At 32.6% G+C, this 144,179-nt stretch overlaps 10 protein-coding genes and 1 long non-coding RNA gene across 18 annotated transcripts in view; 5 read left to right on the top strand and 6 right to left on the bottom strand.

Annotated features, from left to right (window-relative positions):
* Positions 1-2,433, bottom strand: part of LOC132722612 (macrophage migration inhibitory factor-like) — a 3,063-nt gene extending 630 nt beyond the window's left edge. The window contains exons 1-2 of the mRNA XM_060707140.1: positions 2,085-2,433; positions 960-1,132 (exon numbers count right to left, since the gene is read on the bottom strand). Of these exons, the coding sequence (XP_060563123.1) occupies positions 960-1,132; positions 2,085-2,192 (281 nt within the window). The 5' untranslated portion in view covers positions 2,193-2,433. The remainder of the gene's footprint in view (positions 1-959; positions 1,133-2,084) is intronic.
* A 577-nt stretch (positions 2,434-3,010) lies between these two features.
* On the top strand, positions 3,011-7,163 carry LOC132722496 (perlucin-like). The gene is made up of 5 exons (XM_060707008.1): positions 3,011-3,120; positions 4,230-4,324; positions 4,692-4,782; positions 6,336-6,552; positions 7,069-7,163. The coding sequence occupies exons 1-5, from the start codon at positions 3,051-3,053 to the stop codon at positions 7,097-7,099; spliced, it is 504 nt and encodes a 167-aa protein (XP_060562991.1). The 5' UTR covers positions 3,011-3,050; the 3' UTR covers positions 7,100-7,163.
* Positions 7,164-9,345: 2,182 nt separating this feature from the next.
* On the top strand, positions 9,346-14,890 carry LOC132722487 (perlucin-like). The gene is made up of 5 exons (XM_060706999.1): positions 9,346-9,505; positions 10,513-10,607; positions 10,795-10,885; positions 14,150-14,366; positions 14,768-14,890. Exons 1-5 carry the CDS (start codon positions 9,463-9,465, stop codon positions 14,793-14,795), a joined length of 474 nt encoding a protein of 157 aa, XP_060562982.1. The 5' UTR covers positions 9,346-9,462; the 3' UTR covers positions 14,796-14,890.
* A 2,027-nt stretch (positions 14,891-16,917) lies between these two features.
* On the top strand, positions 16,918-30,500 carry LOC132722589 (synaptic vesicle 2-related protein-like). 3 transcript variants are annotated; one of them, XM_060707121.1, is made up of 6 exons: positions 16,918-17,149; positions 18,779-18,818; positions 22,341-22,534; positions 23,415-23,513; positions 28,290-28,361; positions 29,227-29,391. In XM_060707121.1, exons 2-6 carry the CDS (start codon positions 18,779-18,781, stop codon positions 29,353-29,355), a joined length of 534 nt encoding a protein of 177 aa, XP_060563104.1. In that variant the 5' UTR covers positions 16,918-17,149; the 3' UTR covers positions 29,356-29,391. The 3 variants fall into 3 exon arrangements, with proteins under 3 accessions (XP_060563104.1, XP_060563097.1, XP_060563112.1); XM_060707114.1 differs by lacking the exon at positions 29,227-29,391 and adding an exon at positions 29,402-30,500 and having other exon boundaries at positions 16,928-17,149; XM_060707129.1 differs by lacking the exons at positions 16,918-17,149; positions 18,779-18,818; positions 29,227-29,391 and adding exons at positions 21,699-21,960; positions 29,402-30,500.
* Positions 30,501-38,997: 8,497 nt separating this feature from the next.
* LOC132722585 (uncharacterized) lies at positions 38,998-41,099 on the top strand. Its single transcript, XR_009624628.1, has 3 exons — positions 38,998-39,133; positions 39,682-39,795; positions 40,787-41,099. It is a non-coding gene; the product is annotated as an uncharacterized LOC132722585 (long non-coding RNA).
* Positions 41,100-41,770: 671 nt separating this feature from the next.
* On the bottom strand, positions 41,771-66,882 carry LOC132722575 (uncharacterized). Its single transcript, XM_060707099.1, has 18 exons — positions 66,575-66,882; positions 65,548-65,572; positions 53,061-53,162; positions 52,339-52,388; positions 51,053-51,146; positions 50,252-50,369; positions 49,277-49,452; positions 48,711-48,926; positions 47,892-48,446; positions 47,258-47,353; positions 45,881-46,078; positions 45,449-45,622; positions 44,816-45,009; positions 44,303-44,471; positions 43,752-43,949; positions 43,026-43,157; positions 42,484-42,767; positions 41,771-42,231 (listed from the first exon to the last, which is right to left on the bottom strand). The coding sequence occupies exons 1-18, from the start codon at positions 66,614-66,616 to the stop codon at positions 42,139-42,141; spliced, it is 2,916 nt and encodes a 971-aa protein (XP_060563082.1). The 5' UTR covers positions 66,617-66,882; the 3' UTR covers positions 41,771-42,138.
* Positions 66,883-70,189: 3,307 nt separating this feature from the next.
* LOC132722478 (uncharacterized) lies at positions 70,190-73,928 on the bottom strand. The gene is made up of 2 exons (XM_060706987.1): positions 73,542-73,928; positions 70,190-72,782 (listed from the first exon to the last, which is right to left on the bottom strand). The coding sequence occupies exon 2, from the start codon at positions 72,731-72,733 to the stop codon at positions 71,777-71,779; it is 957 nt and encodes a 318-aa protein (XP_060562970.1). The 5' UTR covers positions 72,734-72,782; positions 73,542-73,928; the 3' UTR covers positions 70,190-71,776.
* Positions 73,929-74,143: 215 nt separating this feature from the next.
* Positions 74,144-80,506, bottom strand: LOC132722561 (cytospin-A-like). 2 transcript variants are annotated; one of them, XM_060707088.1, is made up of 8 exons: positions 79,915-80,506; positions 79,184-79,708; positions 78,897-78,967; positions 76,888-77,036; positions 76,499-76,733; positions 75,993-76,191; positions 75,542-75,676; positions 74,144-75,112 (listed from the first exon to the last, which is right to left on the bottom strand). In XM_060707088.1, exons 2-8 carry the CDS (start codon positions 79,698-79,700, stop codon positions 74,829-74,831), a joined length of 1,590 nt encoding a protein of 529 aa, XP_060563071.1. In that variant the 5' UTR covers positions 79,701-79,708; positions 79,915-80,506; the 3' UTR covers positions 74,144-74,828. The 2 variants fall into 2 exon arrangements, with proteins under 2 accessions (XP_060563071.1, XP_060563064.1); XM_060707081.1 differs by having other exon boundaries at positions 79,184-80,504.
* Positions 80,507-80,752: 246 nt separating this feature from the next.
* On the top strand, positions 80,753-85,501 carry LOC132722552 (zinc finger matrin-type protein 5-like). Its single transcript, XM_060707068.1, has 4 exons — positions 80,753-80,947; positions 81,795-81,854; positions 82,278-82,352; positions 84,638-85,501. The coding sequence occupies exons 1-4, from the start codon at positions 80,821-80,823 to the stop codon at positions 84,874-84,876; spliced, it is 501 nt and encodes a 166-aa protein (XP_060563051.1). The 5' UTR covers positions 80,753-80,820; the 3' UTR covers positions 84,877-85,501.
* Positions 85,502-89,312: 3,811 nt separating this feature from the next.
* LOC132722517 (retinal-binding protein-like) lies at positions 89,313-117,855 on the bottom strand. Of its 5 annotated transcripts, XM_060707048.1 has the most exons (17): positions 117,444-117,855; positions 110,250-110,309; positions 106,070-106,237; positions 102,657-102,726; positions 102,301-102,344; positions 101,756-101,818; positions 101,440-101,451; positions 99,083-99,176; positions 97,959-98,053; positions 97,524-97,599; positions 96,660-96,740; positions 95,530-95,613; positions 95,154-95,260; positions 94,616-94,755; positions 93,212-93,360; positions 92,360-92,456; positions 90,979-91,138 (listed from the first exon to the last, which is right to left on the bottom strand). In XM_060707048.1, exons 3-17 carry the CDS (start codon positions 106,121-106,123, stop codon positions 91,123-91,125), a joined length of 1,182 nt encoding a protein of 393 aa, XP_060563031.1. In that variant the 5' UTR covers positions 106,124-106,237; positions 110,250-110,309; positions 117,444-117,855; the 3' UTR covers positions 90,979-91,122. The 5 variants fall into 5 exon arrangements, with proteins under 5 accessions (XP_060563012.1, XP_060563018.1, XP_060563024.1 ...); XM_060707029.1 differs by lacking the exon at positions 92,360-92,456 and having other exon boundaries at positions 89,313-91,138; positions 117,444-117,849; XM_060707035.1 differs by lacking the exons at positions 92,360-92,456; positions 117,444-117,855 and adding an exon at positions 112,621-112,830 and having other exon boundaries at positions 89,313-91,138.
* A 13,956-nt stretch (positions 117,856-131,811) lies between these two features.
* Positions 131,812-139,883, bottom strand: LOC132722507 (SEC14-like protein 2). The gene is made up of 6 exons (XM_060707019.1): positions 139,729-139,883; positions 136,442-136,522; positions 135,179-135,279; positions 134,477-134,613; positions 133,039-133,205; positions 131,812-132,275 (listed from the first exon to the last, which is right to left on the bottom strand). Exons 1-6 carry the CDS (start codon positions 139,781-139,783, stop codon positions 132,106-132,108), a joined length of 711 nt encoding a protein of 236 aa, XP_060563002.1. The 5' UTR covers positions 139,784-139,883; the 3' UTR covers positions 131,812-132,105.
* Between the last annotated feature and the right edge of the window lie 4,296 nt (positions 139,884-144,179).

Raw genomic sequence — 144,179 nt, 5'->3', positions numbered from 1 at the left:
CCATTGGCGCCAAAGCACCCACCTGAGGACATAACGTTACAATGGTGGTGTGTACCGTTATGATATTGACAAGATGGTCTGTGTGCGCTTGACCTTTGACCGACTGAAATCAAAATCTATAGGGGTCATCTACTAGTCCGTTCTAACTAACCTTCGGACCGTAGATTTAATAAATGTTAACTATGTACACAAAGAAAAAACACCTGACCCCCACCCCACACACACACACCCGTTGGCCAAATTTGACCCAAGAACAATAATTAGATGTCAACTACACAATGTTTTATGCCAAATATCATAGCTTTAGCCTTTGGGTTTACAGAGGGAACAAGATTTTTGAAAGTTTAAAGTTAATTACAAGTACATGACCAATGTTGACCCCAGTGCCATAATTTGAACATTCCTGGTAAAAATCTATGTAATGATGTATCTTGCCACACATCTAAGCACTAGCACTGGTGAAATCAGAAAATAAGATATTTAAGTATTAACTATACTTAAACCGATAAGGTTTACCCATTACCCGCAGGGCAGGGCCTCGGTTGACCCAATGATCACTATGTCAACAACCTTGAAAAAGATCCACCGCCTCTAGAAAAGAAAATGGTCCTGCAATATATATGTTCGGAAAATCAAGGACGCCAGGGGTAGGGTCAATTTTGAACCTAGAGATATAATTTGAACAACGTTTGTAGATGACAACAAATTAACTGCAAGTAATGACCTAGGTTATTGCATTTTGGCATATTAGCATTAAAAGTTGTGTCAGCTTTTCATACCAATTTCTTTGTGTCTGCCATTTTGACCTTGAACGTTGAACACTATGTATAACGCAAATGACGTCACGTCAAAATATATGCAAGGCCGTGCAATTCCATATTTGCGGAGTCGAAAAATCTGAAAGGGTACCGGGAATGTGATAAAATTTAATGCTGTTACTATTTTACACGACAGCTTACCTGCTTGCTGGAAGTTTTGTTGCCGACGTCAATACGTCAAATAATTGCGGAAAATATCCTGGATTTCTTTTCTCGTCAAATACGGCTATAGAATGAATATTGCACACCATACCAGGTTGTTTCTTCCCGCCAAACCTCATGCGTATTCCGGTGTTCAGCATCACAGTAATCCGCTGTAAAAAACATTTTAAAATTCCATGCAATAATAGTGGAACTACCAAGGTTAACCAATGGATGATTGTAAGCTCGAATCCCAGGAAGGAGATTACACAATAAACTCTGATTAACAGATTTAAAAGATAAATAACCATGAATTTAAGCTTATTTGTGTGCAGATAATAATATCATTTTTAATAAGAAACACGAAAATAACTGCATTTATATTTAAACAAACATTTTGAAATTTTCCAGTCATTTGGAACTATGACCAACCAATTCTTTGGGAACGGCGGTAGAAGCGGGGAATTGAGGACCTGTCGGGTTAATGCATTGGTTTCGTACTAGCAACAAAATGTCTGGAATATGTCAGGCAATGGGTGGGAGATTTAATCAGCTGTATCCGCAGAATACCAAGGGTTTGAAACTTATTATTTTTTACAACCTTGTATAATTCAACAACATATTTTAACGTGGCCTCAAGCTAATTAATGATCATTCTATTGAAGGATAGACTCCATAATCAAGTATAAGTCAACGACCCCCATACATACTTATAAGTTGATAAAATAACTGAATGTTATGTCTGTTTTAAAGGGTATAAATCTATATCCTATGAACTATTTTAATAAAATTTATCAACAGTAAAATTATATGAGTTCCATTATTATAGGGTTGATTCCAGAAAAAGTAGTAACATAGAATGTCTCTGTTATTTAACGCACATGAATATTGTACGTAAACAGAATTAAATATACCGGAACAAAATATTATTTTGCTATTTTAAGTAGAGTTTTATCCGAATATCAATGACTTTGTTCATGTGCCACTCGCTTTAAATTAAGTTTTTAAGGCATTTTTTGCTATTTTTATTTCATACACTTAAATCAGTTATGACACTTCAGTTCGCTTTTACTATACTAGATGTAATTATAATATAATATACATACTCATATATCAAATACTCACCTCCTTTGGTTTATTCATTAATTTTGAGATACATTCCTCTAGATTTTCTTCCAAGTCTGGAGAAATTTCTGAATCCTTAAGATTCGTGAATATATAACACAACGGCATTTTAGTTAAAAGTTAAGATATTTAATCTAGTTACTATATATAAAAACTTATCTTGTCAATATTAATGTCCTTGATCTTGATCTTAGATTCTACACTAGCTTGAATATTATTCATGTAAATCTGAACATGTATAAGTTCACATATTAGTCTCCATTTTATGCTAACGTAACAGATAACAAGTTAAATGACCTGTTACTGACGATCTATATTTAAACTTAACACAACAAAAACAACCAAGGTCACAAAATATCGATTGCACGCACTTGGTTGTCTCAATTGGATCGATTTGGAAACTGCGATAATATAATTGTTTATAGAAACGAAAGGATGAGTTGTCCAGACTTATTCACGACCACGGGACTTTTGCAAATTACAAAATCAACGCTATTACAATAAGATATCTAATATGAAACTTACGTACTCTTACTCTTTTTAGTACGAGTAAAAATAAATAGAATTGGTCTATAATTGAAGGTTTATAAATACGGTAAATAATTATGTTGATAGTATTCAGTATTAGATATAACAACAAACAACTAATAAATGACGGGGAAAACATGTAAAACAATGTTGATATAAAAGTTGTCAATATAAAACAAAATTGTATACAAAGCAAGCAAACATTTCTGAAAACTGTATATATATATAGAATACCATGTCAGTGTCTGATATTACAAAAATTATCAGGCAAGGCTAAAAAAAGAAGAGCGAGGCTCTCCTTTATTGGACTGTTCCAAATTTAAATAATGGAAAATCCATTACACAAATTCAGCAAACTTGTATGCAATATTGCTTCAATAATCTAAACCCCTGTTGACCTTCAGTAAGATAAGGGCACTAAATAGGAAGACCACTATTATGTTACGACTTTCAACAATTGACAAAATGGTTTTATTGTTCATTTCTCTGGCTATTTTGCATGTCCAAGGTATGTCCATTGTTTCACCCCTTTATTTGTGAAATGGACTATTCCCGCTTGGAATTTTGATATTTTTTGTTAATCTAAAGAATATTTTTGTTAATCTTTGTTAATCTAAAAGAATTTTTTTGGTTAATCTAAAGAATTTTGATATCTAAAAATCTAGGCTAAATCACTCAGTGAAGCTGTTGACCTGATTTAACTGTTGGTATACGCAGGTTATCACCGCCAATGAATCAAAAAGGCTTAAACAGTCATTCTGCTAGTGCTTAATATGTACATTTAATTGAATGTTTGCATTATTTTATGTAATGCTATTTTTTATATATTTTTTGCAGGATTTGATTTCCAAATTTTATCTCTATAAGCATTGAACATTTTCTTTGTAAAATAATTGTTGTCAAGTAAAATTAAAATGAGCCGCGTCACGACAAAACCAACATAATGGGTTTGCGACCAGCATGGATCCAGACCAGCCTGCACATCCGCTCAGTCTGATCAGAATCCATGCTGTTCGCTTACAAACCCTATTACAAGTAGAAACTGATAGCGAACTGCATGGATCCTGATCAGACTGTGCGGATGCGCAGGCTTGTCTGGATCAATGCTGGTCGCAAACCCATTATGTTGGATTTGTCGTGATGCGGCTCAAATGCATGTATACCTAGTCCGAAAGTACACCTACGTGGCATTTTTCTATGTTTTGTGTTTCATTGCCATCGTAATCAGATGCCTGTCATTTAGAAGTCTTGTAAACGACTATCCTCTGTCATCCTTATGACCAAGGTATTTGTCATAGAAAAGAGGTCTAAGATCATGTTAAGCACTCTGTCTTTATATAAGTATAAAAATACTGACCTTATTTAAAATTTTGTAAAGTTATAACAAACTTCCGATACTGACGACGTCGTTCTAAAATACATGCTATATATTCATAGTGTGTTTTCATATCAAAATATTCAGCTGCTATTTTAAGAACGGGTTACGTATAGAAACCTACAAATATTAATCTTTTAAATTTAGAAACTATCATATGGTTTTGACGATGAGATACAAAACAACAAATATTCAACTGATAAAATACTGTCCGTTGTAGCTATTCACCCTCTTTGATTTAGGAGTGATAGGGACGGACTGCCCGGACGGGTTTGAAGGTCATCATGGTACTTGTTACTTCTTTAGTCACGGCGAAGAAACTTGGACAGGTGCCTATGTATGTATCGGTTATCTTTTTGTAGATTTTGCATTTGTTTTAGCCAAGAGGTTATTTGGACTACTGTTAGTAGCTTTTAAAAAAAAGTTAAAATTGTTCTTACGATTTTTTTAATGTGAACTTTCAACTGGTATTTGTTTACTTTTTCACTTCATCGGAGAATACACGAAAACAACTTATCTTCGGACGAAAACAATTTGTCTTCGGACATATGACTTTAAAAAATAATCTGGAGTCTGAATACAAAAACTATTTTTATTCTAAGTGTAGTCTTTACCAAAAAAAGGACAATTATTGTTTTCATTCGCTCTGTTAGAATTGTTTGTGTTGTTTACAATATTGTTGAATATTTTGCTGTTTGCTGCAGGAATCTTGTAAAATATTTGGCTCAATGCTCGTTGAAATAAATTCGGCAGACGAAGATTTGTACCTTTCCAATAAAGCCAGGAGTCTCGGAAGTACGTACACGTGTTTATAGTCTTGATTTTTAGAAACATTACTGTGATTTTATCATGAACGCCATCTTTCGCTTATTATAGAAATATAATAAAATAATATAATAAAAAGACATATGGTTTTCTGTATGCATAAACCATGTTTTCAAAAGATGATATATTTAATAATATCATTGAGATTCAGCTGTGAACTTACGTTATAAGTTATATAGGTCACTAAATAGGCTGCATATAAAGAAGAATAAAAGACACCCTTAAATCTTATTGTTTGATAAATAAATATTATAAAAGAAACTAAACCGACAAATGTCATATAATTACGGTGGAAAAATGAGTTCCATAGGGAAAACAATGTATTTTTGTATACAGACTGAATAGCTTATCGCCAAAAAGAATTCGAGAATGCTATTTTGTGCCCTTATCATTGCCAATATATAAAGTAAAAACTGTTTCGTTTTACACCTTCATGCCATGTCTACACTTTACTGCCGGAAGCAAATTTATTAGACCTGTTGATAGCTAAGCCAGCCTACACCTCCGTGTAGTCTGACCAGGTCCAACCTCAAATTTACATTTTGACATCACTAAAAATAGTAATGCCCAATTCCTTATTTGGAAGACGAGCAAGATCTTTTATGAAATGTACCATTTTATTGTTTTTTACTCATCATTTGTCGTGTTGTTTGTTTTACCATTGTTCCCATTTATAATATTCGACAATTTCTACCCGTACAATGCCAACCCAAACCCCTATCAGAATGTTAAATTTAATATCATTTGAAACAAAATGGATGACAAGGGGCGCCTACAGAGCATGCCATTCGCCATGTTTTTGTCAGGTTACCCATATATAGAAATGAACCTCTATCTTCAAGTACGATCTTCACGTACAAAGTATAGGTTCCATTTGGGTAAGTAGTGTTCGGAGTTTTTCTTTTAAAGGAAAAACTCTTCTTTTTTTTCTTTTTTTATCCGGCTCAACGTCGATTCCTAGCATTTTTTGTAATACAATTTTTATGAGCCAATACCAATTCATATACTGTTCTAAACTGTTCTTTTATTCCATTAAAACGTAATAAACAGACATTGGCGAAATATGGCGTAGGCATATTTTCACTTAAGAATAAAACATTCCGCAAAGATGTGTTAAAATCGTTGAAGGCCTATTTTGTATAAAAAATAGAATTGTATGTTAAAAAACTTTCAACTGAATAAGGACGTTTAACACTGATTAAAAGAGCAGCACTGATGAACAGTTTAAACAGCTGTAAGAAGAAAAGTGTCATAGATATATTTATATTTAACTTTATATAATTTGTCAGAACTGGACAAGTCATTCAAACGGCAAAGATATATACATTAAGTCAAAACAAAAACACAATTTCTTATCAAATCGTCATTCGGATATGTAAATACCAACTATTCCATACAGTAAAAAGCATATTCTGAATTTATGCCGATTGTCTTTCAGTCTTTCTTTCTTTCTTTCTTTTTTCTTTCTGTCTTTCTTTTAAATATTTCTTGTTTTACTTGTTTTATATGAAATTTAAACCTAGATTATTATTGGATCGGCCTTACTGATAAGCGTGTGGAAGGAGAATATGAATGGGAAACAAGTCGAGAACTTCTCACAGATGTTGGATACACCAACTGGGGAAATTCCGAGCCGGATAACATAGGCAAAGAAAACTGCGTGTTTTACGCATCTTCCAGGAATTACAAGTGGGCTGATGCGGAGTGTACGAGGACTGAGAACTACATTTGTGAAAAGGGGTATGTATGGATTTAAGTCACTAGAAGTAAATCTAGACGCTTGCAGAAATCATGATCACAAAGTAGACAAATATCGCTTTTTTTCTTCGATTTTTACATTTTTCATTCATTATTGTATATATAGTGGTGTGAAGAGATTAATGAGATGTCTTAAAGTGGATTTCGGCGGGTGAAAATGCGAGTTTATAGCGTTTTTTATCATTTGAGCCCCTTGTCCGGTATATACCGGAATACGGTATTTAGGGTGGTGCTACAAAAAAGCTGTTTAATGTTTTGATGATATATTATTGAGCCGTTTTATTTATTTAGCAGCATAAATTCTTTACTTTTTATTATGCTATCAGAATTGTTATGACCAAGTTTTAACCTAAATTTAGAGAATGACGATTAAGGCGTCCAACATGTCTAAATATAGCTCAAAACAATGTCTGTTTAAGATGACCTTAAGCTTAATATATCATGTACATTCGCTTTTGACCAACTTTCGACGACATAATATTTGTTGTTATTTTTCAGACCTGTTGGCAACGTGAACATTATTGGATAAGCTAGTAATCTAAGTATGAAATGTTCTTATGCTAATAAGCTGTATTAAAACTTCAAACTTTCTCCGTATTCGTTGTATTTATTGTCAAACACGCTTACAGCAGAATTCCTCAAGATTCATGCTTGTATTGAAAATAACATAAAATAAGAAATGTATGTTAAAGCGAAATATTGTAAAGTGAACAAAGGAAGCAATGTGCACATTGCAAACAACACTTACAAACTACGTAATTAACCAAAGAAAGTGGTCAAAAGATGCTAAAAATTATCATATCTGGCAGAAATCTTTCGTTATTTCAAAATGAAATGCACCCGCGATATCGATATGCAAACAGCTTTCAATTATTTCCCTGACTTTTGACACATTTGTCTTGCCTGTTACAGTTACAAGTCGGGCAGATTTTACTGCATCTTTTACAGACACTGTGCCAGTCATTATTTTCTTCCTACGAATTGTCTCTTTAAAAAAACGTTCGTTACGCTATAATTATTCCGTCATTATTATTATTATCCTGATGAAGGTGTTGTATAATATTTCGAAAAACAGTACGTGTTGTTATTGTTTAAACGTCGTTATAAAGATACCTTATCACACCCATAAACTTCCCCAGTTATTATAGTATAACCAAGTTTTGTAAAGCTCTAATTTCTTTCAGTATTTTAAAAAAAAGGAGTCAACGACTGCCTCTTTAAAATTGCGATTAGTTTAACACTGAGTTTAGCTGAAAGCTCGTGTAAATGTCGTTGGAAAGGTATGAAATAAAGATATTAAACTATGATAGTAGGAGCCCCTAAAGAAAGTATAACGCCAGTAAACAAGAATACGGGATAGACTTAATATAACTGTTTATTAACACGAGCACAAAATGTCATTTTATGAAAAACAAAATAGAGAGCTTCAAACAAGGGAGACAACTCCCTCATATTATGTGTAATACAACTTAATGTTCATAGGTCATTGACCACAATAAATATAGTGGCGTAAAACGGCGAAATTGAAAATGTTGCAGGCTCGGCCTGATTGAGCCAAGTGCAAATTATCGCCCAAGGCTTATAAACATCCACGAAATCGTGCCGTGCAAAGTGTTAAGGTGCTGTGATACAATGCACATTACATTCTATATCCTTTCAGCAGCTGTAACGTAATAAAACGTATTCGCGAAGGTGGCACTTTTGGGCTTCCGTAGATTCCATATTAATTTTATTTATTTATTATTTATATATTATTATTTATTATTATTTTTTTTTGGGGGGGGTTGGTTTTTTTTAAGTTAGCCGCGCATACATCACCAAAACAGCCTGCGCATGTCGTCACGTCCTGAAATCGCGTGCTCTGACGCGCGCTTTTATGTCACACACCACTAAATCAGAATGTCATAGGGTTGAAACATCGCCAGTAACTGCCTATACGGACTGAGAGGCGACACTTTGAGGTAGGGGGTCTCTATGAAAATGCTTGAAAAGGTGGTGGCCGCCGAAAGGATATTAATAAAGTTTAGGAAAATGCTATAGTTTGATACTAATCATAGTTTTATCATTTGAGCCGTGTCACGACAAAACCAATATAATGGGTTTGCGACCAGCATGGATCCAGACCAGCCTGCGCATCCGCGCAGTCTGATCAGGATCCATGCTTTCCGCTTACAGACCCTATAACAAGTAAGGAAACTGATAGCGAACAGCATGGATCCTAATCAGGCTGGTCTGGATCCATGCTGGTCGCAAACCCATTATGTTGGTTTTGTCGTGACACGGCTCATTTATTGTGAGTCTGAACAAACGAGGATTTTTTGTGACTTGATATAGATCTATTATGGAAACAAAACCTTGAAATAAAAACCACAAGTTTCGTTTCCTATCAAACATTGGTAATACATGTATAAAGAAATAGATAAATTACATTGAGAACTATCAAGGTCATGTGAACAGTAAATATGTTGTCACACTTATTGTCGTCTGCAAATGAGCCGTGTCATGACAAAACCAGCATAATGGGTTTGCGACCAGCATGGATCCAGACCAGCCTGCGCATCCGCGCAGTCTGATCAGGATCCATGCTGTTCGCTATTGGTTTCTACACTGGTTATAGAGTGTGTAAGCGAACAGCATGGATCCTGATCAGACTGCGCGGATGCGCAGGCTGGTCTGTATCCATGCTGGTCGCAAACCCATTATGTTGGTTTTGTCATGACACGGCTCAAATATTTCCATGACCGCATTTCACTGCCGTTAAACAACAATAATTACTGGCAGGCTATAACAGTGGCTTATAAGGTTCATGACTTTGTTAGATAACAAAAGTAAATATTAAAAACTGCAAACATTTAGATACATAGAAAGACAAGACTCGGAATTTTAGCGACAATGATATCGGTATTGTTTACGGTAATTTTACTGAGTGTTATAGGTAAATACTACATTTAATCACATTTGTGTCTGTTTGCTATTTTTACTTAATGTCTGATGATAAGATACTCAAGTAGTTACAATTTTAATGTTAGACCTTTGTTCTATCCGGATTATTTAGTCGGTGCTAGCGAGTGTAAGAAGAGTTGCATGTTCTATTGCCTCTTGAAAACACTCAAATATTTGAAACCATTTCATTTTATTAAGTTTGCTTTGTATCTGTATTGTATGTTTTCAATGGCCTAATTGGAAATAAGGCTGGCAATCAGAGGTTATTGCACGCTACTCTTTACATTAACTACAATTTCCATATGTATTTAATTTATAGTCTTACGAAAATTATGTATACTTTAAGTCCTGTTAAGAATGTAAAATTTAAGGGGTTTTATAAAATGAACATCCTATGATACAGATATTTGTAACAAACTACCATAGAACGTTTTAGACAAATTTATTAATTTACTTTTATTATAAAGATGTGTAAGTGTATTTATTGTGTATATGTGTGTGCTTTACCCTGGATAAAAATCAGTCAATGGATTTCAAGGGTTGTTACCTTTTCATGATTTTTTATTTGTTTGATAAGAGAAGTGTTATGAGTTTAAAATAATATTTATTACTGTCAGAACCATGATAAAAGAAAATATCGAATACAGACAACGGCAATTGTGAGGTGCATGTACTTTTGTTCTTAGTTTTCGTGTTTTCTTAATTGTTTTGTCCAACATGGTGATTACTATGCGGGAAAATAAAATTGTTGTTGATGCTGGTAAACTGTGTTTGTTACTTGTTCAGAAAAACTTGGATTCAATTAAACCTTGCCTGCAACAATTCTTACAATTTGTTTTTGTGTTAGTCTTCAATGTCCGGATATTTCTTTCCCTTTTTCGGCTGAAGTTTTGAACTATAATTATAATGACTTCCCAATGAATTGATTATTAGCATAACGCTTTCATTGCATGGTTATCTGTCCTGAACATTTTCAAGAATTAGTTATTTTTTCTACAGAGAGCGCATGTGCAGATTGTCCACGTGGCTTTGAAATGAACGCTGAAACATGTTACTACTTTAGTCACGGTGAGGAGACCTGGATCGGTGCTTATGTAAGATATCATTTGGCTCTTTAAAGTGGAGAGTTAGTTAATAAATATCGTCGTGTATGCTACACCCCCTCACTGTGTTTTATGTGATAAACAGGTTTTTTTACAATTTCGAAATAAATATGGTGCTTTTGCTTGTGAAATTGCAAACAAAAATGAATTCCAGTTTTTTCTAAATTTTTCATTTTAGGAGTCGTGTAAACTTTTTGGCGCCATGTTGGTTGAAGTAAACAGCGCCGACGAAGACGCTTACCTTATCAACAAAACTTCATCATCAGGAGGTATGTTGGCAAACTCCTCACAGTGATACCCCACTTTACAGATTGTACTGATAAGGGGAGATCACTGCGTAGGAGATTGCATATGTTGGACCACCGCACTAAATACAGTATTCCGGTATATACCGGACAAGGCGCTACATGTACTTAAATTTCGACTTTTCAACCTCCGAGATGCACTTTAAGAGGTTTACTTCATCTCTTTGCACCGTTGTTCGTACGATGTTAGAATCGGCGAAAAAAGTGATATATTCAATCACTTTTACGCCTTTTCGTACACTGAGGAGAATGTAATAAACTGAACATAATGACATTTGACCGTACTGTATACCATCTGAACTGAACATAATGACATTTGACCGTACTGTATACCATCTGAACTGAACATAATGACATTTGACCGTACTGTATATCATCTGAACTGAACATAATGACATTTGACCGTACTGTATACCATCTGAACTGAACATAATGATATTTGACCGTACTGTATACCATCTGAACTGAACATAATGACATTTGACCGTACTGTATACCATCTGAACTTAACATAAGGACATTTGACCGTACTGTATACCATCTGAACTGAACATAATGATATTTGACCGTACTGTATACCATCTGAACTTAAAATAATGACATTTGACCATACTGTATATCATCTGAACTGAACATTATGGCATTTTACCGTACTGTATATCATCTGAACTTAACATAATGACATTTGACTATACTGTATATCATCTGAACTGAACATAATGACATTTGACCATACTGTATATCATCTGAACATAACATAAAAATGATGGTACCACACAACAGTTTGTGAACATAATGACCTCTTCACCCCTGAACTGAACATAATGATAGTAGCAAGAAACAGTTCTTTTTAATAACTAAACATAACGACCTTTGCAGCGAACAATAAATTGACCTTAGTGAAGAAGAAATAATCAGCACACAATATAATGATAGACCATTCAAATGTTCTATTTTACGACCGAACAAAATGAATATAACACCAAGTAGCATGTCATTGCAACTGAAAATAATGAAAGCATCAACCAATAATACACTGCTTGAGCCAAACAAAATTATAGTACCACTCAGCTGTTTATTTTCATGGTTGAACATAATGAGAAAGCATCAAACAGTATTATTATAACCGAACATAATAACTGTAACACCTCCCATTAACTTTTCAACTCAACAAAATTGTGTTACCACATGCCTGTTTGTTTTAAGAACTGAACATAACGACTAATGCACCTGACAATACATTGACTTGGCTGAAGAAAATGTAATCAGCACACAACGTAACACTTCAATAACTGAGCACATTGGGATTTCCACCAAACATAATGGAATTTCCACCCAGCATATTGTATCTCAGACTCAACAGAACGAAATTTAACCATGTATATCAGTCATTCTAAACATAAGACAGTCCAGGCGTTCCATACAATCCATTGAATGTTCATTCCACTGTTAAAAGTAGGTATGTGGTGTGAAAAATAAGTATATCACGGAACACTAGAATGTTTTAAATATTTCTTTATATGAAATTTGCCCATTTTTCAATTACTGCAACTGCATAAAAAGCTACACAATATCGCGATATTTCGCCACACCCACAGTCTAAGTGCGTTTTGTGGGCTAAAATGAACAAATTGCTTGATTATGTACACATCTACATTTTACATGTACGAATGTTTATATTACCTTAAGACAAATAGCAATAAATAGTTAAAAATGTATTTTAAATTCATAAAAACTTCGTACTTTCTCAGCGGCACGGGTTACCTCTTTGCTACTGACTTTTCCTATCATAGGTACCCTCTTAGCACTGTATTAATAAAGTAATTAATATCTATTTGGGTTTTTATCGTATTTTGCATTGTTGAAACGGAAGAAAAAGAAAGAATTTGATTGTTCCAAACAAAATTTTTCCCATCTGATCCAATATTTTCTTTACATAGTTTATCCATTTGAAGCTTGAAACTGAAAGTATAACATATTTTCGTAGCATATTCTTGTTAGTTTTGAGTCATCACTTCTTAAAATTTTGGCCCATTACTTTTGTCAATCTTATTTTAATTATGACATCTAACGTTATTTGCTTTGTTGAAACCGAAGAAAAAGAAAAGATTGAATATGTTATAGAAATGCAAGTGTACGCACTACTAGTATATAACTCCTTACAGAGTATTATTGCTTATTCCCTTTGCTAATCTATACGTACCGAGCTAAGAGGGTACCCATGACAGGAAAATTAATTTGTTAAGAGGTAACCCGTCCCCCTGCAAATCCGAAAGTGCATTGCTTTAATGAATTTTAAATACACTTTTGACAATTTATTGCCATTTATCTGAAGAATACATAAAAATGGAAACATATAATATGTGTGGCGTTCAGCCCAAAGAGCACGCCAAGGCGTTGGGCGTAGCAAATGTCGCAATATTGTGTAGCTTATTGTGGAGTTGCGGTAATTGAAATTGAAAGAATTCCTTAGAAAGACATAATTGTTGGTTGGTATACTTGTTTTTCACAACAAGTACATGTACCTACTGTTATCAGTAGAATGAACGTTCATTGGATTGGTGTCAGTCGCCCATTTGTTTCCAGTAGATTGTGGCCTATGAATGTCCAAAGAGGGTCCCGTCAAAGAGGGTACTACCGATATGGATATGTACCGTACCGTATACATTCCGTAACGCTCCGACTTTACCAACGCTTCGTATATATTTCGCAATACTCCGTAAACATTCGGAGTCATTCCACAAGTTTACGCAACTCATCGTAAATATTCGGAGTATGTTTTAAACAATGATGACTATTTTACTAATGATTATATACACATCTGTGTTATCATGAATGTATAGTATTCAATGATTACATGAACTTTAAACACATACTTGATTCTATTTACGAAATAAAATAAATTAAATGTTGCTGACTTAATTGCAAATAACATATACATAGACATGATACTAGAAACTGCTTTGAAACGATTTTTTGTTTTACTCTTAAAAAATATGAAAATTGTAAAATTATATATGAAATAGACCTCGTGACTCTTAAGAAGATTTTGTACCTCAAAAATGTGCGTAGATTTATTTTGTATTTTTATTTCTTTTTCTTTTTTTCAAAAATATGAAAAATGTGACATTAATCACATCTACTAACAACCGTTAAATTATAACATGCACACTTAAGAACAAGAAACATTTTACACTATTAATCTTTGCTTAATATCTACTCCTACAGATTCTTGGTGGATGGGATTGTCGGATAAACTTATAGAGGGGGAGTATGTGTGGGAGACCAGCATGACTGTACTCGGCGCCAGTGGATATAGTAACTGGTCACCAGGGGAACCAAACAATCATAAAAATGAAAATTGTGTGAAATATGCGCATTCACATAATTACCTGTGGCAAGATACAGAATGTGATCAAGAGGAACATTATATTTGCGAAAAGACGTAACTAAAACTATATTCTAAATATAGATCTGTCCATTAAAATTTAAGATACCTTCAATTCATCTGTATAATCTCGAATGAGTTTGTTTTATCGATATTAATATTTTGGTTTACATAATTATAAGAGGATAATTGTTTAAAAAAGTTAATGTTATCGATATAAATATTGCCTTTTTACATGATGATATGTTTTTGAAAGACAAAAAAATACGCCTAACATTTAACATCGAAATTTTTTTATATAATATTTGATAGCAAAAGTTGTTGTGCGTATATTGTTCGTAAATAATAATAATAATAATAATAAAACATTATCAAAGTTAAAATTTATCACTTAAGATACATGAATGTAGACGAATTTAAATTAAAAATCTTGTAAAATGTTTGTTTGTCAATTTCAGAGGTGACATTTCTCCCATTGTTGGATAACCAAGTTTTGTTACAAGCGGTAAATCATAAATATTACAGACAAAAATATGCTTTGGTTAAACATATAAAATTTGAATTAAACGTTAAGAACTAAACGTCTGATGTTTTACGTTTATATATTTTGAGAAGTATCATTTGATTCGGAATTTAATGTCAGCAAAGGAAACTCCTTTAAAGTGATTTGGTCTATAACAGATCTGTGATACTATACATCCTTTAAAGTGAATCGGTCTATAAGAGATATGTGATACTATACACCCTTTAAAGTGAATTGGTCTATAACAGAAGGTATGTGATACTATACATCCTTTAAAGTGAATTGGTCTATAACATAAGATATGTGATACTATACATCCTTTAAAGTGAATTGGTCTATAACAGAAGATCGTTGATACTATACATCCTTTAAAGTGAATTGGTCTATAGCATAAGATATGTGATACTATACATCCTTTAAAGTGAATTGGTCTATAACATAAGATATGTGATACTATAACTCCTTTAAAGTGATTGGTCTATAACATAAGATATGTGATACTATACATAATTTAAAGTGAATTGGTCTATAACAGAAGATCGTTGATACTATACATCCTTTAAAGTGAATTGGTCTATAACATAAGATATGTGATACTATAACTCCTTTAAAGTGAATTGGTCTATAACATAAGATATGTGATACTATACATCCTTTAAAGTGAATTGGTCTATAACATAAGATATGTGATACTATACATCCTTTAAAGTGAATTGGTCTATAACATAAGATATGTGATACTATAACTCCTTTAAAGTGAATTGGTCTATAACAGAAGATCGTTGATACTATGTAGAGGATATTTGTTTGTTTTGCATGTAAGATTGAAATATAATTTCACTGAGTGAACACAAGATGCAATATAATAGCTGGTGTTTTCGAATGCAATATATTTCAATCTTATATGTAAAACAAATAAATTTTCTTTTTATTTCATGTTTTTGAAGTGATTTTAAGTATTTGCTACTGATTTTGCCGTGTTATGTCGCGCTTTCTCCTTTGTGACGTTATCACATCATGACGTCACATCATCAATTTTGAAATATAGTTCTGTTAAATTTCTCCAATTTTGTTACATTTTTAACATTATGTATGGTAACATCGACTTTCTTTTCCTAAAGAAACAAAATTTACGCATGCAGAATTTATTTCTGCCTGTTATTCCATTTCATCCGCATTCAGATGTAGTCCGGCTACTGTGAAAATTATATTTTATAAATTTCACTAGTGGTTTATCAGAATATAAACATCTGATATAAAACAATAAAACACTTGAAAGCATGAAATAAAATTCCTTTAAAGTCAAATGGTATATAACAGAAGATCGTTAATACTTCATTAAGTTAATAACCCAAAATGAAGCGACCGTTGGGAGCGACGTGGGTTGAAAACAAAAAAAAAATCAAATTTGTAAAATAAAACATACTGTACACAATAATAGATTCTAAATGATTGTTTGAAAAAAACATATATATGTTGCGCAATTATATTTGACTGTGTTTAACTTCGACTTTTAAATTTTACATTTAATGTAGAAGTTAGAATGGTTTTTAAGTAACTTCTTTATATGACAGAAAATTCTTTATCATCATGTTGTTACATAAATTAACGTGCGTAATACAAGTCTAACGTTATAAGTTATTACCTGTTGTATAATTATGTCCTTGGCCTTTTTCAACGTATAATATTCGTTGTCGTTAGTTGAATTGAATGCGAAAAGACGGACATAAAATATACCTTAATAAATGATTTCATGTGAAAAACTTTCAACACATTTTCGTCTTTTAATAGAAATATACGTAAACTAACATTTTCTCATATTACCTTAACCTAGATAGCAAATAAACTTATGCTTCAAAGTAGTATCACAAACATACTTAAATGTACGCATGACTCTATTGTAGTGTGACCTTAACTGAGTTGTGAACTTCATAAATGAGCCGCATCACGACAAATCCAACATAATGGGTTTGCGACCAGCATGGATCCAGACCAGCCTGCGCATCCGCGCAGTCTGATCAGGATCCATGCTGTTCGCTACTAGGGTTTGTAAGCGCAGGCTGGTCTGGATCCATGCTGGTCGCAAACCCACTATGTTGGTTTTGTCGTGACACGGCTCAAATGGTTTATACTCGCTCTTCCGTGAAAAAAATAAAAACGATGTGTACAGATAAAACGTTCCATGTCCTTGATCATTTATAACGTTAGGTTACGTATTGTTGTTGGTTTCTTTTACTTTTCTAAAATTAGATCGTAAAGTTTGAAGATGTGATTCAGAGGAAAGTACAATTCTGTTTTCGAAGGCTTTATATTAAAGGTATTTTACTGATTCTAAAATAAAAGGTATTTTATTGATGATAAAAGAATTAACACTTCACTAGTTTGTAATTTGAATATTGTTAGGGATTGTTGTAGGTTAAATATAACATAGGGTTAAGTTAAACATACACACTTTTCAGACAGAGATATATGTACAAATGTACATATAAAACTTTTTACTCAGATCTTCATAGAATCTTATACCGAGATAGAGCTGGTGCTATTTTGGACACAACCGTATTTTGCATATGAGCCGCGCCATGACAAAACCAACATAATGGGTTTGTGACCAGCATGGATCCAGACCAGCCTGCGCATCCATGCTGTTCGCTTTTAGTTTCTCTGCTTTTTATAGACTTTGTAAGCAAACAGCATTGCTGGATCTTGATCAGACTGCGCGGATGCGCAGGCTGGTGTAGATCCATGCTGGTCGCAAACCCATTATGTTGGTTTTGTCATGACGCGGCTCATATGTTTAAAATCTACATGTCCGTTGTGGTGACCGATTGATGTACTAAACATCACGGCTTATAGTAAATGAAAGATTCACTTGAATACGTTAATTGTTATTATAAGAAACCTATTTTGTATGCCTTTTGTGTACATAGTTTAATTGCCATATCCTTTAAATCCACGTTGCAATAGTTGTTAAAGATAAACATATGTAGTGCGGTTGCTATTAATATGTAAAATTGATTTTGAAGAATGAGGGATGTCTAAATTTTACAATCTTAACTTCAGTTTGGTATAAATATCATATTAACCCATTACTTCATATACACGCCTTTTAACGCCTTTTTCACCCCCCCCCCCTTTTTGTTGTCTCAAATGATAAAAAAATGCCTTATTTAGGCCCCAAACACTTGTTTTTGTGTGAGAAATGTTGTTAAAAAAAGTGACCTCTTTTTCGGCGCGGCCCCCCAACCAAAAGATACATCAGGGGGTATCCCCCTTCTGTTTGGGGTTTTGAAGGGGGGCGGAGTCCCCCTCATCGCCAAGAAAATTTTGGACTTGTGAGAGGCTGTAAATGACCCAGATTGATCATAAGGGTAACGTGTAACCAACGCTGAAAAGCATTTGACTCTATCTCAATCCATTGAGAAAGTGCAGCACTTTGAAATCAATTTTGATGGAAAAAATCAACGCAAAATAGTGATTTTTGGCAATTTTTGAGATGTCCCCTCGTTGCCATGGTAACAGAAAATTTAAGCCTGAGCATGTTGTTGCAAGTGCAATGGTCCAGTCAACATTTGTGCCAAGTTTGATTAGTGTTGAAGCAGTTTTTATAGTATTATAGCAATTTGAACTTGTAACGGGAGACTTTTCAATGAAAACAGCCATTTTTCACAAAATGCTCATGAAGTAATGGGTTAACAAAAGTTATCGGAGTTAAAGCAGAGTAATAATTTTGTTCATGTTCAGGTGCGATATTACAGTATGTACATGTGAACTATCTATATAATGTATATATAATTATGTATATATCATATACTTTAACCTGCGGTTATCTTTATTCAGTTTGCTCGATTTTATCAAACTAGTATATGTTTCAAACAACTTTCCTTATATGTACTATTATATAAAGCAGTGTACGTTGATGAGAACGTCAAAATATTTCTGATTTTAGATGTCGGTAAAATACTCAAGATTAAACACAACTGAAGACGGTAAGTGTTGTTTTATTTACATGTACTCACGGATTTATATTACATAATAAATTATGTAATATAAATCCGTGATGTACTTTACTTGATGCAAAAATTATTTCGTATGCATTGTTTCACTGTAAATTTATGCATTGAAGAAAAAACACAGTTTAAAGTGATCACAACAAGCTCTCTCAATTTGAACTGACATTTTTAAAGATTGACTGTAATAATGGTGATTGACCAACAGTTTAAATCGGAAAATGTTTAGGATACAAAAATAAAACTGCCTTAAATAAAAAGAAGACTGCCCCACTGTTTATTTAGTGTCCAGCTTTATTTGTCATCCAATGAAAACGCTGTATTTCTTAAAAATTATGTGTGTTAATTTTCATAGAAGAACAAAAGTCGATACTCTATCAAATACCGTTCATAGTCGCCTTCTATTTTTCATAGTGCTTCACAGAACCGCATTTGTAAAAATAGTCATTTACATATAAAATTGCACATGTATGCGCTTTCGCGGGATGTTTTTGTATATAGATTAAGTAAAAATGACATCTAAATGTCAGCCTACATGAATTTTGTATTTATGGATAAAGGATATACAGTATAGGGTTTTAGTTGAAACGTATATGCAGTTCAGAATTAAATTTACGTCTTGGCTTTAAAGATAGATCTACTGCACGTGTAACAGTAAAAACCAATACAGAATGTCAATTAATGTTTTTTTTTTATTACGAATGTATGAAAAGGTCTTAATTTGTAACCAAGAGGAAAGTCATGCTTCAATTTTTCGGTAGACAGACCGTAAATTATCGAAAAATACTTTACGTGAACTTGTTTAGCATCATATCAGATATTAACTACTGAGTATCAATGTCCATCTCATCAAAAAGTTTTCCGAAAAAAATGTTTCAATATCAAGCAAATGAAAACTCGCCCTATTCCGTTCTGAAATGCAAGGGTGCAACTGGTACATGCGTCTTTGCGCCAAAAGTGGCATACATTATGCATATTTATAAGATCAAATTCAAACCCACCATTCATGTAATTGTTTAATAAAGCGGATTGGTAGTGCCGTAATAAAGTGAATATTAATGAGACCAAATAAAGTTTGACACTAAATATGTAAGTATTCATCCGTGCTGTTCTACAGAAATAGACACATTCTCCTGGTTCGCTATCGCTCTCCGTAAAAGTTCAATTTTCTGTAGAACACACGGATGAAATAACAATACTTAAAATGGACGCTACAAGGTAAGTTCCGAACAGGTTATTTAACTAGACATTTCTTTTTCAGCCCACTTTGCATGGGCTTGTCGTTATCTATCGTTTATGCGAAGTAAATTATAAAAATTGAAAGGAATAATGGCAAAATGGTAAAACTTTTTTTACTTTCTATTTGTTTACTACTATATACAGTTTTTTTGATGGGCATAATGCGACTTAATAAGACGTTTGGCGAGACATTCCATTGAGTTAGTGAAGCTGACAATGATTTTTTAAAAAAATAATACACGTATTTCAAACCAACTGGCAACCTTTCGAAGAATGCTTTACAACAACACAAAACAACATTAAACCTGAAAATGTTATAGCTATAACTGTGTGTTTGACTTAATAAGTTTTTACCCACAAGCTGTAAATGTCACATATTTTTACCGCGCATTAGGAATGTCACAAAATGCCTGGAATATCACATAGTGCAGTACAAATACTGCTGGAAAGTACCCGTAATTGTTGTATGGTTTTGTCAATCCTGTAACATAAAAGTCGAATTACATTAAATGTCTTATTGTTATTTTAATCAATAATTATGTTATCGTGTAATTTCAGTCTCTCAATGATCAATTGATTTGAAATAAACATATACATGTAATCGGAATCTACTACAAGAATTAACATTGTCAATTACACGTAAAAGACTATTTCTTATAGTGTACGTATTTTTCCATGGTTTATATCACTGTTTAGAAACAAATTACTGCACTGACATTTGAAGCTGCACGCCTTCAGATGAGCCAAAATATTTCGAGAAAATGAATATTGAGAAAAATGTACTAAAATTTTAAGAAAGGTAAAACATTTAAGATCCAAGTTATATTTTACATGTTATATGCGGTTTAACACTGGTTGTGCAGTATTTTATCACCATATTTCTACTGTGTTACTAACGCAGTAAGGGTGTGGACCACTTTTTGGTAATTTTCTTGGATTGTAAGTCCCGATTGAAATATATGTAAATTGCTTTATTTGTTTATCTCACAATATTTTACTTTCTAATACATTTCCAAAATTTTCATGAAAATTAACATGAATCTGGAGGCGTGCAGCTTTAATGATTAATAATTCTTTAAACGTAATTGTTTGTCCTCGTAGACTCGTTTAGTGGCGTTCATATAATCTGTCGCTTTCAGAGATTTTGTGAAATTGCTTGCTTTTAGGCATAAATGTCGTCTGCTACATTTAAGCATATTGATCCACGCGCGTCACGAGACGCTAAGAAAGTGATATTGCCAGTGAGTTTATTGGAATAAACAAAAATGTAACATTTTGTAAATATCTTTAAAAAAAGAACAAACTAGGTTTGGTGTTATACAAACATTGTAAGATTAACTGGCATTAAGATGAATTGACTTTGATTAACAGTGATAAGATATTTCCTTTTCGTTTATATTCATAAAACATATATGAATTTAAAATATTTCATATAAAAACTGCAAAAAGTGGATGTTAATCATATAGAATAATGTTAAAAGTGTTTGACGTAACTGTTATTTTATGTCTACATTTACTTTATATTTACAATATGAATCTTTGAAGAAACATCCACACTAATTCAAATAATACGCTAGTAGAACTTACCTAGAAAATGGCGGACTTGGTGAAAATTATACCATTGAAGTATCGTCTGCAACATTCTGTGAAATATCGACTTATTTCTCCACGGATGTACTACTAATTATGCACAGACAGCGTTTACTTTCTAATTAAAATAATGCGTGTAAATATTCTGTTTAATTGAATACATTTTACGTACACTGTTAGAATATACTAGTAACCTTTTTATAGTTTGTTTATATAAAAAGACTGTGATTTGAAGTTTCTAAATTTAAATTGTTTCTTATGGAGTTAGCCGACGGCAGGATATTTTTTACTAGTAAGTTTTTACAGACATTTGATGGGAATGAATATTGAATTCAACAAGATATATGTGACCACATAGCATGCATATTAATCAGTTACTATAAAATCGATTATAAGTAATTGATGAAGAAGCTTGCTTTTTAGGGACACCATGGTTTTTTGTGAAAGAGTAACATCGCAGTTATTCATTTCTTAAACTTTGTCTTACTTGTCTTTGGTCTAATTGAAATGTTTCAGATTAAACTGTGTTTTATATGCATTTATGCATTAAATGGATTTGTTTTACAATTACAAGGATGTGGAAAGTGTCGAAATTACCGGTTTGTTACAAGTTAAAGATGATTAATTATAGCAAAAATTAATTTTGTTTAATCTTATATGTTTCCATCACAGATATTTCCGGGGTCAATTCTGATGATGATGAATACAATGTGGAACTTTCAACAAGACAGATACTGAGGGAGGAAGAAGCCGATGAAGATCGAGACAATGATGGGGAGGAAACATATACTGTTGAAGACGCTGTTGAAAAACTTGGACTAGGATGGTTTCAGTTCCGACTATGGGCCATCACGGGCTTGTTTTCGGTACGGATGTAATGATATTAAGACAAAATAATAATTTTTCCGGTCACTGAATGCGATATGCTTTCAATTATTTGACAGTAGCATACATGCAACCACATACAGTAAACTCCACTTATAACATAATAGCTTTTAAAGACCCCCCCCCCCCACTTATAACGATGATGTTGCTGCGTTCCCGACTCTTTTTTTTTTCTTTTTTTTTTTCTTTTTTTTTTAAAAATTGGTTGCCTCTCGGATATAACGATATTTGGATATAATGATATAAATTCTGTGGAACCCTGAATATCGTTATAAGCGGAATTTAATGTACATGTATACTTGCGCATGGATCAGAATGTGTGTGCATTACACACATAACGTCCGTATAAATTGATTATGTCTATACTATACATATCTATGTATGAAGACGACCGAAAAAATGCATATCTTAAACGCAATGGTTTATGCGCAACGAAAGCTTGTTATCCTAAAAAATTCATCGTTTCAATTTTCAATATTTTAATTCAAGCTGTGGAGACTCTCTTAATTGTATGTTGCATGTGTGAAAAGCTTTATCGAGTCGTTTTAGATATCCATTTAATTTGTTTAGAACCATTACTTCTACATGTATGGCTTAATGCATCCAATGTATTTGTAAAAAAATAATCCTGGACAAGTGGAGAATTTAACGTGATAACTACATTTCATTTTTCCAATTATCATTTTTTTAATGTATTTGTTCGGTATTTGTCTCTATTTTGATCGTGGTTCATGAACAGAACAGAACAGAACATATCTTTATTCGAACTTGTTCATAGTACATCATCTTCAACACATATACAATAACTAAATATTCTGCACATGATCATAGATTGATAGATTTATGATGATTTAATTACAGGCAGCAGACGCCTGCGAGATGATGCTTCTTGCCGTGCTATCTCCAGTAGTTAGGTGTGAATGGGGGCTAACACAAGCTCAAGTTGCTTTAATTACCACTGTAAGTACAAGTTACCGTTGTATTGTTTTCCAAGTGTGACATGTTCCACTTACTTTGAAAACTTGTGTGATAATGAGATACCGTTGTCTTGTTTTAAATGCGTGACATGTTCCACTTACTTTGAAAACTTGTGTAATTATGAGATGCCGTTGTCTTGTTTTAAATGCGTGTCATGTTCCACTTACTTTGAAAACTTGTGTAATTATGAGATGCCGTTGTCTTGTTTTAAATGCGTGACATGTTCCACTTACTTAAAAAAGCCACTGTAAGTTCAAGTTACTTACACTACAAATTCAATGTAGCAGCAGACAATTAAAACCTCTCGTGTTATTTTTTCAAAAACAATGCTAGAAAAATAATTTTCAATGTTGTAATGTCAGTTATATCCTGGTGTGCGAGTCGTATTCGCACAGAGCTGCTTTATACAATACAGTAATAATGCAGTTTTATTTTAAAGTTTGAATATATACGTTTCTAAAGTGATAAGCAATATCAACTATAAATCGTTGTGTTGTTTTTTTTTTGTCACGGCCTGAACCAACATCAACGTATTAAACATATATCTGTGGTCGATGCTACAATAGTACTTTCCTATAGATTGTTGTCTTTTGCTCAATAAACACCAAAAGTAATATTTTTATGGCATACACATGCATAATGTCTACTTTACTTAAACATGTATAATTATTGATTGAAACAGATGCTGAGGACATGTGAATAGATATTAATACAATAGTGGTGTGTCAACAGAGGTTAACACAATAATTATATGTGAATTGAGGTTAGCAAAATAGTTATTTGTGAATAGAGGTTAACACAATGTTCATGTTTTAATAAATAGAGGATATTAAATGAGTATAAATTCAATACTGAATTTTTGAAAGAGTTGTATAAACTTATATTATGCGAGCCTCTTGCGAGTTCAATAAATTAAGTAATGAATCTTCACGTTTTTAAATACTTTAAAGAACTTTAGTTTAAACTTTATTTTGTTTTTGCCCGCCCCTAATTACGCAAACATTTAGCGGTCTTTACCTATTTTTTGTAAAATAAGAAAGTAATAAAAGAGCCCCAAACACGAGGTTACTGATTTGTACGAGGGGGTAGCCCCGGTATTAATCGGGTTTTACCGGGGTTTTTTGGGGTTTTTCTTTCTCTTTTGTATCATAGTCAAACATAAAAAAACGTTTCCCTGTTGTTACATTATGAAAACCCCGGCAAAAATGAACCAATGAACGAGCAATCTAAATATGACATTTTCTGTCGATTTCACTTTCACTGCCGTCACAATATGTAAAACCCCCAGCAAAAAATGAGCCAATCAAATGGGCATGCTCTGGAGTGCGGGTAAAACTAATACCCGCACTCCAGGTTAACGCACTGTGCATGTATATGTATACGATTTTAACCCTGGACAACATTTTTCAACAAGAAAAGGTCTCCAAACCTATGATTACAACGTTCTAGTCAGAATGTGTGCACCGGTCGGTGCCAAATAAATAATCGTTTTTACTTTAGTCGCAAAGTCCGGCACGACATGTCATTAAAAGGTTAATGCCAACAGTCATGTATGAATAGTGCATGCTAGGATGAACGTCATTTCCACCGTTATGAATTCATGGAGCAAGCCTCGTTACCGCCTGATGGGCGGGTCCCCTCGGGACGGATATTCCGAGCCAAACCGCAACATATGACAGCTATTATTCACACCGTAATTACCGGCGGCAGTTATGGCAAGAATCACTACAGGTGATGGCAGGATATCTGAAAAATTAACCGATCGTTTAAAACCAGGTAGGTTTAAGATTGGGTTGGTTTTATTATATTAAACACCAAAATACGGCCCCCAATATCATCCTTATAAAACTATTGCCATTGAATGGAGGATACTGTAAAGCTAATTTTGGACTCGTTTTTTTTCCGTTTTTAAGAACTATTTTTGAAATTCAGGTTTAAAAGTGAAAGCCTTGGAAAAAAAATTCCGTTGAAAATGTCTGTTTTCTGTTCAAAAATTATCTTCAAGTTTTTAAGTAAATGGCTAGGATTTCCTGTTATCGAATATAGACGTTCATCCATTGGGTCACGCAAGCCCAAATATTCTACCCCGTGAGTCTTTTACTTGAAAGTTTTTACAGACGCCTCAAATCTTGTCCGGTCGAAGAAAAAATGCTGCCGTTGTAGGCAGATACATATTATAAATGCTGCCGTCGATGGCAGAAATACCACGAAAGTGGCTAACATTCTGACAGAAAATCAAGTTCAATCTTTTATCAATTCCTCTTTTCTTTGCATCCTTTAGTCGGAATTGAGACGTTAAACTAATCATTTCTAATATTTTCTCAAGATAGAAAAGTTATTAATGCGATGTGTGCATCGAAAAAAAAGCTTTTAGCAACATTGCATTTACAATACAAAAAGTGATGATTTAGTACGACAAAATTTCACTATAAATAGAGAAATGAACGTGAAAAACTTCATTTTTCTATATTCATTGCATGTGTGCTCGATCTGTTCATATGAATTGAAAGGTCAAAAAAGAGAAAAAGAATATAACAAATAAAAAAATTCTATTTTTTCCTATAAATACAGGATTTAATTTTCATCTTGTGATATGAATCATCGAAAGGTTCATCTTTATAAGTTGTCATGGTTACAAACTAAAATGAATGAAAAAAATATTATATAGTTAAATGGAGCACGTGATGTTAGAACTGTTGTTAATGTAATTCAAAGGCAAACTACAACGCTATTACAAACATGGAAAATTTAAAGAAAATGAATCCACGTTGTCGTTAGTTTTTCAAAGAACTTGATAATATAGGAAAATATTTGACTGTCAATAATATTATCTTTCCATTTTACATTAACATACATTGTTTTATGATACACTGATGCCAGTTGGCTAGGTTAATAGTCTCCCCTTTATTACACCAATTTAATAATTTATAATCTCCGCCGATTAAGTAAATTTCAGCCTTTATTTTTCATAAAGCGATGAACATTATTACCTCGAGAAAAAATGTCATATGCTAGCAAATGAATATCCACTTACAGAAGTTACTTGCTTGTATATGCAATTGCCGTTATGTCTTAAAAAGGGAGTGCGCTGCCTAAACTTAAGATACATATAGTATTGTATTGCATGTAACTGACCAACACAACAGATCAAGCTAACATGCATGAATATAGAAAAATGAATTTTTTTCATGTCATTTCTCTATTTAAGTGAAATTTTGTGGTAATAAATCATAAACTTTTTGTATTTGTAACTGCGTGTTGCTAAATTAAGCTTTTTTGAATGCACATACCGCTTTAATGAAAAAAATCAAAAAAATCTACAAAAACAGCAATTTTTTCTTCAAAAATTATATGTGAGGCCATGTTTTAACATGGAAAAAAACGCGTTTTTGAGTAATTTCGTTTTTTTTTCATCATTTTTCTGTTAGCCCCCAAACACTTGTTTTTGTTTGATAAATGTTGTTATAAACATTGACCACTTTTTCGGCGCGGCCCCCCCCCACCCCCCCCATTCCAGAAGATACATCAAGGGGTTTCCAGAAGGGGGATGTGCCCCCCGACTTCTGTTTGGGGGGGTTTGAAGGGGGGCTGAGTCCCCCTCATCGCCAAGAAAAACTTTGGACTTGTGGGAGGCTAAAAAATGGCCCCAGGTCGATCATAAGGTAACGTGTAACCAATGCTGAAAAGCCTTTGACTCTAATTCTCAATCCATTGAAAAGTGCAGCACTTTGAAATCAATTTTGATGAAAAATCAAACGCAAAATAGTGATTTTTGGCAATTTGAGATGTCCCCTAGTTGCTATGAGAACAGGAAATTTCAGACTGAAACATGTTGTTACAAAGGCAATTTGGTCCAGTCAACATTTGTGCCAAGTTTTGATTTAGTATTGAAGCAGTTTTTATAGTTTTATAGCAACTTGAACTTGTAACGGGAGACCTTTCAATGAAAAACAGCCATTTTTCACAAGATGCTCATGGGGTAATGGGTTAATAACTTTTCTATCTTGAGAAAATATTAAGAAATGATAGTTTAACGTCTCAATTCCGACTAAAAAGGACGCAAAGAAAAGAGGAATTGATAAAAGATTGAACTTGATTTTCTGTCAGAATGTTAGCCACTTTCATGGTATTTCTGCCATCGACGGCAGCATTTATAATTTGTATCTGCCTACAACGGCCAGCATTTATTCTTCGACCGGACAAAATTGAGCGTCTGTAAAACTTTCAAGAAAAGACTCACGGGTAGATATTTGGCTTGCGTGACCCCAATGGATGAACGTCTATATTGATAACAGGAAATCCTTGCCATTTACTTAAAACTTGAGATATTTTGAACAGAAAAACAGGACTTTTTCACGGATTTTTTCTAAGGCTTTCACTTTTTAACCTGCTCAAAATAGTCTTAAAACAGGAAAAAACGAGTCCAAAATTACCATACAGTATCTCCATTCAATGTGCGACAATAGTTTTATAGCAATGCAATGGGCCGTAATTTGTGTAACATAATTAAACCAACCAAAATTTATAACCTACCTGTATCGATCCGTAATTTTCAGAATTTCTGCCATTCCACTGCAGTGATCTGCCATCACTGCCGCCGGTAATACGGTGTGTTATTATTGCCCTTCATCGGTAGTTGTAAATATTGGTAACACAAGCTGTAAAATTTTGATAAAAGCAAGTGTTAATTTTAAAGGCATATGTGAAAAGGGATTATCAGAAACCTGTATTGTTATGAAACTTTGTCTGTATTTGCAGGTTGTTTTTGTTGGTATGGGCTGCATGTCGCCTTTCTGGGGTATGGGTGCCGATAAATATGGGAGAAGAAATGTATAGTATAATAAGATTATTTTCTTTGTTAATTCCATATTTAAAGAAGGGCAAAATAAATGAAAACGTTCATGTTTGGTCAAATATTTCGGATAGTACGACTCTTAATAAAAAGAATGATATCACTGATTACATATCTTTGTGTCAATATAGATCTTTTTAAAGAGAATGAAATGTGCATGGTTTAGAATATATGTTTATTATAATGCTAAATCATGTCTGTTAATATCAGCTGTTATAACATAATTGGGAAGCTAATTGTTTTCTCATTGACAAATTTCCGTACAAATTACTTTTTTCATAAACGTGACCATTATAGGGCACTATGGGATTTATAATTTCCAAATTGCGCAGTAGAACAAAAAATATTTGTGACAGTAAAATCATGTTTGTAAATTGAAAATTTTATTGGTATATACTAGTACCTAAAAACTCTAGTACTATAAACCATGATTCGAGGTTATAAAGAAATTCTCTAAGCCCAAGCTCCGATCTCAAGTATTTGATTGGTCAGAAACGCCCACAGAATGTACTCTGACCAATGAAAATACTAAGATTTGAGAAATATTAACTCAGAAAAAAAAGTTTTATAACCACAGGGCCAGTTTGCTAAAATCTAAAAATATATATATGAGCTGCGTCACGACAAAACCAACGTAATGCGTTTGCGACCAGCATGGATCCAGACCAGCCTGCTCATCCGCGCAGTCTAATCAGGATCCATGATGGCTTCGCTGTCAGTTTCATCTACTTAGCAGACCGTCTGGATCCATTTGCTAGTTTCGCAAACGCATTTATGTTGTCTTTTTGTTCGTACGCGGCTCAAATATGTGATAAGGGAATGCATTGTGTTTGATAAGGGGAGATACTGTTACTTATATCATGGCTAGTGTGGTATTTTGGATTATTGACGACATTCAGTCCAACATACGTTTGGATTCTAATTCTCCGGGGATTGGTTGGAGGGGCTCTGGCGGGAACACCACATGGGTAACTCATTTCATATCCCGTATAATTGTAATGTATGTATTATATTAAAGATACTAATGCTTGCCTCGTGGCTGGTCTGGTATTTTGGCATGCTTACGTCATTCAGTCCGTCATACACCTGGATTCTTATAATGCGTGGACTTGTTGGTGCTGGGATCGCAGGAATGCCTCATGGGTAAGTTAGGTGTAGTGATTCGCATGATAATATCAGATATATATTTTGGTTATATGATATATCGTTTTATAATTTACTTGTATTTATTTTGCTATATTTACTGAATCTTTTACGACCAAACCAAAAGAAAACCCGTATTGTTTACGAATGCTATTCAGAATTTACTTTACAAACGAAATAGCATTATGATACGGTTTAATATATAATCAAAATTAACATAAGAGGGTATGTTATATAAATGTATGAGTATTATAATCTGGAGCATGTATTTTGCTGTGAATTATGGGATAGATTACGTCACAATGGATCACATCCGGTGGCCCAGCGCCTCGTGAGATCCTGACCTGATCAAGTCCATTCGAGTAAAATACATATTTCTGACCAAAATACTCTAATAATTATGCCTTTGTTGTTATTTATATACAAGTTTGTTTTTCTACATTTATTAGCAGAGCATAGTTAATGTATCTATACATAATCGTTTTATTACTTTTTTTAAAAAATTTCCTGTGTTTTGTCAATTTTAACAAGCCTTTTTAAGATTCAAAGTAATGGAGCCAGCATAGCATATGACATATTTTAGACTTGTTATATATGTTTTAATCTTCATCATTTATATATAATCGGTTGTAGTGCATGTTTTAGAAATACGAAAAAAACACATTTATATTTATATAATTTTTAAATAACATTTAAATGTAATGGAAAAGGCGTGTTTCTGTTTGGTACTGGCTATATGTGGCATTATTTATTGTTGTGTCGTCCAATTGGCGGGTTGTGCTTTCAACTGGTGGAGCATGTTTTAACTGGCTGTTTTTGGTATTTTTAGTATCTTAAGTTTGCTGATGAATGAAAATAATTCAATCTCTCTCAATACTACACATTTAATATCCATTTCTTATCTCTATTATTTTTCATCAAATATTTCAGATATGATTTTTTCTTATTTTTGCCTTAGAGTATCCACTTTTAATTCACACAAACCCGTGGGCCGATTTTGCCGCCTCCGTAAATAGGGTATTGCACGGGCCGGCATTACATTTTGACTGACGCCCGTTAAGCGTTATACCAGACGCCGCATAAATGTTGCCGTTTTACTATAGGCGCGGTCAAGATAAATGACTTATTTCACTTTAAAAACGGTCTTTATTTTGGATATGTTGCATAAATAGAATTTAAATTCGTGTAAGTTCATTACTGAATTTATTGCACTCGTTGAATAAAATTTAAACAGTATGGCCTCGCCAGAGGCTCGCATAAAAATAATTTTTTTCAATTCGTGCAATAAAAATTCCGTATTGAAAACTTACACTCATTTCCCCAATATCCCTCTATCCGAATTCACTTTTCGAATTTTTTCAGTTTACCCTCTTACAGGGAATATTTTAAACCAAGAAAATACAGAGCAAAATACTTCATTTTTTGGAGGTGTAAAGTTTTTAACTATAGTATTTTTTCATCAATTTAAGCTAAGGCTCGCAATGACATAAAAACAAAATGCATTGATGAATTGGACCAAAAAACCATTCGTGTAAACAACTTGCAAATAAGGTGACCCCGGTTACTTAAAAAAATTTTGAAAAAAAAATTTGGTTAAAAGCCCCCCCCCCTTTTTTTTTTTTATTTTTTTTCCCTTGGTATAATTAACATCTACCCAAGAGACGCACTTTTTAAAAAGTCCGAAGCCCACAGGACAACGGATTTAAACAGGTTTGATTTGATTGATTTGGGTTTTACGACACCATTCGGACCCAGTATTAGGTCATATATCGCGACTTCCAGCTTTACCCTTGTGGAGGAAAGACCTCAGGTGCCCCTTCGTGCTATTATTTTTCAGGCACGAACGGGCAAACCTGAGTAGAACCACCGCCGTTCCGGTTTTATGCTAAGCTGGAAAGCTTTTCCTCATTATGAAAAAATCCCCAAGTCCCTGTCCCGGGATTCGAAACCAACCAGCGGTGAGTGGCAAGTGGGTTTAACGTCAACGACCTTAACCACTCGGCCACGGGACGCCCCCAATTAAATTCAGTCGAGTGCTTAGAAAACGTATACGTTCTGTTTTGTTGATTTCCGCCTTTCGTTATTTGTTCGTCGTATAAAGGAACCGAAATCGTCATACCTTTTCAGTCTGAGTGCGGTGTCAAATTTGGCGGGCGTCCACTTGCTAAATTATCTTAACATTCGCGAAAACCTCTGCGAATACTCTAATCATCTCGGAAAATAATGGATTGAAAAGAGTTCTACTTTTCATGCACGTGACTTACTTAATTAAGCATGTTGCTGTCAATAAATGCCGGCCTTTTAGTATAATGGAAAATGTGTTTAAACACATTTTTGGCCATATTTCGGTGATCGGTCTTCCTATCCGCTTTTTAAACAAACAAACACATTATTACCAATTTATCTATACTATATCCAACATGATTTCTGAATCAAATGGCAATTAGGCGGAATGTCTTATGACATTGGAGACATTTCGCTTCACGTGACGATCGCACCAGCGACCCCCGTAAAATCCGATCCCCTCCCAAATTAGCTAGGTGGACAGACGGAATGTATACAGTAAAAAAAATAAATGCACTTTTAAAAATTATCAGAAACTGAAAAACATATAATTCTGCATTATGTCATATCACACTATGATTTAAAGTCGACTTACTTTTAATAAAAGAAACTCTAGAATTTTATAGTAAAGCAATATCAATGAACCTATTCAAGACATTTATTAAGTACATTGATGGCACATGACTTATCTTTTTCAGGTGTGCGCTGGGCGACAGGTACGATGTTTGAGATTTGTCTCGCCGCCATTGTGATACCGAGGTTAGGCTGGAGATGGTTACTGATTTTGTCTTCTATCCCCTGTCTCATTATAATTTTTTCTTTTTAAGAATTACATAGTCTCTTATAAACCCACTATGGTTCCCCTTTGTAAGTTAAGGCCGTCTTTAGTTTCAATGGGGGAGGGGTTGGGCCCTGTGAATGGGAGTGACCCGGTTTTCGTTTCCCCCGGACGGCTAAAAAATTTTTTTGTGGAAAACGAAATTTTTTCCCAAAGTTTTGTGAAATCGTTTAAAAACCCTTTCTTGTAAATTTGGGGGTGGTTTAATTTTTTCACCCCGGATTTTCAATGAAAACAAAATTAAAATTTTTAAAAATTAAAAACCCCCGGGGCTCTTTCCCGGGGCGGCTGTCAAGCTTTCCTTTCCCCCTTTCGCAAGAACTTTTTTTAGCCAAAAAGCAGAGGACTGCGAGTAAAAACTTATCTTCCCCGAAAGCCGGGAAATTGGTTTCCCAGCCCAAACCCCTTCCCCTATTGAGCAAACCCGCCCGGTTTTTCTTTTAACAACTTTTTTTAAATTAGGTTTTTAAAACCGTATCGCCGTTGGGGGACAGGATTTCCCCCCCCCCCCCCTCACCCCCCAACGTCTGTTAATCTGTTTGGGTTTTTAAATTGTTTTTTAAAAATAAAAAATAAAAACTTGTAAAAAAAAAATCCCTTACCATTTTAAAAAAAAAAAAATTAAATTTCTTTTTTAAAACCCGGTTTTTTTTATCTACTTTTATACTCGGTTTGGGATGTTAAATTTTGGGTTAAAAAACTTAAAAAAAAAAGGAATTTTAAACCCCCCCATTTTTTCCCCCAAAAAAATTTTACCTTTTACAAGAAATTAAGTTTATTGAAAAAGGGAAAGAATTGTTAAATTATTTATAAAATTTTTTTTTAACAAAAAACTCAAATTTTGGAATTTTAAATTCCAGTTTTTTCCCCCTTCTGAAAGAACTCTTTGGTCCGGGAAAAACGTGAGCTTTTTGAAAATTCTAGAAAACCATTGAAAATTTAAAACAGTAAAAATTCCGGGCTGGGGGCTTTTTTCCAAAAATGGGGTTTTTTTATCAATAAAATTTAAAAAACTAAGAAAAAAATTTCTTTATTTTTTTCAAAAAAAAAAAAAATTTTTTTTTTAAATTTTATATTAAAAAAGTTTAAAAGGGGTATTCCCCAAAAATAATTTGAATTAAAAATTTACTTTTTAAAATTTCAAAATTTTAAAACATGATTTTTACAATGTAAAGGTCTTCCCTTTATGGGGGTCAAAGGCCCTTTAAAAGATCTTTGTTCCCGATATTTTTTTTTTCGTCTTAAAAATGAAAAAGCCCTATTTTTTCCCATACCAAGGGTTAAGGGTTTCCCTACATTTGTTACCCACTGCTGTGGGTTCGAATCCCCCCAAAGGGACTGGGAGGAAAATGAACTTTTCCTCCCCCGGGGTAGGCTAAAAATTTCACGATAGCCCTCAATAGTGGTGGGGTAAAAACCCCCAAAAAATCCCGAAAAATTTCCTTTTTTTTGCCTTCCCTTTTTTTGATAGTACACGATTTTATTTTTACAGTAAAATTTTTAATTTTATTGCAGACATTAAAGCAAATTTTTAAAAAAATATCAAAGGGGATAATAAAAAAATTTAAATTGAAAACTTAAACCTTTAAATTTGGAAAGGGGGAACCCTTTAAATTTTACTTTTTTTTGCCGGGTTATAGGGGAGTACAACTTTACCAGCTTTGGTGCTATGGTTTGGTACCGCCCTTACATACTACGGCATGGTGCTTGCTAGTGCAGAAATACTTCAACTGCATAATACAAAAGAATCCGGTAAATATCAACCTATCATTATACATTGATGTTTTTATCAAACCTTTTTTATACAAAACAGTAGCCTTTTAAATGTAAAATACTGAATTGTGTAAATCATATCTTTGTATAAATTTTGATATGTACAACATTGTATTATAATTATAGTTGTTGATTTTTAAAATAATTGAATTATTTATGTGTTGCTATGTACCACATTGTATTCTGTAGATTTTGATATGTAAAATGTTGTATTATGTACAACTTTTAATCATGCATCTTTTGATATGCACAACATAGCGTTTTGAAAGTTTTAATATAAACAACATTGAATAATGTAGATTTTGATGTGTACAACATTAAATAATGTAGATTTTGATATGTACAACATTGAATTATGTAGATTTTGATATGTACAACATTGAATTATGTAGTGATATGTACAACATTGAATTATGTAGATTTTGATATGTACAACATTTAATTATGTAGATTTCATTATGTACAACATTGAATCATGTAGATTTTGATATGTACAACATTGAATTATGTAGATTTGATATGTACAACATTGAATTATGTAGATTTTGATATGTATAACATTGAATTATGTAGATTTTGATATGTACAACATTGAATAATGTAGATTTTTATATGTACAACATTGAATTATGTAGATTTGATATGTACAACATTGAATTATGTAGATTTTGATATGTATAACATTGAATTATGTAGATTTAAAGTACAACATTGATTATGTTATTTTTGAAATATGTCCAACATTGAATTATGAGATTTTGATATGTTTACAACTTTAATTTTTTGTGATATGAACTTTTGGGAATTTGTAATTTTTGATATGAAAAACTTTGAATTTGAAAATTTAAATATGACAACATTAAATTAGGTAGTTTGTTTATGTAAAAAATTTAACACTGGGAAAAATTTAAAAAATTTTTGAATTTCATTATGAAAATCTTTTTAATTTTAACATAATTGTGTTTTTTTTGACAGAAACAGCATACTTGGTTGTTTTAATATTTACAACTTAAATTGTGTATTTTGGTTATTTTAACTAGCTTTTTAAAAATTTTATAGGGCAGTTTTAATTTGTATTTTAAAGATTTCACCCAGGTTTTAAAAAATTGTAGGTAGCATTTTGTTTTTTACTGTACCGTTAAAAGGGGCCCAAACGTTTTGGCCAATTTTTTTATTTTAAGTAAAACTGTTTTTTAAGTGTTTTTTTTGGGTTGGAGGGTATAGCTTTCTTTTAATTTTTAATAAGTACGTTTAGTTTGGTCCTTTTTATTGTGTACGGTATGGGCACTTTTGCAAGTTTTATTTGTTCATATACATTGGGGTTTTTTGGTGGGTTTATAGCTTCGAAAGTTTTAAAAATTTTTTTGATTGGCCCCGGGTTTATTTTTAGGGTTATAGATTTTTAAAGGTTTTTAAATTACGTTATACCCTCGTGCGTTTTTTTTTGTACGATATACCTTTTTGTCGATTTTTTATTTTTTGGGTCGTCGACAAAAAAATTTAAGGGTTAGCGAAATTTCGGTTTAAATGCTTTTAAATTGAAAAATCCCAAAAGGTAGCCCACTTTTTTGCCCCGGTTATTTCCCTTTATATGTCCACTAACGTCAAAAATTTCCCAGGAAATCACGGGAAAAATTGGGGCCAAGCGGAAAGCATTAATTTTCAAGCAAAAAAATTCCCCCAAATTCGAAGTTGCTTTTTGTTTTTTATTTTTGATCAAAAAAAAATAAAAAGGGGGAAATTAAATCTTTTACACAAAAGTTTAGGGAAAAACCAAACAAAAATAGTTCTAAAAACCTTTTAAAACTGCGATTAAAAGAAAGAAATTTTTATTTTTAAAATATCCAAAAAAATTACAAAGCATTCAAATTTTAAAAAGCTGGCTTATGGGAATTGAAATAAAGAAAATCACAATTACGGGGAAATGAAATTTTTAAATAAATGAAAAATATTTTCGTGTCGTTTCCCGAATACAAACAAAACCGAGTATAGTTTTTTAAAATTCTACATTGGGGCTGTTTGGGAGAAGTTTTCGTTTAAATTATTTCCCTTAATTTTAAAAAACTTTTTACCTGAAAAAAAATACCTCGAAATTAAAAAGGGTTAAAAACCAAAAATCCCAAGGGAATTTCAAAATTTGAAGATTTGATGTTTTAAGTTTTGTAAAAATTTTCCGGGGCTGCGGGTTTAACGCGCTCGCTTGTGGGGGGTTGGGAGTTAAAACCCCTCGAAAAACTTTTTTTTTTTAATTTTTTTAATTCTTTGGGGAAGTAGCCATATATGCAAGGATAAAGTGGGGCCTTTTCGTAAAAAATAAACCCAAAAAGTTTTTTAGCAACTCTCTTAGAAGTTCCCTGATGAAATCAAACTCGGGTGCTTTAAAAAGAATTAAATCCCTAAAAAAAACTATCCCCATAAAAGCGCTTAGGAAGCAGGGGTCTGATTTTCAAACCCTTTAAAGGGAAACTTTTTTTTTTTTCCCAAAATTTTTTTAAGTAAATAACTTTGGATTAATACCCTTTGTTGAATTTTGTCTTTAGCCAATTTATTTACAATAAAAACCGGAACTTGGGAAAAAAAAAAAGAAATTGGGGGGGGTGCCCCCCACATAAAAAATTTTAAATTTCTCAAAACCGGTCCCCTTTCTTCATTTTTGGGCCCAAAAACAAATCACCCCTTCTTGTTTTAAATAAAGGGGTTATGGGATTTTGCGGTTTTTTACTTTATAGCTAGTGTAGGTTTTTAATATGTACGTTGATTGTGTAGGTTTTTACCCCAGCCTGCTTTTGAGATTTTATGTTCAATATAGCTTTGTGCGGGTTTTATATCCACACTGGGCTTGTGTAATTTTAAAAACCCCCTAGGGGTTTTTGGGGTTTAATTTTAATTAATTTGTGGGGTTCCCTACGGTAACAAAAGAAAACAAAGATTTTTTAAAACTTTTTTTTAAAACTTTTACTTTTAAATTTTCATGTTGAATCCCTTTAATACAAACGTACATAAGTCAATGTCATACTTTTCCAAGATAAATTAGGGTTTAGTTTCTATATTAAATGGTTTTTAAAAATTTAGGGGTATAAAAGGGAAAATGGATTTTTAAACTCACAAAAATGTAAAATTTGGATTTTAAATTACAGAAACAGGGTATTTAAAAATGGATTTTTAAAACCCCACAGTATTTTTTGAAATGGATTTTTTAAATAGGGGGTTTGGGGAAAGGATTTTTTAAAAATTTACGGTATTTTGTGAAAGGATATTTAAAACTTCCCAGAATATTTAAAATGAATGTTTAAAACTTTAGGGTAATTTTGGAAGGAGTTTAAAATTTAGGGGTATATTGAAAGGGTTTTTAAATTTTCCCTTACATTTATGGAATTACGGTCTAAACTTCAATTTTTGGGGAAAGGGCAATTTAAACAATTCCGGTGTCTGTGAAAGGGATTTTTTAAATGTGATTTTTCCTTCCTATCGCTATTCAGTCAGTACATATTTTGAAATTTTGTTATCCCAAATTTAAATTAAAGGTTGGGGTTCACAAATATATTTAGTTATTTGGGTTTTTCAACAGTCACTTGAAAATTTGTTTTGTTTTCTTTTTCGGGGGAAAGCATGAAAATGTAATTTGTGAAATACGACGACTATGTGTAAATTATTCAGTCCCTTTAAAGGAAATTTTACATGAAAGTTAAAGCAAAAAAAAATCTTTTAAACCTTTTAAAAATTTGTTTGATTTTTAGGGGTTTAATTTTTTTTGAGAAAATTTTTTTATTAAAATTTACAAAATTTAACAAAACCAGCGTTTGTTTACAAAAAGTAAGAAAAATTTGCGTGTAAATAAATTAACGAAAATTTGAAAAAAGATTTTCAGGCACAAAAGGGGCCCCCCTACTGGGCCATCGAGGGGTTCCGAAAGCGGGCGGTAGTTTCCCAAAATACAAAAATTTTTTAACGTTTTCATTATGGTTCTTTGCTTTTACTAAGGATGACCTTAGGTGCCCTTCTGAAAATACTTCAGCAGAGCGGCACGGCCAGTAGTCGTAAGCTACCCCTGAATTGCTTCGTAAATTTTGTCTTTAATGTAAGTATTTTGTATTTTAGAAAAATTTTAAAATGTGACCCGATTTTTAGGGAAATTTAATTAAAAAAGCACAAATTAATTTTTACCCTTTCCCTTTTAAATAGGGAACTTTTTAAATGTGTTTGGACGACTTTTCACTGGTGCTGCAATTTTCTGGGTCCCCGGGTTCTTTCTTTCTTCCCATTCCCAGTGCCCACGGGAATTACTTACTTTCCATTTTTCGGGTTAAAAGGTTCTCCCCGGGGAATATTTTTTTTGTTATATTCTACACGAGGTAGGTTTTCATTTTTTTTAAAATTATATTGTTGTTGTTGTTGATGATGATGACGATGATGAAAATTATGATGATGGTAGCATTCTTCTGAAGAAAACATATTTATTCTATAAACCATGTTTGTTGCTATACCATGAGTCGATGCTATTTACGATTTCAACTTCATTTTTTTTTTTTTTGCTTTTTTTTTTCATGAAAACTGGCAAATCTCTAATGTAGATTTCACCTTTCTGATGTTATTCTTTCTGCATATGTTACTCTTTGTGAATATTTACTTTGTTTATCGAAATGTATAAAGTTTATAGAAAAAACAACGGTTTTTGCCCATTTATATGGAATTTTATCACTTACGAATCTAATTTTATAATTTGCTCATATTTAAAAACGCTAGTGAGATTGTTGGAAATCTTTCACTCTACAGTGATTTATATATACTGTATTTATACAAAACAAATTAGTGTCGTTATCATAATGTTATATATATTTGTAGGTATATCCTACATCTATTCGGGCTTCTGGTCTCGGGTCATGTTCGGCATGTGCTCGTGTGGGCGCAATGATCACACCTTTCCTAGCACAGGTAATTCCTTATCGCACTAACAGAGGGGGGTCACTTTAACTGAAACATATAATTTACATGCTTTACATGTGTAATGAACTTACTTTTTGGGATCAAATCACTAATAGTGTAAGAGAGTTTAGTATCAAAAAACTAAAATTGCCATAAACATTAATTATGCAGAGGTTTGTTGCAGCAGTACCACAAGACGCTTGCAGAATCATTATCTCAAAGAAGAAAATATCGCTTTCTACGACGATTCTTACATTTTTTTATTCATTTTCGTATATTAATCGGTGAGGAAAGGGGAATTAGACGTCATAAAGTGCATTTCGATGAGTGAAAATGTCAGTTTTAACATTCAATCATTCAAGCACCTTGTCCGGTATATACCGGAATACAGTATTTAGTGTAGTGTTCCAAACATTTCAGGCTTGTCAGGTTCTGTACGTCTGTTAAAATTTATACTTGTGTGCTCTGATAAATGTATCATTTCACATAGGCGTTTAGTTATGACAGACGTTTTCAAATCAATATCATAACAAAGTAATTTAGCCATCTTATTTCAGGTATTATTGGATGCCTCACTGACAGCGGCAGTTTGGGTTTATGCCTCAATTTGTTTGTGTTGTGCAATTACATCAACTTTGTTACCAATAGAAACTAAAGGGAGAGCATTAAAGGTATATGTTCCCGCCGTATCTTATACATACAATTTTATAAGTTTAAAGGCCCACTATGCCTCGGAAATGCTTTTATTATTATTTCTCAAAAACTTTTCAATTTTGGTGTACTTTTATAGTATCCAAAAAGTTACTTATCGCCAATTACTTGAACCATCTTTTTATCTGTTGTTTTATGCAATAAGTACAGCTATAGTGAAAGTATTTTGCATGAAAGTCAAAATACTTCTGTGTTTACATTTTGCTACATTTCACATTTATCGCTACTTTCGTCAGCGTAACAAACATTTAACAGTTTTTAAAACCATGATTTAAACATTATAAAAATCATGTTTGCCCTTTGTTAAGAAATCAAATTATATTCATTTTTAGGTGTTATGTGCCTTTAAAGTATTATTTTCATTAAATGAGCCGCATCCACGCAGTCTGATCAGGATCCATGCTGTTCGCTATCAGTTTCTCTACTTGTAATAGAATTGGTAAGCGAACAGCATGGATCCTGATCAGACTGAGCGGTACGCAGGCTGGTCTGGATCCATGCTGGTCGCAAACGCACTATGTTGGTTTTGTCGTGACGCGGCTCAAATGTTGACTCCTGTACGTTACTGTCAAATAAAAACATATCTTAGAGATGATTAAGATTATTATCAGCGCAAAAGTTTTTTCTCTGCTGCTAAGTCTTTTTTATTGAAGCAAAATTGTTCAATGTTGTAGTTTGTTTGTTTTATTGTTGACAAGAAAATATTTTAGTTTATATATAAGCTCTGTTTACATTTGTTGACGTATGTACAGTGCTTGAACGATATGCCTTTTTCTCACGGCTTGAGTGGAGGTTTCCCTCTTATCAACAGAATAAATTGTACCTCAATAATTAATTAAATATCATTCAATTTTATAAAAGAAAACGTTTGTACTGTTTGATTTATAACATTATTTTTGTGTGACAATGAACTATTTGTGTAATTATAATTATTCGTTTTGTACTTTACAGCAAGTGGTGACTTGACACACTGGCAACACGTCAATTGATGGTTTTACTCGTACTGAAACTGGACGGTGCTGGACGGTGCTTAGCTTGACCGTGTGTTCATCTTTGCAGCACTACTTGATAATAAGACATTGATAATGATGAAATCATTTAAAACTTTAATCAAACAGTTATTATTATATCATTATAATTTGAAGACAACAGAAGTAATTGTCTATATTATGTTATTTCATTTCATTCTACATGTGATAACATTTGAAAGGATATTTATGTATTTATTTTAGCTCTATGGCTGAAATAAATTTGTGTGCTGTAAGCATTGTCTTTTGTTACATTTTGTAAAGCAAATGTATGCATTGTCATGTACATTACTGATATTGACCCTTGAACTGATAAATGTGAGTAAGAGATTTTATTAAAGCACTGTGAGTAAGGGACAGTCCATTCAAAGTCTTAGGGATTTTAATATCACAATATAACACCGGAATTGCCAACAGAGCCCATTAGACTGTCTTTGCTCAACAAACCTCACGTGATCATATAAAACGACGCGTGACTTTAGGGATTCTTATTTTCTCTATTTCAAAATGGAGGCTGTTACAACTTCGCCAAAGAAAACTGTTTTAGTCGAAAAATGTTTTTGTGACAAAAAAGAAGTTCTATGGCTTTAAATTATGATTATTTATTTATTTTATTTATTCAACTTAAAGTGGATCGCATTCGGTCTAGAATGGGCACATTTTTATAAGTATTTTAAATATTGATAAAGTCAACACAAATCTATAATTTGGATAAAAGACCTTCCATTATGGACTTCTTCATTTCCAACAAGGTATCATTGGTCTGTGTAGCAAAGCAAATGTGTACCAGACATTGACCTGTCACTATACTGTAGGTTTGTCACTTTCAATTGCAGCAGGATAAATTAGAATTTAAACACCAAAGAGCATTTTTGTGCTCTTTAAATATATATATAAGCAAAGCAAAACCAAATATAAAATATTTTTTACTTTAATCTACGACAATTACACTATCTGTTAGGTATAAGACACAATAATCTACGTCATCGTCGTTATTTGTTTTTCTTACTAAATTGTTTTCATCCGTTTCGTAATTTACAATTTTACACCTTGTTAAAATTTCTTAGCATATCTACAAATCGTTTACTAAAGATAATGCTTGTTTGAGTATACTTCTTTTATCTAATGATGTTTTGATTGAATTCCACTTCATAGACACGTGTCAATATTGTATTCAGTAAATGTACGTGTCAATATTGTATTCAGTAAATGCACGTGCCATTTTTTATTCAGTAAATGCACGTGTCAATACTTTATTCACTAAATGCACGTGTCTTATATTACAGTACAGTGACCTTTGGATACTATAACGTTATCTATAGAAACAGCGTTCCCTACCCTGTCCCCGAGCACTGCTTCAAAAATAATCTGAAACAGAATAAAGAACATATTTCTGAAATAAATGGAAGTTATTTGTTTCATTATCTAAAAATGAAGTAAACAATTTAGTCATAAATAGTTATAATGAAAAGCTTATGGTACTATGTATTTGGCAGAAATTTAAGTACACATATGACATTAGTTTAAGAATGCATTACTTGTTTTATACTATCGGTCGATATAATATTATTAGAAGCGTTCTTACTTTTATGATAAACAAAAAGATATAAAGAAAATTACCTGAAAATTCGGTGCTGTATTTAAATTTAGCGATACATTAAGCCAAACATTTTTGTTTTGACCTATTTCTTTCATAACGTGGTCAATTGTTGAATTGCCTTTCTCTGCCATGTCGGTGTTGTAATTTGCCAGAAACACGTTAAAATTTGCCATTGCGTCTCCGTCAAATTTGTATGAAAATCGCAAGCAGTATTCGTTGGCAACGCTGGTTAACATCTCGGAACGTATTCTAGCCATTGCGCCAGCCTCGTGCAGTATGTTCGATTCGGCGTGGAGATAATTTCCTACAAAATAAATCAATAATTACCCACATTTTATTTTAAAACTTCATGAATATTTATTCATTTATTTATTTATTTATTTATTTATATATTTATTAGATTATATGATGACTTTCTCAGTGTTTTGTGGCGATAATATTACATCTATAATGAACTTAAAAATATTTATATAGATCTACATGTATAAATTTGACAATTAAAACAAAATTTTGAAAAACATCTTTAATATAATTATATCATTATTTGTAAGTTCAAACTAACCACGTGGAGAGCTATTGCCTATATTTTCATGTGGTCGTTTCACGTGCCACGTTATTCCTGAATCTGGTTCGTTCTTATATCCGCACAGAGAATCCTCGAATGTACATACTGTACCCAAGCCAACCGCTGCCCCTAGAAAATCACGCGTCTGAGATATTTTAATTGTTATTGGATTTAGCTCAATACAGGATTGGAGCAGTACCTCTGGACGCTTGCAGAAATCATGATCACAAAATAGACAAATACGTTTTTTTGCATTTTAATTTTGCTTCATTTTGCAATCGGTGTGAAAGAGAATAGACATGTTTAAGTCATTCGTTGGAAAGGCGAGATTTAAGCATTATCTTCAAGCCCTTGTCCGGTATATACCGGATACGATTTAGGTGGTTCTCCATCCTTTTTTGTCCAGCCTGTATACACGGTTTTCATAAAATATTCAAATGGAATATTTTTTATTAAAATGTCTCCCTCTCCCACTAAATATCTTTAAATGGACTCGTCCATCTTACGATCTGGACAACACCATTCACTCATCACAGGGTAAATTTGGAAAATTTTAAATTATCCACTCTTTAGGATTTGAAAGAATAACATTTGTTCGTTTTATTGTAAATGATCATGTCATTTTTATAGTTTTATTTATAGATAACTATAATTTTCATCAGTATTTCAAATATCATTCTTCTTTTTTTTCTTAAGAAAATAATCTTTGAACAAATTGTATACCTCTATTTTTCATGTAAACACATCGCGGAAACTTGTCGTCCCATAACGCGAAACCTGGTTGGTCGACACATGTAATTGGGGAGTGGCCAACCATCTTGTAACCTTCACAACAAGAATACCACGCCCTATCGCCTACCATATTCCCTTGCATTGAGATTGTGGCATGGGCAGCAGGCGGAGGTTTGACACATGCTTTCCCTGGAAAATAAAGGAAAATCAACGTAATACTTCTCATTTATTATTCCTGTTGTAAAAAATAGTACTGTACAAACTTTATAAAATGTACTGATGTCGGATTGAGAGTAACATAATATAATATGGTTTTCTTTCGATATTGTAACTGAAACTGGCGGCAAACATACTTATTTTAGTAAGAAATTCAATTATTGTAAAACACAAGATTTACATTTTTACACCCACCTAGTAGAGTGTATAGCTTTTGTTACACAGCATTACTTCATGATAACATAGCTACTTATTTTGATTTATGAAATAAAATGTATTAATAGCAGATACACTGAAGAAAATAAAGGTGTGAAAATGAGAATTACTTGATCGACTATTGATTGTATAGAAAACTGTAAATCCGCGTCCAGTCTTCGTCTCATCACTGGTAAATTTTAAGAACACGTGGTTTGACGTAGACTCAAATGTTCCAGGGGGTGTGGTTCCACAAAATGTCCCAACAAGCGGAGCACGTGCGTTGTACCCGTCAAATAACTGCAGTGAATTTTCGTTACAGATTTAAATCCACAAAGTATATAAAAGGGTTTCCCTTTCATTTATTAACATACCCTGTATTATTGTATACACTGTGTTATTTCTAAATAGTTATTCCTTATCTTTATGAAGATCGTAGAACTTTTTTGTTTTATTTTGTTAATTACTTTGATGGTTTCGTTCAAACGTTTACTGAAAACAAACCTATACTTATGAAAATACTAACATTTGTTGTTGGAGGTGGGAATGCTGTTTTTTATCTTATTTTTAAGTAACATAGAGACGTGCCGTGTGAAATATGATTTACTGGAATCATTGTGATATGCCTTACATATTTTACTCACCATCAACGTATCGTATATACAACCTCTACTGTATTCTACATCTATCTCGTGAATATACAATGATATACTCGCAAACTGGTCTCCAGTGGCGATCTCGTATTCACATTCCATGAAATTCTCGTAATCTCTCATCCAAATCACGCCACTGGTACCTGGCCCTCCAGCATGATAACGTGAACCACACTTGATTGGGGCTAGGAACAAATGAAATTTGAGAAACGTTATCTTACGCGGACATTCAATAGGACATATATAGTTGTTGTTTAAACTAATCGTTACTTAAATAACTATTAAAAGTATATTTACTGTTGATTTAAAAAGGTAAATTTAGTTAGGAATCACATTTGAATGATCTTAATGACGTCATTATTTTTTTCAATTGCTGTCAATACTCTCAATTGTTCAGATTCATCTTTTATCATAACATATTTATACCATACATTAAACTTTGAAAACAAAAAATTAAGTAAAATGGTTAAATATGCCAGTGCGTCCTCGTCTATTTTTGAAGTATCTTAAGGCCGACTATACAATTATTTAACTTTATTTTCTATTCATCAACACTGCGTTTGATTATTCAACTTTTACAAAATATAAATATATCTCAAATGATACAATAAATGCCGTTCTTACTTATGCAGGTTGCTTGATTACAGATTAATTCCTCTCTATCCATGCCTGCACAAGATGCTCCTTTGCCAAAGGGCGGTGGGTTATCACATCTTCTGTAACGATATTGTCTGCCTAGACCGCAAGTCTTTGTGCAGCGACTCCAACCTGTCCATAACGACCACTGGCCGTCTATATCTACGAATTGGTAAATAAAACAAATTATATAAGATTGTTAGTTAAGTAATGTTGTTGACAAGAAGGGTAAGAACGACAACGTGTACCTTTTTCGGAGCAAAATAATTGCAATTCAAAATTCAAGTTCAGAACTTAAAGCATATAACAAGTATCTATTTCGTACGAATTTAATGTGAAATACAACGATAAAAATTAACTTAATGAGTTACAAGTGATAATTTATAGGTGAATAATGGTGAGACCATGCTGAGTTGCTACCTGATTCAAAAGTGAATACGTTCATAGATTCTGTTGATCCAACCCCGCTGTAGCTGCATTTATCGGAAGCTCCAAGTCTGTTAAATTGTTTCAGGACATCAGGACCAGTCAGGCATTGACCACCATTAAAAACAGCAAACATTGGATACCCCATCACCGCCGCATAGTTACTGCATTTTTGAAGAGCGTCTTTTCGACCTTGAAAACAGATTTAAAGGTAAAAGTCGAAGAGAACTTTTATTATTTTCACGAAAATTGTGTTGATTTGTGTATGATATTTCAAGAAATATGAAAAATGATGTTTCTTACTTTAAAATTTCACCATTTTTATCATTTAATGCAATATTCTACTAAAGTCGGTGCTAGGGGGGCATGGGTGATTGCTTGTATCTTCTTCCTGTGAATAGGCTTTACCAAACCGAGCATGAAACATTTTTTTTATTTTACCTATTTTGACGACCTTTAAGGATTTTCATTTCATTCATTTTAACCGTGAAAATATGAGAAAATCATTACTGTTTTACCGTAACTGTTTTACAGACACGGAAAATCAGCAATAGAAAGTTTCTCTTAACTTTATATTTTTATTCTTTACAAACAATTTTTTCTTGTTTTGTCATGCTGCCAAAACTATGTACATTTGTATTATAATGATAGTGACATATTATCACAACTTGTATTTTGGCGGGTACATTTTAATAAATAGAACATTTCTTATTTTACACTGTGAAATAAATTAACATATTGTGTTGAGCATATACTCTTGTACTATATGTCAAGCCAAAAAAATAAAATGATGTTCAGCAAGTACCTTTAAACTTAGAAATATAAAGAAACTGTGTTCCGCAAGTACCTCAGTTTTATATGTCAAAAATAGATCAGCAAGTACCTTTGTATTATATGTCAATAATAAATAAATAAAATTTCTTCAGCAAATATCTTTATGTTATATGTCAAAAATAGATTAAGGAAATATGTTTCGCAAGCCCTTTTGTATTATATGTCAAAATAGATAAAGGTAATTTGTTCGCAAGTCTTTTAGTATAATATGTCAAAATAGATAAAGGGTATTTGTTCGCAAGTCTTTTTGTATTATATATCAAGATAAATAAAGGGAATTTGTTCGCAAGTCCTTTTGTATTATATATCAAAATAAATGAAGGGAATTTGATCGCAAGTCCTTTTGTATTATATGTCAAAATAGATAAAGGGAATTTGTTCGCAAGTCCTTTTGTGTTATATGTCAAAATAAGTAAGGAAATTATTTCTTTCGCAAATATCTTTATATTATATGTCAAAAATAGATTAAGGAAATTTGTTCGCAAGTCCTTTTGTATTATATGTCAAAATAGATAAAGAAATATGTTCCTCAGGTACCTTTGTACGAGCCCATTAGTGTTTGTGATAGTCCCTCTGCTGATGGAATTGTTAGATTTTTCTCATCTTGTTTCCAGCATCCAAATGTAGATGCCACTGAAAAAAATCGTATCATTAGAATTAAATTACCATATATATGTTTTCTTAATCTATCAAATGTTGCTTCTGATATCTTTTATTTTAACAATAATGTTTCCTTCTATTTCTAAGACAGACATTTTATTTAATTGATAATTGGATAATGATAACCGTGTCAGTTATTTTGAAGGATAGATTTGCGGAGCTCGAAAATGGGTCTATTTGTATATACATGTATATATAATTATATTACAAAAAAAAAAACATACATTTGTATTTCTTACAAATTACAAAAAAAGAATGCATAATGGTCTTAACATATTAAAGCGTTGAGTTATTTTATGTGCTTTTTCCGTTGCTAATAATAATGATGATGATAATGAAAAGATACGTATATGCTGAATGTATCTAGCCTCATTTTAGATCATCATGTTGAATGGAAAGACAGTTTTAAATGTTTGTTTTGATTCGTATATATTAAAACCATTTTTGTAACTTTTGACTTTGTAGACAGCCATTATGCTTATATAAAACATTATTAATTTGTTTTACTTACATTTACATGGATACGGACAATCATTGACCTGTGTGTTTTCACCAAGGCAGTAGTTTTTGTCGTAGTTTGTACAGAACCTGTACCTGGAGTGTTTACATCGCAGGTCACACGGAGACCACTGTGACCAAAGCGTCCATCCCGGATGATCAACTGGGCCTGGTGGTTGTATAGATGACATTGATGCAGTCGTTGGTGGATTAGTTACGGGCGGATTTGTTTGCGGTGGGTTTGTGACAGGCGGATTTGTATGCGGTGGGTTTGTGACAGGTGGATTAGTTTTTGGTGGGTCCGTGACGGGCGGATTTGTTTGCGGCGGGTTCGTGACGGGCGGATTTGTTTTTGGTGGATCCGTGACAGGTGGGTTTGTTTTTGGAGGATTAGTGACAGGTGGATTTGTTTTTGGTGGGTTAGTGACAGGTGGAATGGTTTGCGGTGGTGGATTTGTGACGGGTGGTGCAGTCTTCTTTGTAAGAGGAGGAATTGTCCAAGAAGCTTTAGTTTCAGGGGGTTTTGTTTGGACGTATTTTGTTGTAGTTTGTGATGGAACCTGGTAATCTACAAAAACAAAATCAAACACATTATTAGTTCACGTTAGTAATATTAATGTCATTAGACATATAAATGATTATGAATCTAAAAATAATATTTTGATGCATTGTTCCAAATAAGATAATAAAGAATATTTCTTTATATTTTTAAAATACATGTAAAAGTTTAACGATTAATTTGAATTACACTAGATATTAGGCTGCCCCAACACATCTTTAATAAAAGTTGTTTTGTCCAAAACAAGACCAGTTTTACATTCATGAAACTTACTACAGCCGTAAAGTGTTGTTATTCTTTCGACATCCAAATCACTGAGTCCATCACGTTGACCTATGTCAGCACTTGCTGGGTGTGTCGGCATGATTGTAGGATTTCCGTTCTTAGTAAATGCATACTTAGAGTAATGCATAACACTACCATAGTCATATCGTACACCCAATGTGTCAGCTTCGTTCTTATCTAACCTTTTAAAATTGAATTCCTTGCCTACAATATAATATATTACTTATTTAATCACATTTTTTTGCAATTCATTTTGCATATGTTGCATATGCTATGATATAATTATTCAGATACTTCTAAAAGAATATAATTCATATTTTTTGCAAGACCGTTAAAAATGTATGAGTCTTTATGACGACATAATATAACGAATGACGAGTGTTTTACTTCTTTACTTTTTTCAATTATATTTTTGTTTGTGAACTTTCTTTTTTATTATAGATTTTATAGATTTTTGAACATTTAGATCATGATATAACTTGCATGTTTTGTTTGTGACAAGTTATCTCGCTTTTTTTTACAAACGCCTGAACATAAGTTAAAACATTATTTACCGTCCTGGATATTGCTTGATATAATATGAACCCAGGAATCTCTGTCTGGTCTACTTTGCTCGTGCCAGAACCCGAGCGCGTGCATCATCTCGTGCACTGCTGTGCCTTTCTTCAGACATGGTCCCATTAATGATATATCCTGCTCACCGCCAGTCCGTCCGATATTGGAGTAACATCTGGTAAATAGTATTAAGGCTTTAAGATATGTTATGCTCAGATTTGATATTTGAAAATATTGTTAATTGCTATATAGCCTATACAGTCTCTTTGTAAATATGAAATAAACATGTTTTGACTTCACATAAAGTAGATGCGTTATGTTTTAAACTCTACACACTATGGGGGTTACAATATGAATATATATGGTGTCATTTTTTTCAGAAAGAATCAACTTTACTTGACCTCTATTAGGGAATGCAGCTTCAAATGCATAGTTTTTTCATTCTATAATTCAAATAAGAAATATTCAGTAAACCTTTCATAGATTTCAATAAATGTCTGGACAAAGATATTTCACTTAAAGATGAGCATAGTATATATGATTTATAACACATAACCCCTATTCCATCACTTACAACACCTTTTCAATTAACACCTCTCGATTACTGACAGTAGTTTACCTATCACCACCCTCTTACCAGCTTTCAATGCTTTTATTCATTAAACCCCTCGATAACTTACAAACAGATAATGTGCGGACCTGCTTGATCTTGAAGAATTTGATTAAAAAACAAAATGTAAAACTGCAAATGATAGCATCCCTCTCTACTTTCTACTTGATGTTAAAACTCAGCGGATGAAATAATCAACATAAATGTTACTTTATTATAAAATAATACATTTCTTTGGATAGAAAATGAGAAAATAATTGTATATACTTTATTTAATGCACGTTGGTGTAAATTAGGACATGAAAGAATTTTGAGCCCGAGTTTCATATATTTGTTTAATGATATATAATATGAAGATACGTACCCACTGATCTTTTTAAAGTGGACATAATCTTCCTCATGTGTCCTAGGTACCCATCTAATACACGTCTTCTGATGATACTCATCAATGGCTGCCATGATGTCCTTTCTTGAGGCAGAATCTGAAAATAAAATGAAAAATAAATATCATTGAACCGTGTCATGACAAAACCAATATAAAGGGTTTGCGACCAGCACGGATCCAGATCAGCCTTCGCATCCGCGCAGTCTGATCAGGATCCATGCTGTTCGCTTACCAACCCTATCACAAGTAGAGAAACTGATAGCGAACAGCATGGATCCTGATCAGACTGCACGGATGCGCAGGCTGGTCTGGATCCATGCTGGTCGCAAACCCACTATGTTGGTTTTGTCGTGACGCGGCTCAAATATATCTCTCCTAATTCGTTCATTTCAAAAGATAACCTTACACAAAGTACGGGCGAAATAAGATGTTGATTGAACTGCTCGTTTACTAATTATAAAAGTTCAAGTTTCATGTGAGTTTCTTACTTTCTTGAGCTTTTTTTATCATTTGAGTAATATAATGGTTTATTGCAAAACAGATGTTTGGAATACTTATAAAATTATTAGTATACAAAATGCAGACAAAATGCTCGGAAACAAATGCAGTGACTAAAGTAATCATGTTGCAGTAATATAAACAATTTTGATGTTAAACATATAGAAATTCAGTTTCGTCGTCTTACTTCAACATAGCTATGACTTGCACACCGTTTTCTTTATCAAGAGCATATTTTAATTGATTAATTAGTACCCTTATCATTACAAAATATAGTCCTACCGAATGCAGAATCTATGAGGTAAGGAACAACTCTGGTATTCCACAGTTGGTCATGGTTTGTGATTGCCGTCCTTTGATTGTGATTCGCGGTCGTCTGTGAAAAAAAATGTTAAATGATACATAGACGTGTTACTATGTTTCTGCCTTTATAGAATATTAGTTATATAATAATGTATTATTTATATTTATTCTACAGAAGGGAAAAATGTAACAATATGTAGAATTTAGATGATATAATTTTGTATGGTGGCATGACGGAAGCAGACAAAGGGCAGGTCAGCCCCGCCGAGGACGGCTTGCAACAGCGACAAATCATTCATGCTTCTGATGTCAAAGTTTGTTTTTAGAATCATGCGTGGTAGAAGGTTGCACCAAGGGAGTATTCTGCAATCGAGAAAACCCAGTATATTAATTCAACTGACCTGTCGTCAACGGCAGGCCCGTTTGGAAGGGTCGTGGTGGACAAGACAAAATTGGAGACATGCTATGTTTAATGGCGAGTCTAGGTTTGCCTAAACTTTACTGACAGACATTCTAGAATCCGGAGAAGACCAGGGGAAAGGTTTGAAGCCGGAATATTGCTAAGCACGACAGCTACGGGGGTAGCTCAGTCATGGTGTGGGGATTAATCAGGTGGGACAGACGGACTGACCCCGTTGTGCTAAATAGTGATCGGCTGGTTGTATAGATGACATTGATTCATCGATGAGATGTAAAGTACCCATGTTAGTCCGAATGCCTGGGCAGCGGGCCGAAAATTCATTTTAAAGACGATAATGTGCGTCCCTTTAGGGCCTTAGTGGCCCAGAACGTTCTGCAGGGAGAGGGTATTGAGCGCCTTGGCCAACTCGATCTACGACCTTAATCTAATTGAGCTAATGTGAATAGGAAATGAGCTTCAGATATCAACACACAAGGCGCAACCTAGAAGCATCCAGGAGCTTCAGGTCATTATAATTCAAGAATGGGCATGAGAAGGCGTTGCGAAGCAGTTGTATTTAGCAATGGGTCACACAAACGCTACTGGGTCTGCATGTATAAACATAAATGAGGTTGTGAAAATTAATTTGTAAAATTCTTTGATAAATATGGGTTATTCCTTTCCTTCAGCACATGATTAAATATAATACAAAATCAGAAAATAAAATGTTTTGTTAAGTTAAAATTGATTAAACGTCAAATTGACATTAAAATTCTTCTGTACGACGGTAGTCATTATCTAAAATATTCCACTGAAATATTTCGTACTTAACAAATTGGGTAGTAATTTTATTCCAGATAAATACCTTTTTGGCTTTTTCTTTAATATCACCTTGTAATAGATTGAGTCCAACGCCTGTAAATTAAAATGATAATTAAAATAAAAAAAACATTTCTTGCCACCCTTTGTAAAAGCAGTAATGGAAGTAAACTTAATTTGGACAGAAACATGAACTGTAAAATTTTAACAACAACACTTATATGGTGTATGCATGCTTGTTTTCAACAGGTTAAGTGTTTCATTTTTTATTGTCTAAATTAAACTGTGCGTATGCCAAGAACTATAAATACACCTATGTTATCATATAACACTACAGAAGTGAAAAGTAAGGATACATCTGCTATAGTTGTTCCTTCAATTCTTGAAAATTTCCTTGGCAAGAACATCATAATTTTCAATTCTTAGAAATTTCTCTTGCAAATGCGTTGTAATTTTGAATACTAAGAAATTTAAGAAATTCTATGAAACACATGATAAAATTTAATGGCACCAACATAGTTATTTTAAGTTTTATACATTTCCATTGCAAATACATTATATATTTTAATTACAAGCGACTTTTCTGGCAATTACATTGTGTTTTTCAATTTTTAGAAATTTACCTGGACAAATACTCGTACATTGTCATTTTCAATTTTTATAAATGTCCATGAAAAATGTGTCATAATTTCCCTGAAAAAATGCATTATAATTTCATGATTAAATCTTGGTTGCGAAAAAAATTGTTTTTAAAAGGATTCAACATACCATGATTAATTCTGTAAATGTAATCAAAAATTGACGAATCTTTTCTTGAGTCCAGCCATTGTGCGATAGATCGCAGCTTCTCCTGTACCTCAGGCGATATAACTTTGAAATAAAAATGGACAAGGTCAATAAGTCAATATATGTAATCGAATAGTGATGACCGGATATGGTAAAGGCATAACTTAAAATAATTGAAACATATACAGTAAACATAGTAAATTGTAGTTAAAAATCGAAAGTACATTTCGTACCGTTAATCATAATGGATTCATTTTACACAAGGTTGTAAAACAACCAAAACAACTTTGTTGCATGAATTGTTTGTCACATCCTTATTTCGTCTTACATTTTTTAAAAAAAAAAAAAGGTATTTACAAGTCTCGTTACACTACATATATCTGCATGTTTAATGCTTTGAAGTATTTAATAAGAAAAAAACTTGCTAGTTATCCAAGTCTTATAAGAGCACTACATTCTACAAGTCTTTTAACAGCATTACATTCTACAAGTCATATAACAGCATTACATTCTACAAGTCTTATAACAGCATTACATTCTACAAGTCTTATAACAGCATTACATTCTACAAGTCTTATAACAGCATTACATTCTACAAGTCTTATAACAGCATTACATTCTACAAGTCTTATAACAGCATTACATTCTACAAGTCTTTTAACAGCATTACATTCTACAAGTCTTATAACAACATTACATTCTACAAGTCTTATAACAGTATAACATTCTACAAGTCTTATAACAGCATTACATTCTACAAGTCTTATAACAACATTACATTCTACAAGTCTTTTAACATTATTACATTCTACAAGTCTTATAACAGCATTACATCCTACAAGTCTTATAACAGCATTACATTCTACAAGTCTTATAACATTATTACATTCTACAAGTCTTATAACAGCATTACATTCTACAAGTCATATAACAGCATTACATTCTACAAGTCTTTTAACAGCATTACATTCTACAAGTCTTATAACAACATTACATTATACAAGTCTTATAACAGCATTACATTCTACAAGTCTTATAACAGCATTACATTCTACAAGTCTTATAACAGCATTACATTCTACAAGTCTTATAACAGCATTACATTCTACAAGTCTTATAACAGCATTACATTCTACAAGTCTTATAACAGCATTACATTCTACAAGTCTTATAACAGCATTACATTCTACAAGTCATATAACAGCATTACATTCTACAAGTCTTATAACAACATTACATTACATTATACAAGTCTTATAACAGCATTACATTCTACAAGTCTTATAAACAGCATTACATTCTACAAGTCTTATAACAGCATTACATTCTACAAGTCTTATAACAGCATTACATTCTACAAGTCATATAACAGCATTACATTCTACAAGTCTTATAACAGCATTACATTCTACAAGTCTTATAACAGCATTACATTCTACAAGTCTTATAACAGCATTACATTCTACAAGTCTTTTAACAGCATTACATTCTACAAGTCTTATAACAACATTACATTATACAAGTCTTATAACAGCATTACATTCTACAAGTCTTATAACAGCATTACATTCTACAAGTCTTATAACAGCATTACATTCTACAAGTCTTATAACAGCATTACATTCTACAAGTCTTATAACAGCATTACATTCTACAAGTCTTATAACAGCATTACATTCTACAAGTCTTTATAACAGCATTACATTCTACAAGTCTTATAACAACATTACATTATACAGTCTTATAACAGCATTACATTCTACAAGTCTTATAACAACATTACATTATACAAGTCTTATAACAGCATTACATTCTACAAGTCTTATAACAGCATTACATTCTACAAGTCTTATAACAGCATTACATTCTACAAGTCTTATAACAGCATTACATTCTACAAGTCTTATAACAGCATTACATTCTACAAGTCTTATAACAGCATTACATTCTACAAGTCTTATAACAGCATTACATTCTACAAGTCTTATAACAAGTATTACATTCTACAAGTCTTATAACAGCATTACATTCTACAAGTCTTATAACAGCATTACATTCTACAAGTCATATAACAGCATTACATTCTACAAGTCATATAACAGCATTACATTCTACAAGTCTTATAACAGCATTACATTCTACAAGTCTTATAACAGTATAACATTCTACAAGTCTTATAACAGCATTACATTATACAAGTCTTATAACAGTATTACATCCTACAAGTCTTATAACAGTATTACATTCTACAAGTCTTATAACAGTATAACATTCTACAAGTCTTATAACAGCATTACATTATACAAGTCCTATAACAGCATTACATTCTACAAGTCTTATAACAGTATAACATTCTACAAGTCTTATAACAGTATTACATTCTACAAGTCTTATAACAGCATTACATTCTACAAGTCTTATAACAGTATTACATTCTACAAGTCTTATAACAGCATTACATTATACAAGTCTTATAACATTATTACATTCTACAAGTCTTATAACAGTATTACATTCTATAAGTCTTATAACAACATTACATTCTACAAGTCTTATAACAGTATAACATTCTACAAGTCATATAACAACATTACATTATACAAGTCTTATAACAGCATTACATTCTACAAGTCTTATAACAGCATTACATTCTACAAGTCTTATAACAGCATTACATTCTACAAGTCTTATAACAGTATTACATTCTACAAGTCTTATAACAGTATTACATTCTACAAGTCTTATAACAACATTACATTCTACAAGTCTTATAACATTATTACATTCTACAAGTCTTATAACAGTATTACATTCTACAAGTCTTATAACAGCATTACATTCTACAAGTCCTATAACAGCATCCTCAAATATAATAAATTATATAAGTTTATATACATACCACTGATGGTTGTGTCGTATTCACCTAGAACAACTTGACGACAATATTTCAAAGTTACTCTTTAGGGACAACTTACTGTTATTTCAACAGAACTCCTCTTTGTTTGTCTCAAAGAGACTTAAGCCCACAAACCGCGTCAAGGTGAGAGTCCGTCTTGTGGGTTTAAACTGGGTGACTTCCTGGCTTACAGTACTGTTGTTTTAATTCGTCTATGGATTTCATTTTACATCGTCACATCCATTTTAATTTTTATTTATTATCTATATCTTTTCATTATTATTTATTAAGTTTTTTAATAAACATAATTTTACTAAAATTATAACAGCTTTATCAGGATCTTCATCCTTATTATTATTATTATTATTATTATTATTATTATTATTATTATTATTATTATGTTAAAACATATCTTTAAATGGTTAACAATTTTTATATACCTGACGTCAATATACACAAATAAACAAATATATATATATGCAGCAATAAAATGTCAATTTGTTATTGGCAATATGTTTCCGATGACAATAATGTAGCATTTTACTGTGTGAAATTTTGCTTTATGTTAATAGGTTGTGTTTTTGACACAGTGTTAAAATGATTATACTCACTAGTTTCAATGCGTCATGTCAGTTGAATTATGTAGGTGTTGTCTCACTATGTTGAGCAATTCAATATTCAAACGTGTAATGGATGGTGAGAGCACGTTTAAAAGATCGACATTTCTAACAACGACCAGAATATCAGCTTCATTTATTCCAACAAAGAATACGTGATATATGAACCGTGTCACGACAAAACAAACCAACACAATGGGTTTGCGACCGGCATTGATCCAGACCAGCCTGCGCATCCGCGCAGTCTGATCAGGATCCATGCTGTTCGCTTACAAACTCTTTAACAAGTAGAGAAACTGATAGCGAACAGCATGGATCCTGATCAGACTGCGTGGATGCGCAGGCTGGTCTGGATCCATGCTGATCGCAAACGCACTATGTTGGTTTTGTCATGACACCGGTCATATGTATTCAAGACTGTCATAATGGCATTGGGTTGTAAACAGTCAACGGTATTTTGTTTATGTCGAATTTGTTAAAAACGCTGGCTTTTCCATAAAAAAAGTGATGTTTAAAAATGGTTGAACTCATTTTGATTCAAATTATATGTATTTCTTAAAGAATAAACCTAACTCTAAGATAATGTTAAATGAGATATAAAAACAGTAGCTTTCATTTATATTGATCCAGTATTCAAACATTAAATACAGTTAATTAAAAAAAATCAGAAACAACAATGAACAATATTCATATAGATAAAGAGTATAATATTTTACTATAATCAGACATTATACATTATCAATAGAGATTTACAGCTTGTACGGATAACGATAGCCGGAGACGAACAACGGTTATAATAAACGGGGGTTATCTCAAAATATTATCATTCAATTAAATACAGTAGGTGCTTTAACCTTTTTTATGGCAAGTAAGATAAGTACAAATATATACAATTGTTTATTTGTTCATACACTAGATTTTTGCCTGAACGTTAATTCTCTGCTATGTAGCGTGTTCAAGACATACACAGTATTTTACTACATTGTATTCTGCTACGTTTTAGGCACTTTCTCTGTTAAGGCCCCTATTTACGGCGTATTTGAGCTGACGTGTTTGGTGTCATAATATGGACATAAGTCAGATAAATTTAATTGACAAGTTCAAGCACTCTTGTGAAAAATGGTATTAGTGCCGATCTGAGGTAACATTAATACTGCTGGGCATTATATTCGATGTCCCGAATAAAACTGTTCTTGTGTTTCATTCGTGCATAAGGCTACTGATTCCATAAAAAGTTCCATCGATTGCTATCACGGCTATTGAAATTCTGTTCCTGGTGACTCTCATGGCAAACCACTCATGAACCTGTGGCAATAAGACAAATATTTCAGACGTAGTTAGAAAATCAGGATATATAGCATTGTTGCACTTGGCACTGATATGTTGAACAATGACGAAAGCATCATAAATTTCTGGAATGTTCGAAACCACAAAAGCACAAAAGAACTATGTTTCTTGCAAGAAGTTTAAGAGGCTTGTATGATGAAATACGACTAGTTTCTAACAGATCTAAAAAAATGTTTCAGCAGTTCCCCCGGTCACTTGAAAGAGATATAAGAAAACTTATTTCTGCCACTTGAAATGTCTTTAACGATTCCAAAGAAAATATAAGTTATACTTAGTATCGGGTTAGGCTGTGCTCGAATGAGTTCTAAAATCATGCAAATAATTCCTAAGTAATTGGTGATGTCGGGGGGGGGGGGGCTTAACCAAAGCCGGTAAAATGTTACTTATTGCTTTGATTGGTTCATTGTCCATTGTTACCTAAATTAAGACACATGTATGCCTGGAGTTTTTTAATATTCATTTTGATGTGACATAAAAATTGTGTTGAAATAAGTTTAGCAATACTTCATAAACTACTATTATCTTTTTGTACCGTCATATTGCACGATTTATTATTCATATAAAGGGGAAATTCCCCACGGAGTTCACATGGGGCAATGTAACACTAATAATTGTCGATAATATTCCAAAGGAAAGACACAACAAAACATTAAATCTGTAATTCTGCTTCTGTAATCGGTTTACCCTTTTGCTTTTTGTTATAGAGGATATTTGTGTAGTTCAGTGTAAGATCGGAATATATTTCTCCGAGTGAGCACCAAAAGGTATATTTCACGAGTGGCGCAGCCACGAGTGAAATATGAACTTTTGGTGTTCACAAGGTGAAATATATTTCGATCTTACACTAAACTAAACAAATTCTCGTTTTATTATATGCAAAACGTTTTAAAAAGGCATTAAACCTAATACTGAATGAAAAGTGCGCCAAATAAAAATACAACGTTAATAAAATGTTAAGATATAGTTCCCCCTTAGCATGATGCATTTTGTGAGAAAGAAATCCTCAAAGAGAAAGTTTGATCTCACTCCTGGTCCGTGGTTGAGAACCAAATCCATCCCTTTAATCAAAAATTGTTTCTATGGCCATACAAGGTTTTTGCCATAGACCGCGAAATACAACTTTTGTTTGGTTACTAGGATATGTTTTCATGTGTAAATGGTATAAACTTTAAATGTTTTAACACTTACTTTTTGTGTCATTTCCATCTGTTACTTTCCTACCAAGTGCGACATTAAGCGTCAAGGGGTTGCGACATTTAGCGGCAATCAATTTTTGTGCGACATATAGCGGCAACGTTGCGACATTTAGCGGTAGGCGATAGCGACATATAGCGTTGATTGCGACATATAGCGTCAGCGTTGCGACATTTAGCGTTAGTTGCGACATATAGCGGCGTTGCGACATATAGCGTTGCTACAACGTGTCGTCATTTACGACGTCACGTCATTAAGTTGGTCCCCAGTACTGTGTACGCTGGTATTTTACTGAAACAACGTAAGGGGCTTAAATTCAAATCTTTGAAAATATCAAATTGATAATTTCACTGTTTAAAACAGTGAAATTATCAGATTTATATCACTGATATATTTCTATAAACCACCGAAAAGCATGTAATAAGTATTGTTACACACAAATGTGCGCATTAAACGTCTTTTAGTTTCGGCCATCTTTAGAATGCCGGGATCGACACGAGAGAACACGAGGCCAGTCAAGTAGCAGGCCAGTCCCATCAGGATAATCAACCAGGAACAGGAGATTTAAGGGAAAACATTGCTAATGAGCTTTCATCATCATCAAAGAAGAAGACCTTAATTCCCCACGAACACAGAAACGGAGAAGAAGAATGAGGTCGCTTGCTGTCATTATTTGGGAAAATCCATTATTTTACAACGATTTTATTAAAAACAAAGTTCCAAGATTGCTTCACTAGCTTGATGTGGAGTAATATTCTGATGAATCAAATTAGATAATCAGAAAACACATAACAGCGGACTTTTGTAATAGAAATAAATGCAATTATTATATTAATTTTGACTTGGCCTTCTGTTTTCTTTTTTTTTTTTAATCATTTTGAAACGCCCCCTTAAAACATTAGCCGTCTCCGTCTTCGTCTATCGGTATCGGCTCAAGCTAAAAATCTCTATTACCATGAATACAAATGTTGATTGTATATAGTAACATACATTAAAACAAATCACTATAGAACTATAAAGATTTATGATCCGATATGACATATCTATATACACAATGTATAACAGATAATGAATTGAGCCGCGTCATGGCAAAACCAAAATAGTACGTTTGCGACCAGCATGGATCCAGACCAGCCTGCGCATTCGCGCAGTCTGATCAGGATCCATGCTGTTCGCTATCAGTTTCTCTACTTGCTCTAGGGTTTGTAAGCGAACAGCATGGATCCTGACCAGACTGCGCGGATGCGCAGGGTGGTCTGGATTCATGCTGGTCGCAAACCCATTATGTTGGTTTTGTCGTGACGCGGCTCAATTGTTATACAACAAAGTATTATTACTCATCACATAAATGTTCATCTGAAATAACTTGTATCTTTGTCATTTTTTTTTTCCAAAAAATATTGTATGATAGATTTTATTGCTTTTTATCAATATAAAAAATACTTAAAAATGTGCCGAATGTAGACCAATCCACTTCAAATGAAAATCTGGAAGTGTTGATAGCGGACACTCTCATTAGAAAAATGGCTTCATGGTTATTATCTCCAAAAACTACTGTAACTTTTCATTACCGTATTTACTTCCTCTTGAACCAGAAACATTCATTACAAAAGAATTAATCCTTCTATATTAAGTCCAAATTCTATTAATTTAAAAATGAAATCAAAATTAAACACAATAGTTACACGGTATTCACATTATCTTATAGCATAACTTACATGTAGCTATCACTTGCCTCATTAGTGAAAAAGAATGATATCATTAGCAAATTGTCATTGTTAACACGTTGTAAATATAACAACCTATTCATCAAACAAGATATATCAGGCTTAGCAAAAATATATTTGTTTCTACATCTATATTAACCACACTTTTTAAAGCCTTTTGATTCCTTGGTGCAATTGTTTTGTAATGCATCGTTTATATATAAACAGATTAAACCATGTGTTGATATAGTTTATGTTGTAACCACCCCATCCCCACCCCCAGACAACGAAAATATGTGGTATATACTCGTATATAGACATTTAAAATTGTATGCTTCAATGTCTTTCCAACTTTTATCTCGGACCCTCCATCTAAAGTTATTGATTTTTTTTATTCTGACCCTTTTCTTTATTGGCTATTATTTAGGATTTCAATCATTTTTTTATTCTTATCACATTTATATGTGAGTGTAATGATTAACATGTAAATGAAATGAAAAAAGTCATGTCTTAAAATAAAGCAAAAATGCAAAGCATAACATTTGTACCTTTAGTACAGGCTGGTGCTATTTGTGAACTCAACAATAATGACAGTAAATCAGATTTTATGAAATCAATGCTAATTTAGATGAAAACATGTTAATCCACCTTACACTAGACTATGCCAATACAGCCGAACACAAGTAATTCGTTTTTTATAATCTTATTTTTATCGAAGTCGTAACAAATAAATCATTAAGCTATTGACTAACATTTTTATGTATCTGTTGAATGTTTATCCTCAAATACTTTGTTTTCGTTGTGCAATTTTATGTTAGTAACAAAGTTAACAATCTTGCCTAAATATACGCATAATGTCTTCATTAATCACTACACGTTTACACAGTATCGTTCAATTTTACTGAATTAAAATTGCGAGAAAAGTATAATCGTTTGTAATAATAAATTATGACAGGATATTTTGAAATAAACATGTTTTAATTTAGTCACGATTCATTGTCTTATGCTGTGTATTTTTTTCTTTTCAAAATATACAAAATGAACCTAACAGGATAGGGATATGGTGAGAAAAAAAAAGTTAAAATGCCAAGCATGGGTCAAAATATGAAAAGTTTACATGTTTCTTAAACTTATTGTTATATTTGTTATAATGTTTGAATTTTTGAAAATTTACTTAGACATCCGCTGATGTGCGGCTTTGATAAACACCTATTACTAGTTGTATTGGGAATGATCCGGTGTCCGGGATGATAATGAACACATCAATACATTAGGGATTTAAACCAGCAAGACAATCTCTGAAGTTAAGTCATCCTCAGTAGTTCAAATCAACAAGATAGTCTTTAATATAGAGTCAAAATCTTATATTGAGTCGACGTTAAGGATTTGTATACACAAGACAAACTCTCACATTGAGTTGATATTAGGGATTTAAAATACACATAACTAAAATTCGTCTAAATTAGGAAATTGAATCCCCCTGCCCCCCCCCCCCCCCACCCCCCAAAAAAAAAATTTCATATTGATCGGCATTTGTGATTTACACACAAAAATGCTTACTACTGTATACTGAGTCGACATCAAGGATCTAAGTCCAAAAGATCACCAAAAGGGATGTAAACACACAAGTAAATCGGAATTACTATACAAAACCTCGTATTGAGTCGACAGGATATGATAGGATAAGATCATATGATATAAATTGATGCTTCATTTGAGTTCTTTAATCAATACAGTAGCGATTAAGACAAACACTGTTTCGAATTGTGTATCGGTTATAAAAATTTACGAGTGCGTGCATAGACAACATTACTCACGCCCGTTTAACTCACAACGAGTGAAAAATGTCCATCGGTTAAAATGTTGTGAGCAACTTCCGTTCCTCGTTGTGAGCACCCATCTTTGACGTGTGACACGATAAACAAGGTGACTTTTCCATAATTTTTGAAGATTACATACATTTATGTAAAAATATCGGAATGCAGTTAGCTAGCTATGTGTTTTCCGAGTATGCACATGTAAAGATATTGTCTGTTGGTAGACAATTTGATGGAAATACCGTGCGACGCAGTCACTCGGGGTAGCTGGAAAACTGGAGACAACTTCTCTTTGGACCTAATTTAACAATGAAAACGTCGATTCTGGTGACGTTTTGTGCATTCTTACCTAAAACAGATGCCCACAAGTCATCAGCGTAAATTATTATCTGAAAGTCTTCGTAGAAACGAAGATATACTCTATTTTGCTTTAATCCTCGTTGTGAGCACCATAACCTCGTTGTGAGCAAGACAAGCGCAGTGCTTGTCTGGTTTTAATATGTAATTCAAATGGCAAGAATACAATTTTCAATCTACCAAAAGCAATCAAAACGTTTTTGTACAAAAGTTTATCTTTGCAATAGTTCTTCTTTTTCTTTTTAAAAGTTTTTTTGAAAATTATTCTTCATATTCACAAGTCATCAGATTAACAGAAGAACTAATCAGTGTAGGTAAATCAGGTATTTTATTTCGTATAATCTATTTTGGCGCGAGTGAACATCACGGGAGTTTATGAATATTTCAACAATTTCACAGTCTGTGTGATACACACATACATGACTGTGTTTATCCTGAGCTGAAGACTGACCAAGTTATGTAAAACAAGAACTATCACGGTAAGTTGACAATGCCCCTGAAGTGGTGCTTTGTCCTTTGATTTATGGACCAGATAGATTACTTGTTTTTGGACAATTAGATCTTCAATGTGAAGGTAATTCAATGCCAAGGTGAAATACATATAGGTCAGTTGGAAGGTCTTGTCCAAAGGGGCATTATGTCCAAATATGAATTAAATCAACTTACTTATAAAGAAGTGATGACCAATCTTAAAGTTTTTGGATGTTCAAGAAGGTCAATCACGGTACAAGATTAAAAAAATACAGATCAGTTTGAAGATCTTGCCTAAAGGGGTGTTGTTTCAAAATATGAGTAGAATCCGTTTACTAATAAGGAAGTTTTGACCAATTTTTAAGTATTTGGACAATTTGACCTTAAGGTGAAGGTCATTCAGGGGTCAAGTTCAAATAAAATAGGATAGTTGAAAGGCCTTGTCCAAAGATGTGTTGTGCCTAAACATTATGCCAGGACATTATGGCCAATCTTAAATGTTTTTGGACAATTTGACCTTTAAGGTAAACGCGATTCAGGGGTCAAGATAAAAAATACAGGTCCGTAGGAAGGTGCTAAGGGATGTTGTGTTCAAATATGAATCAAATCCGTTTTCTAATAAGGAAGTTAAGGCCAATGTAAAAGTTTTCGGACAGACGGACGTACCAACTTTTGATATTTATGAGGCAAATCAGCTCATAAACACCACCTGGACCAACGTCCATTAGCAAAATTAGCTCAAAAAATAGCTCTTAATTTGAATTTTATGAGTTTTTGTTCTTTATTTAACTACGGAATGAAGCTCATAAATATCATATATTTGCTCGGACTGACAGACGAACAGTTCAAAACTAATATGCCCCCCTTTGGGGTATGCGCAACGTCAAGTGCAAAGAAATGCTGCTGTGCAAAAACGTTTTAATTGCTGTGGTATATTGAAAATTATATTTTCAACATCTGAATAACATATTAAAACCATACACGCACTGCGCTTGTCTTGCTCACAACGAGGTTATGGTGCTCACAACGAGGATTAAAGCAAAAAGGGTATATCTTGGTTTCTATGAAGACTTTCAGATAATAATTTACGCTGATGACTTGTGGGCATCTGTTTTAGGTAAGAATGCACAATACGTCACCAGAATCGACGTTTTCATTGTTGAATTAGGTCCAAAGAGAAGTTGTCTCCAGTTTTCCAGCTACCCCGAGTGACTGCGTCGCACGGTATTTCCATCAAATTGTCCACCAACAGACAATATCTTTACATGTGCATACTCGGAAAACACATTGCTAGCTAACTGCATTCCGACATTTTTACATAAATGTCTGCAATCTTCAAAAATTATGAAAAAGTCACCTTGTTTATCGTGTCACACGTCAAAGATGGGTGCTCACAACGAGGAACGGAAGTTGCTCACAACATTTTTACCGATGGACATTTTTCACTCGTTGTGAGTTAAACGGGCGTGTTACTGTTTCTAGGCATTATACAGAATGTCGAAACATGTAATAGAAAAAAGTGCATGAAGGATAGTCAGTGACATACAAGGTAGAAGTCTTCGGTTAACTTGCCTGGACACAAGTTTAGAAAATGGCAAGATGCTATTGTATTGAATAAGTGCTTTCTTATTTTTAAGATACCCAATGTCAAAAAAAAATATTTATAAATAGAAAAAATATTGAGACAACCCCATTACGGAAATATTCATAGAGGATGCTGTTATCATTTATCCGGTATCTTGTTTGTTTGTTTGCTTGCTTTTTGTTGTGTTTTAACCACCTTTATACATTCATTATAAAAATAATAGATTCTTAGAATATTTTCCCATAGTTAAAGTTAAGATTGTGAAGAAGAAAGGAAAATTATCGATAGCGTAAGGATGCAATAAGCAATTCATACAACAGTTTTCTTTAAATAAAACATATAAAAAAATTCATATATCTTCATATAAAGAATGTTTACCAAAATTAAGAAGGTAGATTTTACATCATTGTTAAAAAATCTTTAAAATACATTATCGGTTAGGATGAATAATTTCATTACAAAACAAATGATATACTCACTTTGAGATTCCACTCCATATGGGCCCTGAAAATCATAACATATCATAGATTACATTTGTACATCTCAGAAATCCGGTTATAGCAAAGTTGCATGTATATTCAAATTTGACATGTAAGTAATTCGTTCTTTAAATTGATGAATTCCAAAAAGTATAGTCAGTATCCCTTTGATTTAAGTCTTTCTTCTTTTTGATGTGTTTCCTTTATTCCGATTTTATCATTATTATTATTATTATTATTATTAATTAATAATAATAATAATAATAATAATAATTATACCAAAAAACAAATAAAATAAAAATTATGGGCATAGAAACTTTTCAAAACCTAATTGCACTTTCCCCTGACCTGAAAAGTCAAAGTAGCAGGGTCGTGAATTTTGTAAATGTGTTTTTGCCTTCGGATACTTAAAGGCACATTATGCCTCAGAAAAAATGAACCTTTTACTTCTTTAGAAATTGCAAACATGAATTTTATAATGTTTAAATAATTGTTATAGAGACTGTTAAATGCTTGTTATTTTGACTTCCATGCAAAATACTTATTCACTATAACTTTAATAATTGCAAAAAGAAAACAGATAAAAAAGATTGCCCAGGTAATTGACCAAATGAACAACTTTTTTGATGCTATAAAAAAAAATAAAAAGCTTTTGAGAAATACAAATAAAAGCAATATCTGGGGCATCAAGTTTTTCATTGGCCAATTACCTGAACCATCATTTTTATCCGTTGTTTTTTTTAAACAATTACAATTATAGTGAATAAGTATTTTGTATGGAAGTCAAACTACTACTTTGTTTACATTTCGCTACTTTTATGACAAATTATTTCACATTTATCGGTACTTTTCCTGGTAACAAACATTTAAAAATCTCTAAAATAATTATTTAAACATTATAAAATACATATTTGCACTTTCTTAAGAAGTAAAAAATTATTTGTTTCTGAGGCATAATGTGCCTTTTATTAACGCGTTCGTAAGATAATACAGATGTTTCTTAAAAAATAGGTAAAATAGGTCTTACCTGAGAAACACCGAGTATGAGTATAAACAAAAATATATTCATTATGTAAGACTCGCATAAAAATAATTCAATGATCAAACTATCAAAATTTCTTCATTTAGAATTGTCCTTTTCTGGTAGTAAATCCCTATGTTAGAATGGTAAGTAATAAATTTTTGACCAAAGTCCGGCGATAACCTGTGTCTAGCTTAAAATGGACATAACTATGCTGGCACCCAGGAGTTTATCAGAGTTTATATAGATATCATTTCCGCGTTCCCGTATTGGAGCCATATTTATAATAAAACTATTTGTGACGTAAAGCATTTGGGTTGATATATGTAATCTTTATCACTAAAAGTTTAAATGCAGTACGTTTGGGTGGTAGTTCGCTTAAATACACAAATTACTTTTGGAGGTAAGATCAACAAATCATGAAAACTATCACATTTGGTCACCTGTATCATATCATCATGTAATTTATTTCCAATCCTAGAAGGAAATGATTCAGCGATATGTATTTTGAGTGCGTAATTGTATTGAAAACATGGTACTTTGTTAACTGTTGGGCTGTAACATTTTTTATTCTTATATTTTGTTTGTTTTTGTTTGGACGACACAATAAAGGTCATATAGCGCCGAAACAGGAAAGATGATTTTGGGTTACATCGGGTGTTACTTTAAAACAACGCAAGGGTTTAAACAACCTGAGCTGTCGAAGCTATGAGAAGCATACACTCCAGTTATTCGAACCCATCAAGCGGCCTCTCACGATAATGCAGGGTTAAACGGTGGCTACAATTCTAATGCCTCAATTGATAAAGGCAATCCCTCAGTTACAATGGGCTTATTCTTATGTATCCTCAACTTATACCTACAGGTCAGAAGTCAATTAAAGATGCCTGTAATTCTGGTAAAAAACGCTACATGTTTACTGACAAAAATTTATGAAGTCAAGCTTTATCATTGACAAAGATGCCAGGCCTTCACTAACCCATATTGCACATATCGCAGGGATAACAAAAGGGTTAACTCATTTTAAAATTAGGCGGAACACTGCCAAATGGATACTTCATTTGCTGACATCTGCCCAGAAGAATGAGAAATGTCAAGAAAGTTATTTACGTTTGTTTTTTTTTAAATACCCATGTAAACAACCAACTTTTTGTAGCTTTAACAAACAATTGGGATTCCACTATACATGTAAGCTCGTATATGATTTTTGTTTCTGTTATCATATACATGTATTTTTGCTATAGTGTAATTGCATAATATTAAAATTTTATTGTTTATCTACCTTAAATATCCGCCGTATTCTCCAGACTTGTCATCCTTTGACCTTTTCCTCTTTCCTAGACTGTAAGGAATTCTTGCAGGTCATTGCTTCAAGAGTAGAAATGGACTTTGGTCGGCTACTGTAATGTATACCTAAGGAGAACTTTGTTAAAGTTTGTTTTTTTTTGTTTTTTTTTTTTTTTTTTTTTTTTTTTTTTTTTTTTTTTGTTTTTTTTTTTTTTTTTTTTGTTTTTTTAATGAGTTGAAATAGAAAACTGAAAAATATTTGCTCTTTTGTTAAATTTATTGACCATGCATTATAATGCATTACAATATTAACTCGTCCTCGTCGTATTTCTAAAAATACATGATCAGATGGAAGGAGCGTTCTATACATTTATACGATCAATTCGTTGACAAAAAAACGAATGCTCCAAATGATCAATCACATAATAATGAAGGTTTACTAAAGCGATAACATCAATGTAACCAGTATAACATACATTTAAGGCAACAGATATTGGATACAATTAAACGACAGCATCAATACAAGTAGTCTTAAATTCACTAGCACAAAAGCTCTAGGAGCAACTAGTATCCAATACACTACCACAATAGCATCAGAGTATACTGGTTTTAAATAAACTACTACGATAGCATCAGAGGTAACTGGTTTAAATAAACTACTACGATAGCATCAGAGGTAACTGGTTTAAATAAATTACCACGATAGCATCAGAGGTAACCGGTATTTAATACACTGAAAATATTGCATTAGAGACAACAAGTATCAAATACACAAAAACAATAGCATCAATGTAATCAGTATTAATTGATCGTAAACTATAGTATATGTCGTAACAAGTATTATATACACTAAAACGATAGCATCAGTGGTAAGTATGAAATAAACCGAAATGCATCTAATATCTACTTCACGAAAACGATAGCATTTGAACTAACAAACGGTAAATACTTATAAAATGGGGGAAAATCGTATGGTTCAAAACTTAAAAATATCACAATGCGCATGTTTAATTGGATTAGTGCAAACATTTGCATTATCTTAATAATGGCATTGATTTTTTTCTGTATAGTATTACTTTTTAACACTGTAAGATACTTCTTATCGGAATATTTAATTCATTATTTCATATTATGGTAAAGGAAAATTCATTCGTTGCATATTGTCAACAAAATAAATTAATCGTTTGTTATACAGTTACGTTTCTCTATTAACAAGACTTATAATAAATCTCTGCGGGCCGAAGAACGGACTTGGACTCAGTTTAATGAAAATCCTTTAAATACTTTGTGTTCATTTAAAAGATTTACTACCAATCAAACTAGAATTCCGCTAGCGGTCAGTCTGTCAAATAAAGGAGTATAAAGTATTTCAGAACTTTGGCTCGATAAGTTTGAATATTCTACAGCCGTGCGCTATCACGTGTTGTCAGGCTTTGAATTCACGATACTTTTATGTAATTATAAAAATGAGTTTAAACTAACAACTAATCGTTTAATAATTGGTAAACAAGTTTTCAATGGTTCTGATAACGGCGATAAAACTTTGAAACATTTTTGCGAACGATCCAAGTAAATTGTTTTATATAGCACGGAGACCTGCTTCACCTTGTTATATGAAGGAATTTTCACCAGCGTTATTTGTTGTACGGATTAGGGTAACTAGGTTTACCAAAAAAAGGATTTTGATAGTATTAGTGATAATGATGCATATTAGAAAAGATGACGTTTTAATTGCGTATTTATATGCACGTCATCGCTGTCTTTTTAGGGTGTGTGTGATTTTTTTTAGGGTGGTGTTACTTCTGTGGTTCTTCTTGTTGTTGTTGCTTTTATTTTTTTAATGTATCTTTTATGCTGATAACTCGTTTTATTGCTTTTCTTGTTTTTAAGTCTATAAAAGTACTTGAACCCTAGATTCAATTGTCTTCTTTGTATGTATATAAATACATGTAGAAAGCTTGTACACTAATTGAGCCGCGTCACGACAAAACCAACATAATGGGTTTGCGACCAGCATGGATCCAGACCAGCCTGCGCATTCGCGCAGTCTGATCAGGATCCATGCTGTTCGCTATCAGTTTCTCTACTTGTTATAGAGTTTGTAAGCGAACAGAGTGCGCGGATGCGCAGGCTGGTCTGGATCCATGCTGGTCGCAAACCCATTATGTTGGTTTTGTCGTGACACGGCTCAATTGTTTTATCTACGATCTTGATGTTGATTTGACAACAACAAACAATCTTTAGTGAAAACAACGGACAAGAAAACTTCAACAAGGAAATAATGGTCACGTTGTACAGGTCAGACATGACTAATTTATCTAAAGTAACTACAAGGGAATGTGGAAATCAGTCGATCATACGTATTCTCCCATGTTCATCCCAAAATTTGACCTTCCAAATTGAAAATTAAAAGTATTGTATACTAGTACATTTCAAGATATATGTTTAATCTACGTAAATTCTAAAAGATGAGCAATGAAAACGAACTGGTGGAACTTACAGAATTGACCAAAAAAATACTTATTGAAAATGTTATGGGGACAGATGTCAGATCAGACTATTATTTCTTTCCTCTTGTAGAAAGAGGGTCCTTCTGAAGTACATCCTTATTCTCTGTTTTATATACAAAATGTATATTTACAAGAATAAAAAAAATAAAATATTTTGGTAATATCTGACCTTGTTAGTAAAAAAAACAATACGTATTTTAGTAAAGACGGACAAAGTTCCCATATATTACGAGTGTACGGACCATGGTATATTAGTCATATACGTATTGCATGATATACGGTCCTGTTCAAATTTATTTTTGCCTGTCTATATATAATATTCGGAATTCCGTACCCTTTATTGTATCCATATATTTTCCGCAGTGGTCATAATGGCGTATAATTTCGTTTATAGCGGGATTTTGACACAGGGCGATTGTTTTAATGACATAAAAATAAACGCCCTGTGATAGCGTGACTTTTATCCATAGGGGTGGGGGAAATAAAATCACGTGTACCGAAAAAACTGAGTCGGTGACCCTCTATTTTGTTTAGTCATTTAGACTGAGTATACATTTTAAAGTACGTTTAAAGAAACAAATCAAAAATTTACTTCAGGAATTTTTTAATCAGCCACTTTAAAGCCGAAAATGCGGCTAAACTGAACGTCAAATTTAACACAAAATTAACAATTTTCTTTCCATTTTTCAAACATTTTTCGGCGTAAAACGATAAATTTTATATCAGCTAAAAGGAAAAATAATTTCCGTCAAATGCTGTAGAATTTAAGATATTTTGTCCGCCAATGGCGTTGAAATAACCGTAACAGTTGCCAAGGATACGCAAAGACGTCATGTTCAAAAACGGGCTCTGATGGTCAACTTTGACGCCGTGTGTACAAAAATTGGCTGAAACTATTGAAATAAAATCAACGGAACCTAATCAGAAATATGGTCAACTATTTGCATGCCAATTTTCAAGGCGCTACTCGAAAGTTCGGAAAGTGTCGCGTTCTACCTTAAATAAACGTTAGTATTATAAAATGGTACGTTCAAGATAAAAAAAGGTACTCCGTGTACGGCATATGCATTACATATATTTAAAACAAATGATGAAATTAACAAAAGACATAAAAGTGAATCAACTCATAAAAGTGTATCTTATGAAATGGAAACAAAATATATCGAAGTTTAAAAGAGCATATTCATAATGTTACTAAATATGGACGCATTTGAGGTAGTTTATCAACGTTTAAAGGGATGTTAAGCAGATGGTGAAAATTTTAGAAAGAATACACATCATTCCATGGAAATAAAATCCTACATTCTAAATAGAATTTGATTCCATAATCAAAATGATTTTTTACATAATGATGTAAAATTTCTGACATTTAATATCTTATGAAGCATACTTCTGCTAAACGTTATTCTATTCAATACACCAAGAACACTTGATCCGAAAACAGTTTGTCAAACTTCTCCATAGTTTTTTCTAGTAAATCAGCAGATTTTTGCCTGTGATCTGCCCGTATTACATTCAGTTTGTCTTGTTGAGGGTTAGGTGTTTCAATCTTTTTCTTTTTAAATGCTTCACGTAATAACCTGAATGATCTCCCACTTTTGTCCATCTCTTTGTCTTCTTCAATGTTCTCGTTTGATGATGCTGATCCGAGACTTGAACGAGAACTTCTCCGTGAACCTACTGGTGCACTTCTTACATCTCTTGGCTGTAATGCCGCCATTACTTTAGGCGGTGCTGACTTTCTACGGACGTCGCGGGCGGGAATAAAACGGTGACTTTCAAAATTTGCAAGTGACATTTTTCTCCGCCTAAGAACTCCAGAAGGTGGTTTCTTCGTAATGTTTGTCCACGAGTTTAGAGTCTTTATGAAATGTTTCTGTTGTTCAAGCGTTTTACTTTTATCTAGAAAGGCTTCGTCTTCTGACTCTTCAGAATCACTATCAATTTCATCACTGTCCATATTGAACTTAAACTTAACAGAACTTTTCCCCTCATCCCTATAATATTGTCTGGGAACAATTTCAGTAACAGGGCCTATGTCCGCCTCTTGGTTGCCCTGGAGACGGCCTTTAGACGACTGAACGCGTAGTTGCTGAAACTTGCATTCATTGAAATCTGCAGATTTAGCATCCAAATCCGTTTTAAAGCGACAAATGACCTTCCTGTCATAGTTAAATCTGTCAAGAAAAAGTTTCTTATGTTTTTCCATACTCTTAACATACAAATCCTTTTTCCGAACTGCCATCTCATTAGCGGCGCGAACTTGGGGGCTGTGCTCTTTGTTTATTCGCTGTCCGCTACCAGTGTCAACTGAAAGTGATTTCTTCGTCCTTCGCTGATAATCGAGTCGTCGAATTAACTCCCCCATTTTTATTCTTTGATCAAAATTTCATGAACCGACCATTATGAACCATGAACTGAAATAGACAACAAACAAGTGTATTAAATAGGAGACAGGATATTTAATCTTTATGTTGAAAAAACTGGAAACAAAGTGATCCCTTAGAAGCATTAATCACAACAAAATAACAAGAGAATTGCAGACTCGGTTTTACTGAGTCTGTACATGAAGGATAATGAATACGAGCAACATCCCTCACGCCCCCTAGCACCGGCTTGAGCGGTACTCGATTCTCAACACTCAATAATGCTGGCATCAATGATCCCGAAGGACCAGAAAAATATAAAATCACTGAAGTGAAGTGCGGGGCAACTTTTTACAGCTGCCACACAGCACTTGGCACCTGCTGTTGTGAAGTATAAAAGTCTGGAAACAAAGTGATCCCTCGGAAACATTAATCACAACAAAATTACAAGAGAATTGCAGACTCGGTTTTATTGAGTCTGTACATGAGGGATAATGAATACGTGCAACATCCCTCACGCCCCATAGCACCGGCTTGAGCGGTACTCAATTCTCAACACTCAACAGTGCTGGCATCAATGATCCCGAAGGACCAGAAAAATATAAAAACACTGAAACACGTACAATCACGAATTATTTTTCATTTTGTCCATTTCTAAGCTAAAATTTTCACTTCGTTGTCTACGCTATTTTTATGAAAAAAATAATTCATTTAATAATCGTGTAGGAGGTAATTGGTATTTTACTTGATATGATCAAATTAAGCTGTTTAAACAAATGTATCAAATACAGATGTATAATGAAAACATACCTTGTTTCTGCTATTTCACCAAACTAGTTATTCCAGTTATTATATATAATACCCGTATAAAAATCATTAAAAAACCGCAAAGTTCCGAAGCTGATATTAAAAATAAACCTTAACATATAAACCATCTATTCTTTTCTTTAATTTAAAGGTAACTATGCATGTATTTGCATTTACTATAATTCACATTTATTATTTTACAAGGTGACGATATAATAATTTAAAAGCGAGGATAATTTCCCATGATTCTATAGTGAACCATTGTTCCGTTAGTTTAAGATTATACATTAAACAAAAGAAAACATTTTTCACAGTGATCGGGTTTGAATGTATTGTTTTTGTAACTTGCACTTAAATGTCAGTTTGTCTAAAGTAATTAAATGTCACAATGTGTTGTTGACGAAGATCGAATTATTTTTAAAACATTTTAAAAGAATTAGTAAGTGTTTTGATCTATTTATTTTTTATCAATAAACACTAATATTTCCAATCTAGTTTTCGTTACATTTGGAAACAAAGAGCTGGAGAAAAAGATAAATAAAATGCTTTTATTACTATCATTGATTGAAAATAAATGAATATAGACATCGCTTTATTTATTTATTTATTTATTTATTTGGGGGGATATGGTAGGGTTACATCGTACCAACACAGTGTAGGTTTTAGGGCGACTTTCCAGCTTTACTTGTAAAGGAAGTCCTCGAATATAGAAAAACGCACTAAGTTTCATATAGGAATGTTCCGTACATTTATGGTTTTCATTATTTCTTCATTTAACAGAACTAACGAAAAATAGCACGAAGTACAACATTCCGTCTGTTATGAATTTACATCATCACATAAGTGGGACATTCGTCGGAAGCATTGAACCACTAAATATATTAAATGAAAAAAAACAATAGTAGTCGTTTTTTTGTTGTTGTTTTTTTTTCATCTGAGAAAAGAAATTGTAACATGTCCAATGCCCCTTAGCACCGACTAAAGCAATATTCGGTCTTCAACATACAATACATGTATTAGAATAACTGATCCTTGAAGGGCCAAACAGTGCAACAACTATACATAACTATTATCTTTTTCTCGCCAGGCGTTTGTAGAATTGACAATTGAATCATTGGGCATTAAGAATATGTCAGGGTTACTGACAGGTAAAATTATTTCATCTTGGATAAAAGCAAAAATTTGGAAACAATGTACATTAACATAAAATATGAGAGTTAAACCGATAATCGGTTCTGCAGTTCATTTTAATCAAAACAAAGCAATCAAAATGTCTATGTTGACAATATTTCATCTACGTAAGTTTTTAGGATTCCATCCTGTGCGCGTGGATCTACTTCCCGCTAAAAATGGAGGAAGTGCATATTTCGTCATATCTGCTTTGTGAAGCTTTTGCTGCAGATGTGCCTTTTCTTCTTTAGTTTTCTGTAAATTCTCAACGAGATCAAGATTGGTTTTCTTCAGTTTCTCATTCTCAAGAACGCTTTCTTGAAGTTTCTTTTCGAGATCGAGTCTTTCTTTTTCTTTCTCATCAAGGAGCGTTTTCTGTTTCACTAGCTCGTCTTTAATGTCACCTAGAAAAAATGTCCCGATAACTAGTGTTATTTATGATCCTCTTTTCTATTTCGTTCCCTTAAAATAGTGAAAAACAGAATCCCCAAAGAAAGTCCAACACAAGCAAAATTGAAAATGTTGCAGGATTGGTTTGATTAAGACTATTCCTACTAGTACTTCTAAATTTAGCCAATACACAAACTTTAAGGGAAAGTCTTTCAAATAACAATGTCAAAAAAGAGAAAAAATGTATATACATTAAAAAGAAAATTCAATTTTTTTCTATAAATACAGGATTATCTTCATCTTGTGGCATGGGATTCATCATATTTCACTCCTGGCTACGGCTATCATGAAATATTTATTTTCATACCACTCGATTAAAATAAATCATCTATTTATAGGGAAAAAACTTGAATATCCTCTATTGGTAAAATTGTGTCGTGTACCTGTCTCACGGGCGTGTTTTTCCTGGAGTGTTCGTATATGCTGCTCGAGCGATTTGATCTTCACCTCTAAGTTTTTCTTCTCTTTGTTCAAATGTTGAACTTCTTTCTCTAATGTGAATTTGTCCTTTGTTAAACCTTGTAACAAATAATATGTAAATGTTACAAATAATCTTCAGTCTTAAGTCTTAAAGTCAGTTATGAAATTTTAAATTTCATTTCTACACCCATTACATAACTTTATTAATTTGACACCCCTCATCCCCCCCCCCAATAAAAAAGAGAAAAAACAACAGCTTAGGTGTGGATGGTCGCAACCATAGATCACAGACTATTGCACTATTGGTAATTTAAACATACTTTAGATTTATTCTGAAATATTGTGTTATAATGTCTAGTTTTAAACAATTGCCTCTAAAAAGAGGTTTTAAAATCCTTGAAATGAGTATATTACCCTTTAATCGAGCATGTCTGTCCTCGTGGTCTTCTTTCAATCTTTCCAACATATTCTGTAGTTGTTTGTACTCTCCTTCCTTTGTTTCTAATGTTTTCACCAACTCGTTCTTCTCCTTTTCTTTTTCTTTTATAAGTCTTTCAAGGTGACCAGACCGTCTCTCCAATTGTTTCTCTAAATCTTTATTTTTCTCTTTCACCTAGTTGAAAAACATATTTTGATTTTGAAAAACAATAGATATAATTACATCATATTATTACATCATGTTATTCCTCATCGACATTCCTCATGAAAAATATCACATAAAATATTACTGTAGAGTACTTACTCTTTCGATTGTTCTATTCAAAATTACACAAATGTAAAACCACTAAAAATGAATGCCATTACATTGATAATCTATTTTCATATTAATGTGAAATGCAAAGTTTCTTTTAGGAATCAAAGTAAGCGATGTTTAAGAAAACTAAAATAAACTTAAGGAGACAAAAGCTTGCATTAAATACCTGATCATATTCGGCTTGTTTCAAATCGATTTGAGCTTTGAGGACCTTTACGGTCTCCGTTACAAAGGTAAGTTCAGTTTTCAGTTGTTCTTTATCACCCTTAGTCTTTGCTAAATCATCCTTAAGTTCCGTGTGTTTGCGTTGTAAAATGCGAAGTTCCAGTCGGTCTTCATCGCGGTCCTTCTCGATGTTTGCCCTTAGTTCTCGTAGTTCAACTGTAATTTCTTCTTTCATTCTATAAAATAGATATACAGAGCATAGATATACTTTAGAAGGTAATGAAATACAGCATTGATATATTTCTATAGTGTTACTGTCTGGTAAAATTATTTGAAACTATCAAGGTTTGCTTTTTATTAATGTTTATTATCATTGTATCATTGTAGTACCTATGTAAATCCTCGGGTTTAACGGTGTTGTGTCTGGTATTAGTTGTTATAGAAACAGCCTCGTGTTCTGGTAGAGCAGATGGCACATTAACATTCTTGTCAGGACCGGCCACTCCATTCCGTGGGTCGGGTATAACAATTGAAACACCCTGAAAAATTAATGCAGTTTAACCTGAATCAGAAATTAAGAAACCATTGAAAGATTACACAAATTTTGTACACAAAGTCACATAACTACCTGGAATATATTCTAGGGTCATATCTATTTATCGTACTGCAACGCTGAAACATGAAAGCAATGGTAAACAAAGACGGAGCCCCTAATAACACACAACCAAACAATACCATCTAGCAGGAAAACATAAATGAGCCACGTCATGACAAAACCAACATAATGGGTTTGCGACCAGCATGGATCCAGAGCAGCCTGCGCATCCGTGCAGTCTGATCAGGATCCATGCTGTTCGCTATCAGTTTTTCTACTTGTAATAGGGTTTGTAAGCGAACAGCATGGATCCTGATGCGCTGTATGCGCTGGCTGGTCTGGATCCATGCTGGTCGCAAACGCACTATGTTGGTTTTGTCGTGACCCGGCTCAAATTATTATGCTTGAGACACTTGTCACAGTAAAGAGTTGATCATTTTACAAACATCACCAAATATTTTTACAAAACAAGCTTTCAGATATCGTAATTTTAACATACAAAAAATGTAATTAAATTTTAAAAAAAACTTGTTGACATATAAATAAGAATGAAGCAAAAGTAATATAAATTTAAATCAAATGAGTTTAATCAATTTTGGCGGTTCAATTTGCAGCTATTGGGGACTTTAGTGCTTTTAGTGATCAGTGCATTGCAATGCTAGTCTATCCATTTGTTGATACCTTCTGAATGTCAGTATTTTATATGAAACGCCTAAAAATGATAAATAGATGGTTGACTTACAATCAGTGATAAAAAAGTACGAACAATTGGCTTAGGCCTATCTACGTTTTACAATCAACTTGTGCTCTATTTCGCAATTAGGTCTTTGATGTATATAGGACATATCGTGTTTTGTCACATTTCTGTTAAGGTCAATAGTCTATTAAAGAACCACACCTGCAAAAAGTTGTTTGCGTGATTGTGTTGGCTTCTTTCCATATAAACAGTGTCTTACCATGTGATTCAATGATACAACTTTTTTTTCTTTTTCAAAAAGTACAGAATGATACAATTAAGCATTCAATCGTGCACTTTTCATATTAGTAGCATGTCAAATGTCGTACATATTAAATTGTCTTATGCGCGTATATATGACACCAAATAGGAACTAAATATGGACCAAGTAATACGAGCCAGGAGCGGTGCATTATACAGACACGCAATCAGTGACCATTCGATCACGCAATCAGTGACCATCCGATCATTGGGCTAAAAAATAAGGCGATGATGATCAATTCAGATAGACAATCGAAAATATGTGGGGAAAATATTGAACATTTCGACTTACGAAGTGTACACTAAGAAATAACTCGGCAGTCGGCAAGCAACGTCACGGCAGACGTCGTTCAGTGACGTTATGTTACTTCCCTTGTTTTGTTTGTTTCTATTTGTATGTATGATAAAGGTCATATTGTAAAGCACAGATTTTCGTTACACTTGTCAATATTAAAAAACGAGGATAAAGATAAACGAGGCAAAGCAACGTTCACAGAACGCAGCCCCCCCACCCCCCGACACAATCCAGTCACATCAGTGGGGCACCCAGAATGCACCAAACTAAAAATTGGGAGAAGACACAATGCCGGTGAAAGGAGGTGGGATATGTAATAAGTAAAAAGATAAGAACTAAAAGGGACCAATACGGGAATTATATTGACAAGGGATGTAAGGGGAAAATAAGGGGTAGAAGGGGATGGGAAGATCACAAAACGAGATAAGACGGGCAATAGAAAGAATATACTTACCGTTAACGACAATATAACAAGATAGGAAACCACAAAACGTTCAATTGTATAAGCTTACCTGACGGGGAATTGTTTTATTGCTGATATTAGGTGGACGCCCTATTTGTCGGCTGCTTTGATTTGAACCTTCTGAAATATACAGACGAAACTTGTTTAAAGTTTGATATAATACAGATGGCATCAACTTGTATCCTTTTGTTTTTTGAAAATGTGTTCTTCCTGAAATAGGAATCCATACACTCTTTAACAAGTTATGTAGAAATTTACGAAAATAATTAAAATATCATTTATTTTTATATTTCTAAAGTCATGAATGTATTAAATTGAAGAAATAATCAAACTTACCAGAGGAAACAGACACCTTTGGACTAAGATCACCTGAATGCATTCCTTCTAATTGATTTGCTAAATGACCGTAACCACGTGACCTTAATACTTTCAGAAATACATCATACGCATCGTGCTTACAGTTCAAAAGCAAATACAAGAATTCCTCGACGCTATCCTGGTCAGTTTTGTGACTTCTTTTCAATTCCATCCACTTCTCTGGTGTAACAATCCCTTTTTCTATCAGAGGGTCAATAATATTGCCTACATGCAGTGTTTTCTTGAGGAGTCCCCAATGTTTTAAAATTTTTATCTCATCTTTTGGATATAAACCATTTTTACTGGTATCACGTTCATTTTTATCATCCTTTTCTTGTTTCTTTTTCTCAGTTTCTATATTATCTGTTGATTCACCACGTGAGTTGTCTGCGTTAAATGTATTAATCACGATACGTCTGCCGGCGTCAAAACGCTGATCACTCTTCGCTGTGTGACGTTGGGGTCTGCTAGGGTGAATATTTGGTCCATCTCCCATCCTTAAATCTATCACAAATTAATAAATATTCAGATGAAATTTGTCACGCCCAACATTTGCCAATTTGACCTAGCTATGTTTCGTCAATTTTACAAATTTAATTAAAGAAATCATTTAATTTCAAATTTTTATTACCCAAAATTACTCTATATTTATGTTATGATACTATTTTCTTTAAAAACATAGTATAATCCCTGATAAACGATAAAGAGACCTTCTATAAGTTTAAAACGAAAAAAAATGGTTCCGGTTCTTATATTGCCTCAAGTATTAATTCTGTGAACATATAGTTATAATTCGATCTCCTTTTTAACACTTTTCCTTCTGTCAAGAAGTCAAAAATAGCTCGGGAAGGTTGACACATTTGGATCGGGTAACGTTTTAAATACAAACCTGTCAAAAATATAAACAAAGAAAGATTGTATTGATCAATGCGAATGAACTTGTTACGCAGTTAGTCACCTTTTAAAGGTATTTGTATAGTACATTTTAACAATGTATCAATATAGCTATTTAAGTAGAAATAATAATAACTCGCAATATTTTCCTGGTACATTTGTATTAATCCTACTCTGAAAAAATACTTATAATAAATAATCTAACCTTTTTCAAAAGGGAATATCTTAATTTTGAAAGCCAAACTCCATTTGATGTAATTAATACTATAAATCTGACAGTCATTTTTGTTCGATAAATATTTTCACATTCATTTTCAATTAATACAACTAAAATTAAAGTATAGAGTGCAAAGAATATTCATATGAATCTTACCCCGGCTGCCGGTCCAGACCGAAATATCTTGCTCGATGGTAACTGATGGATACGATCGAGGCGCTGTCTATATCAAGCTTCATTTCCTGTCTGAGACGACAGCAGAAGTTTGATTTTTCTTTTATATTATATACAAACTATATTTCTAAATGAACTTACGAAAACTTCTATACCCGGATACCCGGACTTCTGTTTATAATTATTTTGATAAATATAGTGTTGCCCTAGAGCTAAACTTGTATAACTTATCTGCTTGTTATTATTTGGCAGTATTCAACCTTCGTAGTGAGCAAACGGAAACTCACAAATTAAAGAGATCATATAGCACCGGTTTCCAAATTCGAGAGAGATGGGAAAACGATTTTACTGCGATTTCTGTGATCGGTCATTTGCTGACAGGGGTTTGAATAGGAAAAATCATTTTAAGGGATTGCAACATCAGCGCATGAAGAAACAGCATTATGATAACTTCCGTGGTAAAATAAAAATCGTAAATTTATTCGTACCATAAATTTTCGTAAGCAAAAATTATGTATAGGTAATAAGGTATATCAGTTTATACTGTTAGATATACAGAAAATAATATTTATTATTATTTTAATTTGTTCCGTTTTATTTCTAAAAATATATATGTTGCAGAATGATTGATAAAACACTAAAGGTGATGGTATTAAACCTGATAACGATTCGTCCCACTGACGATTCGCCCCATAACTATTCGTCCTCATTTTAGTGATGATAAACATAACACTAGCTATAAAAGCTTTTACCGACACAACAGACTATCCTTAAACATGCAAACAAACAACCTGTATAAAAAATATATAAAGTGACAATAATGTTCATCTATGACCAAAAGCTATACAATTAATTAAGATAAATAAAAACAAGTGTGGGTTCTTGGTTTAAAGACACAAACTTTGAAAGTAACATATGCATTTTTGACTTTTATATAATTTTAATTTATATAAAGTGCCATATGGCTAGACAATACAGTGTGTCCTGGCTAGCTGGACGTGACTCACATACAGCTTATTTGATAACTTTTGGCAAACCATATGACTAGCCACTTCCATAAAACAATGCACCATTACATGTATTCTTGATTGAATTTTATATTATTTGTTAAGACAATAGAATGAATGCAATAAAATAAAATCAGTACAGTAGAAATAAGAATACAATGGTAAGCCTACAAAAATTACTGTTTAAGTATTACCGTTTTATCTTGTCAGCATGGTGACCACACCTTTGTATCACACTGAAGTATATTATTTTATGTATACATAGTTTTTATAGTAGCTATTTATTTCATATTTTCAGATGCTGCTTCCATTCTAGCTGAGGATTCAAGTAAAACACCATGCAAAAGATTCTTTATGGGTATGTTTGAAATTTCAATTTTACTAATTTTATTCAATTTTTGCCAATAATTTGCAACTCAGTATATAAAACATTATGTAATCTAGCTCCATGGACATTGTTATTGGTAAACTAACATTTTTGTAAAATTTATAAAATTTTCTTTATTTTCACTAAATTATTCTTTTATCAATTTTTAATATAGCATTACTTGCTTTTGGTATTTGATTCATTTTGCTGATTAGATGCAAATTAAAAATTTGATATCGACATAGATTTGACCAAATGTTACAGATGAGCAATATAGGGCCCTCTTGTTCATTTGGAGATTTTTAGAGTGGGGAGCCAAAAAAAGTATAATATAGGCAGTTAAATTAACTTAGGATCAGTTGATGGAAATGGTGTAATGAATATTGGTTTTAGACAGTTCCTCTCTATTCACAGGCTCTTGTGATTATGGTGATGGTTGTAAATTCTCTCACATGACACCAGAAAAAAGGCAGTTCCTTCAACAACAAGGTATGGGCAACGTTGAAAATAATCATTTATTTCATAACCTTTTCCCTCATATAGATGTGTTTTGACAGCTTATTGCCCTCCCCCTTCCCCCTTTTTGAGGCCTCAAACAGTGAAAAAACACTCTATTTAGGCCCCAAACACTGTTTTGCATCTGAGAAATGTTGTTAAAAAAGTCACCACTTTTTCGGCACCACCCCCTATCCAAATGGAACATCAGGGGTTTGCTAGAAGGGGGATGTGCCCCCTTCTGTTTGGAAGGTTTGAAGGGGGTCAGTAGTCCCTCTCATCACCAAGAAAATTTTGGACATTTGACAGGCTAAAAATGGCCTCAGGTCGATCTTAGGGTAACTAGTAACCGAATCTGAAAGCCTTTTACTCTATCTCAATTCATTGAGAAGTTGTGCACTTTGAAATCAATTTTGATAGAAAAAAAGCAATGCAAAATAGTGATTTTTGGCAATTTTTTTATGTTCCCCTATTGCCATGGTAACAGGAAATTTATGATTGAGCATGCTGTTACAGAGTCAACATTTGTGCCAAGTTTCATCAGTATTGAAGCATTTTTCATAGTTACATAGCAGTTTCAACTTGTAACAGGAGGCTTTTCAATGAAAACGGCCATTTTTCACAATTTGCTCATGGGGTTAAAGATTATGGCAGCACGCCTCCAGATTCCTGCTAAATTTCAAAAATTTATTAAAATGTTAAATATTGTGAAGTGAACAAAGAAAATACTTTATACATTGCAAACAAAAATAAGTAAAAATATGCAAAAAATAGCCTTCACTGCATAAGTAACGCAGAAGAAATATGGTGATAAATACTGCAAAATCAGTCATTAATTGAATATAGCTTGTAATTTTTTACTGAAAACTTTTTACTTCTATTTAAATTAAATTACATATATTTATATTACAAATTTGATTTTCTTGAAATATTTTGGTTCATCTAGAGAAATGCAGTGAACACACAGTTTCAGAAATTTGAGCCGCGTCACGACCAAACCAACATAGTGCATTTGCGACCAGCATGGATTCAGACCAGCCTGCGCATCCGCGCAGTCTGATCAGGATTCATGCTGTTCGCTTACAAACCCTATAGCAAGTAGAGAAACTGATAGCGAACAGCATGGATCCTGATCAGACTGCGCAGATGCTCAGGCTGGTCTGGATCCATGTTGGTAGTAAACGCACTATGTTGGTTTTGTCATGACACGGCTCATTTATATTTTAAGAAAAAAAATATAAAATGAATAAGTATTCTTGGTCCATACACATGCTTAAATGCATTTGTTACTAAAGTTAGAATCTATCTCTCTGAATATATTTCAGCCTGTTTCTAATGTAATAAATGTAGTACGAACTACATGTATCTCTGCATGTTTAATAAGATTAATTAGTAATGGAAGTGCCTTATGATAGCTTGACACAAGTGTTAGTAATGAACAGACTTCCTCAAGTTTTCTGAATGTTGGCATGATAAAGGTGTTTTGCTGTAAAGCAAGCATTGAAATATTGAGTCTGAATTTAGAACATGTATTGGTTAGTTCACATCAGTAAAAAAAGAAACAGGAGGAAATTTTCTATCTTTAAGACAGGGCTTTGTGAATTCTGATACAGTTAAAAATAGTTTATTTAAAGGTGCATTTTTATCTCAACTATTCAAAGAAAAGAGGTCTATCCTACTTACCTGTACATAGATTATGGCAGCGTAGTAACATTTAAGTTAGAGCTTTATATGCAACTTCATTTACAACTTCATTATCTCATCATCCACTGAAGATAACCAGTATTTGCTTGTTGCTTCACTGTCACACATGTCTTTAGGTCAGTTTCTAAGGCCCATAGCTGTTGTGTGAAATTTTACTTAATAATGACTAACTTTCTGTTAAAAGTTTTACATGCAAGAAATCTTCGAAACTAAAGAAAGTATTGAAGCTTCTTCACACACCTTAGTGATTATCATTAAAGAGAAAACTCATAATTATGTCATATATTTTCAATAAAATCATCCTCTTTATTATTTTTCTACATTATCGATGCTCTTGTTTTACTATCAGTCATTAATAGGCCTAATTGTCAAACATGCTAACCCACAGACAGCTCTTGTTATTCTGTTGACAAAAGAGAAATTTCTTCACATTTACTTCCTTACTAAATTTGTTTATGATATGATATATGAATGTGTTGTTTTAAAATTTTATGTGTTATTTTTAACCAATCAGAAAATTGTTAAAGCTTTTTTTAGTCAAATTAATTTCTATTTTCATTCAATTTCTATTTTAGTTACTAATGATAAAGAGGAGAAGGAAAGAAGACTTATGTTAGAGGGATCAGAGCCTACATTAGAAGAGTGGTTGGAGAAAAGAAACAAGAAACTCAGGAAAGATAACCCATCTGAAAATAGACCAGACATACATTATGAGTTACCTCCCTTCCTAATGCATGTACCAAATCTGCCTCCATCATTGCTACCTCCAACTGCTGAAGAGCTGATAAATAAACCTCACTGTGAATGGGGATGAAATGTAAATGAAAGACACAAAGACTAGCTTTACAAAGACTGTAGAGGGATATGAAAAAAAGTTGTGTCTTATTGAAAAAGGAAATTATACCAATAGTATTGGCAATATGTTTGTGTGAACCCTACCAGCATTTTGCAATATACTTGTGTAAACGCTACCAACAGGTCTGGCAATTCCCTATCAGCAGATCTGGCAATATTCTTCAAGTCTTGTGTGAACACAACCAACAGGTCTTACAATATACTTGTGTCGACCCTACCAATAGGTCAGACAATGAACGTGTGTGTACCCTGCCATCAGAACTGGCAATATACTTGTGAGGACCGACCATGCCAGCATATCTTGCAATGTACACATGTGAACCATACCAATAGATCTTGCAATGTATTTGTGTTGATGCTACCAACAGGTCTTGCAATATACTTGTGTGAACACTGCCAGCAGATCTGGCAAATATACTTGTGTGGCAATATACTTGTGTTGACGCTACCAATTGGTCTTGCAATATACTTGTGAAGACATTATAGCTACAGGTCTGGCAATATACTTTAGTTAACCCTATAATATACATTATACTTGTATTGACCACACCAATAGATCTGGCAATAAATTCATTGCATTGTTACATTACAATGTTATTGTATTATTTCAAGAATATAAAAATCTTGTAACACATTTTTAGCTCGACTATTCGATAAGAATAAGAAGAGCTATTGTAGTCATCCGAGTCCGCGTCAGCGCAACCACTTATTAGCTCGACTTTTCTATGAAAAGGGGAGCTATCCTACTCGCCCCGGCGTCGGCGTCACACCTTGGTTAAGTTTTTCGTACCACCCCACTTTATTTCAGAAGTATTACAAGTATGGCTTTGAAACTTACCATACTTGTTCACCATCATAACCTCCATCTACAGACAAGAGTACATAACTCTGTCAAGGTTTTTGACAGAATTATGGCCCTTTTTTGACTTAGAAAGTGTATTGAGCTTGGTTAAGTTTTTTGTACCACCTCACTTTATTTCAAAACCATTGGAGGTATTGCTTTGAAAACTGACCATACTTGTTTACCATCACGACCTTCATCAACAGACAAGAGGACATAACTCTGTCAAGGTTTTTGACAGAATTATGCCCCTTTTTGACTTAGAAAATACATTGAATATGGGTAAAATCCACTTATTGCCTTAACCCTTTGAGATATTGCTTTGAAACTTTTAATGCTATTTCACATCATTACCCCCATCTGTACGCAAGAGAAGGTAACTCTGTCAAGGATTTGTTTTAAAAATTAAGGCCTTTTATCGACTTAGAATCTTGGTTAAGTTTTTAGTACCAGTCCACTTTTTGACTGAACTGTTTGAGATATTAATTTGAAAGTTGGAATACTTGTTTACAATCATGATTCCCAAACATGTCCAGGAGAAGGTAATTCTGTCAAAGATTTTATTTGAATTATGGCCCTTAACTGTCAATGTTTTGTATTATAGGCAAGCACTAAAAAACTTAAAAAATCTAAAAAAATTCATTCCTATCCACTTGTTCACTTTACCATAAATTATGTCATATAAACATTGCTGTAATATTCAAGGGTATCAAACAACTAGTTATTTTTCTCTTTTGTACTTGAAATAGATTTCTTGAAAAATTATGTTATTATGTCATTTACCAAGGTGTTCTGAGTGACGTAAAAATACCTTATTCTCTCAAAGTGGGTTTAATACTATTAATTTATTTAAGGCTCAACTCAGTTTTTTTTTCTTTCTTACCAGCCCTCTTTTGACTTAAACATTTCAAACTTTGCTGCAGTGTTCAAGGGTATCACACAATTCAGTAAAATAATTCTTCACTAAATATCTTAATGCTCATGGCCATTGTTCACTTTAAAAATACAGAGATTCTTGTATTGCCTTTTACTGCAAAAACTTTTTTTATTGGCAAGCAATAAAAAAGTCGAGCGCGCTGTCTTACGGACAGCTCTTGTGTTAAAGTTTTTGTAATACCTCAAATATTTTCAAAGTCCATTTACATATGGCTTTGAAACTTTGCACACTTATTCACCATCATGACCCCAACCTATAGACAGGAGGAGGTAACTGTATCAAGCACTTTGTCAGAATTATGCCCCTTTTTAGCTCGACTATTCAATAAGAATAAGTAGAGCTATTGCAGTCACCCGAGCGTCGGCGTCAGTTTCGGCGTCTGCGTCGGCGTAACCACTTATGTTAAAGTTTTTGTAATACCTCAAATATTTTCAAAGTTCATTGACATATGGCTTTGAAACTTTGCACACTTGTTCACCATCATTACCCCAACCTGTAAACAGGAGGAGGTAACTGTATCAAGCATTTTTTTTTACTATCAAGCACTAAGAATAGTCGAGCGTTGCTGTCCTACCGACAGCTCTTGTTTGACTTAAAATTTACGTAAAAGTTTTTGTAATACCTCAAATATTTTAAAAGTCCATTGACATATGGCTTTGAAACTTTGCACACTTGTTCACCATCATGACCCCAACTTGTAGACAGGAGGAGGTAACTGTATCAAGCATTTTGACAGAATTATGACCCTTTTTCGACTTAGAATTTACATTAAAGTTTTTGTAATACCTCAAATATAATCAAAGTGTATAAACTTATGGGTTTGAAATTTTGCACACTTGTTCACCATCATGACCCCAACCTGAAGACAGGAGGAGGTAACTGTATCAAGCATTTAGACAGAATTATGCCCTTTTTTTCGACTAAGATTTCATGTTCAAGTTTGCATACCACCCCTAATTATTTTCATATTTTATTGACATCTGGCTTTGAAACTAGTTGAAATATTATATGCTTCTTTGATAGCGTAATAGGACTCTCTCCAAGGCCTTTATTTAAAGAAAAATTTTGCCATTTTGTAAACTTAGAAAATTTTACATTATCAAGGCTCTTTTACTATCAAGCACTAAGAATAGTCGAGCGTTGCTGTCCTACCGACAGCTCTTGTTTATGGTTTTATATCATAAATATAATGCTCAAATGAATATTTATCAATATTGTAAGTTTCAAAAAGCATTATTTGTAAAAAATATTACCGAATTTACATTTTCATGTTAATAAAGGGAGGTAATTAGACATTCATTTTCTATAAAGTCCAAGTCAAATTTTTCACTAAGAAATGAATGCATATATTTTAAAGATTACATATAATGTAGAAAAATATTTGCAGTACATATTTTATATGTTCTTGACCTTGAACCCAATGACCCCTAACACCACCAAACAATACAGAACCACCCTAAGTTTTTACCGACAAAATATGAGATATATAACTTTTGACTGACTAGTTAGCCATTGAATATGATGCAAATTCACTGGTAGAATGTCAAATTGACCAGGCGTGTGACAGACTGACAAACGCATGGACATATAAGGTGACAATAATATACTCCTTTCATTCGGGGAGCATAAAAACACAAGGTGTATACCGCAGTCTCGGTTTGGTTCAGTTTTATGTGCAATATCTGCCATTAAACCCTCCCCTACTACCTTGCCAAGCACCGGTTTCCACAACACTTGAAGCGCTTGTTGCTGACTTCAAATCAGTTGCACTTCGCTTATGTGGGTTTAAATTGAATCAAGGACTTTGATTTTTTATATGAGGAAGATATCCAGCTAAATTATGAAGATCGGAGGTTCTTCTCGACTGTCCGCTTTATAGTGCCTGATATAATACACAAGAGCATCTGAGGTCTTCCTCCATTAGTAAAGCTTAAAGGTCGCCATGTGACGTTTACAGTGTCAGTGTGATGTGAAATCGTTAAGTTAAACACACTAATTTCAGGTGCTCTTTCACCAGTGAGACATGTTGGTATGATCAGTATAACTACCAATCTATGCCTTAGACAATCGACAATTTGAATCTCTCGGATAGGGACTTATTGAAGGCTTTCCTTTTCCAGATCGACAGAAAACTCGGCTATATAACATAATATTTGTGTCATAATTAAAGGCACAGTATATCTTCATGATCTATATTTAATCTTTAGAAAAGAAAAACACGAGCTTGTAAGGTTTAAATAACGGTTGAAGATCATGTTAACTGTTTATTAACAAACGGTTTAAGAAGATGTTAACCTGCTAATTGCTTATTAACTGAAGAAAGTGAAGCTAAAATTATTTGTCATAAAATTAAAAGTAGCAAAATGTAAACAAAGTAATATTTTGTCTTCAATACTAAATCATTAATAATTTTACTAAATGTCAAAAAGCAACAGAAGCAAAAATGATGATAATTGGCCAATGTGTAACTTTTAAGAAACTATAATGTCACTCTAGAAATAAAAAAAAGCTTTTGGGAATCAAAAAGGGCATACTTGGACATAATGGGCCTTTAATAAATTAACGTAGATATTACAGACTTATTTAAACTGGAATTGAAATAACGCATATATAGATATATGTAGTAGATCTTTTATTCATTTGTACAATATAAGATAATAAATACATTCTTTATATCATATATTAACACAGAAACAATATATATGTTATACATATAAAAATAAACACAAACACTGAAATTTATATACATAGAAATAAAAGCCATTTCATCGACACATATTTTATATATGTTAATATCATAGTATACATGTAAAACATAAAACTTAGTTTTAAAAACTTGTTTCTCTTCGTATCCACGAGGTAACATAAATTTTACAAATTTTAGAGGCATATAAAAATAACACCAGATATCATAATTGGCAAGTACTGTACATGTGTGTAAGGTCACTATTAGGTCATGCATAATGCTATGTAAACGTTCAAAATAATAGATAGATGCAAAAAATAAAATTTACTAAAATTTTGTTTGGAAAAAAACACCAAAAATAGAAAAAAATGAAAATAGGCGTCTCTCTTTACCTACTACATGTATTTTGTAAATAATAATGAATGAGTTGTTTTTGCGTAGGTACGTCAAGTAGCTAAAATGAGTGATGGATTTCTAATATCTAATATGGTCCTTCATTGTGATTACCAATATATCTTAAAATAACAGGTGTATGTAAAAATTTGATATGCAATTATTTTATATTTGTGTTATTCTCCGATTTGAAATTCATGGAAGGCCACAAATGTAATAGTGTTATACTCTTGGAAGGCCACCAATGTAATAGTGTTATACTCTGGTTTGAAATTAATGGAAGGCCCAATGTAATAGTGTTATACTCTGGTTTGAAATTTATGGAGGGCCACAAATGTAATAGTGTTATACTCTGGTTTGAAATTTATGGAAGGACACCGATGTAATAGTGTTATACTCTGGTTTGAAATTTATGGAAGGCCACCAATGTAATAGTGTTATACTCTGGTTTGAAATTTATGGAAGGCCCAATGTAATAGTGCTATGCTCTGGTTTGAAATTTATGGAAGGCCACAAATGTAATAGTATGATATAATTAACCTGCTACTCAATATATGCTTGTAAACAGCAGACATATCTTATGTATAAATTCATTTTATTCAATCACACTTCATTATTCGTCATGGAAAGTTTTCACGTAAACAGCTTGACATATATTACCAGATATTAGAAGAAGAAGAAGAAGAAAAAGATCATTGATAGGTCCTTTAAATTTCCGCACTACACGTTAAATTTACATGTACATGTACTAAAGATGCGTCTGGCGATTTTGGGTCCTTAAATGTATATAGTATTAAATATATGTTTTTCCTCTTTCAAATAGTCAGTAATGTCACCATTAAGGACTTAACGAAAAAGTGTATTTCGTAATTGGCATATAGAAAAGTTATGCTTACATTGAACACAGAGTAAATTTTCTAAACAATGCCCATTTTATACTATAAGCACCAAAATTAATTACATGTACGTTGACATTCAATATAACCTTGATTTATAATTAATTACGTTGACTTTCAAATTATAACCTTGATTTATAATAAAGTACGTTGACATTCAAATAATAATCTTGATTTATAATTAATTACGTTGACTTTCAAATTATAACCTTGATTTATGACATCACTTTTATGACATCACCACAAGCACCAAAATCGCTAGACCGGCTTATATCGATTTAAAATAAAGCGATCATGATCACAAGTGTGTAGTTTCAAATTTTTCTTCAAGCGTTTTCCAGTCGCCCATTTCAACCAAGTCATTTATTTCTGATCGCACATATTCGTCGTCAACTTCAATTACCTCTCCTATATAGTAAATGTTCTTTGATCTTGTCCAACTGAAGGAATTGTCAAAATAAAGTAAATCTGAAAACATATAAGTATTTAAACTTAACAAAGTGATTTGAATTTAATTTGTAAATAACATATACAGTGCAGTTAAATTCATGTACATCGGCAAATTTCGGTACTTTCCTTATGTTATAAAGATGATAGAGCATCGTCAAAGAAACGTCCTCACTAATTTCAAAAATGAAATATATGACTTGTGCACATGTATAATAAATGAAAAGTGAGGAACTTAACTGACCGATTAAGTTTGAGTGCTTAATGTTAAGAATAAATATACCTCTATCAGTTGAATGTAAGACACCGTAAGTGATATCATTAATTGAGCTGCCAACAGTATAGAGACTGGCCCAGGGACAGACTAGACCGATGTGCAGGCTGGCCTGGCTCTATACTGGTGGTCACGGCTCATTTCTTTCGGTTACAACAAGTAAGGGTCAATAAAAAGAAGGGTCGAAAAATTGAAAATACCAGTCTTGTTTGGAGTAAACTGACCTGCATGCAAACAATGTCCTATGGGATTATTGTTTAATATTCAAACATCAGATATATTTCAAAGTTGTGTACATCAATGATGTGGTTTTTATGTTTTATATTTGTCTAAAAACTTAATGTTGTTAAATCATTCCGTTTCATCACAACAATGATCATACACTTATATTGATGTGGAATGTCCGAAGGATGAATGATACATGTACGCTTTGAAATAGCGCACGTAAAGTATTTTATAAACAGTTAAAACAATCATGGGAGCAGAAGCAAAAAAGGGCACAGAAGATAATGAGCGTTGTTTCATGAAGCTAGGAAAACATCCTCTGTTTTCACGTTTCAGTACAAGATCCTAACCATATTTAAGTGTTTAATAGTATTTGTGAAAAAGGTTTGACATGGCTGAGGGAAACAAAACATAATGTGCGTGGGGAAAGTGAATATCATGAATAATTCCTGATTCATGCATACGACCATTGGCTGTGCTTGTGAACATTTATGTCTTGGTTTGTCTTCTATGCATTCTTTTTCTGTTACAACGTTGTAGACTGATGAAATAGTTGTTTACATGCAGTTATAAATTTACAATAATTGTGCTGAACTAAGTATAACAGTAATCGGCTACGTCAGTATCTGACTTTTATGAATATTTGGAAACGTCGCAAATGTCGTGCACACATTTTAGCACGTTTTTCTCATGCATAAGCAACGATAACAACATCTACATTCGCTTATATATATGATAATTACTGGTCGTTCATGATTTCCTCTTGTTGTACAACCTCTGTCCAATATTTTATTACTTTTTCTTTCACCCAACTGAACGAATTACTAAATACAAGTATGTCTGAAAATAACCGGTATCAAATTTTTGTATTAAACAAATATATTTGTTCGCCATCTAGTTACAGATAAACAAGTAAGGTAGGTCTTTGAATAGGTTCCCTAATAAATTCATCTTTTGTACAGTAATATCTCGTTTTACTTGACGCCATGCCATTAACGAGAACCTATCATGTGCTCCTCTAAAACCTAGAAAGCTTTTGCATTGAACACACTGTTTGGCCGTATGACGATTTCAAACGTTTTAATTTGACTTCCTTAAAATAATGATTTTTTTATATATATTATGCCTTCTAAATATATCAGACAGCACTAGCTAAATGTAATATGTTTAAAGGTTTTCTAAGGTGAGGGAGACCTTTTATAGGAATTTATAGGAATTAGTTGTTCACCACTTTTGTTCTTTAAAAAGTACACCTTAGTGTCTCGCCCTTTCTTAAAGACGAATGTGTTTGCATTACTAAATTTCTGTTACATTGTATTAATGTTTTATTACAAATGATTTATGATCCAATCACATATATTATTATAACAATGCTGATTTATTTCTCCTGTACTGTTTACATATAACGTGCCCCTCCATGTGCCAAAAACGGTCACGACACAAGCCTCTACCATACCTCACAAATTATTTACATTCCAATACCCTGCGAATTATACCAAGAGCGAAACTGAAAATACTCTAATACAATAGTTTCTGTAAAACCATATCTTAAAATTAATTTACATTTCTAAGCTAACGGAAACCACTAAACTTACAAGTTCCGGTTTCTTTGCACGTGATACTGCCGTCTTCCGCCACGTGCTGGCTATTGACACGTTTCATGGGTAAAATAACTGACGTCACGCCGTTCTTTCTGAAGTTTACACCGAAACCTATATCATAGTCTTCCGTCTTGAACTCCCATCTGTGTGAATACACGAATTGTTAACACATCTGTGTAAATCAGGGTATTTCAATACATGAATTGTGAACAAATCTGTGTAAGTAATAGAAAGAGCACCGAAACAAGAGGCTATCTGATTTGTACGAGGGGGCGTAGCCCCGAGTATAAATCAGATTGCCGAGTGTTTTGGTGTTCTTTCTCTTTTGTATCATAGTCAAACATAAAAACACGTTCCCTGTATCACAATATGAAACCCCGGCAAAAATGAACCAATGAACGAACATCTGGATATGACATTTCTGTCGCTTTCCCTTTCTCTACCGTCACAATATGTAAACCCCAGCAAAAATGAGCCAATCAATGGGCATGCTCTGGAGTGCGGGTAACTAATACCCGCACTCCAGTTAACGCACGGTGCATGTATATGTATACGATTTAATCCTGACACATTTTCAACAGAAAGGTCTCCAAACTATGATACAAATACATGAATTGTGAACACATGTAATAGAAAGAGCACCGAAACACGAGGCTATCTGATTTGTACGAGGGGGCGTAGCCCCCGAGTATTAATCAGATTGCCGAGTGTTTTGGTGTTCTTTCTCTTTTGTATCATAGTCAAACATAAAAGCACGTTCCCTGTTGTCACAATATGAAACCCCGGCAAAAATGAACCAATGAACGAACATCTGAATATGACATTTCTGTCGCTTTCCCTTTCTCTGCCGTCACAATATGTAAACCCCAGCAAAATTGAGCCAATCAACTGGCATTATCTGGAGTGCGGGTAACTAATACCCGCACTCCAGTTAACGCACTGTGCATGTATATGTATACGATTTAACCCTGACACATTTTCAACAGAAAGGTCTCCAAACTATGATACAACGTTCATGTAAAACATTATAATAATTGTGTACAAGCTTCAGCTTTATCTTTACAAGAAAGCTTTATCACCTCGTGACAAATACAGAGTTATTTGATTCATTTACTTTATACTTCGAAATAAAAAAAAATTAATTTTCAAGTTACAATAATTGTTCCCCTTTATCACAGAATTTTCGCGCCGTATTTGAGATAAAAGTGCGTGAACAATATAATCATATAACACCAATCCTTTTGCTATTTATTATTTCCGCGTATATTTACATGCATATATTAGCAATAAAAATGATCAAACTAATCGTTGTACAAGATATCAATAAAACCATTGCTCTATAAACAGTAACTATTTTTGTAAGATTGTAAAGGACTAAGAGGTAAGTTGTATAGGCACCTTAAAATACTATCAGGCTTGTCTATCTGGTACTCCAGTTCGAGCTTGTCACCTCGTGTTATAGTGGCCGTTTTCATGTGCTCGTATAACTCCTTTATATCCAGAAAATATTTCTCTGGAACTTCGCCCCCTTGATTTATCTACATGGAATAGAAAAAGGCAGGGCTTTAAAAATCTATGAAACCTAAATTTCTGTCTCAAAATACAAAATGATTTTCTGTTTTCAAATTATCTAATCATATTTCTATGCGCTGAAACAATGTACGAATACCCTATATGTATATTAGCCTCTAGTTCTACTTGACTGTTTTTAGCATTCATCAATTCTGAATGTTGTTATTTTCATTACATATAAGTGTTCATATTTATTGAGCATATGCCATATCATTTTATTTATTGTGTGAAAATAGGTAGATAACATTACATTTGCAGGAGGATCGTTTTCTCTCCGGAAGTGTGAAAACATTATTGTCAAACACGGCAATTTCATTGCGTAATTTCGTATGTAATTGGATATTTTTGAAAAATAAGTCATTACCATGGTAACGCAGCGTTTATTTCCGTCAGGGTCTGTGAGTGTGCCACCCAGGAACGCTGGAAGTTGGTCCGCATCAATGTATTGTAGTAAAGTATCCGTGTATGTGGCTATAGGGAATGGAGACCACAAACATTTTTAAAATTTAATTAAATGTGTAACTTCTTTTGACAGTAATATTTTAGACAAGCAGGAACTGTAAGTTCAAACTGAGACTTAAAATTATATCTTGTCCCAGGTTCAATCTATTCTATAAAACATATTATTTAAATATTTGAAAAGAAATCCCATACAACATACAAAAAAGTGAAAAACAATTAATAAAGCGACCTTTTAATATTATTTTGAACATTAGATAATTATTATTAGTATATCTTACCACCGAGAACATGAATTTTGTTCCTCATTTCATCGCTGATTAGTGGCCGTGCAAGTTTGTACAGAACTGGGAAAATAAGCGGTGCTGAAACATGCAAATAAGGTGTGTAAATTATATTATTACATTTATATTAATATTGCCAAAATACATGGAAAAAAGTTTAAATAAAAATATGAAAATAATCTGATGAATATCCCACAGTCCAGAGTAGAAAGGTTCCGGGTCCCACAGTGTTTTGTCCCTTTGTAAGTTAGTAAATTATAATTTTGACTTATGAATCAGGGAGATTCCGAACTAATAAGTTATTTTTCTCTTTTTAAAGGCACATTATGTCTAAGAAACAAATCAATTTTTACTTCTTTAGCTAGAGAGGGCAAATATGAACTTTATGATATCTAAATAATGGTTTTAGAATGTGAGATGCTTGTTACTTGAATAAAATAGCGATAAATGTGAAATAATTTGTCATAAAAGTAGCAAAATGTAAACAAAGTAGTATTTTATCTTCAATACAAAATACTAATTCACTATTGCCAAAAAGCAACAGCTGAAAAAGATTATTCAGGTAATTAGTTTATACAAATTTATTTTAGTTCGATTGTATTGGATCTATAAGCTTATTGAAACACTCTCGAATCCGTTCCTGGAACCAACCAGTCTAAGCAATGAATGTAAAGTTTCTTCCTCAAATAAACAACGGCTTGCCTCTGACAGGTAATTAGCCAATGAATAACTTTTTTGGATACTATAAAAGTACGCAAAAAAAAAATCAGCTTTTGAGAAATAAAAATAAATGCATTTCGGAGGCATAATGGGGCTTTAATGTATCACGTAATGTTTTTGATTATTCAATTTACAAGACAACAAGTCAGGGTTTATTGTCTGAACCTTTGAAAACCTGTAATACACATGATGCAATTGTACCAATGAAACAGTATACATGTATATTACTTATAGTTACTAGTTAGAAATATAAAAATATCTGTCTAACAAAATCGACCACTTCGGTCAGTTGATATTTTTACATTACAATGTAATTTTATCTCAGTAATTTTTCATATCAAACCAGAAAAGCAAAACTGCAAATGAGAATATAAAATGAAGAAAGAGAACAAGAAAATAAACTCTACCATTTATTACAAACATTCTCTTCAGCATTTCGGGATAATTGTCTTCTAAAATCTTCACCAAATGTAAGTACATCTGTAAACCTGTAAGTAAAGTCATTTGTATATAAGCACAGCAATATTCTAGAATATTTATTCAAATTGAAACTTGCTCAAACCATCTTAAATTTAGCATATTCTTTAATAAGACTATTTAAAGTCAGTTTAATATTGATGAATTATCCCTCACTTAATAAATGTACAGGGGTTTTTCTGCTGTTAGAGCTAATTAGGAAGTATTTATTTATTTATTTGTTTGTGTGTTTGTTGTTGTTGATGTTGTTATTGTTGATGATGATGATGATGATTTTTATTTCCAGTTTAATTTCCAGATTGCATGGATGAACGACTGGCCTATATTGGTGGTATAGTCGACTATCGTTATGTCGACATCGCTTGTCTCGAATTTTCGTTATCTCGATCACATTTTGAAAGTCCCAATTACTTTCAATTCTTTATCTATTCAGACTGTATTTACTTATTTCGACTTATGTATCTCGATTGTTTAAGTATCTCGAAGTGAAATAGGCAAGTAAGTAAGCACTTCAAAGGTTAAGGTTCGCTAAATTACTAATGTAAATAATTCATTTCCAGTATTATATACTGACAAATAAAAGATTGAGGTTTGATAAATTGATCAATGATAAATGCATTTTAAAACATTTTTAAATGCTTTATTGTATTACTATAGTTGCTGTTGTTATACCATTTTTTCTTTAATGTTTCTTAAATACAAAGAAATATTTCTGACTATATTTGCTACATTCACATTATGTATTATAATAATCTATATCCTATGAAGACAATTCACGTGTAAGAATGACGAACCTGGCCTCCACATCATTTTAGTCGTCACTCCTTCCATGTCAAATATAACAGTCAATCCATCCACACGTTTTCCAAGCTACAAATACACAAATGTTATAAATATATATGAACTTATAAACTGAACTGCCTCAAAATACAGTAAAACTAAACAAAGAAAAATAATGAAATTTACCAATTACAAAAATTTCTTTTTAGATGTTTTGTTACTAAGTCATGCCCATTGTCGGTTACCCACGGTTTATATTCCGTATACTACGGAATATATACCGTGGGTAACCGACAATAGATCCAATCGCAACTACTCGGCCCTTTCCGTCAGTCTTCGAATATGATTATTGAGGCAGTTCCGAATGCGATGGGTACGGGACCCTGTATTTTTACATTTCGTTCTTAAAAATGTGCTTTGTAGTGACATTTATTTTACTTGGTACTTACCTTTTTACTCTGTCTCTCCCAGTCAAGAACCGTATGTTCACACTGTAAAATCTTTGTTTTCTCTAAATCTGACTTCTTTACAGACGCCATTATTCCTGGGAAGTATTTAAAAAATAAAATACTATAGACATTATACAATTAAAGGCACATTGTGCCTCAGAAACGACTACATTTGAGCCGCGTCACGACAAAACCAACATAATGCGTTTGCGACCAGCATGGATCCAGACCAGCCTGCGCATCTGCGCAGTCTGATCAGGATCCATGCTGTTCGCTATCAGTTTCTCCAGTTTCGCTATCAGTTTAGACCAATCTACTGTGACGTAAAAAACTCAAACCAAGCAAAGACCTGTAACACAGCTTCGATGTATCTTTATTATTTATGAAATAAATATACTTATGACTGTTTTTCTATATTCTTATTCCTAATTAAGTTTAGTGTTATGTAAAAAGGTAGTTCGCATTCTAAAAACTAATAAAATGCTACTTGTCAATATTCTATGATGTAAAACAAATGATATACATGTGGTATAAAATAACTATCAGTTAGCGAACTTTGCAAGTAATCCAAAAACTATTTTATCAATAGATGATAAAGTAAAAGATCATATTTAATCTATATTGATGTTTGTATACAGTGTTTCTGAGAATTTTATGATCAATAAAATCATACGTGTCAAACACGCAAAAGCTGTGTCATAAATGTGTCATTTTTACGCATGTAATCTGACTCCAAATATACATGTATATCGTTGTCACGCCTTAAATCGCGTGAAAATAAATCTTGCTCTTATATTATATTCCTAACACATTCATACTTTGTCTTACTTATTCTACTACATCTTATAAATTTCAATACTTCTAGAAAATATTCGAGATATTCTTAAACAAAAAAAAGTGTAACTCCGCTCTTACACTCACTCCCTCTGATCCATACCTCTTTGTAGCCAATTATTATTTCCTTAGATAATTATTTGCTAATTCATTTTGAGTGATTGAGAACGCCAAGTAATCATTGATCACGTGTTCTTTTGAAAAATAAGAAAGAATTTCAAAGTAACAAGCTTCAGCACGTGACTATGGTATCGTCAGTCACCATTTTCATTTTCTTTATGGAATCTTACCTTTTAAATCAAGATGTCCATACAGTTCTACACGGATGGGCGATCCTTCTTTATCATGCCCACAAAATCCACCAGTAAGGTAGTTTTTTATGACCTGAAAAACACAAGACGGCATCAAAACTTGCGTTTCCATGATAACATGCAAATTCATTGACTCTGTCAGCCGAGGAGAATTAGTTTCTATAATTAATTGGGTTTTTCTATGAGGCGGTGATAAGTATGAAAGTAATGATAATAATACTATTTAACTCTGAAATTACAGTCAAACCTTGCTAAAGACAACAATTCAACTGAAATCTTGTGAAATACACAAATAGTTTATCTTCACATTTGAAGAATTGGGCTTCCCTAAGCTGGTTTTACAGAAAGGTTTGATTGTAAATCAATACAAAGGTTTGTTTGTAAGGCTACCTAAGCTGGTCTAATATAATAGTTTGATTGTCACCTATCTTCATTGGTCTTATAGAAAGGTTTGTATAAGGTTTACCTTCACTGGTCTTACAAAAAGGTTTGATGTAAACATAACTTCACTGGTCTTATAGAAAGGTTTGTATTAGATCTACCTAGACCTAGACTGATCTTACATAAAGGTTTGTTGTTAACATAACTTCACGTACTGGTCTTATATAAAAAGTTCGACTGTAAATCTATCTAGATAGGTCCAACAAAAAAGGTGTTACTGTAAATCGATATAGAAATGTTTGACTGTAAATCGATATAGCTTTACACAGAACCCATTTATCACACAACAATTGCAAAATAACACTTTTCCTCTAAATGAGCGTGATTTACTATTTATCTTTCCCTATTCATGTATCATCTACAAAATTCCGTTGGTAGTGTGTTCTGTTGTTGTTGTTTTTTTATAATTTTAACCAAAAATAACACTTTATTTTTCCTTCTACAATCAGGTAAAATAACAATTAAACAATAAGTATAACAACATATAATGATAGGAATGAAACTCATCCCTTGATTGTATAAAGGGTGTTGAGGTTCACGAAGAAGAGTTCTGAGGTTCAAGAAGGGAGAGTACTGAAGTTCACAATGGTTGAGAATGGGAGTGTACTGATGTTCACTGGGGGAGAGGACGGGGAATGCTGCAGTTCACGAGGGGAGAGGACGGAAAAGTGGTGAGGTGTGACGGGAAGTTGCTGAGGTACACAAAGGGTGAGGACGGGAGTGTGCTAAGGTGCACGAAGGGAGAGGGCGGGAGGGTGCTAAGGTGCACGAAGGGTGAGGACGGGGGAGGCTGAGGTTAACGAAGGGTATGTAAGGGAGGGTGCTGAGGTTAACGAAGGGTATGGAAGGGAGGGTGGTGAAGTTTACGAAGGGTATGGAAGGGAGGGTGCTGAAGTTTACGAAGGGTATGGAAGGGAGAGTGCTGAAGTTTACGAAGGGTATGGAAGGGAGAGTGCTGAAGTTTACGACGGGTATGGAAGGGAGAGTGCTGAAGTTTACGAAGGGTATGGAAGGGAGAGTGCTGAAGTTTACGACGGGTATGGAAGAGGGAGAGTGCTGAAGTTTACGAAGGGTATGGAAGGAGGGTGGTGAAGTTTACGAAGGGTATGGAAGGGAAAGTGCTGAAGTTTACGAAGGGTATGGAAGGGAGAGTGCTGAAGTTTACGAAGGGTATGGAAGGGAGGGTGGTGAAGTTTACGAAGGGTATGGAAGGGAGGGTGCTGAAGTTTACGAAGGGTATGGAAGGGAAAGTGCTGAAGTTTACGAAGGGTATGGAAGGGAGAGTGCTGAAGTTTTACGACGGGTATGGAAGGGAGAGTTCTGAAGTTTACGAAGGTATGGAAGGGAGAGTGCTGAAGTTTACGACGGGTATGGAAGAGGGAGAGTGCTGAAGTTTACGAAGGGTATGGAAGGGAGAGTGCTGAAGTTTACGAAGGGTATGGAAGGGAGAGTGCTGAGGGTAACGAAGGGTATGGAAGGGAGGGTGGTGAAGTGTACGAAGGGTATGTAAGGGAGGGTGCTGAGGGTAACGAAGGGTATGGAAGGGAGGGTGGTGAAGTTTAAGAAGGGTATGGAAGGGAGGGTGCTGAGGGTAACGAAGGGTATGGAAGGGAGGGTGGTGAAGTTTACGAAGGCTATGGAAGGGAGGGTGCTGAAGTTTACGAAGGGTATGGAAGGGAGAGTGCTGAAGTTTACGACGGGTATGGAAGGGAGAGTGCTGAAGTTTACGACGGGTATGGAAGGGAGAGTGCTGAAGTTTACGACGGGTATGGAAGAGGTTAACGGGGTCTTTTTGAAATTGAAACATTCTTTGCAACATTAAAATTACAATTAATAATAAAAATACTTTTTTTCAAAGGTGGTTTACAACAAAAAAGATATATTAGAATATTTACCACGCTGACGTCCTGTTTTTGTTTAGTATTTAAAGAAAATGAAATCGTTAGTACAACTTGAATTTCCCTTATACATGTTATGTTTTTATATCCTTTCTTGTTGTATGTATTTAGTGAAAATACAAAAACAAAATATTTGAATTAATTTTTCATAATAAAATGTAAAAAGAAATACGCACTGAAATACGGATACTGCTGATAAAATGGGGAAAAGGATGTTACCTTGTTAATTCATCACATAGATATAGATTAAAACTTTTTAAATCTTATATATTAGTTCGGGATAACGAGCTTCTTAAGTCACGTGATGTATTACCTCGGGCGTCTCAAATTCGGCCATTAATGTTTCAACTTTCATCTTCGTCTTGTATGCAACACTCTATAAAAGTAAAATCAAAAAAGAATATTCATTTGTATGAGACATTTACTTATGTTTACTTCTGTTTTTAATTGGGTCATTTTGAGAGAGAATATAGCAAAATTTCAACTGACTGGGTTAATACAGCAACAAAAGTAACATCATATTAACAAGACATTAACTTTGTAATTATAATCGACCATGGTAACTTTGCTAAAATATTACTTGGTAATATCTAAGTGATCTTTTTATGCAGGAGAAGAATAAATACTTGTGACCGTCACAAAAATACCTGTCCGGCAAATACCGTGAAAAAAAACAACGGAAAATAGAACGTAAATTTACCGGAAGCCGAAGTTGAAACAAACAGCCACTGGCCAAAAAATGCTTTGTTCTCTTTTTTAACCTTTTTAAATATTTTGTATTGAATAAATTAAAAAAACAAATAGGAAAAAGGGGTAAAAAATAGAAAATGATACTTATAATAAAAGATGAAAACATACGTTTCGAAACATTTGTTCTGCTTTGTTGATGTCAAAGCCTCTTGCTAAAAGTAAAATATTTATAACTATCTTTAATATCCTAGATACTCACGCTTGCTTTTAAAAATGGAAATGTCTTTAGAAGCATTGCGCTAGAACATTAAAAAGACAAAAAAGAGTTGTCTAGGACATTAAAAACACAAAAAAAGAAAAGTCGAACCATAATACAGTAAAAGGCTTATATTTCGGAGTCACATTTGCTTAATTTAAAAACTTCCTTTTGATGCATTATGGTAATGTAAATCCTTTTGCTTTAGTCTTATGATGAAAAGCTGACGGGATATGTAAATTTATCTAATACTGCTGTTGAAGGATACCTTTGAGCCATTTTCGCAAGTAAAAGTCTTCATAGTCTGACTTGAGAATATCTGACAGACGCGCCCGAAGCTGAAAAAGAGTAACAAATAAAATTAGCACAACTACTCTTTGGACATTATTCTGAATAATAACTTTGTGAATAAAACATCATTTAACTGAGACCTGAGTCCTTTTCCGTCGCAATGGCACCCTATTCACTTCCGGATTTAAGTCCCTTCACTTCCGAATTGAAGCCCCTTTACTTCCGAATTAAAGACCCTATACTTCCGGATTGAAGCCCCTTTACTTCCGAATCGAAACCCTTTACTTCAGAATTGAAACCCCTTTACTTCCGGAAACCCCTTTACTTCCGGATTAAAGCCCCTTTACTTCCGGATTGAAGCCCCTTTGCCATAGACTGTTCATGTATCATATCAATGTATGCATATTTCTCAACAGAGTAAACACGGAAAAAGGTTCATTGTTATTGTTATTACAGTATTTCTTTTAATCAGTGTTCACTAATGATTCACTTCTTCACAACTCAAAATGTTAATGTCGTTAATAAATACAAATCTTACTATGCTGTAAATCGACATTGGCCAATCAAATTGTTTAAAACAAACAACAATTACCGGATGCATTCATTAAATGATCTATCATTCCATTAAGTAAAGTGCTTTTTACAACACACAGGGCAAAAGGTCAAGAAGTTCAGAGAAGTAAAATGATAAAAAAGAAGACCGACTGAAGAACGTAAGAAAATCAAACAAAATAGAAAGAAAGTTTGTGTGTTTGTTGATGTTTTTGTTTTTCCTTTTTTCTTCGCGGTCTTTTAGGCATGTACTGATACGTTCTGACCTCCACGTACGTTTAGTACAATATTAGGTTATATATCGCTTGAATTGTATCTGAAAGTTGACAAATGCTGTACAGTGAGTATGAAATACAAGTCAATTTCATAATTATATACGAGTTGCGGCCAGAAAATATCAGCGGGATTTCTCGTGCTCTTGTCTATTTTCGTGCACGTTTATATATACATTGAAAACAACATTCTTGAAATCGCAAATACCACGGGTAGTTTATTCTTAATGACAATCACAGTTTTTTTTGTTACTGTTTTTTTCCCATTACATATCTCCTTCGACTGGCAGTCATACACTCTGTATTTTGGGATTCACGGGCCTCATTTCATGTCATAAGGCCAAACTGTCGGCGGTAAGTACTAAATATGTATTCTTAAACAACTCAGAAAAAAACTCAATCAGATGCGTCCAAACTTAGCCCTGTGTCCAACAAATGGCAATATAGTCAAGACCTCTATCCCCCCCACCCCTCCCACTCATTCCAGTGACTTTAATTGGTTTCCAGAACTGTAAAAACATGATCAATGCAAGTTTGATATCTGCTGTTACATAATATCTACAACATTAGTCTAATTTATGGTATAACACCTCAAACGAAAATGGCAAAACGGAGGGGAGAAGTAGACAAATAAGAATAGCAAGAATTTTTAAAAAATGTTGAATGGTTTTCAAAAGCAAGCCAAAATACCGGATAATTCTGATTCCACCCCCACCCCAACCACCCAACCTCCTCCCCTGTAAACGCTCGTACTCTAAATTTATGGCATAAAGGACAATTACTGTCATACTTTTACCCACGTTTTAACATTTTTCTCCATTCACAAAGACTGATGATTGACCTTTTTTGCTGGCAAAATGTTTCATAAGCAAAAAAAAAATGAATATAAATTACTCTTAAACTTTGTTCAACGTGCGATTTATCACCAACTGCCTTGGAGATATTACATGTATACCACTAGAATAATAACTATTGCACAAATAGTGTTCCTTAATCAATTGGTTTTATTTTGTAAAGGTTAAACTACCTTTGTCCTTGAACCATTTTAGAAAATGACATTGGTAGAAAAGTAATAGTCTTAAAGGCGTCATTGTAATGCTTACCGGTAAATCGCCTTAATGGTGTTAAACTGGTGTTATAACGCGAGACGAAAGTATACACATCGTGCATATGAAACGGCAAACATGGATATTTTCAGAGAAAAATAGTGTTGGTCAAAATTAATCCGCTATATTTTCTAATATAATCAATCCACATCAAAACCAACAGGTGCAGAACGACACATACTGACCAACATTTCTGTAGAGTTTCATGACTCTAGGTCAATTATTTTTTGGGCTACGTGCGACACAACTAGAAAATTGCAAATATTTACTAAGTCAAGGGCAATAACTCAAACAAAACTGAATAAGTCCACATGAAAAACCCCAGATGCACAACTTCACATGCTGAGCATTTCTTCTGTAAAGTTTCATGACTATAGATCAAATACTTTTTGAGCTGTGAACGACACAAGTTGAAAATTGCAAGAGCAATAAATCTGACAAAAATGAAATAATCAAAAGTAAGCACCCAGGTGCACAACAACACATGCTTACCAACAATCATGTGAAGTTTCATGATTCTAGGTCAAATACTTTTTGAAATAAACACGACACAAATTGAAAATTGCCAATTTTTACTAATTAAAGGGCAATAACTCTGACGAAACTGAATTTCTCTTCAGTGGAAACAGCGACGCAACAGGATACGCACGGATGGACGGACAAGGGCAAATCTAAATGCCCCACCTCGCCTTCTTCTCACTATAGGGAAGGGGGGGGCATAAAAAAGCCTTAAACAAAATAATTGAAATTATAACGTAGGTATTGTAAAAAATGGATCAGTCTGCAAACTATAATAAAGAAATATACTCGGAATAAAATTGAAAATCGATAGTTAGTGCAATTCTTAGCTCGATTTGAGTGAAACACTTCGTAACACTTTTAATTTTGGAGTCATTTTGCGCAATAAAAATGATAAATCTGGAAAAAAAACTTAGGTAACGTTTCATTTATCTTTTTTGATATTACATTTAAAATTAACAGCAGCTGTGACGTTCTATACTTGACGTAACGTATACGTACTGCTGTTACAAACATGCAATAAAACTATTCCATATATGTATGTTACATGGCTAATACAAAAACAAATAAACATGCATTCACAAAGAGATCTAGTAAAAATTGGTCGAGCTACAAGTTATAAAACCATTATAAAAACCCTTACAAAGTCAAAGTTTTATATATCATTTTTTTTTCGGTGCTTTCCATGCAATTAATTACTTTAATAAATAAAAAAAAACTAAATGTTTGAAGATGAAAATGATAAAAGCAAAAAAAAACTTACTGTTTTCAAATCAGTATTCGTAACTATTCTACAAAAATGTGTGTTTAGTGTTTTTGATAATTCAAGTTATGTTTATCAAATGCCTAAAAGTCCATTATATTTTACTATTTACAAAAAATATATATAATTTCGCTCAACAAAAAATTGTTATCATAGTGTTAGATAAAAACACTCATACCTCGTTCACTTTAGCTTGTTCCTTCTCCTCCTTTTTGTTATTATTTTTCGGCATTTTCTGTGGCAAATTGTGTCTCGTATATCAGAAACTCTTCTATATAGATGTTCACTCACTGACACATCAGTATAAAGAGTGTGAGATAGCTATAACAGCTTCTTTATAGACTGTCTGAAAAATTGGAAAATAGTTACTTGTTAGTCACGTGATAGTCATGTGACAATATTGGTGAAAAAGTTGTATACAAAAAGTACAGAATTTCTCCTGTAAAAGGTACGGTAAATTATATCTAGTAATTAGGCGCCCCTCGCCTCTTATAAGGGAAGCGATGCAATTTCTGTTTCATATTAAACCCCTTTTATGCCCTATATAGGCTGAATATTAAAATCGCCCCGTCCGTCTGTCTGTGCGTTCCCACAATTCATGTCCGGACTGTAACTTTGTCTTGCCTTGAAGGATTTTAAAACAACATGGCATGAATATCTTCCACATCAAGACGGCGTGTCGCGTCCAAGACCCATGTCCCTACTTCCAAGGTCAAGGTCACACAGTTTTTTTTTGGTTTTTTTTGGAAGGAACATACCTTGGATGATCTATTGTTAGGAGACATAAGGTCAAGGTCACTTATTCTAACAGAAGACTTCCTTATATTATTTCTTAAACAGCCATTATATTTTTACCAATGTCTCATATTTACATGGAACATTCTTCAGGTGGGCTTTTAAGTTTATGTGGAGTTTGGGGTCACTGGATTCAAGGTCAAGGTCTTGCATATATATACATTTGATAATATTTTATCGGTAATTGAATATTTTCAACTTCATCAAATAGCAATGACATGCCAGCTTATATTTTTCACAATTACAAAACGTCATGACTATGTCAAGTTATTTAACTGTGTTAACAATGTCTTTGTCAATTTTTCTGTCCATAACTGAGTAAATGGGTAAACCTTTTTGGAAAACCTGTAACTGACAAGAATCTGGGTCGGGGACATTTGTGTTTAACAAACACGTTCCTGTTTAAGCACAAAACTCAATACAACTTTAACATTTTCGGTTATCAAAAGATACATCCATTAAGTACAATTTCTTGAAATGCATGACGACCAATAACATGTTCTTCTGTAGCATGCAAATTATAACGAAAAACCTAGGGTCATAAAATTCAAAATATGTCTATAGAGAAAAAACGGAAAGAGCTATTTGGAATCGTGCTATCTTAAATTCATTTAAATGGGTTATCATATACATTAACAGAAGTTGCAATTATACGGCCCTTCCCGTCCGTCGTACATCGTTTGCGAGCGGCAGGGTGTTCGAAATACATGTAAACTTTAAAAGATGCGTTTTCAATGAGAACATGTATTGTTTAATAGTAAGATATATCATGACAGAAAAGATTCACCAATCTTCTTATACAAGTAATGATATTTTTCCTAATTAATTAGTTTCTTAACACATCGATTCATGCACGTTGCGTGCATGAAAAGGAGCTTACAAAACGTTGCTAGGCATTCTAGCCAACTCTCCGAGCATTCAGAAAACGATTTTTTTAACTGACATAAATGCTGACAAAAAGCTGTGAGTTCGTGATATAAAAAAATTATTTCAGTTTCATGCTGAACATAGTTTAATCATTTTAATTTTTCTTCCGTCAAAAATCAATGTTTTCAAATTCCTTCATCTTCATAAAAATGAATTCAGTTTATCTATAATTTAAATCATTTTCACGGGTTTAATGTCTTACATACATATTATGTAACAAGATATTCCGAATGTTAAACTTTTCAACCGAAATAAATTTTATATTCCATCATTTAAACATAGTTTTTGTAAACTTTATCGTCACAAAATCTACCCTGTCCAAAAGCAGCTGTTTCATATACTGATAGAATTAAAGCGACAAAAATGGTCTAAAGTATAGAATAATGATAGTTCCTATCTGCCCCAAAATGTTTCCATATCTTTCATTTATAGCATGATATTGACTTAAAGTATTCATCCATGAGCTCTTGTCATTTTTGCATATTTGTTTAGTTTACGTTTCTTATAAATAGATCCATTACAATGAAGATAATTATTCATTTTTTAAAAATCAAGTAAAAATGTATGTCCTTTATGAAGCCTATGAGAGTATTTGAAGTTATGGATGCCATATTTGTTTCGTGGACCGCAAAATGATTGGTGGCATTCACCATCGATATTCTTGCAGTTCATACATATGTATTAGTCATCGTGTTATTCCCACAACACAGGAATGTGAATATAATATATATATATGCCGGAACGAGCAACACGGTAAGTACTAGTATATGGAACAATGTTTCTTTATATATAGCAAATAAAAATGAAAGAAATGAATAAGCACATTAATGCAAAACATTAATGCAAATATGGACAGGAAAGTGTTTACCTTTCTAGATCATTCATATAAGAATGACGACGAAAGCGATGTTTCAGTTTCGTCGATATTTATTTTACAACAGATTTACACATGTTTATATGTTTAATTGGGGGATGTTCTTTTATTCCAGTAAAATCCCAACCTCGGTGTGACTTTTAGATGTAAATATTCGCCAACGGCTCAACTGCTAATAAGACAATTGCAACAAACAGTTAATGCAGGGACAACATTCAGTGACTTTTTCTCACTGCTTCACACATACATCTCTGTAGCAGCGGTCAATATTTTCTCAAGTGTAAAAAAAAGATTTTGATTTTATTAATATCAAAGCATATTATGAAACAAAGATTTTGACAGCTTATGACCTAGAACTTTATATAACCAAAACTGCTTTTTAACTGTTATTCAGTGGCTTTTTTCTACTGCTTGACACATACATCTCTGGGGCAGCGGTCAAGATTTACTCAAGTCTGAAAAAGATTTTGGCTTAGCATATTATAAGACAAAGATTTTTGACAGCTTATGACATACATGTAGTATAAATGGTTGTTACTTTAAATAACCATAACTGCTAGGCGAGGGTTATATTGCAAACAACCGTTTATATGTAACGCCATATAGCGTGCCAGAAATCTTCGTACAAACTTAGCAAAATTAGTTTTTTAGGACCTTCTTTTAAATCGTCAAAAACTGGAAGTAGCCAAGTTTTTAGATTATACATGTATAAGCATCACGTGTTACAAACGCGCAGTATTTAAAATTCATTTATTAAGCCTCCCGTGTATCAGTAAATAATTCTTTTTAAATCATCTGTTTCACAAAAAAGAATTTAAAAAAGAATAAAAAAAACAACCTCAAAAATACTTTTTATGAAGAAGTCAACAGTTTATACACTAGACTAGAAGGAACTGTACTTTACCAATAAATATGTCGGGTTAATGACCTACAAACATATTATGTAAGGTGATATCTCAAAATTTAAACTTTTGAACTGGAAAAAAACACGTTAATTTGACAATTTGTAAACTATTATGTTTTGTCCTATATAGTGCAAATAGCGACTGTTTCATACATTGCTGGAATTAAACCCGATACAAAACCAAAGCCTCTTTAAATGTACACATTCAGAAATGAAAGACTGCGTGGATTTCCGTAAATTTCATTTACATGTATAGTGTGATATTAGAGAAAAAGCAAATCAGTGTTAAAACATGATCTATACCTAGCAGATTTTAAACAATGGGCAATAACTTTCACTGATAGACCATAGCTAAAAGTATCAGTGTTACACTATTTATGAAAATAAATGTTATCCCATCATGTTATGCTATAGGAATAAAGAAAACATGGACTAAGACCGTGTCACAATCATATCAATGTTAAAACAAAGGGTTAGATGAACCAGTAATATATCATGGACTTGATCAATGTTATACAATGTCTATCAGTTTTAAAACAACGGGCTAAATGTATAAATGTTTTACCATGGGTTTATCAATGTTATATATAATATGGCTACCAGTGTTAAAACCAATGGCTATATGTATCAATGTTTAACCATGGACTGTATCACTGTTATACTACGACTATCAGTGTTAAAACAACGGGCTATATGTATCAATGTTTTATTATAGACTTATCAATTTTATACCATGACCATCAGTGTTAAAACAACGAGCTTGATTATCAACATTTTACCATGGACTATATCAATATCATTCTATGACAATTACTAAATCAACGTGCTATGTACAAGTACAAATGATAATGCGCTCACCTTTAAATAAATCTACATACCGCTGACGTGTTTAATATCTTCTTATAATTGGGCTTATTTCTGTAAAAAAAGAAAAAGAACAAATCAAACGAAAGATGGGGAGCAACATAAGTATTGTATATTTAATAAATCAATACCCAAGGCAAAGGAATAAGAATAAGTGTTTGTTTAAAAATCAAACAAGCACCTACATCATCGCTATCAATTGTATTTTAATTGAAATTTTGTACTATTTTATTAAATATTAGTTTACCCTTTCATAAAATAACTGACCAAAAGTGAAAATTGGCTCAAACTGTCCAAAACATGCCAATATTGGTATAATATGCTCTGGCCCTTGTGACTTTTTTATCATTAAGTAATGCATTTAAAGATATTCAATACACAAGGTTGAGTTGCATACGGTACATCAAAGGTACTGTTAAAAATGCGACAATTTAACTAAGCAAAAATGTTACAATGTGAAATAGCGAAAATGTAACAACGACAAAAAGCGGAAATTTAACAATTAGAAAAAGCAAAAACATAACAGACAGAGACAGAGCGAAAATGCAACATTGCGAAAAAGCGAAATGTAATAATGTGATAAAGCGAAAATGTAAAAATAAAAAAAATAAGAAATTGACAAATTTTTAAATGCTAATTTTGTTCACTTAAAAAATAATTGTATTAAATGAACCGGAATAAATATTATATAAAACAATGACGTTGTGTGAAGGGCTTTTGCCAATATTGTTATAACTTGTAGCCAGTCTAGACTCATCGGCACTATCTATTTGGGAATACTTATTCTTTTGTATTATTAATGTTACCTTACATATATTTATGCATAAAATAGTTGCAATTGAAATTTATTAAACTAATAGTACTAATAATAATAAAATCCGTTCTAGATAAGAGCCGCGTCACGACAAAACCAAAAAAGTGCGTTTGCGACCAGCATGGATTCAGACCAGCCTGCGCATCCGCGCATTCTGATCAGGATCCATGCTGTTCGCTGTCAGTATCCACTAATAATAGAGTTTGTAAGCGAACAGCATGGATCCTGATCAGACTGCGCGGATGCGCAGACTGGTCTGGATCAATGCTGGTCGCAAACCCACTATGTTGGTTTTGTCGTGACGCGGCTCATAAGTTAAATATTGTGTTGGACTTGGTAAGGTAACAAAGTAAGAATACTATATTAGATATTTAAGATTATTTAGATTATTTATATTTTAGATGTGTATGCCAATGTCAGGAGCTTGACTATTCGAAGGATAATTTATTATTATCCAGGCGCTTATCTGAAAATAGTCGAGCATGCTGTCATACCGACAGCTCTTGTTTTTTTTGTTTTTTTTTGTTGTTTTTGTTTTTTTTGTTTTTTTTTTCAGTGATTTTTTTTTATATCTTTGCATGTATTGTTCTTTTTTTGGTATTTATACTGTAAATAAATTAGATCGAATTGAATTGAACATCTGAATTTTTACATTCAGTCACTTTTCATAGTCATGTATTCACGACTTCAACATATTGAATTCATGAATCGTTTTGAACTCCACAATTTCAACTTATGTTTTATCATAGACCTTTCGTACAGATTGCAGCAAGTAAAATTTAGTTTTCTTCTCTACATAGAAAATTAGTGGCATTAGACATATTTCTAGATAACGAAGCGTCGGGGTGGGAATTTCTTATTTCATTCATTCATTCATTCATTCATTCATTCATTCATTCATTCATTCATTCATTCATTCATTCATTCATTCATTTATTCATTCACTCACTCACTCACTCACTACTTTATTCATTTATTTTTTTTTTTGGGGGGGGGGGGGTGGGGGATGAGGAGGTGGGGTCATCGCACCAACACAGTAGTATGACGACTTTCCAAGAACAGGAACTGCATAAAGGGGCATAAATCTGTGGAAAAAAAATCACAGTTATGCGACATCATGTTAGATAACCGCAGAGAACAAATGTGGTAGTTTTTAACCCATTCCTTTTAGTTTTGAAGATACCATCTTGGACGCAAAAACTTAACCACACCGACACCGACGCAAGGGTGAGTACAATAGCTCTTCTTATTCTTCGAAAAGTCGGGCTAGAAATTACCATTATTGTTTGTTACTTTATGGAATACACTGAACACCGTGTATATAGGAATTTGTACAAACTTTGAAGAAATTAAGACTTTTATAAAACATGAAACATATTAATATTACGGGTCATAATTTAACAAAAATTAAAAATTATATTAAGTAAATTATTACATATATATTATATATGTTTTAATTATATAATAATTCTCCGATCATCTGGACACAAGCTGCTTTGATAATAACATTAATACCTGACCTAATTTTAAAATAATAAAATCAATATTTACCTTTAGTAATAAAAGCTATTTTCAAAAGTAAATCCAAATTAAATATCAGATAAAAAATGTAAGATACATGGTAGTATCAATCACCCTCCAGTTTTACCAGTTGTTTAAATCCGAATAAATTAATGTTTTACAGCTGTCTTATCCAATATTACAAAATTTGTGGGTCTCATTTTACCATCAAATGTCCGCCAGTAACGCTATATTAGACAAATATACGTTTTAAAATTTGGGACATTATAAAGACATTTCAATAAGATAATAGACCGAGACACAATAAACGTGCCTGCCTGGGTTCAAATAAAGTTCAGGCCAGTCTGGGGTAAACTAGGGACGCTTCCTCGCTTTAAAATATAAAATGTTACAAAAGAAACCAACACTTTTTGTTTAATTTTACGTCAGACCTAATTTAGTTTAAGCGCAGACATCTTTAACTCGATACGCATAGGTGGCCAATCTACTTTATTTACCCTAGTTTAACATTTTGGCTGAATCATGCAGTATGTTTAATGGGTAAACGTTGCTTTGTTTTTTTAATGGAGGATTCGAACAAACATATATCATTTAATGAAAAAATCAAACAAGCGGGTTATTATAGCCTTAGAATAGATGTAAAACTTGAAATAAAAATCAACTTATAAAAGAGGCTTGAGAATGGACCAATTGATGTTGGTACAAATTAACGAGGTCGGGAAAATTTTTTTTTGGTTTTTTTTAAAAACCTAAAAAAAAAAATTTTTAAAATTTTTTAAAATTTTTTTTAAAAAAAATTTTTTTTGGGGTTTAAAAAAAATTTTTTAAAAAAAAAAAAAATTTTTTTTTTTGGGTTTTTTTAAATTTTCCCGATTTTTTCCCAAAAAAAAAAAAATTTTTTTTCCCCAAAAAAAAAAAAATTTTTTAAAAAAAAAAACCAAAAAAGGAAAAAAAAAAAAAGGAAAAAATTTTTAAAAAAAAATTTTTTTTTAAAAATTTTTTTTTAAAAAAAAATTTTTTTTAAATTTTAATTTTTTAAAAAATTTTTTTTTTTAAAAACCCCCAAAAGGGCCCCAAAAAAAAATTTTTTTTTTAAAAAAATTTTTTAAAATTTTTAAAAAAAAAACCCCCCAAAAAAAACCCCCAAAAAAAAATTTTTTTTTTTAAAAAAAAGGGGGGTTTTAAAAAAATTTAAAATTTTTGGGTTTTTTTTTTTAAAAAAAAAAAATTTTTTTTAAAAAAAAAAAATTTTTTTTTTTAAAAATTTTTGGGGGGGGTTTTTTTTTTTTTCCCCCAAAAAAAAAATTTTTTGGGAAAATTTTTTTTTTTTTTTTTTTTTCCTTTTTTTGGGGGGTTTGGAAAAATAAAAAAAAAAACCCCTTTTTTTTTTTAAAAAAATTTTTTTTTAAAAAAAAAAAAGGGGAAAAAAGGGTCAAAAAAATTTTTTTTTCCCAAAAATTTTTTCCCCAAAAAAAAAAAGGTTCCCCCCCTTTTTTTTTTTTTGGGTTTTTTTTGTTTTTTTTTCCCCCCCCCCGGGGGGGGAAAAAAGGGGTTTTAAAAAAACCCCCAAAAAAATTTTTTTTTTTTTCCCCCCCAAAAATTTTTTTTGGGTTTTTGGGAAAAAAATTTTTTCCCCCCAAAAAAAAAAAATTTTTTTAAAAAAAAAAAATTTTTGGTAAAAAAAAAAAAATTAATTTTTAAAAATTTGGGAAAGGGGGAAAAAAAAAAACCCCAAAAAAAATTTTTTTGGTTAAATTTTTTAAATTTTTTTTTTTTTCAAAAAAAATTTTTTAAAAAAAAAAAAAAGGGGGGAATAAAAAAAATTTTTTTAAATTTTTGGGAAATTTTCCCAAAAAAAAAAATTTCCCCCCCTTTTTTTAAAAAAAAAAATTTTTTAAAAACCCCCAAAATTTTAAAAAAAAAAGGGAAAAAAAAAAAATTTGTTTTTTTAAAAAATTTTTTTTAAATTTTTTTAAAAAAAAAAAAAATTTTTTTTTAATAAAAAATTTTTTTTTAAAAAAAAAGGGGGGGGTTTTTAAAAAAAAGGGGAAAAACAGGGGCCCCTTTTTTTTTAAAAAAAATTTTTTTTTAAAAAAAAAAAAAAAACCCCCCCTTTCCTTTAAATTTTTTTAAAAAAAAAAAAAAAAAACCCCAAAAAAATTTTTTAAAAATTTTTAACCAAAAAAAATTTTAAAAAAAAAAATTTTATTTTTTAAAATTTTTTTAAAAAAAAAAATTTTTAAATTTAAAAAATTTTTCCCCCCAAAAAAAATTTTTTTTAATTTTTTTTTTTTTTTTTTTTTAAAAAAGGGGCCCCTTTAAAAAAAATTTTTTTTTTGGGGTTCCCCCCCTTTTTCAAAAAGGGTTTTAAAAAATTTTTTTTTCCCCCCCCTTTTTTCCCCTTTTTTAAAAAAATTTTTTTTTTCCAAAGAAAAACCCTTTAAAAAAAAATTTTAAAAATTTTTTTTTTGTTTTTTATTTTTTTTTAAAAACCCCCAAAAAAGAAAAATTTTTTCCTTTTCCCCGGGGGTTTTTTAAATTTAAAGGTTTTTTTAAAAAAATTTTAAAAAAAAAATTTTTTTTCCTAAAAAAATTGGGGTTTTAAAAAAAAAAAAAAAAATTTTTTAAAAAATTTTTTAAATTTTTTTTTAAAAATTTTCGGGTTTTTTTAAAAAAAAAAGGGTTTTTAAAAAAATTTTTTTTTTCCCGGTTTTTTTTTTCCCCCCAAAAAGGGCCCAAAAGGAAGTATAAAAAAAAAAAAAAAAACCCCAAATTTTTAAAAGGTTCACCGGGGTTTTCCCCAAAAAAAAAAAAAATTTTTGGGCCCCCCTTTTTAGGAATTTTTTAAAAACCCAAAAAAAAGGGAAAATTTCTTGGGAAAAAAAAAAAATTTTTTTTAAAGGTTTTTCCCGTTTTTTGGGGGGGGTTTTCCCCTTTTTTTCCCAAAAAAAAATTTTTTTTTTAAAAAAAAAACCCCGGTTTCTAAAAAAAAATTTTTGGGCCCCCCCCCTTTTTTTAAAAATTTTTCCCTTTTAAATTTTTTAAAAAAAAAAAAATTTTTTTAAAAAATATTAAATTTTTTTTCCCTTTAAAATTTTTTTTTTTGGGGTTTAAAATAAAAAAAAAAAAAAATTTTAAAAAGGAATATTACGATTAATTTGGGAAAAAACACAAAACTCGACTAATACTCATATGCGGCTTAAATAATACTAGTAATTTGTATGCTCTAATTGACATAAGACAAACATTTGGCAATCGTCATAACAAATTTCAATCGTTATGCTTTACTGAATTTCTTGAGTTAATAAATCAAGCTTCTGCTTTTTACCTGTTCATTATATACCCTGTGAACAGCGTTTCGTGCTGGCTGGCCTAGCTAAAGGCTTAAAGGAAGTCCACTGAGGTCCTACAGCTTTAAAACATAATATTTGATTTTCCTACATAGACCAGCTGGGGTATTTAAACCAGAAAGATATACAAAAGATAATTTAGTGTCCAGCTTTATTTGTCATCCAATGAAAACGCTGTATTTCTTAAAAATTATGTGTGTTAATTTTCATAGAAGAAAAAAAGTCGATAATATATTGAAATCCGTTCATAGTCGCCTTCTATTTTTCAAAGTGCTTCATAGTAGGCCTACCGCGTAGTGACGTAATCAAGAGCCAAATAAAGCTTGACACTAAATATGTTAGTGTTCATCCTTAGCTGTTCTACAGAAATTAGAAACATTCTCCTGTCGCTATCGCTCCCGTCGAAGTTTCTAATTTCTGTAGAACAGCACGGATGAACACTAACATAATTATACTTAGAAATATACTCAGATAAAATTTCATATAAGTGTGCTATTCTGAACCCGATTTGACTGAAAGGCGTTGCAACGCTTTTCAATTTTCGGCCATTTTGCACAATAAGAATATTTTTCTGGAAAACGAAGTGAACGAACGATCTGAAAATTTGCACACAAGTTATGGTTCCAGATCTGCATCAAATACGTGTAAAACATTTATCCCCAATTATTTCCAGTTCTGTCATGTCAAAAACCCTCAGTGGAGTCCCTTTAAAAACGATTATTAAACTTATATCATTATTCAATTATTATGTTCAATATTCACTTAAATGACTCAATCGAGGTCCAAAAGCTAAAAACATAAAGAAACTTATTTCATACATAGAACAACAGGTGCGTTATTGTATTAAGATAATTATCCCAGAGATCGGAGAGAGGGAATGATTCGAAATTTGCAACCCATGTTACAAATGGTACATAAATCTCAAAAATGGTATTTCAAGTCTCATCATGTTAAAAAAATCTCAAAGGAGCCCCTGTATCGCTTCAATAGTGTTGTTACATTTTCCCTAATTTAAGTTAAATATGGGTCAGCGAATACAGAGAAATATTAATTAGCCTCAGCATATATGGTGCCTATAGATTATTTTACTACGATATGCTATTTTACTAAGAAATGTTATCTAACTATGCAACTTAGTACTGAAATTATATATGGTGAATCAAAACTCTGATCATTTATGCTTACCATCATAAATATTTAACTAATACCGAACGAAATAATTGAGGCGTATCTGCAACGTTCAAACGAAGGCTAATTAGTAACGTGAAAAATATTTACGTGCAAATAAATCGGTAAAATATGACATGTTCAGCATTGAAAATACATGTACATCTTTTTCTGTTTTATCTTTAACCTGCTGAAACCGGAAATGATCAGCCAGAGTTAGGTCAGTCTGCCAGTTATTGGTGCACGGTACTGTTGATAGTTCATTCTGGCATATTATTATTGAAAACAGCAGGTCAATTTCAGTAGGTGAAGGGTTAAAATAAACGATACACTTACCAAATTTGTTATCCTTCCTCCGCAAAAGATGTATTCCAACTTGCTGAATATATATGGTAAAAAAAGATACACAAAATCAACTTAATCAATCAATCAATCAATCAATCAATCAATCAATCAATCAATCAATTAAAAATTAAACAATGATTTAACAAACATCAGAAGCCTTACAACAACTTTAAACGGATTAATGTTAAATGTTCATAATAATATTTAAGCAGACGATAATGATATATAAGCACACGACGTTAAAAGCGCTATCTGGGGGACGCATTCGCGCGGATAGTTAATGGCGCGTTACATTTATCGTAATGATTTTGTATGTAAACAACAATTGTTTTTATCCATCTATTCACTTATTTATTAATTTTTGTCAATAATTTTTTGCCTAAATTAGTGTTAAATATTATCTTAACTATTCATGCTCTACTTACTTTAAAAAAAATAGTTAAAGGGAGACAACTCAACAGTCAATATAACAACAATTTACCGTACCTTACCTGCAGATTTATTCCCCTTAATTACATTCTTGTGGCCAAGAAACTTAAAAAATAACGGTACTTACACCTTTTGAGCATTACACTCTCAAAGAGGTTTCCAAATTGAAAATTTGTCAGAATATTGAATGTTATGTAATCACAAGGGCAACATTGTTGCAAAATAGGCCGTCACAAAAGCTTTTGACAGAGATGTGGGCATTATATAGATATGCATATAGGAGATATGTTCCGGATAATATCTGGATAGTATATTATCTCGAGTGACCTTGACCTTGCAAATATCAACCTAAATTACATGTGACACACATGTAGACATGATAGTTATCATTTGTGTTACAATCCATCAATAAATGATGACTAAATGGTCCCTGTACACAAACTTTAACCTCTCTATGTGACATTGACTTTGGTAGCAGAGACCTGGATTATGCCTCACAATGGTGAAAATTTGTGCCAAGTTACATTAGAATCCCCGATGAATGTAGAAGTTCGGCTCCAAACAAGCATTTTTCAATGAACTCTAAGTGTGTAATTGACAGGTCAACAAAATCAGACTATACTCACTAAGCAGGTCTTTCTTCAGAAAAAAAAACTTTTTGGGTTGAAATACCTTCAAGCCAATTCTTGAACTTTCAAAAGATAATTATGCCCTCCATTTGGTCAAGGCTCAAACCCATCTGACTGTCACAGGTTACCTTAAATATCATGTAGGACAGTCAGCATGGGTCTTTGTGCCACACAGATGAAAGCTTCTTACAGTCTTACAATCACAATACAATCACTTCTATCCTGAATTGATACAAAACACTGATTAAATAGTACAAATTTATTTTAACTGCAAATTTCTCGAGTTCTTCTTAAAAAGTAGGAATTGAAGATAAAAAGTAAGAATAAAGTAGGAAAAAGTAGGAACACTTAAAAAAAAGTAGGAGAAAGTAGGAAAAAGTAGGAAAAGTAGGAACAACTTGACAGCCAGCGACATTAAACGGTAAGGGAAATTGTGCGACATTTAATGTTACAGTTGTGACATTTAACGGTCGTCAATTTTATGACATTTAGTGGTAGTTGAGACATATAACGGCGCCACACTCATCCTCAATTTACAATTTAAATATACTACAATCGTGAATTCTCTAGAATATCTTCATACCTACCATTTTCTTATTGGAGCAACGGCATATTGAAATGTGGCGAGAGCACATATAGGGTTTGTAATTATCACATCTGGACATATTCTTCAGAATAATAACTTGTTTTATACAGTCTAAAATTTCTTAACTCGTTTCTACTCGCCCCGAAGGGCAATCATCACAATGAATATTTTGTATGTCAGGAAGCTATAAAGTCTAGCACTGTCATATCCAATATTTTTATGCCACATTTTCTACAAGAAATAGCATAATATTATGTATGTTTCTAATAATTTTGAGAGGATTATTTTCAACGAGTGACTTTTGAACTGAAATTGCCAATAAGTACACCTTTTATAGCTCTTATTGTAAAAAAAATCCAAACAATATTAAATTTAACTCTATTGAAATTCATTCATTGACTTCAGTCTATATCATTGGTGAGCAACTGACTTCCGCTATTTTACACTAAGATACCACATAGACTTTAACTTGCCATATTCCCCTATCATTAAGTTTATTGAAAACTTCAAATGGAACCATATCAATAACTTGACATTTTGCAATTAACAGCATCGTCCTGCATCAAGGACAACACGTTTTGCAGTTACCTTATAATCGAAGTATTCATCCAATAATAACCCTAAGTAGATATATTTATCAACTATATTTAGACAGGGATTCCCATATTTAAAACTTTAGGAGGGACTTTCAATAGAATTTGGTCGAAACTGTACTATACTGTTTTGTTGTTGTTGGATTTACCAACATAAAGCTTGTCCTACAACAATCGAAATTAAGCAATAATTCTGAGTCCTGCTCATCATCAGATAGTAAATGTCATTTTATTCTCATTTCCAACAGAATATGCCTTTGTTTCCTGACTTAACAGGTACTTAACAGGTACAGCTAAATCGTTGGTAAAAAACAGGTACATTTCGATAGCCAAGGGGCAGACACTTGGTTTGTTACAAGACTACCAGTGTTGTTCCCCGGAATCACTTATCACGGCATTTTCAGGCTAGAAATTTGAATACTGTTGTTTACGAGATATTGCACTTTTCATAATTGAGGATGCCTCGGTCGCCTCATACCTATAACGGGGTAAATAAACGGTGCTAGACAGTTAGGCATGAACAGACTTTACCAGACAGTTTGCAACATATAGTTTGGATGTTAATAAGCTCTGCTGAATTCGCTTCACCAGTGCCTTAGATAACGTTCAATCAAACCGTACCCCTGTTGTCGTTTTGGGGCGTTTTTTAACATGTTCATCTTATCAATTTTGCAAGATCTCTCATTTTAGAATTGTTTTCTTTCGTTTGGCGTACCGGATCTTTCAAGATTTCTCAGCACTATTTGCCCAGAATATTCGAGGAAAGGAATGTAAAATGAAACGAAAGCTATTTTGAAACTAACATTTTACTCCATACGGAATGGGAAACGACTATAATAGTATTAGAATATGTAAGCCATTTTAATTGTAAAGCAAATCTTTAATGTCAAGGTCATGTCTTAAAATGAGTCTTTTTTATGGAAAAAGGATCTCTTTAATGTAAATTAGCAAGCGGAATAGAGATATACGTTTTACTACGGGCATATTTTGTTTAGTCGATTAAAAATGAAATTATCTTTTTTATTAGGAAAGCCCAGCTCTTGCATTTTGTTTATATCTCGACTCGTGATTTACATAAAAAATATGAAAAGTATTGCAAGAAAATTACAATATTATTTAAAACATCCTGAATGACCTGTATAACAAGAGTCTAACTAGAATAACAAAGGTGTCTCATAAAAGAGCGTATCTAATACTAGTAGTACATGAATGCGCTCTTATAGTTGTTCATATTTTATCTACATGACTGTTTTCATAAACAAACCCAAGTTTCCTGGCAAAAGTGCTTGTTCAAAAGCGCATTAAATGCGACTGAATCTTCCAAGACTACTACTTTACAGACAAATGTTCTTGGTCAGTAATTAGATCATGAAAAATGTTGCACTCATTTGATATTATAGATATCTTTGAATGTTTAGCCTGCTTCATTGCTGTACAATGTATTTTCATATCTGTATGTTTTAAAGCGCCTTTTCAATGCTAGCTTGGTTTAAGTGACTGCGTCTTGTAGGTGCGTGCGACCTTTGATAGCTATCTCTTAGACAGAAGGAAGCTCAATTGATTGATTACAGCTTGTGCAAAGATAAAATAAAATACAATAACAAATTGATGGCATTATAGTTCAACATGCATGCTTATTCATGAATAACAACTCGAACTGTATTTTATGTAATTTATTTATATAATTTCAGTGAAATTAGAAAATATAACTGGCAAACCAATATATGGTTATTTCAAAATGAAATTACATATCAATTATTTTTCTGGTACTAATTTGTATCAAGCAAAATAAAATGGAAAAACGTTATAATACAAAACACAAGAAATGTATGCAAAAACTAAATGATAAATTAGCAGACGAACATTGATGGTGCACTACTTTATCTTTCAACTATGAGATCACCAAGTTTTTAAGCTAAGTGTTCAATATGTTGAGGCTACTTGTTTAATAGCTGATGACTCATTTTTTTATCTACCAAAAACACCTAAATTCATGAAAGTCACTATTGAATATAGCTTTATTCTACGATCTTAAATCAGCTGAGGTCATCTGCTGACCACATTGTTATTCTTACAGTTACAATATTGGATCATTGTCTCAAGATAAGGGCAATGAGAAATAAACTTGACCTTGACCTGCTTATTTAAGGGCAACATAAAAAATAACTGACCATGTGTAGTAATGTAAACAAAAACAATTCTGTGCCTACTGCATGACAACTATAAAATCATTTGGCCTTCACATCTGTTTTACTTGACCTTTGACCTACACGACTTCCTCTTCGTCAAAATCTGAAAAGTTCATTAAGTGACCACCAGCTTCCTTGATATTGTCATGTTCAGAGGTAACAGACAACAGTAATATCTACATTTGAGCTGCATCACGACAAAACCAACATAGTGCGTTTGCGACCAGCATGGATCCAGACCAGCCTGCGCATCCGCGCAGTCTGATCAGGATCCATGCTGTTCGCTTACAAACCCTATTACAAGTAGAGAAACTGATAGCGAACAGCATGGATCCTGATCAGACTGCGCGGATGCGCAGGCTGGTCTGGATCCATGCTGGTCGCAAACGCACCATGTTGGTTTTGTCGTGACACGGCTCATTTTTATCCTTGGCCAATCTTTGGGATACTGTAATCTTTAATCAAACTTCTTATCAAATATAATATAAACAAACTAAATATTATGCATAAGATGGACAAAAAATCACAGAGATATTGTGATAGTTTAAGTTTTTCCAATAACCTTAAATAGTTTTATCTTCATTATATACAAAAATGTGACAGGAATTACTACAAAACTGGTTTTCTGCCAATAATGATTGGTTTATCCCTTTAGAAACGAGATAGGACTAAAATTGTGCACTGAAAAAGAGTATTCAAGTGAAAAAAAAAGGGATTAAATCACAAAACCCGTGTAATATGTGTCAGGGCTCTGATTGACAATAGTGATGTGAAAATTTGGTTGATTAACAATAAAACATGTAGGAAATGCAAAAGGTGAGTATTGAAACAATTTTATGGAAATTTAGAACATACACTAGAAAAAAAGAAAAAAAACAAACAAACAAAAAAGAACCCCTGGTCTCATACAAGTTTGTCATCTTACTGTTAAAAAATACTTCCCAGTGTAAATGATTTTTCTAAAAATAGACATTGTCCCTTACATATTAACTTTATTAATAGTAAGTGTAAAGGAATTTTGTATGATACCAGACATAGGATTATACATTAAAATTTTTAGCTCACAAAAGTTCTGTGAAGGTTTGATTAGAATAACTCTAGCAATGTACGAATTGCTTACTAAAGAGTGTTTTCTTAAAAGCCATGATTATATAAAATAATCAAAATCAAGTTAATAAATGATGAAGTCTAAAAATAAGATAATATATGCCAGGGCACTTGATATCAAACGTTTTGTGAAAGTTTCATTAAAATCCATAAAGAAGTGTAGTAAGAGTTGCATACATATGAATATTTGTAAGGGCCATGATTAGGTAAAAGGTTTTCAAATTACATGTATATTACAAAACCATAACAAAATGGGCCAAAGCACTTTGTGAAATACTTGTGTAAAATTTGGTTGAAATATGTTGAGAAGTGTAAGAGTGGCCTATAGAAGTGTAGGAGTGGCCTACAGAAGTGTAGAAGTGGCCTATAGAAGTGGCCTATAGAAGTGTATGAGTGGCCTACAGAAGTGTAGGAGTGGCCAATAGAAGTGTAGGAGTGGTCTACAGAAGTGTAGGAGTGGCCTACAGAAGTGTAGGAGTGGCCTATAGAAGTGTAGGAGTGGCCAAAAGAAGTGTAGGAGTGACCTACAGAAGAAATTGTTTACACCTGCCTGCCTGTCGACTTTCAGCAAACCTGACAAAAAATGAGGCAAGAATATTGAATCACAAGTTGTATATGATTATAATCATTATCTAAACAATCACCAAAATACATATGAAATATGCAGTGATCTGAAATTCAGTCACTACCAGAAGCTTCATATGGATAGAAAACAATACAAAAAAATCAAAATGTGTTTATAACATTATATAAATATCACATCTCACTGACTGTGATAGAATAGAATGATTGCTCCTCGGCTGACATTTTCTTTACAAGGGTGAACATTTCTTCCTCTCACTCCAAGTGAGATGTGAAATTCATTTTTATTTTATATAAAAATATCTTAAACCTGGTACCCAGTATGCAAGTGGGGGCAATCTGGTAACACCTAATATAACGTACTGTTACCCCCTCACTTCACTTAAGGCTATTTATAGTAAATAAATAATGTGGGGTATAAATTAGAAACTATCAAATCAATTTGATAATTTTCTTTACCTTATATTTTTATTAAAAACTGAACATTTTTGATTGACAAAAAAGTTAAAATGCATATTTTGTAAGCATAAAAATGAAAACAAAAACAGGTATCTAAGCTAATTTGTAAAGTGGTTTTAAATGCAAAAAGGAAAAAATATTGCATTATTACATGTATGATTACTCATATAAGAATGGATTTGTCTAAGAATTCACAAAAGTAATTAATGATTAATAATTATACATGTTTGAGCTGACAAAAAAAAAAGAAGCAAGAAATTTGCATTGACTTAGAATTATTTGTTCAAGGATGTAAAAACACAAACAGAAAACTATTAGTGTATCAACACAATGGTTTGAGATTGCTATAAAGTAAGCAAACACTAAGAGGGAAATAAACAAGGATGGTTTGACAAATTTCATATAGTAATCAAAAACTAAGTGAATAAATCAACAATGCAAAATGACAAGCTAGAACTAACAGAGAAAAACAAGAATGATTTGACAACTACCATACAGCAAGCCAAAACTTAGTGAAAATATCTTCAGAGTGCTTTAAAGTGCAAAGTGGTAAGCCAAAACTAAGTGAATATATCTACAACCTGCTTGGAGAATGCCATATGGCAAGCCAAAACTAAGTGAATATATCTACAGAATGATTTGACAAAATTTTAATGTCACACGGCAAGCCAAAACTAAGTGAAAAAACTAGAGTGGTTTGACAATGTCAAACAGAAAGCCAAAACTAAGAGAGCAAATCTACAGAGTGCATTGGAATTGCCATATATAATCAGCAAATAAGTGAATATAACTACAGTGTGGTTTGAAAAATGTCACACAGAAAGCTAAAAATATGATAGTAAATCTACAGAGTGGTTTGGTATTGCAATATAACAAGGCCAAAATTAAGAGAATGGCAGTTTTCTTAGTAAAAATATATTATAGTGAATAATAGCCTAAAGTCATTATGAGGTCCATCTTCAATGAACATTTGCAGTTTCAGGTTTGAAATTTCAGTAACAAAAACATTGTTAACATAATTATATCAAAGGTAAAAACATACACTTCAACTCCTCTTCTATAATTAAACATAAACATTTGTGATATTCATAGCTTGCATTGTTTAATAAGTGTATATGAAAATATTTGTTTAAATAATATGCAAATAAGACCGTTATATTAAATATAAAATATAATCAATCAATCAATCAGTCAATCAATCAATCAATCAATCAAAAATAAGCATTAAATTGATTTAACAATCAAGCAATATAACAACAAATTTAAAACAAATGATAACATAACAACAACAAAGCTTTCAGTAATAACAATTGTTACTTATATGGAATAATGTACAAAACTATTGTTTATTGAATAATGTACAAAACTATTGTTACTAATATGGAATAAAGTACAAATCTTTTGTTATCAATATTGAATAAAGTACAAAACTATTGTTACTAATATGGAATAAAGTACAAATCTTTTGTAATCAATATTGAACAAGAGCACCGCTAGGCGGAGCATTATATGCCCGAAAGTGATTTTTTTTTTTTTAGTAAAGATGAAGCATTTGTAAGACATTGGAATTAAATAAAGTATTACCTCCTTCAAATAACAATCCTCCTTTGAAGTTTCAATATTGTCGTCCAAATGGAACTTAAGTTATGCCCCAGAAACTGTTTTCAATTCTAAGGTAATAGTGACCTTGACCTTGTGACCCCAAAATCAATAGGGGTATTCTACCCAATATGTACAATCATCCTATGAAGTTTGAATATTGTGGGCTAAATGGAACTTAAGTTATGCTCAAAAAACTGTTTTCAATTTCTAAGAAATAGAGACCTTGACCTTTGACCCCAAAATCAATAGGGGTCTTCTACCCAATATGGACAATCATCCTATGAAGTTTGAACACTGTGGGCCAAATAGAACTTAAGTTATGCTCCGGAAACTGTTTTTAGTTTTAAGTTAATAGTGGCCTTGGCCTTTGACTTTGTGACCCCAAAATCAATAGGGGTCTTCTACCCAATATGAACAATCATCCTATGAAGTTTGAACACTGTGGGCCAAATGGAACCTAAGTTATGCTCCGGAAACTGTTTTTAGTTCTAGGGTAATAGTGACCTTGACCTTTGACCTTGTGACCCCAAAATCAATGGGGGTCTTCTACCCAATATGGACAATCATCCTATGAAGTTTGAACACTGTGGGCCAAATGGAACTTTAGTTATGCTCTGGAAACTGTTTTCAGTTTTAAGGTCATAGTGGCCTTGACCTTTGACCTTCTAACCCCAAAATCAATAGGGGTCTTCTACCCAATATGAACAATCATCCAATGAAGTTTGAACACTGTGGGGCAATTGGAACCTAAGTTATGCTCCGGAAACTGTTTTCAGTTGTAAGGTAATAGTGACCTTGACATATGACCTTGTGACCCCAAAATCGATAGGGGTCTTCTACTCAATATGGACAATTATCCTATGAAGTTTGAACACTGTGGGCCAAATGGAATTTAAGTTATGCTCTGGAAACTCTTTTCAGTTTTAAGGTCATAGTGACCTTGACCTATGACCTTATGACCCCAAAATCAATAGGGGTCTTCTACCCAATATGGACAATCATCCTATGAAGTTTGAACACTGTGGGCCAAATGGAACTTAAGTTATGCTCCGGAAACTGTTTTCAGTTCTAAGGTCATAGTGACCTTGACCTTTGACCTTGTGACCCCAAAATCAATAGGGGTCTTCTACCCAATATGGACAATCATCCTATGAAGTTTGAACACTGTAGGCCAAATGGAACTTAAGTTATGCTCCGGAAACTGTTTTCAGTTTTAAGGTCATAGTGACCTTGACCTTTGACCTTATGACCCCAAAATCAATAGGGGTCTTCTACCCAATATGGACAATCATCCTATGAAGTTTGAATATTGTGGGCCAAATGGAACTTAAGTTATGCTCCGGAAACCAAATTGCTAACGGACGGACGGACAGACGGACGGACGCCAGGGGGTATAACATAATATGTCCGAAATTCTTTTGGGCATATAATAAAATACAAAACTATTGTTACTAATATGGAATAAAGTACAAATCTTTTGTTATCAATATTGAATAAAATACAAAACTATTGTTACTAATATTGAATAAAATACAAAACTTTTTATGGAATAAAGTACACATTTTTTGTTATACATATGGAATAAAGTGCAAAATTATCATAACGTATATCGAATAAAATGCAAAAATATTTTAACTTAAATGGAATAAAGTGCAAAATTGTTGTGACTTCCATGCAAAAAGTTTACATGGAATAAAGTTAGAGATACATCTGTTTTGAATAAATGTCTTTTCACATTTTTGTGTACAATTTTGATTTTTTTCTCTGACAAAATCATAGCAAAAACAAAATATATAAACAAAGAGTTAAACTCATGATTCACTTACATCTACAATTAACATTCCAAATGCACTGAATTTGTTAATACTAAAGTTTTGGAAACATTGTCATTTTTCCATAGTATAACTACATGTTGTACCAAAATAGGCAGATCCAGTTTTAAAACAATTTGACCATCTCTTACATTGTTGCCCAGGACCTTTGATAATCCCACAAATACATGTAATGTATACTTCCAAATGGTGTACTTATCTTTCACAAGGGGTCATAACTCTTACAAAAAAAATCCATCAAAATGGTTAAGTTTTAACATACAAGTCATAAAAAGTTTGATTTAAAAGAAAATTTGAATTCACTCAGACATAAACAGATTGTAAACAGATTGCTATGTACAAGTGCTTCAAAGAATTAAAGCCATATCATCACATCAGAAAACCATATTTCAGCAGTATTAAAATATATATAACTTTGATTTGGAAGTGTTCGTTCATGGTATGTAACGTCTATTGGTATAAGGGAAGCTACTTGTTCAACAATTAAAACTTCTAATAAAATAAGGAAACTACCAAGTAATATGTACCAACGGAAAAGGGAAAATGATGGGGGAAGTTGCTAATCAAAGGGTTCTGCAATTCAGTGACCAGTTTCTCAGCTAACAACTTAAGACAGAAATAATTCCTGTTGTATTTCTTCTTGTTTGATGTGGGGTTCATTACCAAAATAAAATAAGTGCTGTTTGGTGTACACTATACATCAAAATGATTTGGAATTAACAAGCTTGGTGTTTACTACATAAAATGATTTTAGGTACATTATTTATACAAATTTGATGCTGCTTATTGTACACTCATTAACATAATTGTTGAATATTACTAAAAACAAATCTGGTGTTGTTTGGTATACATTACTTAAAATAATTAGGAGTACAATACTCAAACAAATTTCTTTGGTGTACACAACTAATAGGAGAAATGTAAAACAGCTAGCTGGTGATTGTGATACTTGTTCATAACATTCATCTATAACTTCATGATAAAAATTTTTCTAGTAAAACAAAGCAAAAACAAATAATTTAAACAATCACCTACATGAACCGGGCATATCAGAATAACAAAATTAACCTCCATAACACAATCATGATATCACATTTACCTCCATAACACAATCATGATATCACATTTACCTACATAACACAATCATGATATCACAATTACCTACATAACACAATCATGATATCACAATTACCTACATAACACAATCATGATATCAAAATTACCTACATAACACAATCATGATATCACATTTACCTACATACCACAATCATGATATCACATTTACCTACATACCACAATCATGATATCACATTTACCTACATACCACAATCATGATATCACATTTACCTACATAACACAATCATGATATCACATTTACCTACATAACACAATCATGATATCACATTTACCTACATAACACAATCATGATATCACATTTACCTACATAACACAATCATGATATCACATTTACCTACATACCACAATCATGATATCACATTTACCTACATACCACAATCATGATATCACAATTACCTACATAACACAATCATGATATCACATTTACCTACATACCACAATCATGATATCACAATTACCTACATAACACAATCATGATATCACGTTTACCTACATAACACAATCATGATATCAAAATTACCTACATAACACAATCATGATACCACATTTACCTACATAACACAATCATGATACCACATTTTCCTACATACCACAATCATGATACCACATTTTCCTACATACCACAATCATGATATCACATTTACCTACATAACACAATCATGATACCACATTTACCTTAAAATGGTACCGTACATTTATCTTTAACAGACTAGTCCCATCTTTCAATTTGGATAAAAACAATCATCAATTTCAGAGAACATTTCTTAATATGTAGTAACTGAATAGCAAACAGTGCAGACTATGATCAGATGATACTGAAGTACATGTACTACCTAATCTTGGTTTGCACTAGCTGCATAGGTAGAATCAGTTGTGGTCAGCAGGCTAAAAGATAACTCCTGCGATACTGAGCTGAGCAAATTTGGAAAGGGGTATATCTAGATATAGGTACTGAAACAAGTTTAAACAAATATTGAGACAATAGTTACAATACTGAGCAAAAGCAAGGTAAATTTCATATTATGACAGAAATAAAATTCCTAGGTTTTAAAGAGTTTAAAGTGGCATGCCTCCAGATGTAGTATACTAAATCTTCAAAAACTCAAATTTGAAAGAAAACAAAAATAATGATTAAAAAATGTTTAAATACCTACAATCAAGATGAAATTTTGAATTTTTCAAGCACAATATGACAGAATTTATAGGTTTTTTTTAATCCCCAGAATTCTACCATTTTATTAATACAGTATGAGAAATTTCTACGTATTTTGACAAACTTTAGGTATTTTTTATCAATAGCAAGTGTCTAAGGCTAGGTTAAATCACTTAATTTGTACAAATGTGAACTCCTTTCCTCATTATAAGAATTTATTAAGTGTGGAGGTGTGCTACTTTAACCCTTAAATTGGAACAAATATAATGTTTAAGTACAAACACAATTTTTACACCGGTATATATTTAACACAAATCCATGCGATGTACAATCATTTTAAAAATTTGTTTACCATACCATGGTAATTGGCACATCAGCCACAGTATGCAACAAATAGCAATTTAAACATTGTCTATATCACCAGTCCTATTGTTATATTACAAATAACCGTACCTAGTATATACATGTACATTATATAATCAGTAAATATAAACGTATGTGTTACAATGGTAGGAGGTTTGGATTGCAACAGAACTAAACCCTAATGTGAATGTATGGCAGTGAAGGCTAAAAATAACATTGACTAACATGAGTTAACCTAACTTGTGATAAAAACACAAACCAGACCATAACTATTTGTATTTATAAGATCCTAGTATCAATAATATCTTAATAAGTACATCAACCAACAGTTACTGTACTTGAAGGCAGTGATAACAAGTATGGTCCAGTCTGTCTAGAGAAATAATGTATAAAACGTCCTGAGTACAAATGACTAAAATATATTTTGTTACAAGACATGTTTGTTAAACATGTCTTCCTCCCCCACTGAAACCAATAAGCTATGTTACATTGTAGCCAGTAAGTTATGTTACATTGTTGCCAATAAGTTATGTTTCATGGACTTCCACCTGTTTCTCAGGTGATATTCAAACCTACCCAATGATATTTAATCATAGGTTTGTAGGTGTCAGTTCTTTAATTATTGATTAGACAAGATTTTCATGGTAAAGGCTACAGTGTCCTTCACCTTTGACTAACTGACTTCATAATTATAAGATTTTAAAGGAAAAAGGCTACAGTGCCCTTGACCTTTGACTAACTGACTTCATTATTATAAGATTTTTAAGGAAAAAGGCTACAGTGCCCTTGACCTTTGACTAACTGACTTCATATTTATAAGATTTTAAAGGAAAAGGCTACAGTGTCCTTGACCTTTGACTAACTGACTTCATATTTATAAGATTTTAAAGGAAAAGGCTACAGTGTCCTTGACCTTTGACTAACTGACTTCATAATTATAAGATTTTTAAGGAAAAAGGCTACAGTGTCCTTGACCTTTGACTAACTGACTTCATAATTATAAGATTTTAAAGGAAAAGGCTACAGTGTCCTTGACCTTTGACTAACTGACTTCATAATTATAAGATTTTTAAGGAAAAGGCTACAGTGTCCTTGACCTTTGACTTACTGACTTCATAATTATAAGATTTTTAAGGAAAAGGCTACAGTGTCCTTGACCTTTGACTTACTGACTTCATAATTATCAGATTTTAAAGGAAAAGGCTACAGTGTCCTTGACCTTTGACTAACTAACTTCATAATTATTAGAGGTCATCTATCAGTCCTGATCATTCTCCAAACCCAATCATAAGACTGCTGGCCAAAGTGTTCTATAGTAATTGGCTGGTCAAGGTCTGGTCTATGGACTATCCAACTGCATATACAAAGCAATTTCTGACCACATAATCTGTCAGGAGAAAATACTCTAAAACCCGGGCAAAAAGAGTCCATATGCTTTCTCTCATGGAGTCATTCATGTGTAAGTGTATGACAAAATCATTAAAAGTATCCTTTAACCTCTTTATAACCTTTGACCTTAAATGACATATTGACCTCATTTACTAATAATCAAATAAATAATCGATTTAATATGCATTAACTGTGACATTGAAACACCAAATGGTATTACCTAGTAAGTGGTTTTAACATATCTATAAATTCATTTTGTCAAAAATGAAACATTGTTTGAATAAATATAAAAATAACTAAATTTCAATGTATTGAATGTTTTGAAACTTTTAGGATAATTTAGGCTTTTACATATTTTCATATATCTATGAGATCATTTTCAATGGAATGGATTTACAGTGATTGGTCTGTCTAACAATTCACCATCATCATTATCATCACTTTTTTCATACTAAGCCATTAAATTTACTTTAGCCAAGTGCCATGAAATTTTTTTTTAAAAAAGTGACAATTTTTTTTCAAATCGTACAGTCTAATATAAATAAGTATTTCAAACAGCCTTAGTCATCCTGAAACATGTACACAATAATTTAAAGGTAGGGTCTAAGATACTGTCTCTTCTTGTGCCAAAACAAATTCATCGTCACCTTCATCATTTTCACCAGCATTACTACTGCCTGTATTTGACTTTGATTCAGGTTCTAAGACTTCAATAAGATAATAAACTTTTTTACTTCTAGCCCAGCTATATGTGTTGTCAAACCGTATAACATCTATAAAATAAACAACATATCTTTGAATACAACATATGTCCTCTAACTTAACACCAGAGATTAGGGACAACAAATGTTATCTTGCATACAACCTGAGACTACAAAACCATCTGATTTATACAAATACAAACCAAATTAGTTTTGAAACAATCTGAATTATTGATGAATTTCAAATGTGTTCTCAAAACAAATAATCAAATAAAGTTTTATATAACTTATTACAGTATAAAGATATGTTCGGTCATATATATTATTTATACATATAACTGAAGTCAATTTTTCATAAAATACCCACATAATCATGGCTAGTCATGACTTAGTGGTTACACAGTCCCTTTGTGGATTCTGAATAATTCTATTTGATAAAACAACCTAGCAACCTTAGAGGTCAAATATTCTTCTCATATACCCATATTGACATAAAATCTTTACTGGTCAGCCTGCTTTGCTCAATAGAGACACCATCAGACTTGTAATACAGGGGTCACTGGTTTGAACTTTGGGCAAGGTGAAATTTGTCTGTGACAATGAGTCTAATGATCATTTGTCTCTCACCTCTGATTCAGAAATAATGAGAAATTAGTACCAAATGTAGAAGGTCACTTGCAAATAGATTGGTTATTCCTGATTTGTCATGATGAAAAGCAGGTTACATGGAACAACTGCCGAGATATGGCCAAAAATGTTTTAAAATCAGCATTGAAACGAACCAAAACAAGTGTTTGTACAATTTTTTGAACTCAACGTAAAATATATAACTTACATATACCAGGCAGGTCACATTCTACAGCACCATCTTCAGGGACTAGATGACAATTTGATCGCTGTGTTGACAGAATCGTGTCCATTTCACTAGCTTTCATTCGCTCTTTTGATTTCTTTCTAAACACACCAAAGCCTATATCATATCCATCTGTCTGAAACTCATACCTGGAAAAAGAATTAAAAAAATCTCAATTATTTTCAGTACAGTTTCTTCAATATACACATTATGTAGTGACATATATACATTTGAAATTACAATTTGTCAATAAATTATTGCGCTTCTGAATTTATTTTAAAGTTCCCTCAAAGAGTCTGTTTAAAAGCAGTACTGTGACAATTACTATACAAATAGGATGACACATGCTATATTAATATACATGTGCAGAACAAAAGAAAGCTTTCTATTATAAGGCACTCTTGAAATAACCAAAAATAGATACAAATCTCCTGGCACTGCCTCAGATGACTTAATACTTGTAGTATACATAATTACAGTTACAAAGTTTGCATACTGGTCGGAGAGATAACTCCGACGCATAGATAACCCCGACACTTGATAAATATAATTGTTTTAGCTTTGTTTTTCAACAAATAAGCACATGCTCACCTAACAGTATAGGAACAGGACAGAATGTGATGATTTGTTATAATTTGGTAGACTTTTTAATGTTTTTCAAATAACCTAAACTTTTTGTAGGCAAAAACTGCTTCAAAACGTTCTTTTTACTAAATTACAGTAAGGTAGTTAGAAATGTATTGACCACAGGCCACTGACTTGGGAAAGATTTTTGAAAAATTGTTTAAATATTTACAAAAAATAGATAAACCATATAAGATGTAAAAATAAATTATTGATGCTGATTTTTCCAGTCATTTTTTACTTAAAAATTTAAGTGTCGACTTTTTCTACTGTTGTGGGGTAAAAAGACCATGTTTTGTATACCTCATTCAATACCTTAAAGAAGTACCAGATTCCATTTTCATACATAGTTTTTGTGGTGTAATGTAAAGTCTTTGAACTGAACTTTGTTTAGGTGGTTCAATATTTAAAATATACTGGAAGATAATTAAAATATTGCAAAAAATATGTGATTTAGTGTCGAAGTTATCTCTCCAACCAGTAGAGGATTAAAATATAAATAGTATTCTCCCTAATGAATTTTTAGTTCATACAGAGTTTATTTTAGTTTGTGATGTGTAAAAAGCTATAAGGTTATAGACACACTTTTGAATCTGTTCCTGGAACCAGTCAGTACTGAACAATGAGTGTAAAGTTTTTTGATCAAGGAAACAACAACTTGTCCCTGACAGTGTTTGAACCCAGCTAGCAACCGTTAGATTAAGTTAACAACTTGGCCATGCCACCGCATGAACTTTAGAAATAACACACACACAAAGTTTAAGACACAAATAAAAAGTTAAATAAATAATTAAACCTTATAACACTGTTTGGTTCATGGACTTCATACTCAAGTTGTAACGTTGATCCGCGGCCTATATTGCCTGTAACCATGGCATGATGTGGCTCTGCTTGGTTGTAATACTCTTTTGGAACTGTTCCACCTTGACATATCTGTAAATTAATCAAATGATTTTAAATTTTGTTAGTAAAAATACTTATGTGTGTTAAAACACAAAGTATGTCTCAACTTTTTCTGGGAAATCGCATAAGTTTATTAAACTGTATTATTTTTACGAAATTTTTTTTTAAAAAATATTCTTTAGATAATTTTTAATCCCTTAAATAAGTAATTGTCTTACATAGTTTTTACAGCGGGGGCCCCCTTCAATCTTTGAGGGTACACCAAAAACATGCTGGAATTGTTCCGTGAAATTTCTTTTAATAAAGCATCTTTTAATTCCCGAAATTTTAAAACATTTTTTTTGTTACCTTAAAAGATAAAGTAAGTAGTATTTTCAAACCCGGCCTCTAAAATTTATATTGACCCGTGATTGACCATTTTGCATACTACCTGTGCATATGACCATTTCTATGACCATGTGCATTTCTGACCATGGGGCTACTGGGCCACGTCTAACGACCCCGAGTGCCTATTGATAGTGTTTGCTATGTCTTAAAATTTTATTCTAAAAAAGATTTTTGTTTATGTTAAAAAACAAAAACAACTTTAAGAATAAAAGGGAGGTAACTCACCAGATAAAACTACAACTTTTTTAGCAGTATTTTCATGGAGAAAAGGTCTCACCAGTGACCAGATTATAGGAAAGATCTTTGGGCCTGAAAATTAAGCAATACATACATAAATTAAGCATACAAATATATACATAAATTATGACCTTTTTAAACAAGCTAGAATACCTGAAAAATTAAACATGACTGTATGTTTTGGTTTTACTTTATTTAAGTCTCTGAATTATTTCAAATGTTACCATATAATTTGATAATTTTAATGGTAATATCATTCTTATAACAGAAATGGCTCCTTTTAACAACCTTCTTATGCTGCCAGTGCAGATCAGTCTGCCACATCTGTGCCATCTTATCATTATCTACAATCTTTGCCAGGATGAAAGACAGACAAGTCCATTTATGATCTTTGGCATGGTATACAGGTTAAGTATTACTGAACAGTAATCAGTGACAATGCAAACTTAACATAAAATACACTGGCCTATGTTCAACACAGATATTTTGGGGCTTGTTTCCTTATACAAGTATATACCAAAGTGGACCCTTCAACTTCTTGTAAATACCTTGATAAAGTTTCCCCCACATACAAATACACATGAACTTTTCCGTTCTAGATGTGATGACTACTTGTCTATGCAACCAGCAAAGAGCCAGGCAGATGTATGTATCAAATAAGGCAAGAAGAGATAGAGAACCATGGCCCTTATATTCTATTAAAGATACATGTATACTATGCTCATCCTTGGGTGAAATACTTTTATTGTAGAAAATTATTGAAATCTACTAAATTTTTCCTGAATATGTCTAATTTAAACATGTGAAAGAATAAACTATGTTTGGGAAGTTACATTTCCTGTTACTTCTCAAATTAACTTGGTCTATTCTTATAAAAACTGTCAGTTTTCTTAATGACACTGTGTAATCATACTGTGTGTCGAGTTTAAAATGTAACATATTTTGTTTATTTTACATTTCAAAAGAGACTGTGTAGTAATTATCAGTCTTTTTCAACTATCATATTTGAGCAAAAAATATTTTTAAAACTGAAAGGAGTTAATGTTATCCTTTGATTTGTTGACTGTAAGAAGACCTGTTATTCTCACAAGGCTGTGTTAAGTCTCAGCAATCCTTTTCTAGCTTTTTTCACATTGAAAACACCCCTAAAAAAATACTTGGAAAGGACTAAAATCAAAGTAGGGTGATTTTATTTAAGAAATTAAGTGGTGTCAGGAATCAGTGTTATACATACTATTTATAACAAATACACGTCTGAGCACCTCCGGGTACCGGCTTTCAGCAGCGTCAACTATAGATAAGTACATGTCCACCGCTGGAATTATACAGAAAACCATGGTTATAATTACTGAAAAAACATATTCTTAAAAACATTATCTTTTGAACATATATTATATTTTTATTCAATAATTCATAAGTTTTAATTCATAAACAAAAAATAGATTTTCAAAATCTTTTTATTAGTATTATTTATTCAAATTATTCTATATACTTAATTAAAGAAAATGATAAACAAAACATTCTGAATTTAAAATCTGATTACATGTTATGTAATTATTCATTCAAATGCAAAAAAAAACAAAAAAACCTTTCAAATTGATTTACTGGATGTGAAAAGAAAAAAAACCCATCTTGTTCAAGGACTGATATAGCAAATATAAATGTATCAACAATCTAATTTGTTAAACAAAATATTTATGACATTGAACAATCTCATATACTACTAAAATTAACAACAATAAAATAAACAACAATTTAAATTTAGAAACCAATGTATGCTAAGCATAGAAAAAGCAAAAGGAATGCTTATTATATTTAAAATTTCAGAAACTGAACTGTATTACTAATTATTATAATACTCCCTAAAGTCAATTAACCCAAATTGTAACAGCCAAATGACCAAAGCTGTAACTGCCAAATGACCAAAACTGAACAGCCAAATGTCCCAAATTGTAACAGCTAAATGACCTCAACTATAACAGCCAAATGACCAAAACTTTAATGGCCAAATGGCAAAACCTGTAAGAGCCAAATGACCACAACTATAATAGCCAAATGACCCACATTGTAATAGCCAAATAACCCAAATGCCTAATGACCAAAACTCTAAAAACTAAACGGCAAAAAATATGATAGCCTAATGACCATTAAAACTATAGTAGCCCACCAACCAAAATTGTAACAGCCCAATAACCAAAATTGTAACAGCCAAATGACCAAAAATTATAAAAACTTTAACAGTCCAATAACCAAAATTGTAACTGCCAAATGACCAAAACTATATCAGCCAAATGACCAAACTTTAACAGTATCAAATTTCAGTATTTCTCATTTTCAAGTTATCTTTTTTGCAACAATCCTAATCGGTTTTGAAGCAAGAAACTTTTAACTTCTTAGTAATGATTATTTGAAACAGTGTAGAAAAAACAATGGCACCAGAACCACCCAAAACACATCTACATTTATATGTAATACATGTAACAGTGTGTCTAAAAGCAAAGGTGGTGTTAATGCTCATCTGTAAAGAATAACAACTAAAAGAAAAGTAATGGCTGTTATGAACTTCACTTACATTAAAATGAATAACTTTGTGATATATTGTCATTTCTACACAAAATTTATACAAAAATTAATCATTTTCTATGTGGTGAAGGAGCATAACTCTAGAAATACTCATCAACAAGTTATGTCCCTTGTTTTACACCTATTCCTTGTTCCCATTAGTAAGTATGCTGAGTACAATATACAAGTATTTATGTTAGTTTCAAAATTTTCTATCAATAGCCAACTTTAACAAATATTGAAAGTTAATAAAGGGCATTTAACTCCTTAATATTGTGACTCATGACTCAGAATCATGCCCCTTGTCTAGAAAAGCACCTTGTCATGATTATCAAGTAATAGTGACATGTTTTGTGTTGATACCTTTAAAATTGTTTGAGTAGTCATCCTTAAAAAAAGTTTTTGCACAACAACGACTTTTTCTTAGATAAAGTCAAGGGAATAAGAAAAAAAAGGATATTTATAACATGCAAGCTTGTTAGTCAGGTTATACAAGAAATATACAAGTTACAATGTAGTACATAAGACACTACAAACTGCTAGATATACTTCAACCTTTCATTTATATTATACATGTATAAAGAGATTTCACAGAATTTCCAGTTAAAACATAATGGTGTTTTTTTTTCACTCTTTAACTGATCAGAAAATGTTTTTACCCTTATAAAGTAATGGAAAGCTAGGTATATACAATCCACATATTTTCAAAAATATAAAAAATGAAACTATTCTGCCAATGAATCACCATTGTTTACTTCCACAAATAGAAAACACTTCAATATAAAAGATATCAATAGTTTCTTAAAACTTAGCCATTTCCTTTTTTACAAGTTGTCTAGATAGATCAATTATTCTAACATGACTCATGACTTTGTAACCATAAATAAAGAAGAAAATAACTGGTGTTAAACTGCCAATATACACTGCTTATGGACAACATGTATAATTACTTTTTCATTTTTTTGTGTTGTTGTTTGGTTTTATTGCACACCAACTCAGTTTAGAACATATGTATGCAACATAAAAGATGATTTTGGTTAACCTTGGGTGTTACAAACTTAAAGCAACACCAGGGCCGACTCCAGTAATTTGAACCCATGTAGTTGCCACTTACAATCACACTGGGTTAAATGGTGGCTGCAAATCTGATGCTTTAACCTGTCAAAGGCAACCCCTTCCGCTACAAGGGGTATGCATACTTATACAACCGTTCTTTTTATACATGTACTCTCTCCAATAAAATGGATAAACATAAGGTAAGCAGCAATGCTAACATTAACAATTATATTACTTTAATTGATATCCGTTATCAAATGATACAAATTATCATGATATATATTAATTAGCAAGAAAATTTTTACAAAACAAGCATTATGCAAGCATTCTACAACAGGTTTTTGGTACGTTTTTTCATGAAATATTGTTTTTAAACATTATGAATTTCCTCCCTTGCCGAACTTTCACCATTTGTAGAGTGCAGTATAATGTAAATTCAGTTTTAGTCAGGGCTGACTCAGCAGATCAGTCACTATTATATTATGATGAGTATGGTACTTTTTCTTAATACCTGCAGATCTAAACAAGCAGAAAGGATATACATATTTCATTGAAATGGCAGCTAAAAAGCAAAATATAGCAATAATAGCAGAAAAAAAGACAGCAGTCATCCAAATTTTAATACATTTTCTTTTCCAATCATATCAGTTTACATACAGAAGATGAAGACATCCATACATTATATACCTAGAGTTTAGAATTCAGGTAGTGTATTTCTAAAATTTTGAAATACCAAATTATCAAAGCATATCTGTACTTCAGAATTTTTTAATACCAAATTATCAATGTATATCTATACTTCAGAATTTCAAGGAGTCCATCTTATCAATGAATATCTATACTTTAAGACAAGAGGACTGAAATATCTAGCAGTTTGTATATAAAATGTGCCTTTATACATACATTCCTTATTTAAATGCCTGGCACCCAAATTCTTCAAATCATATATAATTGTCATAGTGTCTAACAGACGTTGATGCTGCAATAAAATCAAGAAACAAAAATAACATAAATACTTCTGTTCTAATAATTAAAAAAAAACAACAACAAAATGAACAATACAAAATAAGCAACAAAACTTATTTATCACATGACATCACTTGTTATTCAATGAACTGTAACCATGAAGTATTCCTTCATATTACAATATATATTTTTTAATGTTTAATTGTTATATACATTAATATAGATGTATAATATCATGGTGGTCGGTCAAACCTCATAAATCAAAAGAAGAAAGTATATAGAGATACATTTGAATTGACTAAAAAGTGTGTAACTAGGAAATGGATCTCCACATTTCTTAGTATAAAGAGGGAAAATCTATGTTAGTTCAGGGAGAGAGTGTGCTCAATCTCGGGTAAATTGCTTTTTTAATGTTTATTAAGGGAGGATACTAACTGTGTTGAACTAAAGAGTTGATATCCCAAAAGGTTGATATCCCTAAATGACTTTATGTTATCTTAATTTACAATAATAGTCACTTGATCAAGAGCTGTCAGAAGGACAGTGTGCTTGATGATTCTCAGGGCTTAATAGTAAAACAAGTTCAAAAAGTGCCATAATTTTGTCAAATCTAAGTTATGGGCCTAACATAATAACTTATTATTATGCTCTCAAATTGTATTTAGTTTCAACTCATTCCCTTCAGTAGTTTTGAAGATACAAAATTGCATGCAAAAACTATACCAAAGTGTGACATTGAAGCCTGTGTGTGTACAAAAGCTCTCTCTATTTTTCGGATAGTCAAGCTAAAAAAATTTTCTGTCTGTGTGACTGTAGCAGATGAATATAGTATCTGTTCTTACTATGATGACTGTCTAAACACCAGAACATTCATTATAGTGTCAATCTTCTCATTCTTATCTATCAACGTAACTAAACTTGTAAACCTGACTTGTAAGGGAGCCGACTTGTAAGGGGGCCGACTTATAAGGGAGCCGACTTATAAGGGGGCCGACTTATAAGGGAGCCGACTTATAAGGGAGCCGACTTATAAGGGGGCCGACTTATAAGGGGGCCGACTTATAAGGGGGCCGACTTATAAGGGGGCCGACTTATAAGGGAGCCGACTTATAAGGGAGCCGACTTATAAGGCGGCCGACTTATAAGGGAGCCGACTTATAAGGCGGCCGACTTATAAGGGAGCCGACTTATAAAGGGGCCGACTTATAAGGGAGCCGACTTATAAGGGGGCCGACTTATAAGGGGGCCGACTTATAAGGGAGCCGACTTATAAGGGGGCCGACTTATAAGGGGGCCGACTTATAAGGGGGCCGACTTATAAGGGGGCCGACTTATAAGGGAGCCGACTTATAAGGGAGCCGACTTATAAGGGGGCCGACTTATAAGGGGGCCGACTTATAAGGGGGCCGACTTATAAGGGAGCCGACTTATAAGGGGCCGACTTATAAGGCGGCCGACTTATAAGGGAGCCGACTTATAAAGGGGCCGACTTATAAGGGAGCCGACTTATAAGTGAATATATACCAGAATCATAATAATAAATTATCTAAACATGTAACCATTGAATGAACAATGCCCTTTCACTTTCAATTTTTTTCCCCTCACAAGAAACAAAGGAAGAGTGGAGTGCAATAGGAAGTTAATAGAAGTGGATTTTATAAGTAATTGTGAATATTCTAATGAAATTGTGTTTGTGCATTGTCATTGAATTTTTGTTTCAATTTTTCATTCTTATAAATAGATATGATGTGATATGATAGTGTAAGGTAGATTTTGTCCTTGTTAATGAACCAAAGGTGACAGAGCCAGGTTTGTGTGCAGTTTTGTCCAGTATTAACAGGCTCTATAATGTTGGTGACTTTAACCTTTCAACTTTGGATGGAATGTTCAAAATTCAAAGCTGGGTAAATTGATTACACACAATGAAAGTTTATTAGAATATCATGTCATATATAATGCTGGCACGGTGTCACATTTCAGCTTCTATTCCTATAACCAATATGCCTTATTGTATTTTTTGTATCCTTTTTTGAAACCAATGAAACCATGGATACAAAACAAAATACAAATCTTATTACTTTGATAGCACTAAATCTATGTTAGATTTTAATCTGAAAGTTAAGGTAAAATGCTTAAAGCAAATTTAAAATAAACATTAGTTCATGCAGAATGTATTTCAGTTTGATTTGTGTAGGAAGCTAAAAGTTTATAGACACTCTCTTGAATACAAAACAATCACACAACAACCTGTGGAGGAAGAGTGGTACAGGGTTACAGCACCAGACTTCTAATCTAGAGGTCGCTGGTTCAAATCTCTTCAGAGTAGAGATTCTCTTTTCAGCTTCCAGTGTCAACACTGGTGCCATTACTATATATGACACCAAGGACAGTAACTGTTATAATGTGCAACTTTTTCAGTTATAAGGCATGATTTAAAGCACTATGTCAATGTCCCCCAAAAAGGGGTTTTAAACATGTTATAAAGGAAAAGCAAAAAAAATCAGCACTTGCACTTATGCTAAATTCAATTCTAACTGATAAATTCAACAGAAAATGCATTTAAATTAATACCAATAAGCAACATAAATAATACAGAAATGTTGTTGCATAAATACAAGCAATATAGACCACTACCACTAGTATTTCTGCGCTGTACAATAATTAATAAACATATAAATGTTCACATGATTGTACACCTATCCAAGTTTCATGCAGAAAAAAAAAAACATTACATTATGCTCTTTTTCAAAACCTAATGCACTGTCCCACTCAGTGAAACAAGAGGCTATCAACAAGTACCTTATAGTTTCACTGGTAAAAGACAAAAACAAGAGCTGTTTACAGGAACAGAGCATTCAAATGTTCTCTGTGCTAATGACAGTATATCAAAAGCTATACTGATTCTATCAACAGAAATAAAGTCTTAGTTAGTGACATTGAATTAAACAAATAACCCTTAAGGTATATTTTGCAGTTGTAAAGAACTAGGATGCAAAACAGGAATTTATTTGTTCACAAAGGGAAACAATTTGGTGAAACATGTTAATAAGACTTATGGGTCTTGGTCAATTATTTTGATTATAACCCTGAAGATGTTCTAAATGAATGCCTTAAATAGTTTATGAGACATGAAGGTGCACCTTTAACTGCAACCAAGTGTAATACAAGTCTAATGATCAAGAAAGAATAAGTTTATTCTGGTAAAAAGGGAAGGTCATCCATAAATTAATTATAATTTACAAAAACCATGAGTGACTTAACAACATTATTATTTTCTCAAATTAACTATTCTCATGACCTTCCAAGATTATCACAATTTCTTATAGAGTAATTTTTTCTTTGAATGTTTAATTTTTTTCATTCCAAACACAATTTCAATTTAGCTTAAATAACCCAAGGGCAAATGAAACATGTGATGAAGAAATTAAATCAAACACTAAGGACAGGCAAAAACATCATATGTGGTTCTATGTACCAAAAATACAGCAACAAAATTCTGTATATCCTACAAGTATACCACTATAATGCATAATAAACACATACTTGTTAGACTGTATGTATTTCTTCAAAGTTTTGAGAAAAAAAAATCACATAAAACATAGAGTAATATTCAAAATAATTTAATCTAAGAATATTTATTTAGTTTAAAACAAATTTATCTTAGTTTGATTGTATAGATAGCTACAGTATAGGTTTATAGAAACACTCTTGAATCTGTTCCGAGAACCATCCAGTACTTAGCAATGAGTGTAAAGTTTCTTGCTTGAGGAAACACAGTTTGAACCCGCACAGCTAAGGCATCTTAGATTTCTTGTCAAATGTGTTAACAAATAGGCCATGCCGCCATAAAATACTTATTTGATATCATATGAATAAAAATCCTTTTTGAAATGCTTCATTTATTGGTAAATATATTACAATGTTATGTTGTTTGATGTAAAAAAACAAACCCAAATTTGCACAAAATTTTCAATACTAAAGACATGTAACTATACATCCTATAATTATATAAAATTAATCTTTCACAAAAAGTAACTAAATCTATGTTATATACAGGTAAGTCAAGTTTTTATTTCAAAATTACTTAACAAGAGCGATCAGTAATCACATGTGTCGCCTCATGATGGCCAATTTCATGTTGGGACAAATTTTGTGACAGACAGACGGACAGTGCACAACTAGACTTCGTACTGATCATTCCTGTAAAGTTTGGATAAAATTGCACCAGTAGTTTATGAGGAGTAGTCCGGACAAGCTTTTGCATATCTGGCAACACACAGAAAAAAACACCTTTTAATCAAAGGGCCATAACTCAACCAAAATCATTCAACCAGAAAACCTGTGCAATATGCCCAAGGACTTGAGCTACAGATCAATCCTGTAAAGTT

The sequence above is a fragment of the Ruditapes philippinarum genome, unplaced genomic scaffold, assembly GCF_026571515.1.
Source record: "Ruditapes philippinarum isolate M1 unplaced genomic scaffold, ASM2657151v2 ctg2081_1_1_1_1, whole genome shotgun sequence".
Taxonomy (NCBI): Eukaryota; Metazoa; Mollusca; class Bivalvia; order Venerida; family Veneridae; genus Ruditapes; species Ruditapes philippinarum.
This window is presented reverse-complemented; position numbering and strand designations above follow the sequence as displayed.

Coding starts and splice junctions, on each gene's coding strand:
- LOC132722496 (XM_060707008.1), top strand. CDS start 3,051: ATGTTACGACTTTCAACAATTGACAAAATGGTTTTATTGTTCATTTCT. Junction 3,121..4,229: donor GGCTATTTTGCATGTCCAAG/GTATGTCCATTG, acceptor TCTTTGATTTAG/GAGTGATAGGGACGGACTGC. Junction 4,325..4,691: donor AAACTTGGACAGGTGCCTAT/GTATGTATCGGT, acceptor TGTTTGCTGCAG/GAATCTTGTAAAATATTTGG.
- LOC132722487 (XM_060706999.1), top strand. CDS start 9,463: ATGATATCGGTATTGTTTACGGTAATTTTACTGAGTGTTATAG. Junction 10,608..10,794: donor AGACCTGGATCGGTGCTTAT/GTAAGATATCAT, acceptor TTTTCATTTTAG/GAGTCGTGTAAACTTTTTGG. Junction 10,886..14,149: donor CAAAACTTCATCATCAGGAG/GTATGTTGGCAA, acceptor CTACTCCTACAG/ATTCTTGGTGGATGGGATTG.
- LOC132722589 (XM_060707114.1), top strand. CDS start 18,779: ATGTCGGTAAAATACTCAAGATTAAACACAACTGAAGACG. Junction 18,819..22,340: donor ATTAAACACAACTGAAGACG/GTAAGTGTTGTT, acceptor TTTCCATCACAG/ATATTTCCGGGGTCAATTCT. Junction 23,514..28,289: donor AAGTTGCTTTAATTACCACT/GTAAGTACAAGT, acceptor CTGTATTTGCAG/GTTGTTTTTGTTGGTATGGG.
- LOC132722575 (XM_060707099.1), bottom strand. CDS start 66,616: ATGAATATATTTTTGTTTATACTCATACTCGGTGTTTCTCAG. Junction 65,573..66,574: donor TCATACTCGGTGTTTCTCAG/GTAAGACCTATT, acceptor TATGATTTTCAG/GGCCCATATGGAGTGGAATC. Junction 45,010..45,448: donor TAATCAAGCAACCTGCATAA/GTAAGAACGGCA, acceptor ATTTGTTCCTAG/CCCCAATCAAGTGTGGTTCA.
- LOC132722478 (XM_060706987.1), bottom strand. CDS start 72,733: ATGGGGGAGTTAATTCGACGACTCGATTATCAGCGAAGGACGAAGAAA.
- LOC132722561 (XM_060707088.1), bottom strand. CDS start 79,700: ATGGGAGATGGACCAAATATTCACCCTAGCAGACCCCAACGTCACACA. Junction 77,037..78,896: donor ATAAAACAATTCCCCGTCAG/GTAAGCTTATAC, acceptor TTAATTTTTCAG/GGTGTTTCAATTGTTATACC. Junction 76,192..76,498: donor AACAAGCCGAATATGATCAG/GTATTTAATGCA, acceptor TTTTTCAACTAG/GTGAAAGAGAAAAATAAAGA.
- LOC132722552 (XM_060707068.1), top strand. CDS start 80,821: ATGGGAAAACGATTTTACTGCGATTTCTGTGATCGGTCATTTGCTGAC. Junction 80,948..81,794: donor GCATTATGATAACTTCCGTG/GTAAAATAAAAA, acceptor TCATATTTTCAG/ATGCTGCTTCCATTCTAGCT. Junction 81,855..82,277: donor ATGCAAAAGATTCTTTATGG/GTATGTTTGAAA, acceptor CTCTATTCACAG/GCTCTTGTGATTATGGTGAT.
- LOC132722517 (XM_060707029.1), bottom strand. CDS start 106,123: ATGCCGAAAAATAATAACAAAAAGGAGGAGAAGGAACAAGCTAAAGTG. Junction 101,819..102,300: donor CAGAACAAATGTTTCGAAAC/GTATGTTTTCAT, acceptor TTACTTTTATAG/AGTGTTGCATACAAGACGAA. Junction 98,054..99,082: donor TGGACATCTTGATTTAAAAG/GTAAGATTCCAT, acceptor AATACTTCCCAG/GAATAATGGCGTCTGTAAAG.
- LOC132722507 (XM_060707019.1), bottom strand. CDS start 139,783: ATGACAATTATATATGATTTGAAGAATTTGGGTGCCAGGCATTTAAAT. Junction 135,280..136,441: donor ACGTGTATTTGTTATAAATA/GTATGTATAACA, acceptor CTTAATTTTCAG/GCCCAAAGATCTTTCCTATA. Junction 134,614..135,178: donor CTGGTGAGTTACCTCCCTTT/TATTCTTAAAGT, acceptor ATTAATTTACAG/ATATGTCAAGGTGGAACAGT.